General features: G+C 55.6%; 12 protein-coding genes across 32 annotated transcripts; 4 read left to right on the top strand and 8 right to left on the bottom strand.

Annotated features, from left to right (window-relative positions):
* Window positions 1-4,173: 4,173 nt before the first annotated feature.
* On the bottom strand, window positions 4,174-13,648 carry MMP25 (matrix metallopeptidase 25). The gene is made up of 10 exons (XM_060033011.1): window positions 13,559-13,648; window positions 13,013-13,145; window positions 11,173-11,308; window positions 10,774-11,066; window positions 5,781-5,957; window positions 5,613-5,697; window positions 5,364-5,446; window positions 4,905-5,057; window positions 4,570-4,827; window positions 4,174-4,424 (listed from the first exon to the last, which is right to left on the bottom strand). Exons 1-10 carry the CDS (start codon window positions 13,646-13,648, stop codon window positions 4,174-4,176), a joined length of 1,659 nt encoding a protein of 552 aa, XP_059888994.1.
* A 14,699-nt stretch (window positions 13,649-28,347) lies between these two features.
* On the top strand, window positions 28,348-35,963 carry BICDL2 (BICD family like cargo adaptor 2). Of its 10 annotated transcripts, XM_060031586.1 has the most exons (11): window positions 28,348-28,402; window positions 29,546-29,687; window positions 29,778-30,091; window positions 32,348-32,563; window positions 32,695-32,811; window positions 32,909-33,055; window positions 33,941-34,135; window positions 34,252-34,401; window positions 34,867-34,997; window positions 35,249-35,369; window positions 35,470-35,963. In XM_060031586.1, exons 2-11 carry the CDS (start codon window positions 29,603-29,605, stop codon window positions 35,629-35,631), a joined length of 1,638 nt encoding a protein of 545 aa, XP_059887569.1. In that variant the 5' UTR covers window positions 28,348-28,402; window positions 29,546-29,602; the 3' UTR covers window positions 35,632-35,963. The 10 variants fall into 10 exon arrangements, with proteins under 10 accessions (XP_059887569.1, XP_059887575.1, XP_059887570.1 ...); XM_060031592.1 differs by lacking the exon at window positions 29,546-29,687 and having other exon boundaries at window positions 28,381-28,402; window positions 29,796-30,091; XM_060031587.1 differs by lacking the exon at window positions 29,546-29,687 and having other exon boundaries at window positions 28,390-28,402.
* A 5-nt stretch (window positions 35,964-35,968) lies between these two features.
* Window positions 35,969-39,069, bottom strand: THOC6 (THO complex subunit 6). 2 transcript variants are annotated; one of them, XM_060031596.1, is made up of 13 exons: window positions 38,928-39,069; window positions 37,979-38,094; window positions 37,814-37,878; window positions 37,620-37,723; window positions 37,500-37,537; window positions 37,368-37,416; window positions 37,175-37,246; window positions 36,971-37,073; window positions 36,836-36,885; window positions 36,684-36,746; window positions 36,473-36,583; window positions 36,253-36,387; window positions 35,969-36,173 (listed from the first exon to the last, which is right to left on the bottom strand). In XM_060031596.1, exons 1-13 carry the CDS (start codon window positions 38,964-38,966, stop codon window positions 36,093-36,095), a joined length of 1,026 nt encoding a protein of 341 aa, XP_059887579.1. In that variant the 5' UTR covers window positions 38,967-39,069; the 3' UTR covers window positions 35,969-36,092. The 2 variants fall into 2 exon arrangements, with proteins under 2 accessions (XP_059887579.1, XP_059887581.1); XM_060031598.1 differs by lacking the exon at window positions 37,979-38,094.
* Window positions 39,070-39,253: 184 nt separating this feature from the next.
* On the top strand, window positions 39,254-40,705 carry HCFC1R1 (host cell factor C1 regulator 1). Of its 2 annotated transcripts, none has more exons than XM_060031600.1 (4): window positions 39,254-39,485; window positions 39,795-39,851; window positions 39,965-40,093; window positions 40,337-40,705. In XM_060031600.1, exons 1-4 carry the CDS (start codon window positions 39,391-39,393, stop codon window positions 40,470-40,472), a joined length of 417 nt encoding a protein of 138 aa, XP_059887583.1. In that variant the 5' UTR covers window positions 39,254-39,390; the 3' UTR covers window positions 40,473-40,705. The 2 variants fall into 2 exon arrangements, with proteins under 2 accessions (XP_059887583.1, XP_059887582.1); XM_060031599.1 differs by having other exon boundaries at window positions 39,938-40,093.
* A 649-nt stretch (window positions 40,706-41,354) lies between these two features.
* Window positions 41,355-42,981, bottom strand: TNFRSF12A (TNF receptor superfamily member 12A). The gene is made up of 4 exons (XM_060033010.2): window positions 42,852-42,981; window positions 42,004-42,108; window positions 41,647-41,781; window positions 41,355-41,561 (listed from the first exon to the last, which is right to left on the bottom strand). Exons 1-4 carry the CDS (start codon window positions 42,943-42,945, stop codon window positions 41,506-41,508), a joined length of 390 nt encoding a protein of 129 aa, XP_059888993.1. The 5' UTR covers window positions 42,946-42,981; the 3' UTR covers window positions 41,355-41,505.
* A 2,487-nt stretch (window positions 42,982-45,468) lies between these two features.
* CLDN6 (claudin 6) lies at window positions 45,469-46,134 on the top strand. Its single transcript, XM_060033009.1, has one exon. The coding sequence runs from the start codon at window positions 45,469-45,471 to the stop codon at window positions 46,132-46,134; it is 666 nt and encodes a 221-aa protein (XP_059888992.1).
* Window positions 46,135-47,466: 1,332 nt separating this feature from the next.
* Window positions 47,467-48,120, bottom strand: CLDN9 (claudin 9). Its single transcript, XM_060033008.1, has one exon. The coding sequence runs from the start codon at window positions 48,118-48,120 to the stop codon at window positions 47,467-47,469; it is 654 nt and encodes a 217-aa protein (XP_059888991.1).
* A 5,384-nt stretch (window positions 48,121-53,504) lies between these two features.
* On the bottom strand, window positions 53,505-69,630 carry GREP1 (glycine rich extracellular protein 1). Its single transcript, XM_060030996.1, has 28 exons — window positions 69,564-69,630; window positions 69,327-69,359; window positions 68,468-68,497; window positions 68,322-68,351; window positions 67,678-67,713; window positions 67,339-67,371; window positions 67,193-67,264; window positions 66,713-66,766; window positions 65,976-66,005; window positions 65,848-65,880; window positions 65,684-65,743; window positions 65,374-65,409; window positions 64,354-64,383; window positions 63,496-63,528; window positions 63,368-63,403; window positions 62,732-62,764; window positions 61,208-61,240; window positions 61,068-61,103; window positions 60,653-60,940; window positions 60,026-60,067; window positions 59,841-59,921; window positions 59,421-59,483; window positions 59,305-59,334; window positions 59,160-59,219; window positions 58,894-59,007; window positions 58,506-58,559; window positions 54,240-55,041; window positions 53,505-53,855 (listed from the first exon to the last, which is right to left on the bottom strand). Exons 1-27 carry the CDS (start codon window positions 69,628-69,630, stop codon window positions 54,290-54,292), a joined length of 2,199 nt encoding a protein of 732 aa, XP_059886979.1. The 3' UTR covers window positions 53,505-53,855; window positions 54,240-54,289.
* A 7,731-nt stretch (window positions 69,631-77,361) lies between these two features.
* On the top strand, window positions 77,362-87,305 carry PKMYT1 (protein kinase, membrane associated tyrosine/threonine 1). Its single transcript, XM_060031585.2, has 8 exons — window positions 77,362-77,410; window positions 82,860-83,362; window positions 84,254-84,747; window positions 85,450-85,556; window positions 85,690-85,862; window positions 85,948-86,105; window positions 87,007-87,105; window positions 87,189-87,305. The coding sequence occupies exons 2-8, from the start codon at window positions 83,012-83,014 to the stop codon at window positions 87,298-87,300; spliced, it is 1,494 nt and encodes a 497-aa protein (XP_059887568.1). The 5' UTR covers window positions 77,362-77,410; window positions 82,860-83,011; the 3' UTR covers window positions 87,301-87,305.
* Window positions 87,306-87,335: 30 nt separating this feature from the next.
* Window positions 87,336-91,053, bottom strand: PAQR4 (progestin and adipoQ receptor family member 4). 2 transcript variants are annotated; one of them, XM_060031583.2, is made up of 3 exons: window positions 90,435-91,053; window positions 88,843-89,064; window positions 88,223-88,659 (listed from the first exon to the last, which is right to left on the bottom strand). In XM_060031583.2, the coding sequence occupies exons 1-3, from the start codon at window positions 90,598-90,600 to the stop codon at window positions 88,226-88,228; spliced, it is 822 nt and encodes a 273-aa protein (XP_059887566.1). In that variant the 5' UTR covers window positions 90,601-91,053; the 3' UTR covers window positions 88,223-88,225. The 2 variants fall into 2 exon arrangements, with proteins under 2 accessions (XP_059887567.1, XP_059887566.1); XM_060031584.2 differs by lacking the exon at window positions 88,843-89,064 and having other exon boundaries at window positions 87,336-88,659.
* Window positions 91,054-91,905: 852 nt separating this feature from the next.
* Window positions 91,906-95,718, bottom strand: KREMEN2 (kringle containing transmembrane protein 2). Of its 4 annotated transcripts, none has more exons than XM_060033003.1 (9): window positions 95,625-95,718; window positions 95,212-95,386; window positions 94,382-94,473; window positions 94,159-94,283; window positions 93,805-93,958; window positions 93,030-93,362; window positions 92,840-92,962; window positions 92,679-92,757; window positions 91,906-92,434 (listed from the first exon to the last, which is right to left on the bottom strand). In XM_060033003.1, the coding sequence occupies exons 1-9, from the start codon at window positions 95,716-95,718 to the stop codon at window positions 92,224-92,226; spliced, it is 1,386 nt and encodes a 461-aa protein (XP_059888986.1). In that variant the 3' UTR covers window positions 91,906-92,223. The 4 variants fall into 4 exon arrangements, with proteins under 4 accessions (XP_059888986.1, XP_059888988.1, XP_059888987.1 ...); XM_060033005.1 differs by having other exon boundaries at window positions 93,805-93,841; XM_060033004.1 differs by lacking the exon at window positions 92,679-92,757.
* Window positions 95,719-102,688: 6,970 nt separating this feature from the next.
* FLYWCH1 (FLYWCH-type zinc finger 1) lies at window positions 102,689-132,449 on the bottom strand. 6 transcript variants are annotated; one of them, XM_060031576.1, is made up of 11 exons: window positions 132,224-132,449; window positions 129,943-130,057; window positions 120,583-120,684; window positions 119,366-119,800; window positions 118,641-119,102; window positions 117,167-117,610; window positions 116,730-116,993; window positions 112,843-113,112; window positions 111,629-111,901; window positions 110,399-110,471; window positions 102,689-103,796 (listed from the first exon to the last, which is right to left on the bottom strand). In XM_060031576.1, exons 4-11 carry the CDS (start codon window positions 119,697-119,699, stop codon window positions 103,757-103,759), a joined length of 2,160 nt encoding a protein of 719 aa, XP_059887559.1. In that variant the 5' UTR covers window positions 119,700-119,800; window positions 120,583-120,684; window positions 129,943-130,057; window positions 132,224-132,449; the 3' UTR covers window positions 102,689-103,756. The 6 variants fall into 6 exon arrangements, with proteins under 6 accessions (XP_059887559.1, XP_059887564.1, XP_059887563.1 ...); XM_060031581.1 differs by having other exon boundaries at window positions 112,849-113,112; XM_060031580.1 differs by having other exon boundaries at window positions 118,641-119,099.
* Window positions 132,450-133,491: the final 1,042 nt, after the last annotated feature.

The following is a 133,491-nucleotide window of genomic DNA, read 5'->3' as shown; positions in this document are numbered from 1 at the left end:
GAACTGCTCAACCATCACTACCACAATCAATTTCAGAGCATTTTCATCACCTCAAAAAGCCATTCTGGGGGTCTATCCTGGCGGTCCAGTGGTTAGGACACCTTGCTTCCACTGCAGGGGCATGGGTTCCATCCCTGGTCGGATCCCCTCATGCCACGCTGCTCAGCCAGCAGCCAGAAACAAAAAAAAAAGCCATTCTGCACCCCTAAGCCATCATCCTCCAGTGCCCGTTACCAGGCAACCACTAATCTACTTTCTGTCTCTGTAGATTTGCCTATTCTCGACATTTCATATAAACGGACTCATACAGTATGTGACCATTTGTATCTGGCTTCTTTCACTCGGTATAGTGTTTTCAGTTCCTCCATGTGGCAGCGTGTACCAGGACTTCATTCTTTTTTATGGCTGCACAACATTCCACAGTAAGGATAGACCACATTTTGTTTCTCCATTCATCCACTGATGGACTTTTGGGTTGTTTCCACCTTCTGGCTATTATGAATAATGTTGCTATGAACATTCATGTACAAGTTTCTGTGTGGACATGCTTTTTCTCATGAATTCCACCTAGGAGTAGAATGGCTGGGTCATACAGTAACTATGTTTTTAACTTTTTGAGGTACCACCAGACTATTTTCCAAAATGACAAATCATTCAACATTCCCAGCAGTAATGTATGAAACTTCCACACATCCTTATCAACACTTACTATTATGTCTTTTTTTTTTTTTGCGGTACGCGGGCCTCTCACTGTTGCGGCCTCTCCCGTTGCGGAGCACAGGCTCCGGATGCTCAGGCTCAGCGGCCATGGCTCACGGGCCCAGCCGCTCCACGGCATGTGGGATCTTCCCAGACCGGGGCACGAACCCGTGTCCCCTGCATCGGCAGGCGGACTCTCAACCACTGCGCCACCAGGGAGCCCCCTATGTCTTTTTGATTCTAGGCATCCTAGTGGGTGTGAAGTGGTATCTCACTCTGATTTTTATTTTCATTTCCCTGATGATTAAGGACGTTGAGCATCTTTTCATGTGCTTATGGGCCATTTGTACGTCTTCCTTGGAGAAATGTATACACTGATCCTTTGCCCATTTTTATTTTTTATTTTATTTAATGATTTTTTAAATAGTAGGTTTTATGTTTTTAAATTAAATATTTATTTATTTGGCTGCTCCGGGTCTTGCGGCATGAGGGATCTTTGTTGCAACATGCGGAATCTCTAGTTGAGGCATGCTTGTGGGATCTAGTTCCCTGACTAGGGATTGAACCAGGGCCCCTTGCATTGGGAGCATGGAGTCTTAGCCACTGGACCACCAGGGAAGTCCCTTTGCCCATTTTTAAATTTATTTATTTATTTTTTATTTTTGGCTGTGTTGGGTCGTTTCTGTGCGAGGGCTTTCTCCAGTTGCGGCGAGCAGGGGCCACTCTTCATTGTGGTGCGCGGGCCTCTCACTGTCGCGGCCTCTCCCGTTGCGGAGCACAGGCTCCAGACGCGCAGGCTCAGTAGTTGTGGCTCATGGGCTTAGTTGCTCTACGGCATGTGGGATCTTCCCAGACCAGGTCTCGAACCTGTGTCCCCTGGATTGGCAGGCGGATTCTCAACCACTGCACCACCAGGGAAGCCCCATTTGCCCATTTTTAAATTGAGTTATTTGTCTTTTTATTGTTGTCAGGGTAGTGTATATATATTGGATAAAAGTCCCTTATCAGATATATCATTTGCAAAAAATTTTCCCCCGGGCTTCCCTAGTGGCGCAGTGGTTGAGAGTCCGCCTGCCGATGCAGGGAATACGGGTTTGTGCCCTGGTCCGGGAAGATCCCACATGCCGCGGAGCGGCTGGGCCCATGAGCCATGGCCGCTGAGCCTGCGCGTACGGAGCCTGTGCTCCGCAACGGGAGAGGCCACAACAATGAGAGGCCCGCGTATCACAAAAAAAAAAAAAAAAAAAAAAAAATTCCCCATTCTTTTCACTTTTTTTTTTTTTAAGAATTTATTGTACGTGAAATAAAACACATGTCGCATACCCTTTACCATCACCATTTTAAGTGCACGTTTCTGAGGCATCAGATATATTCACCTTCTCGTGGAGCCATCACCACCATCCCTAGAACTTCTCATCTTGTAAAACCAAAATTCCGCAACCATGAAATTCTCACTCCCCATCCCCTCCCACTGCCCCTGGCAACAACATCCACTTCGGTCCCTGAGTTGTTGACTCCAGAGACCCCATTGGGTGGAATCCTGCAGTGTTTGCTGCAGGGTCATTTTGGAAGAGCTGACTTGCAGTCTGAAGCTCTGCCTGTTTGGACCTAAAGAATCTGCATTTAGGGAGAGAGTGTATGAAGAAGGGGGTATACAAGGGACAAGGGTGTCTGGGGTGACTTTTCACTTTTCTGATGGTCTCCTTTGAAACACAAAAGTTTTACATTTTTATTATGGGACTGTACTGTTCTTTAAATAATATAATTCAATTTAATGTGGCATTTTTGTGTAGCAGACTTAATGAAGTCTTAAAGGCTGCAGAAGAAGTTTCCATTGTAGCAGTGAAAGCAGCCTCAAATTTCACATGGGACATCCCTCCTCTGGGCTCCCTTCAACCAACTTTTGGGTTCCTCCTCCCATTCATTCTCATCCACCCTGTCTCCCATCAATGCTGGACTCCAACCTCTTCTGCAAATCAGAGTGATTTGGGTCTGTCAAGTTTCTGCCACCGAACTTCACCCCAGCTCCATCAGTGCTCAGAAGAAACGAAGGGCTTTCTCTCCCGTCATTTTTATTGTCCTCCTGGTGGGGCTGACAAGCTCTTCAAATACAAGTTTCCTCCTCCTCATACTTCACAAGGATCCTAACAGAGGCCCAGATGGCTTTCTGGTGGCCTTGAATTTTCAGGTTCCAGGCTGGTTGAAGACACCTGGCTGTCGCCCTCCTACTGGTCTCCTGCTCGTGACCGAGGTGGGCAACATCCCCACTGGCCTCAGCTCTGGGCAGCACTGTGGGGCCGCTGAAGCTGGGTACCAACCAAAGAAGTGGCTGCTAAGTGACTCCACACATGGGGGGTGGACCTCTCTCAACCAAGGCCATCAGCTGGGCTTTGTAGACAACAGGAAGGGGTTGGCCCCTGGGAGAGAGAACATGGCAGAGACACAGAAAAGCCACAAGGCAGAGACACAGAGATGACAGCTGCTGGCCCAGCTCCCTTGCCCAGCAGGGCCACCCCCACCCCCACCCCAGCTTGTTCAAATGCAGATTCATGGCCCCAGCCCCAGAGTGAGCATTCAGAGCGAGGGCATGGAATCTGCATTTTTAAGTTTAGTGGGTCATTCTGTTGTGTAATATTCCAAAAGCATAGTTGCAGAGGCACTGATTTAGATCCTGAATTCTGTGGATAGTGGGCAGGGGGGAGGTTGCAGTGGGGTCAATGAGATGGCCCAGGTTCCACTCACTCATCACGCAGGAAAGCTGAGGAGCCAGTGACCCTGGACTAAGAAGGGACCAGTCCACTGTCTTTCCACCAGCATTGAGCTGATGGAGCCAAGCAGTTCAGAAGGAGGTGGTAGAGGCTCAGGTGTGGAGGTGGGGAGAGGCGTTTTAGGGACAGGATGGTGTCCTATTGAACGTAGGCATTTCTGGTACCAGCGTGGTGACTAGAAAGAAGGTCCACCCAGAACTTGGGACACTGGTGCTCAGGGGTGGTCTCAGGGCTGGGTTTGGGGTCCCCACCAATATGGCTTGACTGGGACTTCATGGACGCAGGGCAGGGTGAGAAACGTCAGAGCAGCAGGTGGAGAGCCAGCCTGGGGTTCAGCGTCCGGGGCAGGCCTGTCCTGTAAAGACCTGAACAGCTTGGGACAGCTGCTGTTGTCAGGCGGGTCCAAGGCTGCAGGGAGTCAGCCGGCTGAGCTCCGGGAAAGGCTAGGTATTCCGGGAAAATAAGAGTCCTGCGGGGTCGAAGCCAGGCCGGAGTCTGGGTTGCCAGGGGAGGGGAAGGAGAGAACTAGGAGGCCAAACACGTGGGGCATTCAGTGCCAGGGCTAGTCCTGTCACCACCTCTTGGCCTTCCCAGGGCTTAACTCCACCCGCATCCGCCCAGGTGCATCCTCGCTGAGCTCCGCCTCCGGGGACAGAGGGCCCGCGGTGGGAGATCTGGTCCCTTCCATGTGGCGGGCGGTCCCCCCTCAGCGGGAGGCGAAGCCCGCCACCAGCAGGGGCAGAAGGGGCAGCAGGGGGGCCACGGACGGCCGCCCTGCCGCCTGACTGATCTCGCACTGACAGTCGCAGGCTCCTGGCTTAAGGGTCGCTTTGGGGGGTCTGGGGGCGGAGCAGTCCAGAAACTTAGGGCCCATTGGTTGGGGGGAGTCCTGCTCGGCTTTGACGCTACCCTTGGGGAAGCGCCAGTAGTGGGCGCCCTTGAAGAAGTAGGTGTCACCTGAAGGGAGGGAGCAGATGCTTCAGGGGCTGGTCCAGGCCTGCCCCTCCCCCCGTGTAGCTTCTCTCCCCAGGGCTCTCCAAAACCCCGGGACGTCCTCTAGCTCCCCATCCCTCGGCCTCTCCCCGCGGGCGCTCTCTCCCACCTGTGTTGCTGACGGTGACGTCGTCGGGGGCGTGCGGTGCCCCCTCCCAGAGGCTCAGGTCGCGCGGGTAGCCGGGGTCCGGGCGCGCTGCGGCCTCGTCGTACCGCCAGTACCGCCTGCCCCGGATCAGGTAGGTCTTCCCGTTCAGCGGCCAAGAAAACACGGCGTCCACCTCCTCTCCCGCGGGCAGCCCCAGCTCCGTGAGCGGCCGCGCGGCGCCCTCCAGCTGCCGGTCCTGGAACACCCAGAACTGCGGACCTGAGTGGGTGGGGGGGAGGGGCAGGTGAGCGGCGCTGCGCACGCCCGGAGCCAGCCACGCCTCGAGCCCCACTCACCGCTGAAGAGAAGGATCCGGCCGTCCGGATGCCGGGCGTAGGCGGCCTGGATGACCTTCACCTGGGCCGGCAGCCCCTCCCAGAAGCGATGGAGCCGGGCGGGCCGGGGGGACACCAGCTGTCCCGAGGGCTGGAGGCGCCAGAACCACGGGCCTACGGGGGAAGAAGGGGTGGGCATGTGGGCGTGAGATGAGACGGCAGGAGGTCTCCTCCCCACCCCCCACCCCGCAGTGTGTGGCTCGAACACAGCGCTAGGTTTCCCCTCCCACCGCAGGTTGGGCAGGTCCATCTGAAAATCAAGGCTGCAGTGGCTCTTGGGTGACCGGCTGATCCAGGGCTTTCCCCTTTTTAGCACTGAAAGTCCCGCATCCCTGCGAACCTCATAGCCCCGGCGGGCGGGTCACTCTAAGTGGGTAGGAAGCCAACTATATGGGGTCGGGGAGGTCCGAAGTCACTTACCTTTGAAGAAGAAAGTTTCGCCTCGGATGTTGGCGATGGCGTCAAAATGGCCATCACATCGATCAGGAACGGGTTGGGAGGGGCTGGGAAGGAAAAGAGAGGTGAACAGAGAGGGTTGGGGGGGCCCTCTCCTTTTACTTAACCTGGACGGCATCCTACAAGGCAGGGACTCTTACCTGCCCATCTCGTGTAGGAGGACCCTGAGGTTAGGGAGCTCACCCAAGGCCTCACAGCAGAAGAGATACTCACCGGTCCGGGGGCAGGGCAGGGGGCGGGGGAGGAGGAGCCAGGGGTTTCCTTGTGGGCTTGTCAAGTGGGGTTTGGGCTGCTTTCCCTGTGGAGAAACCGTTAGAGAGCGGTGAGTCCCCTGACCCTGCTGCAGAGGCTACCCGGCGAGCGCCCCATCGCTCCTTGTACCGTAGAGCTGTTGCAGGCCTTCGAGGTCGTCCTGGGACAGGCGGTACTCGGTGGGGTTGCCCACCGGGCCCTGGTAAAAGGGCCTCATGATGGAGTTGGCCGCTGAGGAGTGGCCCAGGCCCAAGGCGTGGCCAAACTCATGAACAGCCACGGCAAACAGGTCCGTCCCTTCGCCATCTGGGGAGGGAGGGAGAATGGGCTGGAGCTGTGCCCCACCCCCACCCCTAGCACCCCCAGGCCCCGGGGAATGGGGCCTTCTGCTGGGCAGAAACAACCAGGAGACCCTCACAGGTGGCCATGGCCTCCTCTACCCGGACACCCGCCCCCACCCCCCCAGCCATTTTATCCTTCCTCTCTGCATTCACTTATTTGGTAAATGTTCTTGAGTAGCCTTGTTTGGCCGTGCTAGATACTGGAGTGCCAGTCTGAAAAGAGCCACAGAGCAGGTTGGGGGAAGAGCAGGAGGAAACAGTGTGAATAGAGGAAGGAGCAGCTTTACACTGACGAAGCCCCTTCCCCCAAGAAGGCAACATACAGAAACATTCTGGGGGAATCAGGAAACTTAGGGTGTGTGCAGTTCTCTTAAGGGAGCTCCAGCCCTTGGAGTACCCTTCTCACAGCTCCAGTCTGTTGGCAGAGGCCCGCCACCCCTCCAAACCCTTCCCACTCCCACCCATGGGGAATGTTGGTCAGACTCCATGGCCCCACTCCCACCCCATGGTCTGCCGTCCCGGCTTCACCTCCCGCCCCAGTGCCCACAACCCCTCAGTCCTCTATTTTCCCTCCCCCATCTCCCTCTCCCACAGCCTCCACCCCCACCCCCACCTCCCTGGGGTCCTCGCCTTCCCTCCCCACCACTGCAGACTTCATCCCTCTCAGAACACAAAGCTCTAGCACGGACTCTCCAACCACAGCCTGCTAGCCCTGGCGCCCAGCCTCTCTGACCACAGAAGCCTCTTCCTTGGGGGGACAGCCCAGGTGCCAGGACCGAGCCTCTCCACACTCCCAGCTGCTGGCCAAACCCCAGCGCCTCATCGATTCCTGAGCCAGTGAGAGGCCAAGGAGGGACAGAGACAGCAAGAGAGGCAAGCAGCCCCGCCTGGAGGTACGGATTTCCCCAGATGTTGATCTACTTCATGGAAATCTCTAACTAGAGTGAGCAGTGCTGCATGTGGGTTTATTGGAAGTAACCTGGTGAACTGAAAAGCAAATTTCTCTCCACCCCTCAAGGCCACTAGGCGAGAATCTAAGGATGAAATGAGTGAGTCATAAGCAGAGTAGCAAACACTTGTCCCCATTTACTTTTCACAAACCTCTACCTCCTATCCCCATTTTACAAGTGAGGAAACTGAGGCACAGAGAGATCAAGTTAAATGACAGAGCTGGTACCCTGGCTGTGCTGTCCTGCAGCTCAGCAATGATTTCAGATGTCTTGGTCAAACTCGTAAGTACTGATGAATTCCCATGTTGACTGTGGATTTTCTCACTGCACTGAGTGCTTTTTCTAAGAAATTGGAGGACAGGACGTTTGGTGTCTTAATTGGGTAGATCTTTTTCATATCTCACCACTCCCCCCCACCCCGCCTTGCCTCTCCTTTGGCCGCACCCCTTTCTTGCAACCTTCTCACGCTATTCAGCTGGGGAAATTACACAACCATGCAGATCCAGCCACATGAGACTCCCGGTGCCCATCTCTGGGGGTCCTCAGCACCTCCTCGCATCCTTGCCCACAGCCTCAGTGGGCAGCTCCTTTGCTCTCTCCACTCAGCTTCAATTCCAGACTCATAGCCCCTTCAGCCCGCTACCCAGCCCCAGCCCCAGCTCCCAACTCTTAGATGACAAATGCTGACAAATGCATTTCCTATTTCATCAAGACAGGCCGCTGGTGTAATCTGTAACTTCCTGTGCATCGGGCACAGCGCTTCATCTCCCCCAGCTCACCTCCTGCCTCTTGCAGTGCCCTGGGCAGAGGTCCTTGCCTCGCTCACCTCCTCCAGGACAAGGACAATGCCCCACCCATCCGTTCATCACTGCATTCATACGTGCATGCATCCAGCTGTCCATCCATCCATCCGTGTGTCCGTTCATCCATCCATTTATCCATCCATTAATCCATGATCCATGTACCCATCCCCCACCCCTTTCTTTCTATTGGCTCATCCACTGTCCCTGAGTGCTCAAGACTCCCTCATCCTAAGACACCCCCTGGACCTGTCTGCCCCCCATCCACATCCCTTCTCCCTCCCCAACAAGTTCTCTGGTCAGTGGTCTGAACTCAGCCTTCAATTCCTCAGCTCCTCTCACGCCTCTGTGGTCTAGATTCTCCCGCCACCCACCAAGCCTGTGGGCACTAAGGTCACTTTGTCCCCAGAGGGCCAGATCCAGGCATAAATAACTTACTGGATGATTTGCTGCCCTGCTCACTCCTGTCCACTTCCTCCTTTGCTTTTGTTCTTGGTCACCTTTCAGCCTGTTTTTTTTTGTGTGTGTGTGGTACGCGGGCCTCTCAGTGTTGTGGCCTCTCCCATTATGGAGCACAGGCTCCGGACGCACAGGCTCAGCGGCCATGGCTCACAGGCCCAGCCGCTCCGCGGGGACACGAATCCGTGTCCCCTGCGTCGGCAGGCAGACTCTCAACCACTGCGCCACCAGGGAAGCCCTCAGCCTGGTTTTTCTCCATTTCCTTTCATTCCTCCTTCCCTGCCACCCTCCTCTTAATTGTGGGACGCCCCACAGCTCTGAACTTGATCGTCACATTCTACATTCTCCTGGAACCTTACCCCCAAGTACTGCCAACTCTCAAATCTGCCACCAGACCCAGCTCATAGCAGCTGGCAGTGAACAGCCTGTTCTGTGCTGAGAGCTGTAGGTGAATTATTCGTCTAATCTGCAAGCCCATGGGACCAGCACATACTATTATTATCCCCACTTCTCAGATGAAGAAACTGAGCACATTGAGGTCAAGTAACTGATACACGCAGCAGGCAGAAGAACCCTGGCTCGAGTTCCACTTCAACCCGGAGATCTTAAATGCTGCATTACACAGCCTCCCTATGGTGGATTTGTCTATCTATGTGATCTGCACCTCACCCAAATCCTCTACAGAGCCTGTGTGCCCATCCTCCGGCCACCCCCTCCCCCAGGAAATGGCTCTCCCTCCTGGCCCAGCCTCCCCTTCCCTGAGCAGTCTGCAGCCAGTGGCTGATCGATGTGGGGAGCGGGGGGCTGGAAGAGCTGGGCCCCCTTCCTCCAGGCAGAACCAGCCCTGTGGCATTATTTATGCTCCAGTGTTCCCTGTGGGGTCAGGCTCCTGTCCAGCTGAGACCACATCCTTGCTTAGCTTCTTTCCCCAGTCCTCTCCTGCTTCCCTTTCCCCTGAGAACATGCCCCCGAAAACTGCTTGCACAAGAATTTTCCTCTCAAGCTCCAGTTCTGGGGAACCTGACCTAAGTTGGAGGAATCCAAATTCTAGTGCAAGATACCCAACCACTAATGCACCACCTGCACTGACCAGCCAACCAGCACTGCAGGCACACGTCCCAACCTGAACTCACCCCTGCCTTCCCGAGTCTGCTCCTCCTCCTCCCCCACTTCCCACCTGCATTAACAGGACACCATCCTCCAGGGGCCTTGAGCCAGAAACCTGGCTGGTACCCAACCATCCTCACCCCCCTTCACCCCGAGAACCCAGTCAGATCCCAATCTTTGCCCATCCTGACTAGACTCCCCTCAGAGCTGCCCACTGCCCTCTGCCCCCACTCCCATCCCCTCCACCATCTCTCACCTGGACCCCAAGATAGCTTCCTGCCTCCCTGTCCCTATCTTGCCCCCAACGGCAGCCAGTGGTATTTCTAGAATGCAAAACCTTCCACAGTTCCCACTGCCTTCAGAATCCTATCATCCAGACCCCACCATGTGCTGTCCAAGACCCCTCGTGATGTGAGACCTGCCCTCCAGCCTCTGTAGTCCCCTCCCAACACCATATTTTTGCCTTCCAGCCCCAAATGTCCCAGGCCATTTCTCCCCCCAGTGCTCCCACCCCTGACTCCCCTGGCCTCAGAGAGCTCACTGGCTTGTGCTTTCTTATGTGTCCCCTCTCCCACACCCCCACCCCACCCCTGCCCTGCATACGCCGGGAGAGTGGAACCTCGGGCACTAGTTGGTACTCAGTATATATGTGTGGAACAAACAAAGTCACCACTTCCAGGAAGTCCCCGGCACTCAAGAGCTTTGGATCAGCCTTCCTTTGAGCACTCCCAGGCTTGAGGACATCCTCTGTTGTGATTCCCCGTGGTTTTGTCACCATGTGTAGCAATTGCCAGTTACTCTTCTGACTCAGCTGCTGGCAGAGCTGTGTTTTTGCCCCTTTAAGTCCTCAGCCCTACCTTGGAGCTGAGCATCTAACAGGACTCTGTGATGGGCAATTTTCTGTGTTAACTCGGCCAGACTATGGCGCCCCGGTGCTTGATCAAACACCAGTCTAGATATTGTTGTGGAGGTTATTTTATAGACATGGATAACGTCTATATTCAATTGACAGTAAGTAGAGCAGATCACCCTCCATAGCGTGGGTGGGCCTCGTCTAATCAGTTGAAGGCATTAAGAACAAAAACTGAGCTTTCCTGGAGAAGAAGGAATTCTGCCTCAAAGACTGCAATGTAGAAATCCTGCCTGGGTTTCCAGCTGGCTTGTTCTGCAAATACCGGACTCAGAAGTGCACCACCAAGTCACCTGAATTTCCAGCTTGCAGGCCTGCCCTACAGATTTTGGGCTTACCAGCCTCTGCAATCCTATGAGCCAATTCCTTAAAATAAATCACTTTCTACACATACATACACACACACACACACACACACACACACACATCCAACTGGTTCTATTTCTCTGGAGAAGCCCAACTGATACAGCCTCCATAAATAAAGGTAATTTAAACTTAATTCTTAAGAACAGACAGATCTGGGGAGAGGATCTCTCAGAAGAGGGGAGAGTGTACCTTTTGACCCAAAAGTCCAGATCTCCTCATCATCGAAGTGAGTGTCCCCAGAGATGGAGTGCTCCCCAGGGAAGAAGGCATGGGCGAGGGTGCCCCCCTGCCCGTCGAAGGGGTAACTGTCCTGGTGATAGGCCCGGGCAAAGTCGATAAGGATATCAGGCTCCATCGGGTCCTGAGAACCCACTTCCTGGAATTCAAGGCCTGACTCAACACCCCAGGTGGTCAAGGCATGGTGCATGAGGGTCCGCACTGTCTCCTGGCTCAGCACTGAGCCCTGGGGGAAGGAGTTTACCCTGGAAAGAGGAGGGGCGAGTGAGGGGGGCTGAGGAGAGAGAAGGCAGCCACTCACTCGAAGCTGGGTCAGGCAGGCCCAGGGTGGGAGAGGGCGCCAGGACCTACCTCCACGTCAGGGTTCGCTTCTTCCACACGGTGCCACTCAGAGCATACCGGCGGCGCCGCCTGACCAGCCCCGCCGCCCCCAGCACATCAGGCAGGGAGCAGCGGGGCTTATGCATGGTGGCCACTGTCACAGGGTCTGGGGGAGAGGTTGTGGCAGAGGGGGGTCACCAGTAGGCACAAGCTCACTTTCTCCATGGGGAAACTGAGTCTCATAGTGCTTCAAACACTTGCCCAATAAGGCCCCACATCTTCGATTGGAACCCAGGCCATCTAATTCTGGAAGCCAGCTCATACCAGACTATGACACTGCCCTTCTGGGTAGTATCACTCTCTGCACGGCCCTGCATGGACTCAAGAGTCTCAGGCCAGGATCTGGGCATCCTGCTTCCCTGAGCCCTGGCCGCTGGCCTCTAGAGAAAGGAACCCTGGGGGTGCAGTGAGAACTACTCTCTTGGAGGCTGGAACCCCTGGGAGGTTGCCCATACCTCACACGCTAGCTCCCAAGTCCCCATCACATCCAGATAAAGTTGAAAGTCCTCAGGCCAGCTGGGTCTCTGGTCTGTGGCAAGCCCCTCCTAGGTCAGATCTCCTGGAATCCCCTTTACCAGCTTGGCTCCATCCCCAGCCGTCCCCTCACTCCAAGTGAAGGTTGAGGTGAAAAAGAGCAATTGAGGGCTTCCCTGGTGGCGCAGTGATTGAGAGTCCGCCTGCCGATGCAGGTGACACGGGTTCATGCCCCGGTCCGGGAAGATCCCACATGCCGCAGAGCGGATAGGCCCGTGAGCCATGGCCGCTGAGCCTGTGCATCCGGAGCCTGTGCTCCGCAACGGGAGAGGCCACAACAGTGAGAGGCCCGCGTACCGCAAAAAAAAAAAAAAAAAAAGAGCAATTGAGCACATCCTGTTGCCCAAAGGGTCCTACCTCCCCTCGTAGCTGGACAGGACCCCTCCACCTCTCTCTTCCTTTCATTTAACCCAACAGACGAGCCTCTCAGCTCTACCTCCAAAATATACACCCTGGATTCAGCTGCGTCTCATCACATCATTGCCTGAACACTACGTGCCTCCTTCCTGTTCTGGGTGCTCCCCACCCTCCATTCTCCAGCAGTAAGCAGAGGAAGCTTAAAATTGCAAATCACACACACACACAAAAATTGCAAATCACATCAAGTTGCCACTCTCCCTCAAACCCGCTCAGGGTTTCTTATCACACTTGAAATCAAACCGAAACACCTTTCACGGCCCCTGATCAGGTTCTTGTTTAGCTCATCAGTCCTCCTTTCATTACAGGCATGCAAGCCAGTGTCTGCCACAGGGCCTTTGCACTTGCCTGTGACACTCTTTTCCCACATCTTCCCATGGCTGTTTCCTCCTCTTTGTGTCCTATGAATTCTTCAAGTCATATGAGCTCCTCCCAACTCATATGACATCTTTCAGAGAGGCCTGCCCTGCCCAGACCAGCTCCCTGAATACCATTAGCATTTTATTTTCATCAGAATGCTCACCACTATCTGAAATTAGTTTGCATATTTCTGTTCTTGATCTGTGTGTGTCTCCCTCTAGAATGTTAGCTCCGAGAGAGCAGGGACCTCATTTACCTTGTTCACTATACCAGCAGAGCCTGAAATGACCTCACATGTCATTTATCAAGAAGAGATTCCTGATAATTACTGAAAGAGGAATATCTTAGAACCTCCGAGTTGGGACCTGAGGTCAGCATTTCATAACGCCCATGATTCAGATACACGGGAGGTTTAGAAACTGCGGTTGGTTGGGTGGGCAACAACGGTCAGGCTGGGTGCGGAGGCTGGGCTGGGGGAGGGAGGATGGGGGCCACATACCCAGGACGCCTGTCTCTGGCAGACCCGCAAACCTCTGCATGACCTTGATCGCATCCCGCAGCTTTGCAGGGCTCTGCAGCTGGGCCTGGGCAGGGTGAGGTGGCGGCAGGTAGCCATAGCGGGTCAGCCAGTCCTAGACCAGAGGAGGGAACAGGGGAAGCAGGAAAGGTCGAAGAGATGGGACTTTCCCTTCCCACCACCATCCTGGAAGCCCCACCTCTCACCAGACATGGATAGTCCAGAGTCCTCAGCCTCGGGTACTGGCCTGCTCCCCATCTCAAGGTACAGGCCCTCCAGCCCTGGGCTTGCCCTTGTTCATCTGTTCCCAAGAGTCCCCACCTCCCGACCATAACCCCTTTCCAGATTTCCAAATTCGGGCCCCGAACCTCCTGACGGATCCAATAATTCGGGTCCCCTGTCTCCATCCCCGGTCACTCTTTGGACATTTGAACCGCCCCCAGCTTCCTCTGAACCCGAGAGTTCAGGCCCCGGCTTCCCTCTCCCAGACCCCTGCAGGTTCAGGAGCCCGCGAACCCCGGCACTCACCACGCCCAGGCTCACGTCCTGCGCGGAGGGCTCCCGGGCGCGCGCGGGCTGCGGCAGCAGCGGGAGCAACAGCGCCAGGAGCCGGAGCATGGCGCGGTCCTGCCCTGGCAGCCGGCGGAGCTCGAGGGGACCTGACCCACGCCGCCCTGGGGATCCGGGGGTGGAGATCAGGGGCCCAGATTGGTTCAGGGGACCCGGCGCGGGATACGAGGAGTGGGCGAGGGGATGGGGGGCCGCTCGGGGATCCGGGACCCTGGGAGCACGATCCGGGGGGCACAGGGGCGTCCAGCGGAGGGCCGGCAGAGTTGAGAGGGTGCGGGAAGGGGGTGGAAGCTCGGGCTCCGGGTCCGCGACGGCCGCCTCTCGGGGATGCGGGCCGGTCCTGTCCGCGCCGACGGCCCCTCCTCCGGACTGGAGCGGCGGGCCCGGCGGGGAGGGGCGGGTCAGGCGCAACCCACTAGGCGAAGACGGCGCAGCAGGGGAAAGGGCCGGATCTTCGGTCTTCCAGCGAGACGAGGCGGGCCGGGTGGTGACGCAGGACTTCTCCCGGACCCAGGACCTCTCCTCCGAGCGCTACGCAGATCGCGGGGCGCGGCCCCAGCCCCGGCCGCAAGTTTCTGTTCCCAGATCCCGGCTCCGGTGGGACTCTCCGGAGCGCCGCTCGCTTCTGCTTTTTCAGATCCTCGAAGCCGGGCCCGGGGGAGAGGCGGCTCGGGGTCCTCCCCTTCCCCCAGGCGCCCTTCCCGGAGACCCCAGGACGCTCGGCCGGCCAAGCGCAGGGGGGATTTCCGGGCGGCGGGAGGCTGGGCCGCTTCCCCCTCCGCGGGGCCCTGGCACGCCCCCCGCCCATCTCCGCCCGCGGTCCCCGTGTGCGCGCGTGCGGCTGCCTGTGGCCACCGAATTCATTCCCCCAATCACGTGGGCTGCGCGGGTCTCTGCTTCCTACGCGGTGGTCCTAGCAACTCTAGATCCCAGACCCGGGTGCTACTTCGGGGCAGGTACTAGGCATTTAAAAATCCAGTAACATGCTCGCAGGAGCTGGAGCGCCGGCCCCGGGCCGGGAGCGCAGGGCGGAGGAGGGGTGAATAGGAGGAGATCCCGGAGGCACAGCCGCCCCTCGCGCCCCCCGGGGAGCCGGGTGCTGGGAGGCCGAGCAGCTGGAGAAGGATGAGGATGAAGGTGGGGGTGGACTTCCTGGCGAGGGCGGCTGAGTGAAAGAGCTCAGTCTGTGGCGCAAGCTGGGCAGCCACAGGACCCCATGTGTGTTTTAAACAAAATAAATAGTGAGCAGGATTAGCAAGCTAGAGATGCAAACTAAAACACTGAGATCCTGTGCTGATCCGCTGGGGCTGCCATAACAAACTACCACAGACCAGGTGGCCTGAACAACGAGAGAAATTTATTTCCTGACAGTTCTGGAGGCCGGAAGTCCAAGATCAAGGTGCAGGCAACGTCGATTTTTCCAGGCTTCTCTTCTCACCTTGCAGGTGGTTGTTTTGTCCCTGTGTCCTCACATGGTCTTTCCTCTGTGCCCACGCAGCCTTGGTGTCTCTTTGCGGTCCATATCCCCTCTTCTCATAAAGACACCAGTCACATTGGATGAGGGCCCACCCTAATGGCCTCATTTTACCTTAATCACTTCTTTAAAGGCCTATCTCCAAATCCCCACATTTTGACTGGGGATTAGGACTTCAACATACAAATTTAGGGACACTGGTTCAGTCCATAATGGATCCCGTATGCAATAAAAACGTCCACTCCTTCTCCTGGTGTTTCTCCTTTGCTCTCACACACTACCGCACTCACAATGTTTAACATCTGACACCAGATGTGTGGGGTTTTTCCCCACATCGGGCAATTCTCTGTGACACCAGCTGGGTGTCCTACGATTCTTCAATTTTGATAGTAACCAGAGTTATTGAAGACCCCGCAGGTTAAGGGTTCAGTCCCACGAGACTGCCCCCTATTTCAGATGCCAATCACAAGTAGGAGGTCTCCAGGTCACCCCAGGTTCTGCCAAGTTGGCTACAAATCAGAGGTTCCCATGACTTCCCCCTCCTTGGACTTGATAATCTTTGCTAGAACAACTCACAGAACTGGGGGAAACACTTACTTACATTTACCAGCTTTTTATGTAATAAAAAAATAGGATAAGGAATATAGATGAACAGCCAGATGAAGAGATACATCGGGCAAGGTCTGGAAGGGTCCCCAGCCCAGGAGCTTTTGTCCCCGTGGAGTTGGAGTGCACCACCCTCCTGGGATGTAGATGTGTTCACCAACCCAGAAGCTCTCTGAACCTCATACTTTGGGGATTTTTATGGAGGCTCATCACGTAGGCATGATTAATTATTAACAATATCCAGCCCCTCTTCCCTCCCTGGAGCATGAGAGGTGGGACTGAAAGTTCCAAGCTTCAGGTGACCAGCCCCCATCCAGGAGCTATCAAGAAGCCCACCCAGAGTCACCTTATTAGAACAAAAGACACCCCTATCACCCAGGAAATTCTGATGGATTTAGGAGCCCTGGGTCGGAAACTGGGGACAGAGACCAAATATTAGAACAAAAGATGCTCCTAATACACTTATCACTTAGGAAATCACAAGGGTTTTAGGAATTCTGTTCCAGGAACCAAGGGCAGAGACCAAAAGACATATTTTCTATTATTTCGCAGCCCACCCCCTTGTCTAGCCATGGAACATTTACAGCAAAACAATATGCAACTTGAAAGATACTGGCATGTTACAGAATCCCATGCCGTCAGCAATCACTCCAGTCCATCATCGTATCATATGAAAGTGTCTGCCAGGGTGAAGCCGCTTAGGGTCTCAAGTTTCCGTCTGATCTTGTCAGGTTCCAAAAGCAGGAGTGGTCTTGGCACATATGGCTTCACCCTTCCAGGCATCTGGTATAATCGAGCTAACAGAGAATATCATCTCTTGCTCTGAGCCTCTTTCAAGGTGTTAATGTAATACTGGATTTCCCTCATGACATAATTCATTTATCCATTACTTTACCCTTAGATACTGTTCCTCCTTCTCTACATTGACACCCAAATGCTTCCACCTTTGGAAGGGACGTTAGGTTCAGCCACCGTGCTGGTCCAGATTGCAGGCAGCTATACTAGTCTAGCCGGTGCCTCCCCCTCGGTCCACAGAGGTTGAGGTCACTGGTGGGCTATCTTTACCAGCATCACTATAGCTGCATTCACTGTCAATGCCAATTTTGTCAGAGGAGGTGAAGGCACATCCTGCCCCATCAGTCCCGTAGGAATTCTGACATAAGGTTTGACGTATAGTTGCTGTCTCTTATTTAGGAATCATCACTGTTTGGGGCACTTGTATTTGCAGCCCTGGTCATGGAACCAGGTAGGAAGAAAAAAAGTTGTGATGATGTGGGGAAGAAAGAAAGAGAAAAAAATGAGTTGTTATATGAGCATCCTCCTCCCTTGGGAAAAACTACATAGTCTTACCAGCATTTCTCCCCACCCTGTCTTCCCCAGATCCACCAGAAAAACAGAGACATCTACCCAGTGGGGACACTCCTTTGGCCACACTCATACCTGTGTCACACAGGGAGGAGTATAAGCCAGCTCTTTAATTGTCCCATTTTAAACAACTAATGCTTTAACTGCTTGCTCCAATTCTCTACCAAACTAGTACTCTGGACATTATGGGCTATAAAGTGGGGTTCTTGGTCTGAAGAAATGATGATCGGCCACCCAAATTGTCACAATATCTTCTGTTCCAGTTCTTTTATATTATTCTGAGCATTTGCATCTACCACCAGCTAAGCAAAGCCCAGTCCAGAATCGGTGTCTATTCCTGGCAGGACCCATCTGTACCCCTCAGGGATACCAGCATTAGTCTCACTTGCCAGTTACGATCCAGGCCTTCCCCCCAGGGAATCTGCCACATAACTATCTCCATTCTCTGTCTCTTGCTTGTTGACAAAACAGCTCTTATTGGCATTTCGTGCCTCAGGGGGTACAAGAGGACCATGTCCAGATTCAGCCCAACTCTGCATTGCTGTAGGGACCCCATGTCCATTTATCTCATGGGCCCAGGTGGCAGCCACCTTAAGGGAACATATAGGAATCTCTGCTTATTAAGTTGGAAGGGGGTTCCAAGGATGGACATTGATGTGCCATGTCCTACTTTCAAGCACCCCTCAAATTTCCATAGTTATTTCCACGGGGCTGTGTCCCATATCGGCATCATTTTATTTATTTATTTTTAATTATTATAATTATTTTTTGGCCACGCTGTGCTGCATGTGGGATCTTTGTTCCCTGACCAGGGATCAAACCAGTGTCCCCTGCAGTGGAAGCCCAGAGTCCTAACCATTAGACCATCAGGGAATTCCCTAGGCATCCCTTTAACAGGCCAGGTTTCCATTGCCCTCCTGCCTGACCGTGAGTCTGTAGAAACCAAAACATAGGGAATTTCCCCACTGCCAATTCTCCCATCATGGCTAGGAAAACAGCTTGCAGTTCAGCCCACCAGACTGATCTGTTTTCACATTCTTTGATCACAGTGGTGGCCTTCCAAAGAGGAGGTTGTCTGTTCACCTTGGAACTGCTGTCCACAAACCAAGCATCTTCTTGTTGGTCAGTTGAGAGCTGTTAATAGGGCACTCACTGTCCAAGTGGTGGAATCCAGAGCTGCTCACACAGATCCGGATTCAGTCCTCAGAGAAGAGAGGCTCCCTCCTCGTGATGGTCTCCCCAGGCAGCGCCATCTTGTGAAAACCATTTCCATCTTATGATGGAACTCTTCTGGGTTCTGCCATCCCCATTAGAGCATTTCTCTGATATCACCCTAGACGTAATGGGTATTTCAGGTTTTAAGATCATTTTATGTCCTTCAGTCATGGGGTAGCTTCAATTAATGTCTGAAAACAAGATAGTAAATAACCCTGGAAACTCTCCAGTTGAAAGTCCCAGTAGTCATTGCTGGGGGGTGCTCACAGGCTTTTGCCTTAAGCCCCAGTCTACAATCCACATAGGTCTACCGCACAGAGACTCTGTCCCTGCCAGCACCCCACCTTCTATTCAACGCTGTGTAGAGTCGGGCAATCTTACTGGTTCCTGTTTAGCATGTCCAAGTAACCTTGCTTGAAGGGAGGATTTGCACACCTTCTGTTTCACAGTACTAGTTAGGGAAACATTCCCCAGTCAGATACAGTGTCAATCCCTGTAATTGCACTCAGGTAAGAGGCACTTCACAGAAAGTCTGATGGAGTATTCCAATTAGTAGAATTCCAGTTAGTAGAACTTTTACCTTAATTCAATCGACCCTTACATTCCTAGATGTGGCCTCCGCTGGGACTCCATCTACAGGTTTGGAGTTTACAATACCAGGTAGGGGAAATATTCCCAGCAGGACATAATATCCATTCCCATAAAACAATAGGTAAAGGAGACACAGCTTCTTTACATAAAGGCTGTTTAAACATTCCAACTTCCATAGTCTCATGAACTCTTGCACTTCTAGTTCTGTTTTCTCAATCTAATTGCCGCCAAGTCAGGGCTTCACCAACAGGTTTTGGTACCACAATGAGTGGTGAGTGGGGCTCCTGTGTCAAGGAGTCCTGGGAAGTTCCCTTCTTCACTCCCCGACTGTTTCACCCACTGTTGTGCAAAAGGCTTTGGATCGGAGAAGATTCTGGGAAGATGGTGGAGTAGGAAGCACCAGGAATCTGTCTCCCCACCTGGACAACAATTGCACTGGCAGAATCTGTCTGATGGAACTATTCTGGAAGCCTGAAGGCTTACAACTTCCAGGGGAAGGCCTGGACAGTAAATGGCCATCAATTTCAGCTCTCAGTTCAGTAGTAGCTGCCCATCCCCCACCTGGAGAACTTGTAGGAAGGAAGGTGAGCAAAAAAGGACCCTGTCCTCCGAAGATGGGGTATCTGGGCTCTGACGGCTGAGACTGATCAATGCTTCTGATCAGGGAGCTGTAGACCGAGGGGCGGCAGCCATTCTTGTGGCAGCTCGCCCGCTGCTGCAGCCCCCGCCCATCTGGCTGAAGTAAATGCCAGGGGATTTAAAGGCCCCGGACCCCTTTATAACCCCTTTCTTTTTCTTTTTAAATTAATTTTTATTGGAGTATAGTTGCTTTACAATGTTGTGTTAGTTTCTACTGTACAACAAAGTGAATCTATACATATACATATATCCCCTCTTTTTTGGTTTTCCTTTTCCTTCCCATTTAGGTCACCACAGAGCATTGAGTATTAATCCCCATCTTTTAACGATTTTCCCCTTTCAGGAGTCAGACATTAAAGACTAGAACATTAAAACAAAACAAAACAAAACAAAAAACCTGCATCTATGGGGAAAATTAGCAAGTGACTGCGTGTGCCCAAGGAAAGGCTCAGAAAAGACCTAAGAACACATTAAGTTCACACCTCAGTCACAGAGACAGCCTACAACATTCCAAAAAAAAAAAAAGCCCCCAAACAACAACAAAAAACAGCAAACCCTGGGGAGGGGGAGAATCTGACTTCCAGAGTTACCACATTATTAGATTTAAATGTCCCAGTGTTCAACAAAAAATCACAAGGCACACAAAGAAACAGGAAATATGGCCAGTTCAAAGGAAAAAAAAATCAACAGAAACTGTCCTTGAAAAGACTTAATGGCAGGCAACTACTACAGGATTCCACTCATATGAGGTACTTAGAGTACTGAAACTCACAGAGACAGAAAGTACAGTGGTGACTGCCAGGGGCCAAGGGTGGGGAGAAGGGGTAGTTTGTGTTTAATGGAGACAGAGTTTCAGTTTTACAAGCTGAAAGGAGTTATGGGGATGATGGTGGTGATTTCTGCCCAGCATTGTGACTGCATGTAATGCCGCCAACCTGTACACTTAAAAATGGTTAAGGTAGGGCTTCCCTGGTGGCGCAGTGGTTGAGAGTCCGCCTGCCGATTCAGGGGACACGGGTTCGTGCCCTGGACCGGGAAGATCCCACGTGCCGCGGAGCGGCTGGGCCCGTGAGCCATGGCTGCTGAGCCTGCGCGTCGGGAGCCTGTGCTCCGCAATGGGAGAAGCCACAACAGTGAGAGGCCTGCGTACCGCAAAAAAAGAAAAAAAAAAAAAAAAAATTGTAGCTCGCTAGGCCCGTATATGTAAGTGGGCAACTAAAATTGTCAGCAAAGAGATGTTATAGAAGCATGTCAGCATCTTCCACTCTAAGACTACGACACCCTATATCAGCAGGAAGAAGTTACAGAAGATGGACCTTCGCCCCTAATCCCTTAGAAATGGAGTGATGTCTGACAATGGGGATCTGTAAGCAGCTTTTTGCAGGAAAGAGCTCTTTGCAGGAAAGAGCTCTTTGCAGGAAAGAGCTCTCTGCAGGAGGTCCCTTTTGTCTTGTCACTTTAGCAAAGCCATATTGTAACTAACTTCCGGCCCAAGCACACCTTTCAAATCTTTTGATCACACAACACTTAGCCTAACCTGATTCTTTCCTTAGATCAAAGAAATAGAAATGAAGAATAAGGAATTAACAGATGACTAGATCTTTTTCCTAGCTTCCCCTTCAGTAATCTCGTGAAGAAACTGTGTGAACAAGGTGGCATCTAAAGAAAGATCACAAGGAGTCGACAAGGCTGCACCCAACGGGAGATGGTGATGATTCTGACCCCCTATCTCAGTGATTAACTGAGGGGACTTCCCCGGTGGCACAGTGGTTAAGACTCCACTCTTCCAATGAACTCAGATCCTACTTGCCAGCGAGGTGCGGTCAAAGAAAAAGAAACTGACAGTCAGTGATTAACTGAGATTACCTCCCCTTTTTCCCCTTTAAAAACTTTCATGGCCAAGCAGAATCTCCAGAGCTGGTTCTGGGACTTGAGTCCGACTTCTCCCCAGGTTGCTAGCCCCCTAATTTTTTTTGTTTTTTGGCCATGCCACGCATCATGCGGGATGTGGGATCCCGGATCCCAACCAGTGATTGAACCCGTGCTCCCTGCAATGGAAGCATGGAGTCTTAACCACTGGACCACCAAGGAAGTCCTTCTTTCCTCGCGTTTTCCTCTTTGTTTCATTCCTATTAATAATCGTTTTATTCACCTTATTTCTTAATAACCCTTTAAAAATGTTCACCCTGCCAAGACCTGTCTCTTGTCTCTTGATTCTCTCTGCCTTTCCCCATTTTTTTTTTTAATAACTAAATTTATTTATTTATTTTTGGCTGCGTTGGGTCTTTGTTGCTGGGCTTTCTCTAGTTGCAGCGAGGGAGGGCTACTCTTCATGGCGGTGGATTCTCTTGTGGAACACAGGCTCTAGGCACGTGCGGGCTCAGTAGTTGTGGCTCGCAGGCTCTAGAGCACAGGCTCAGTAGTTGTGGCGCACGGATTTAGTTGCTCCGCGGCATGTGGGATCTTCCTGGACCAGGGCTCACACCCATGTCCCCTGAATTGGCAGGTGAATTCTTAACCACTGCGCCACCAGGGAAGTCCCCCCATTTTCTTGTTAATTAACCTAATTTTTTTTCTTTAGTAAGACCCATGAGGGGGAGCTGGGACCGCAGATTTATAAGGCTTCCTGAACTGTCCTTCAGTTTTGCAGCAGTCGGGTTATGTGGGGTACCCATGCAAAAGGGCCACCCCCCAACCAGAGGGTGGTCGGGGTAAGGGGCGTATTTTGTGGGCGAATATTCAAGTCATTTTAAAGCCAGCCCCAGGTGGCTAGCATACAGAGTTGTCAGCCACTTCATCTGCAGTGTTCCACTTGGCATTTATGGGGCGAGATGGATAGTTCTCCTTCTCAGGGTAATCAGACCTTACTGTGGCTTTTATTCAGTCTACCAGGCTGGCTGTTCCCTCGGGAATAACCTCCTGTGGGTCTGGATCACTTATAACCATCTGTGATTCTTTCATACTGAGCTGTGGGTCCTGAACAACCCAGACATGCCCTTCCACTCTGCAGACTCAAAACCAAAGAACAGCCCCTAAGCTAGTTACTCTCACAATCCATTTCAAGAAAGGGTCTTCAAGAAAGTGATGATACTGATCCACGAAATGAAAAAAAGCCCTCCACACTGTCCCCCTGTTTTCAGCAGTTTCTTGGTTTTGCCCTTCCCCCCCCTTGACTACCTTCCTGGTGACCTGAGGTCTCAGAGGTTCTTATGGTTGTCCCTGCATGACTTTTCCCTCAGTGGGTGGCATTAGGCTAGTGGCCAAAGCTCAGACTCACCAAAATCTGATCAGTATCAATGTTCCACCCAGCACTCTCTTTTAATTTCATTTTAGCTGTTACCAATAACAATAAACAATTGAATCATTTGCTGTTTTCTTAGTAGTTTTCATTTCCTTCTGCCTCAATTGAACCAACTCCCTGGGAGTTGGGTCCATCCCTAAATTCCATTGCCAGCTTTTACCTTTAGTACCTGAATACAGCACAGCTGCTTCTCCAGGCCATGGGTGACCACATGGCCACCAGGAATCAAAATCTCCGCATCCCCTGCCCTTTTATCCTTTCTCTTCCCAAGCCACATGCTTCCATGAGTTCTAGCAAATCCCACTTCACTGACACCAACTTAATGAAAACCTCACTTCTCCTGGCATCCCCATTTACAAGGATTTCAGGAGCTTTGTACCAGGAACTGAGGGCAGAGACCGATATATATTTTTTCTATTATCTCACACCATGTTTGTCATCAGATTGGCAAAAATTAAAAAGTCTGATGATGCCAAGTATTAGCTAGGTACGGGCTAGATGAAACTCACACTCTGCTGATAGGAGTGTGCTTCCTGGTTGCTCCATGATGGGATCAAACCCTCCACACAAAATTTGGTTCAGAGGTGAAGACTGATGAGGTCACACATAGCCAGAGAGTAGGATAAGATTGATGACTCACATAATGAGGCTTCCTGGGAGGAGCAGGGCAGGTTCCCAAGCAGGTCAGAAATGGCTTGAGAGAGTGAGGAGGGGCTTTCACTGTGGTTAGGGGGTGAGGCTGGATTGAGGGCCCCTCCACACTGGCCAGGGCTTTCCTGAATTCAATTTCCTGCCTGTGCAAGGGAGCAAGCATCAGGGCCTTCTTATCAGCTTGCCCAGATGTGGGACACAAGAGGGAAGAGGGAAGCCTGAGGCTTTCAGGTTATCAGCAAACATCAGAAATGGAGTTGGACTTCTGATTACAGAGTGTAAATTCATACCTACCCTTTGGAAACCGGTTGGGCGATATTTAATAAAACTGAAGAGTATAACCTCTGTGGTAGGTAAAAGATGGCTGCAAATTCTTCTCTACACCTCCTGTGGGGAGGTGGAATCCACTCCTTTCCCCTGGAACCTGGGCTGACTCAGTGCCTTACCTGACCAGTAGCATGCTGTAGAAGTGATGGTTCTGGGAACTTCTGAGTCTTAAGAAGCCTGGCAGCTTCTGCCCAGGCTTCTTGGAACCTCGTTTTTGGGGAAGTCGGCTGCCACGTGAGGAGTCTGGGATAGCCTCGCTGGGAGGAAATCCAGGCAGACGCGTGCAGAGGCTGCGTGAAGAAAGAAACGCTATCTCGTCCCAGCTGACCCAGCCAGCCAGCCCAGGCGCCAGACTTGGGAGCGGAGAAACCATCTGATGACTCCAGCCCCGGCCACCATCTTACCTGCAACTGCATGAGATCCCGGCAGAGCCCAGCCAACCCTCAAAACTGTGAGAGAGAAAACCAAATTGCTGGGCTTCCCTGGTGGCACAGTGGTTAAGAATCCGCCTGTCAATGCAGGGGACACGGCTTCAAGCCCTGGTCTGGGAAGATCCCACATGAAGCCTGTGCGACACAACTACTGAGCCTGTGTGCCTAGAGCCTGTGCTTTGCAACAAGAGAAGCCACCACGATGAGAAGCCCGCGCACCGCAATGAAGAGGAGCCCCCGCTAGCCAAAACTAGAGAAAGCCCACGTGCAGCAATGAAGACCCAACGCAGCCAAAAATAAATTTTAAAAAAAGTTCTAAAGAATAATTAAAAAAAAAAAAACTTGCTGTTCCAAGCCTCTAAATGGTGGGATAGTTATTACCCAGCAAGAGATCACTGGAACACCTCCCCCCACTGATTCTACTTCTAGAATGATGACAGCATAAAATTTCCATCCAAGTGTCCATGGAGATCTACGTACAAGGATGTGCATTAGAACATTGTTTATAATGTTGAAGAAGTGCCAGAAGACTAAGTGTTCATTGATAGGAGAGTGGAGAAACAAATCGGGGCATAAACATTGGATGAAATACCTTACAGCTGTTAAGAACAAACTAAATCTAAATACATTATCCTGGATAAGTCTGAGAAACATTTTGGAAAACAGCTGCTTGTATTCTTCCCCCCAAAGTCAATATCCCAAAAGACACATAAGAAGGCAAGGGGAGTGGGACTTCCCTGGTGGTCCAGTGAGTAAGACTCCATGCTCCCAATGCTGGGGGCCTGGGCTCAATCTCTGGTCAGAGAACTAGATCCCGCATGCATGCCGCAACAGAAGATCCTGTGGGCCACAACTAAGACCCGGCACAGCCAAAATAAATAAATAAATATTTAAAAAAAGAAAAAAAAAGAAGGCAAGGGGAGTATTTCAGATGAAAGGGGTCTAAAGAGAAATGTTCAGTCGATCACATGTGATAATGGTACATGATTATGTAGAGGGATATCTGCGTCCTCAGAGATGCAAGGTGAAGTAGCCAACGGTTTAGTAAAATGTGTGCGAGTGTGTGTCGTGTAAGAGAGCAAGAAAGCAAATGTGGCAAAATGTCCACCATTGGGAGCTTAAGTGGAGGGTATTCATTGTGTTATTTCAGCAACTTTCCTTTAGATTTGAAACTTCTCAACCCTATTGATTCCACTGATATGTATGACATGGATGAATCGCAGCAGCATTATGCTGGGTCAAAGCAGCCAGGAGCAGGGACTTCCCTAGCGGTCCTGTGGTTAGGAGTTGGTGCTTTCACTGCCACGACTCCATTCAGAGAGCAATCTGGAAGAGGCAAAGTAAAGCAGATCAGTGGTTTCCAGGGGATAAGACCTGCGGAAGGAGCACGGGGAGCTCTGGGTGATGGACCATGGAGCTGGGAGAGCAGTGTGGGAGAGATGCCCGTCGGGGGCTCAAGGAGGAGCCAACACTGCCCACACCTTGATTTCAGGCTTCTGGCCCCCAGAACTATGAAACAATACATTTCTGTTTTTTGAGCCATAAATTTGTTATGGCAGCCCTAGGGAATGAATACCTACCAATAAAGTCAATTTTTTTTTTAAGTTGGGAAAAAACTTGGAAATATCAGGCTAAATGAAAAAAAGCAAGTTACAGAACAACGTATTCAGTGCAAAACATTTTATAGGAAAGTTTTAAATGCCCCAAACAATACTACTTATTGTTCATAGACTCTGTATCTGTCGTAAAAGCCCAGAGGCACCTTGGTCTGGAAGTGCGCCATTCCCTGGGTTGCCTCACTGGAGGGGGTGGGGCATTCTGCTGGCTTCCGCTGCCCAGCAAAGGCTGCCCAAGTCCTTGTGAAGTCTGTGGAGGTTTCCCCAGGGAGGAGACACCAGGACTCACCAGGTGGTTAGGAAGGCTGGGGAGAGCATTCAGGGCCGAGCCAGAGCTTGGAGGCTCCAGGAAGCTGGCTTGCTTGGGGGGTGGCTGGAGACCAGAGGGCTGGGTTATTATCATCCCTGCTCTTATCTGGACATGTCCCAGCATCCCTAGGGCTTCCCTGGGGCCACTCTGTCACTCTTATCCATCTTCACCTGTGATCAGCAGGGAGGCTGGGGAGAGGGGAGCTGGGGGACAGGGGAGGGGCTGGAGACCAGGACTCAGGTCCAGCAGGGAGGCTGGAGGCCAGATTCAAATGTCCAAAGAATGACTGGGGCTGGGAACCAGGTAAGCTGGGATGAGAGGTCGGCTATGCAGCCACAGACAAATCACTTTGCCTCCCTGAGCTGGTAACCTGTCTGTGAATGGCAATGACTTAATAGGGTTGCTGTGAGGATGAAATGCATTGTAATACGTGTGGTGAGCCATTTCTTAGGGCCCTGCTGAGGATCATGAGCACAGCCTAAGCGCTGGTACTTCACCCTCATTGAATTCTCAGAACTCCATAAGCTAGGAACTGTGATCGCCTCTGTTTTACAGATGGGGAAACTGAGGGCTGCAGAGGCCAGTCAGCTGAATGACACAGGTACACACAGCTGACATGTGACCAAACTGGAATTTGGATTGAAGCCATGTGATGCCAGCACCCGAGAGCCAAGCTCTTTTGCTGTTTGTTTTATTGGTGCCTTTCTGGTTTATAGGTCTACACCTCCTCCAACTTCCTGGGTGGACTGTGAACCTCCTTTGGGAGTAGGGCCTTGAGTACTTCATCTCCAGGTGAGCCCACCCCCTGCCTGGCAGGAGGGGGGCTCAGGGAGTGGAGTGTGGGTGCATTACACCTGGGGCCCCGGGTGGTCCTGGTATTTGGAGGGAGTTAGGTGGCAGCACCGAGGCAAGGCTGGGGTGTCTCCAGCCCTCTGAAGTCTGCCAGGCTGTCCCACAGGTGCTATGGGAGAATGTAGTAGCCTTGCCAGGCAAGGCAGCCCACAGACCCCTTTGCAATGTAATTGGTACCCTTGTCCCAGCCCCGGACGCAGTAGTCCCAGCCCCCGAACCATCCCTCCAAGGAATCCTTGCATCCATTTCCCCACAAGTCAGGAGTCCCAGCTCCCATCTTCCTCCTGTTTTTCTAAAACTCAGCCAGATAGGACTCCAGTCCTCCAAGACTCAGAAGCCCTGACCCCCCCAGCCAGAGGGGCAGGGAACCCAGCTGATACTGGCTGGCAAAAGCTGATTATGGACATTTCTGCCCATCTCCACATTCAAGGATGTCACATCAGTAGCTTGAAATCAGCTTTGGAGGGAGTACTTACAGCACAGAAATTGGCAAAAGCAACAACTCAGGGCATTCTTTTTCCCCAGAGAGTCTGTTGTTAAAGTGTTACCAGCATACCATTGCTCCCAGCCCTCCATCTGTCCCTACTCACCAGGACAGGAACCCCTTTTACAGGGACCCAGGGAGCCCTGGAAGTCTGAGGAGACTCCTGACAAGCCACCAGGCCACGGCAGGGGCATCCCCCGCATGCCCAGGCTGCACTGGGCTGGACCCCAGAACCCAGGCCTGGATCCTCCCACTCTCCATACCCAGACCTCTGCCTCTGCCTCTGCCTCTGTGCAGCCTGGGAACTGAGAGCCTCAAGTTGGGAGGCGCACAGGCTAAGGTGTGGTTACGGGCAAGTCACTTTAGCTGTCACCTACAGCATGGGAATCAGCATAAGAGCACACATCCTGAAGTCACACTTGTGCTGCTCACATTCAAGTTCTGTCCATGTGACCCCAAGCAAGTTAGATTCTCCCTGGCCCTCAGTTTCCTCATCTGTAAAATGGGGATAATAGTAGTTCCTGCTTCATTAGGATGTCATGAAAGTAAAGAAGTTATCCCCATATAAGAAGATATTATTACTTAGCATATTACTTAGCATTAATACATGTTAGATTTGTTGTTATTGTTAATAATTTCCTATCCCACAAGGGAAGTTGTGAGGGGAAAGGAGCTGACATATATACTCAGGGGTCTGCACACAGCAGGTGGTCAGTTAATGGGCCCTGTCGTTTTCCGATGGCGGCAAGATGGGTCACTGGCTCTGACCTGGGTCGACGCGACTTTCTTTGGGCCCCACCTGGCCATTCCGGCCACCAGGAGGCGCCCCAGCCTTGCCCGTGGCACCGCCCCCTCACCTGTGCGGGCAGTTCACCTGGCGCCGTCTCCGGAAGAGGGGACCGGGGCCGCGGGTACCTCGGAGGGAGCCCGGCGTCGTCGGGTGAGAGCCTAAGGGGCGCCGAGGATGGGGGCCCTTCAAGTTTTGGGCGGACCGGGCCGGAGAGAGTGGGCGAGTGGGGCATGGGGCGGGGCAGGAGCGGCCGGGCCGGACTCCCGGGGCCGGGAAACGGGGGACGCGGGCAGGAAGGAAGGCAGGAAGGCGGTGGCTGGGCTAACGACGCCTAGGGTTGGGTGTCGAGGCGTGGGGACCCTGACGCCTGGGCTGAGGTGCTAATAACTGGTAGCTCGGTGCCGGGAGGGGTGAGGAGGAGGGATACCCCTGAGTCCCAGAGTGGTGTTGGGCCTGCAGAGGCCACGTCAGGGAGACCCCCAGCCTGGCCGGGGGGCATTTGGGCTGGGACTGCCGCTGATGCCTGGGTCCTGAGAGTAGGCCTAGGGTCGGACACATGGCGAGGGGAGGAGGGGAAGGGACAGACGTGTGTGGGCGCGTAGGGGGTGGAGAACCTCAGGAGTGCTGGAGAGGGGTAATATGCCAGGAAAGCCCCATGTGTCCCCTCCCTCCTGAGCCCTGGAGCCCCTGAACTGCGGGCCCTGGCGGCCCTAGGGGAGTGCCACCAGGCTCCCATCCCCAAATCCGGGCGGGAAGTAAACAGAAACCTGGAGTGGACGGTCGGGCGGCAGTACCGGCACAACCTGTTACCTCGCCGGCCCGCCCACCCGCTCAGGGCCTGGAATCTGAGGGACTGGGGCCAGCAATCCAGAAGGGGTGGGCTGAGGGTCTGGGCACCTAAGTTCAGGATGGGGACCTGAGAAAATAGGAAAACAAGGGCCAGGAGGGCTGGGGGGCAGGGAACTTGGGCCTGGGCTTCTGGAAAGGGAGGGTGCTGGATTTCTGGGGGCTAAGGGCTCAGGACACGGAAGTTCACAAGGCCCTGTATTCTTGGGAGAAGAGGCTGGACTAATCGCAGAGTCCTGAGTCCCAAGAACCTGGGTTCTGGGAAGAGTTTCTCAGCTGGTAAGAGGCTGGGAGCCAGAACAGCTGGGTCATGGGAAGAGGGGGGTGGGGACTGTCACTGGGGTGGCGTGTGGTCCTGGAGCACTGGGAGAAGGTTTCCTGGGAGCAGAAAACATCTGCTAGAGGCAGAAGCCTGGACAGCTCTTTTCCTGCTTCTCCCTGCCTCAGTTTACCCTGGGGACATTAAAGGAGCTGGACAGCCAAGACACAGATCATTAACCCTTCATGGCCCAGGGAGGCCCTGGCTGCAGGACCGAGAGGGCCAGCAGGCAGGTGAAGAACTGCAGGAGAGCCACGTCTTGGCCAGTGTGTGTGTGTGGGGGGGGGGGGGGTGCGGGGCAGGGCAGTGAACCCCTTTGGGCTGCGGTGTAGAGTGTCATGCAGCTACCTCTCCCCACAGACCTACCTGTCCCCACAGACACTGCAGGCACCATGAGCTCCCCAGAAGGGCCCAGCTTCCCATCCGGGCTGCTCTCCAGGGGCACCTCCCCCAGCAGCAATGAGGGCTTCTTCCCCTTCATGCTGGAGCAGCGGGACTCATTCCTGGGAGGGGGCCCAAGGCCTGAGGAGCCCGAGGACCTGGCCCTGCAGCTGCAGCAGAAGGAGAAAGACCTGTTGTTGGCCGCAGAGCTTGGCAAGATGCTTCTGGAGCGCAATGAGGAGCTGCAGCGGCGGCTGGAGATGCTGAGCGCCCAGCACTCCGAGCATGAGGAAGTGAGCTGACAGCAGAGGGCAGGGCTGGGGGGATGGAGGACAGGGGAGGGACCAGGCAGGGGGGCAGGGAGAGGAAAGCCAGGCAGGGGGATGCCTCTGGAACAGCAGTTCAGGTCTGGGACCAGCCTCCCTGGCAGTGTTGCCCAGTGGTTAAGAACATGGGCTCTGAGGGCAAGACAGGACCTGGGTTCAGATCCCTGCCTGGCTTTGTGACCTTGGGCAAGCTGCTGGACCTCTCTGAATCTTGGGTCTGTCTCCTCAGCAGTATTGCCAACAGATCCTGGGCTCTCTCCCTGCCTGGCTCTGGGCTAAGCACTTTCCATGCATCATCTCAGTCAATTCTCACCCGGCTCTGGGAGATATGAACAGTTCCCTCTGCCCAGGCTGTGGTCAGCCACACTCTCACCCTGGGGGTCACATCTGGTCCCCTAAACACCCTAGACACCACTGACTCCTGTATCCATGTCGTCGGCCCCACACCCTCCCCACCTGGCCACCTAATGGGCATTTCAACATAAGTGGCACTGGATTCCATGACCCCATCCCCTGCTGTCCCCACCCCAGCTTCCCGCCGTAGGACCAGAGCCTGCACATCTCTGTGACCTCTCCCTCCCACACTGGCAGGCCCTGTTGATTCTTCTTCGAAACTAGATTGTGAGTCTACCCACTTCTCACCATCTCTCCAAGCTGGCCGCAGCCCCATCATCTGCCCCAGACACTGCAGCTGCCTCCTCACTGGTCCTCAGCTTCCACTCTTGCCCCCTGAGCCCCTTCTCCATGGGGAAGCCAGAGGGATCCTCAAAAATTGCAAATCAGATCATTTCAGTCCTTGCCCAGAATCTCTCAGTGGCTCCCCCTCACATTTAGAATGAAACCAAAACTCCTCCCCTTGTGACCTCCTTGACGTCAGTCATCTCAGCCACGCAGTCCCTTCTCAGAGGGGGCCTTTTTTCAGTTCCCTGAGCAACCCACGCTTATTGCCTCAGGGCCTTTGCACTTGCTGTCCCTTGCTGTAGCCCTCTTCCTTCTTGCCCTGCAGGAGTCAACAGACATCACTTCCTCCTGAAGGATCCCCACCCCACCCCACTCCTTTTCATCACTTACCAGGGTTTCTTTAGAGCTCTTAATGTTCCCCCTCTGAAACTACCTGGTTCAATGAAGTGTCCATTTGCCTCTGGACTCTAAGCTGCTTCAGGCACGGAACTTGGTGGTCTCACTTACTGCTGACAAAGACTCCAAAACAGGGTGAGCTCAGGAAATATTGGATGGATGGATGGATGGATGGATGGATGGGACTTGGAGATATTAGGGAACTTGCCTTACCACAAAGCAGCAGCAGAGCAGGACAACGGCCAGGACAATCAGACCCCGAATCTGTGGGCTCCATCCTAGAGCTGTGTTGCCCCCACAGTATTTGGTTAAGGGCTTGGCTGCCTGGGTTAGAATCCCGGCTCCACTAACTCACTGTGTGTCCTTGGGCAAGGCTTTTAACCTCTCTGAGGCCCAGTTTCCTCATTTGTAAAATGAGGATGTTAAGGAGTCTAAGTCTCGTGGAGTAAATAAAATAATATAAAGTGCTAGCACAGGCCCTGGCAGGAATGCCTGCTAATCATTGTAGCAGCTGTGATTAGCTTCACCTTCCTGCGTGGAGAGTCTATGACGGGGAGGCAGGAGACGCTGGCCCCCTGACTTGCCTGCCTCCACAAGCTGGGCATCTGGGTGTGCCAGGAGCATCCCCCTGCTGGTTAGACAGGTTTGGGGGAGGGCAGGCAGAGGCCTGGGGCCAGGGTGTGGCTAACCAGGGTTAATTAGAGGGAGCTAGCCAGGAGGAGCTGGGGGAGAGGGACGGAGCAGAGAGGCTGGGCAGAGGCCGAACCTCCCGAGCCCCTGGAACCCAGGTGTGTGAGGCCATGGGCCGAGGCTTCAATTCTGCCAGACTCAGGCGCCACAAATGGCGCCTACGCCCTCGGGTCCAGAAGCCCTGGTGGCAGCCAGAGGTGAGTGGGCATCAGGGAGCCCCGCCCAACTCTGGCCCAGGGTCAGCTCCTCCTGGAAGCTTCTTTCTATTGCTCCCCCTCCTCCTCTGCTGTCTGAGGCTGTGTCTTGCCCTCTGCCCACTTCCTCCCCGGCTCTCTCATGTTTCTGGTTTTCAGGCTTGTCTCAGACCCCCCTTGGACTTTCTTTGGGTCTCTGTCTCCCTGCGTCCCCTCCAGTCTCACCTCTCCCTGTCTCTACCCTCTGTCCCGGCCCCCACAGCGGCTGCAGCAGGAGAACCATGAGCTCCGCCGAGGCCTGGCAGCCCGGGGAGCTGAGTGGGAGGCCAGGACTGTGGAGCTGGAGGGGGACGTGGAGGCCCTTCGGGCCCAGCTGGGGGAGCAGCGTTCTGAGCAGCAGGACAGCGGACGGGAGCGGGCACGCGCCCTCAGTGAACTCAGTGAACAGAACCTCCAGCTCAGCCAGCAGCTGGCCCAGGTGGGACGGCTCTGACCCCGGGTCCCTGGGAAGGAGTGGCAGATACCTGGGTCCTGGTGGGAGTGGGTGCACTGGGCTTGGTGTTGTGGCTTGGGCCAGCTGAGGGCTCCACTGCCTCCCCCCACCCTCAGGCCTCCCAGACTGAGCAGGAGCTTCAGAGAGAATTGGATGGCCTTCGGGGTCAGTGCCAGGCCCAGGCCTTGGCTGGGGCAGAGTTGAGGACACGGCTGGAATGTCTGCAGGGGGAGGTGAGTGCCAGCTGGGTCTGTTGAGCCTGGAAGGCTGGCTGGGAGCTGTCTGTGCCTGGCCTAGCCCTTCCACTCCAGCTCTGAGGCCTTTCCCCAGAATCAGATGCTCCAGAGTCGCCGACAGGACCTGGAGGCCCAGATTCGAGGTCTGTGTGAGGAGGTGGAAAAGGGCCAGGGCAGGCTACAGGCAACCCATGAGGAGCTGCTGCTGCTACGGCGGGAGAGGCACGAGCACAGTCTGGAGGTGACTAGTAGGGTTGGGGTGGGCAGCTGCATCCAGCCAGGGCCTTGGCCACTGCCTCAGGGCTTCCTGGAAGAAGACACCAGAGCTGGGTCACTGGGAGCCCTAACAGCTGGGCCAGAAGAGCACAGGCATTAGCACAAGGGCAAGTGGGAGCCATAAGCTACTGAGCAGGGGCAGTAATCTTAGAATGCATCAGAGACTGGCATCTGGGAGGCCAGGGATGGGGCTGAGGCCAGAACTCAGGGCAGAGATGATAGGGACCTGGACCAGGTCTGGGCTGTGAAAATGGAGGAAAGGAAATGAAAAGAGGCAGTATGGCTTGATGTTTGAGATCTCAGGAGTTTGCATTTTGTGGTCAAATTATCTGGGTTCTTATTTCAGTGTCCCTTCCTACTATTGTGGAACACCAGCCTCAGTTTCCCCATCTGTGAGATGGGATGTAATGGTACATGGCTGTGGTAAGGGTATGAGACACTCAGCACATTGCCCAGCTTAGAAGAAAGGATCAGTCAATGCTGGATGATAGCACTAGTGAGAGAGTTAGAAGGTAGACTGGTATGGTCGGGGGAGGGGGTGGGGCTTTTCGAGGTGACCTGGTGGGGTGGGACTGGAGGAACGGTGATGGGAGACTTTGAAGCCGCGGCACCCATCGGTGCCCTGCTTTATAGGGGAGGAAATTGGTGTCTGCCGAGGGTAACTGCGCGGCCCAAGGCAGCCCAGCGATCCGGGAGTGGGAGCCAACTTCAGCGCTGGGCTGCGCGGACGCGCGGAGCTGCCTGACTCTCTGCGGCGTGCCGGCGCCCCCTGTGGGCCGGCCGCGGGATGCCGGTGGCGGGAGCACCTGGCTGACCGCCCTTGTTTCACTCTGTGGTGGGTTGGTCGCAGCTGGAACTCGCGCGCTCCGAGGCGGGGGAGGCACTGAGTGCGCTGCGGAGGCTGCAGCGGCGGGTCTCGGAGCTGGAGGAGGAGTCGCGCCTCCAGGACGCCAACATCTCAGGAGCCTCGCTTCAGTCAGAGCTTGCCCATAGCCTCGACAGCAAGGACCAAGACCAGAACGCGGACAAAGGCGGAGATGCTCTGGTGAGCTCTCGGCCCACCAGCCTCTACACGTACCATCCAGGAGGGCTGCAGACTCCGTCCCTCCTTTTTTTCCCACGAGGTTTGACACTGCACTGACCAGTTTCTTTGGTGAATAGGCCACTCTGCCCCCAGAGACCCAAGAGGCATCCAGCCACCAGCCTTCGCCCCAGGAGGAGAGGTTGGAGCCTCCCAGGAAGCGAGCATCCCTGAGCCCAGTGGAAATACTGGAAGAGAAGGAGGCGGAAGTGGTCCGGTTGCAGGATGAGGTGGGGGGAGCATAGTACTGGACGCAAAGTCCCTCTCAATGTCAGTTTCTCTTTCCCATCTACATCTCCGAACCTTTGCCCACGAATTCCCCTCTACCTGGATAGCCCTTCAACCCAACAAACTTGCAATCATGTTTGAAGAGTCAGCCTGTATGTCACCTCCTCCAGGAAGACTTCCTGAACTACACTGCCCCTTTAGTCCCACCTCCCAATGCTTCTCCATGCATCCTTCCTGCAGGCTTATACCACCCATCTAGCCCCGACCAGCCCCACCCCTCTAGGCGCTCAGAAAATTCATCTCCAGCACAGGACCACAACTGTCTGGGTTGTTTGTGGAGCAGGCGGGGATGGGGGGGTGGGGGAGGGGGCGGGAGGGCGGCGAGCTGGAGTCCAGGCTGCCTGGAAGAGTAAGAGCTGGGGCACTCAGGGGCCTACCTGCCTTTCTGCACCTTACCCTGTCCGCAGATAGCGCTGCAGCGGGGAGAGCTACAGTCCCTGCGGGAGGAGCTGCAAAGGCAGAAGGAACTGCGGGCGCAGGAGGATCCCGAGGAGATCTTAAGCGGTGCCCTCTCGGATCGGGACGAGGCTGTGAACAAGTGAGCATCTGCCACCATCCACCACCGCCCCAGGGGGGGCTGCAGGCCCCCAGGACACTCTGGCCTTTCTGGGTCTCGGATTCCCTCCCGCGAGTGCTATAATTGTCCCCACTCCGATGCAAGGGCCCTCTAACCTCCCTGGTTTCGGTATTAGCGGCCTCACTCCCGCCTGCGTCCAGGAGCCCCCAACCACCACTGTTCGCTGACGCCCCAGCGCCCTCGTACCTGCTCTCTGCCCCTCGCTCTTGCAGGTCCCTGGAACTGGCCCTGGAGCTCAGCCGCGTTTCTCTGGAGCGGGACTCCCTCTCCCGGGAGCTGCTTCGCACCATCCGCCAGAAGGTGGCGCTGACGCAAGAGCTGGAAGCCTGGCAGGTGAGGGGCGGTGCCGGCGGGGCGGTGCCGGCGGGGCGGTGCCGGCAGGGGCGGTGCCGAACGCTGACCCGACCTGCCGGCCCGGCCGCCCTGTCCGCAGGACGACATGCAGGTGGTCATCGGGCAGCAGCTGCGATCACAACGCCAGAAAGAGCTGAGTGCGGCTGGATCCGCCCCGAGCCGCAACCCGCCGCGCCTCTCGCTGCGCCTGGGCCCTGGGCCCGCCGGCGGCTTCTTCAGCAACCTCTTCCGAAGGACCTGAGCGCCTGGTCGAGGGGGCCACCTTTGCCCTCTTTGGCTCCCTTTCCTCTTCTGGCCAGCGGAGCAACGGGCCCCGACTGTCTGCCAAAGGCGGCTGGTGCCCTCTCCACCCCGAGAGGCTGGGCAAGGGCTCACCGGGAGCAGGGGCCAGCTTTGGGGACCAGGTACCCCAGGTGGGTGGCAGGGGCAGGTGTGGCAGAGCTGTTTTTCGAATCTATATAAGTCTATCTTTCCCAGGGACTAGGCCCCCTGGCCCCCGGCATGCTCCAGGACAGGGTTGAGGGTGGGTATTTATGTATCAAGCTCAGAAAGAGTAATATATAAATCATTGCACTGACTTGGCCTCCATTCTTGGGAAAAAAGCACATGAAAAAAAAAGGCCCCAAATTTTATTAGTATAAAAAAAAGAAAAAACCAAACCACTCCGAACCCCTGAGATGGAGGTGGGGGTGTTGCTGGAGGTCAGAAGGACAGGGAGAAAGCTCGGTAGCCCAGATTGGTGAAGACATCCACCCTGCAGCTGTTGCCTGCAGCTGTCAGGACCTAGAGGCAAGAGGGGAGTGACTGACCTGCCCACATGCCCTGGCCTCCCAGGATCCCCACTGCCCCTTGCTGAACCCACCTTGCACTCAGGGGCTGCTGGTTGCTGGTTGAGGCTGAGGCTTAGCAGCCCTGGGGAGGAGCCAGGCACCTGGGCCTTGAGCTCCCCGCTCAGCTGCCACTGATTGACACAGCGACCCTGTCCAGCTGATAGAATCTGTGGAAGACAAGGAGGGGCCTCAGGGTTCAGGGCTGCAGGGGGAGCGGGGCAGGGCTGGCAGAAGCAAGACAGAGGGCCTCACCAAGTCCTGGTAGAAGGTAACGTGCTTCTGTGGTGCCCGCATGGGGAAGACGGTGGTGGGTGTAGAGGATCGAAGGTGCCAGAGGGTTAGTGCTGGACCACCTCCACAGACCTGGGCAGAAAGGTGGGGGTCCCCAGCCGCCATGAACCACAGGCTCTCAGCTGGACAGGGCCCGGAGCTGCCACCCCATCCTGCACTCTGCCCGGCTCACCATCCAGTCGGAGTCAGTTGCCAAACACCCAATCCAGCGCCCATTGTGGGGCCTCGAGCACTCCTGGGAGGGAGGAGGAGAATAGAGGAGGAGGTGAAGACACAGGAGATGCCCAGGAAGGAAGAAAGACAGAGCATGGGGTGCGCCCTCACCTCGTGCTTGTAGACCTCAATCGTCTGGACCTCCTTGGCCGTGCGGAGGTCTGTGGGGGAAGAACCATAAAAAGTACCCTCCTTGCCCCAGCCTCCCTTACCACCATCTTTCCCTCCAATCAGACATTCCCTTACCCCAAAGCCGCACGGCCCCATCCTCGCCACCTGACAGCACCTCGGGGCTCCGATCCCGCAGTGCCAGGCAGTGGATGTAGTCTGTGTGGCCCCAGAGGGCCCGCTGCAGGGAGAGGGGCAGTGTCAGGACAAGATCCAGGAAGGATGCTGCTGCCCCTGCTCCCCCACCCCGCCCCTGCCACTCCAGTTCCACAGCCCTCTCACTGTGAAGGTCCCCGTCTCAAGGTCCATCGTATGCAACTGACAGTCTCCCCCCGCCAGGATGAGGGAATTCTCCTGCAGAAGAAGGAAGGATGGGGTCAGAAGAGAATGTCAAGTCAGAACAGGGAGAGGGGAAGGATTAAAATTTGGGCCCAAAACAGGGCAGGGCAGAGCCCCGATTAAAAAGGGCTCAAACCTTGGGGACGAGAAGCAAAGCATTGATCTCAGGTACTTCCAGACTGGTCCTGGGAGAGGGAAAGCAGAGTCAGCTCTTGTGAGGCAGTACCTTCACCCCCACATGCCCTCTGCCCACATGGGCCTGGCTCACCTGTATGGGGGCTGACGACGCCACAGCTCCTTACAGCCCTTCATGGAGGAAAACACTGGGTGACCTCAAAGGCTCTCTCTGGGTCTGGGCACCTCACCCTTCCCCCAGCTCCACACTCACCTTCTTAAGGATCTCTGCCCAAAGCCAGGCCTTCACCTCCCCATCCCCAGCACTGAGCAGATGTCGATCAGTGGAGACCATGCTGTAGACGGGTCCATCGTGGGCTAAATGGAAGTACAGAACCTGAGTGACCCTGTCCTGCTCCTCTCGTCCACCCGGGGGTTCCCTAAGCTGGCCTCAATGCCTGCACCCACCTTGGAAGGTCACCATGGGCTTCTTACTTTCCTCTTTGGCCTCAGAGCTCAAAGCAGCAGACAAGCTGAAAGGAGAGGGGCCTGAGAGTCAGAAGCAGGGGGCATCAGCCCCAGGAGGACCAAGTGCCAGAGCTAATGGATGGTGGGGAGCAGGGGCAAGGGTACCTAAAGATGGCTATCTGCCCGTAATTGTTGCCGGCTGCCAGGAACTTCCCACAGGGTGAGACATTCTGGGAAAAAATGATCATGTGCAGCCGCTGCAAGGCCTGAAATACTTCCATCTGTGGAGAGAGGCTGGATGAAGGCTGTCTGGGGCGTCTGGGACCCCTGAACCACACACTCCTTCCTGCTTCCCCTGCTGCAGTCCGGCCTCCCGCCGCAGTCCGGCCTCCCACCGCACTGACTTCTCAGTTCTCCTTTTTATAGCCCACCAAGCAGGCACCTGTCCATATAGTCCCAGGAGTGGCTCGAAGAAGGAGGTGAGAAAGGGGAGAGTTGAGGCTTGATGCCTATTGGAACTTTTGTTGACCAAGGACTCAGCCTCTCCTCCACGTTTCCTCAACTGTCAAAAGGAGCCCACTGGAGATTTCGTCATGATTGGACGAGCTACTGTATATAAAAAGCTTCGCACAGGGCTGCCTCGGAGAAACCGCTTAAAAAGTGGCTCTAGGGGCTTCCCTGGTGGCGCAGTGGTTGAGAGTCTGCCTGCCAATGCAGGGGACACGGGTTCGTGTCCGTGGGATCCCACGTGCCGCGGAGCGGCTGGGCCCGTGAGCCATGGCCGCTGAGCCTGCGCGTCCGGAGCCTGTGCTCCGCAACGGGAGAGGCCACAACATTGAGAGGCCCACGTACCGCAAAAAAAAAAAAAAGAAAAAAAAAAAAGTGGCTCTATTACTCCAATACAGAAAAACGTACTGACTCCTAATCCGTATCCTGACTTTCATGTTAGGCCCCTGAGGTATTTCTGGGTTACTCTCCCTCCCTCGGGTCAGAATCCGAGTCCCACCAACAGCCCACGCAAAACAGGTCTTGAGCGCACGACTCCTTGCCGGCCCCTTCGGAGCCGGGCATGGACTACAAACCCCAGAAGGTACCACGCATCACGCCCCCTCACCTGACCCAGAGGCACCGCTTGCGGCATGGCTCGCTCCATCTCGAGAAATAAAAGTCCCAGAGTGCTCCGCGCGCGACGAAGCCTCACGAGACCGGAAGTGCCGGCGAGCGCCTCCCTTTCGCGGCGCGTCACCTACCCAACACTGGTGGCGGGTCCGGCGTGAAGGCGGCCGCCGCGTAACCCGAGTCCCAGGAGCGGAGGTGACCGCCAAGAAGGTCCCAACACTAAGTGGCGCCCTCCTCAACGCCACTACACCAGGTCCCTTCCCCTACCTCCCCTCCCCTACCCCGCTGAACCGACCCGCCTTCCAGTCGCGTGCCGCCCGTCTTCCGCGCCTGCGTGGAACCTGGCCGCGCGCGCGCGCGCGCGCCTAAAGCCACGCCCACGTGTTGAGCCACGCCCTCGGAGGCTCCGCCCCTGTCGCCCGGATCCCACCCCTCCGCTCGCAGGACCCCGAACACCAATGATCTTGCAGCAACCCCTGGAGCGAAGCCCCCAGGGTCGGGCCCGGCGCGACCCGCGGGCTGACTCAGGGGCGTCCCGAGGCCTGGACGCGAGGTGTGTGTGGGGGCCCTGGGTGGGCCTGGCCCGGGGGCCCAGGAGCTTTGCTGGGCCCTCAGGGCTGGTCTGCAGGATGACACGCGGTGGGGTTTATCGGCAGGGCTTGGGCATGAGTTAAGACAGGATTGCAGACTCTGGACAGACTCCGAGGCAGGCTTCTGGATGGTCTGGGAGAGGAGGTGACTTAGGCGTCAGCTGAGACAGGGTTGGGCTGGGGGCTCCTGGCTGACGCTGCAGGCTTAGTTGGGCAGATCCTGGGGATGGGTCCAAGAGGGTGGGGTGCTCCTGGCTCTCTTTTCTTCCCAGCTCCCCTCTCCGAGGACCTGTGCCCATGAGTACCAAGCGTCGCCTGGAGGAGGAGCAGTGAGTTTGGGGGCAGGGAGGGACTCCCAGCAAGCCCTCTGTCACCTCAGGTCCCCATCAGACTACCTCTCTTCTGAATATCCCAGGCTGCCTGCCTCCTCGTCTCTCCCCAGGGAGCCCCTGCGCAAGCAGTTCCTGTCTGAGGAGAACATGGTCACCCATTTCTCTAGACTCAGCCTGCACAATGACCACCCTTACTGCAGCCCCCCCATGGCTTTCCCCCCAGCTCTGCCCCCACTCAGGTAGGCACAATCCACAATCCACTAGCTGGGCCTTCTGGAGGATCATACCCAATCCTCAGAGCCAATCTCCAGGCTCTGCCTCATCTTGCTATTTTTAGCTTCTAGCCAACCTCTGTTGTTTCCCTACTTGGCTCCTTGGAAGGTGCCAGCAGTCCAGGAGCCCCTGGGGACCTGTACCAGGTGGGGTGTGGCTCTGCCAGTCCAGCCTCAGCCCTATGCCGTGACTGTCATTTCCTCTTCCAGAAGCCCTTGCTCTGAGCTGCTTCTCTGGTGCTACCCTGGGAACCTGATCCCTGAAGCGCTCCGGTTGCTGAGGCTGGGGGACACCCCCAGCCGCCACTATCCTGCAACCCCAGCTGGGGACATAATGGAGCTCTGAGTGCTGGGGGGCAGTGCCCCTGCCCACCTTCCTTCTTCCCCACAGCAGGGGAGGCCAGCACTCCCACGAAGGGAGCAGCTGCCCTGCTTTTCCTCCAGACCAGGCCTCTGGGCACAAGGACCTTCCCCCAACAGAGGACACTGAGCCCCACGGAGCCCTGGGGTGGGAGGCGCAGGAGCATGGGAAGGGAGCCGTCCCCTCCCCAGAGAACTGAATAAAGATTGCTGAGCAAATGAAGGCTACAGTGTGGAACCCAGGGCCTTTGGGAAAGGGAGGGCAGGGCAGGGGTGCTGGATGCTGGGGTTTCTCCTCAAGATCTTCCCTGGAAAACGGTCAGGGCACAGCCAGGTCCTGGCAGGCTGGGCTCAGGCATTGAGAATGTGTGAGTCAGAGCCTCACCCCCACCCCCGCGGCTGACTCACTCCTCCCTCCAGCTCTGGGAAGTCAGGCTGGGATTATGCCACTCTCCAAACCATTTAAAGTTAAAGATTCTTTTATTAATAAATTCTCTCCCCCTCCAAACTTTCTTCCCAAAATAAATATCTCCCCCCTTTTGGGGGTTGGAGGGGCAGTGTCTTAGGGCCAGCCGTGCTAGAGGGCCAGCCCCCTAGAGTTAGGAACAGGTCCCTAGCCCCCCAGGCTGAGACCCCCTGGTGGAATTTCAGTACATCTGAGTGGGTGGGTCCTGATGTTGTGTCTGTCTCTCAGGTCAGCCTGGCCCCCAGGCCATAGTGGGGGTGGGGGGACCCTTGTGCAAATGCTGTGGTTCCTTAGTGTCAGCTGTCTGACATGAGCCAGCCAGGGTCTCCTTTTCTATTCTGGAGCCAGAGTCAGGGCAGTCAGACACCTTGGAAGGCGCTTCTGAAGCCTGGACCCAGGCCTCAGAGAGGTGACTTGCTGTCCCCCATCCCTCCACACCCCTGTGGTTGGAGCAGCCTGGCTCTGGCTGTGTCTGGGAGGCTGGGGCTGGCTCCAGAATGAATGAATGAATGATGAGTGGGCGCAGCCTCCTGCTGGCAGGGGGCGCTCACTGTCACTGGATCAGGGCCACGCCAGGACAGCCCTCCCCGCCGGTCTCCTCGATGGGGGCTGCAAGATAAGAAGAGGGGCATCAGGAGCGGGGGAGTTGTTGAGGAATGATGAGGGGCCGTCGGGCGGGCAGGGGCACACTTACTGGTAAACTTTTCTCTCCTGCGGCACCGTCTCCAGACCAGGAATCCGGAAAGCAGCCCCAGAACGAGGGCCAGGCTCAGGGCACCCCCAAGGATGGGCCACAGCAGCCTGAAGGAGGCTGGAGGGGCCGCAGCGCCTGGGGGCGGGACTCCAAGTCAGACCTCGCCCCTCTAGGGACCAGCCCCGCCCCCTAGATCGGAGCCTTAAGCCTTTCCTCCACCTTGGTCCCTACCCCAGTCAGAGCCCCTTCCTCAATCCAGCCTCTCCCAATTAATTCCACAGATCTGCTCCCCTCTCCACCCAGCAACCCTCTCCCCCAGACTGGGGTCCGCTCGCCTCTGGCCCCGCCCCCACTCACAGCCCAGGCAGAAGTCGCTGTGCGGTCGCGTGGGGCACGATGCGCAGTCCATGCACTTGTCTAGGTCCGCGCTCCAGGAGCTGCCGCGAGAGCAGGGGGTGGTGCCTGGGGAGGGGGCCACGAGTCAGAGGCGGGGGGCGGCTATTTTTGGGGCTGAGGTCAGGGTCGGCCGGCTCGAATAACGTGAGTCACCGGCGCCCTCCCTCCACATTCCTCACAGGTGACCGCACGGCCCGACCGGGACACGGCAGCGCGGGGGAGAGGGGGGCGTAGTGCGGGACGCTGGGGGAGTGGGTCAGGTCCCCATAACAGCCCCCCCGCCGCCGCCGGCGGGTGACTCATTCCTGGGCACCGGGCCCGACCCCGGTCCCTCCCCCCGCATAGCTGGGCACTGAAGTCACCGGATGGAAGGGGGCACCCCACATGGTATGGGGGGCACAGACCTCCGTGCTTCTCAGCACCCCCCCAACTCTCCGGTTAAGGGGGGTGGGCAGACCCGGTATTGATCAGGCTGGGGGCGTGCCACCTTACCGGACGGGACATCCCTCCCTCAAACTTTTCTTCTCTCTCCACTTCCGAGTCCAGACTCAGGACCGAAGCCTCCCCCGCCCCCCAAATTGGACAGGCGGGAAACTGAGGCCCGGACTACGGATGAAGCTGGGAGCGAGATGGGACCTCTCCTGGCCAGGGAGCGCGGTGTCTGGAGACCACCTGACCCCGGATCCCCATGTCCGCCTAGTCCCCCCAGTTCTGCCCCCTCCTCTAGGCCCCCAATGACGGCTCCCCGATCCCGGACCTGGGAGTCCTCCGTCTCCCACGCCCTCCCGCCCAGCCCGGGCCGGGCATACCTGGCACTCGCTCCCCGGCCGCGGCGCTCAGCAGCGCCAGCCCGAGCCCCAGCACGAAGAGCCGCGGCAGCGGGCGTAGTGGGCCAGGAGACATGGTGTTCGTCGGGCGGCGGCTGCAGTCTGCGCTGGCCGCCAGCGTACCCGGGCAGACAGCAGCGGCCCCGCCCCCGCCTTCCGGGGCGGATCCCTAGCCTCTGCCCGCCCCATGATCCACCCCTAGATGCCGGGTCCCGCCCGGACCTCTAAGTTCAGTTATTCGCTCAACAAACGCCGTCTCTGTGCGGGAGCGGCCAGAACGCCAAAGGGATGCAGATCTGGCCCTGCCTTCTCGGTGCGGAAGCCCAGGAGGTGCATGTTGGGCGAGAGGGCGGATCTGACACGAAACAACCCAGCACAGAGAAAGCTGTTTCTTAAGGGCCCCGAGGGTATGATAATAACAATACAACAAAAATAATAATACTGTGCCCTTTAATTTCTACCTTAGGACATAGTTACATAGTAAAATGTGGGCTTGTTGTCTCCATTTTTCAGACTAAAATGAGGCTCGGGAAGGTTAGGTGAGTTCCGGAGTCGAGCCCCAAGCTCTGTTCGGCTCCATACCCTGCCCCTTGACCCACTGCTTGCCGGACTTCAGCCAGTTGATGCCCTGCACCCGGGCCAGATGGGGGAGCAGCGGCTCCAGGCTCGAGCGCCCCCCACTGACGAGGTTGGGATTCGCGCGTCCGCCGCGGTCTGGACTGGGGTCTCTGCCCCTCCCCTGGGCGGTGGTCCGGTGACGTCATTGCCTCTTTAAGACCCCCGCCTCCGCCCCAGTCCCAGCACTCCGCCTGCTACTCCGAATCTTGGTGGACTCCTTTGCAGGTGAGCCTGGGGGAAGTGTGCGTGTCGTGGGGGAGGGGGTAGGTGCCTCGAAGATAGGGGGGCAGGGGGAGTGGCGGAGTTGGGTTGGGGTGCGCGTGAAGAACCTGAACTGATTGGGCGGCAGCCACCCAGGGCCAGGAGCCCCTGGGCGGGGGGCTGCACCAAAGCCCTAATGGGGTCCTTTGGCGGAAGGGTTAAACGCCCCTCCCCCAGCCCGGGGACAAAGGCACCGAAACCCAGGCGCCCCTCCCCCACCTGTGCTTCCCTCTGGGGCGGGGCTCCCTTCCCCCTCACCTGCGGGAGCGGACCCTGCAGCTAGCGCCGCCATTAGAACCTTCCAGGGTGCGCGGCTTCCAGGCCGGGGGGCTGAGGACACCCTTCTTCGGGCCAGACTCAGAAGGGAAATAGGGATCGAGAGCGGGAGGGGACGCCCTCGGATGAGCCGAGCCTGTAGTGCGTGGAAAGGGAAGGAGTCGAGAGCAGGGACACGCTTGTAAGGGAGAGGTGCTGGGTGCCCAGTCTGGCGTGGCCCCGGCCCTAACCCGGCCAGAGTCCTGGAGGGCTGACACTGGGTTTGGGATTAGCGCCATACGGCCCGCCGCGTCCTATCTCCCCCCAGGCCATGAGTTCGGCCCGGGTTATGGGCGGGTGCAAATGAGTGGAGAGTCTGCCCTCTGGCCACCCTGGTGGGGCCGGTGCTAAGTTTAGGTCCGAGCCGTGCGCGGGAACTTTGGGCAATGGAGAGCCACAACGGGACCCTGAACGGAAGGGATCCCCCGCGGCGACCTCCAACACGAAGTGGGATGTGAGGGGGCCAGGGCTGCCCCAGAGGAGATGTTTCACTGGACAGACCCCAAGGGTGGTAACTTCTTTTAGGGAAGTTGTGTCCTGAGAGAATGGCACTTGGGGCAAGAATACACAAAAAAAGTCACCAACCTTGGGGGTCTGCTCTGTGGCCCCCCTAGGGGAGGACAGAAGGGCAGGAACCAGGGAGGCAGCCGGTGGCCTTGGGAAAGGAAGTGCTTCGGGGTGGGAGGGCTGTTTTTGTTTTTGTTTCCCTCCATCTCTCCTGCCCCATCCAGGGTCTGACTGGGTGGGATTGGTTTGGGCCAGGCAGTGGCAGGCAAGGCCAGGGCTGACTGGCCACCATGTACACAAGATCTTAAGATCAAACTGGCAACCGCCTGTATGGGGTACAGAACCAAGTTGGGGTGAAGGGTTTGGACATTTATGTTGGGTGCTGGGAGGAAACTTGTATCTCTATTCTTGGTGTTAAAACTAAGTTTTAAGCCTGAAACTCATGGCTAGAGCAAACCTACCACCCATTAACCCTGTGGAAACCACCAAAAAACTGCATTCTATTGTTTCATCCCTTTTGCCCCTTTGTACCCAAAGTAGCTGAAGCCATGGGCAAGCATGTGCATAGGCTTTATATTTCATTTGCACTCAAAACAACTAGGACTGGGTTGCTTACTTTTTCACTCTTATAAACTAGTGCCTGTCTGGGGAAAAAAAAATACTAAAGCATTAAATGCTCATTTTGCCCATGAGAAAATGAGGCTCAGGGAGCATGCCTTGCCCATGTTACAGGACACGGTGTCCTGATTCCCAGGGTTCATACTCTTGGTGTCCTGTGTGGTGGCCATGGCATGTGGCATGGGGGTTAGCATTCACTGGGAACCAGGGGCTGGGCCAGCTGATCTTAACGTTACTCTGCTTCTGTCCCGCAGTGCAGCTCCTCAACCTCAACCTCACCATGGCCTCTGCTGGTCTGCAAATCCTGGGGATCGTCCTGACACTGCTTGGCTGGGTGAATGCCCTGGTGTCCTGTGCCCTGCCCCTGTGGAAGGTGACCGCCTTCATCGGCAACAGCATTGTGGTGGCCCAGGTGGTGTGGGAGGGGCTGTGGATGTCCTGCGTGGTGCAGAGCACTGGCCAGATGCAGTGCAAGGTGTACGACTCGCTGCTGGCGCTGCCCCAGGACCTGCAGGCTGCCCGAGCCCTCTGTGTCATCACTCTCCTAGTGGTCCTGCTCGGCCTGCTGGTCTACCTCGCAGGGGCCAAGTGCACCACCTGTGTGGAGGACAAGGACTCCAAGGCCCGTCTGGTGCTCATCTCTGGGATCATCTTTGTCATCTCAGGAGTCCTGACCCTGATCCCCGTGTGCTGGACTGCCCACACCATCATCCAGGACTTCTACAACCCCCTGGTGGCCGAGGCCCAAAAGCGGGAGCTGGGAGCCTCCCTCTACCTGGGCTGGGCAGCTTCTGGCCTTTTGTTGCTGGGTGGGGGGCTACTGTGCTGCACCTGCCCCTCTGGGGGGTCCCGGGGCTCTAGCCATTATATGGCCCGATACTCGGCCTCAGCCCCACATACTGCCTCTCGGGGTCCCTCTGAGTACCCCACTAAGAATTACGTCTAATTTGGGAAGGGGAGCGTGGGCTCCCTTGAGAGTGGAGCCTAACCCTCTGAGCTGGAGCCATGGCAATGGTGATCCATGACAGCTTTGGTGTTGTTTTTGCTTTATATTGGTGGGGGGCGGTGGTTAATCCATTTGATAACCCACCTGGGCTCTGCTACTGGCGTTCCTCACCTTTGGATGATGGAGCCAAAGAGGTGATGCTTCAGAGTTTCTGGATCTTTCTCCACCCTGGACACCCCCATCTTAGAGACCAACCTGGAGCTTTGGGCCCCATGTGAAGGGTGCTTGCTATCCAGGTGCTTTCATCCTGTCCCCGAGAGTTCCTGCTGATGTTGGGGGTAGGGCCTCCCTAGGCCTGCAGAGACAAGCCTTCCCTTGCTGGTCAGGCCTCTGGAACCCCCAGGGGCTTTTGAGCCATGTGTAGCCTCTAGAGGAGCAGGTGATAAGTTACCAAAGACCCACCCACCTCCAAGTCTTCTGACCTCTGGCTTCTCCATCCTGAGTCATGTCCCCCCTGTGCTGACCCCTGACCCTCCCATCCCCAGCCCCTGTGCACTTCTGCCATGTCCTGCCCACACTCACCAGTTTTTACTAAATAAAGCACATTTTGTTTGGTTACTTGCCTTTGGTGTTGCTGGGGGTCTGCTGAGTGCCAGCCTGGCAGGAGGAGGTGGGCACAAGTCACTCACCTCCCGTGTTGCCCCCGTGCCTTGCGTGGCCTGAGTGAGGTTACCCACTGGTCAGGACCTGGAGCAGGCCTTGGCCAGACAAACCCAGGAGAGGCCATCAGGTCTTCCCGGCCCAACCACAGATCAAAGGAGCCGGGTTACAAATGGTCTATTTATTCCCTACTCAAAGGTGGGGGTGAGGGGGGTTGATGATGGGCAGGGCCTCCAGGCCTGGAGGAGAGTGGCTGCTCCCAGATGACCTGTCCTGGGCCTCTGGATGCTGGTAGTGGCCAGGTCAGAAGGGACCAACTCCAGGCCAGGGAGGGCATAAGGAGCTACTGCCCTTTGAGTGAGGCCCAGGTTCTGGGGGCAGGGGAGGGCTCAGGAAGAGGAGGGCCAGCCTGAAGAAGGAGACAGCAGAAGAGAGAAAATTGGGGGAAGCAGGGGCAGGCCAGGGCACCCTGCCTGGATGGAGGTGGGGACCCTGAGGAGGGTCTAGACTCAGTCAGGCCCGCTGAGACTAGCCCTGCAGCCGGGCTGGGCTCCAGCATCTGGAAAGTGGGTTTCACCTGGGGGAGGGATTGACAGTAGAAGGCAAGGATTAGGGCAGGGCATCCAGCACAGGGTCAAGGTTCTAAGCAGCAGGCTTCCATGGACATTCACCTCACACGTAGTCTCTCTTGTCCAGCCCAGATGCACCCGAGCGGGAGGGGATAGAGTAGCCCAACCTCGGTCCCCGGGGCCGGTCGATCTGGGGCGGGGGGCATGTGCAGCAGAGGAGGCCCCCGCCCAACATAAGCAGGGCAGATGCCGCCCAGCCCAGGTAGAGAGAGGCTCCCAGCTCCCGCTTGAGGGCCTCAGCCACCAGGGGGTTGTAGAAGTCCTGGATGATGGCGTGGGCGGTCCAGCACACAGGGATGAGCACCAGGATGCCTGAGAGGAGGAGGATGACCCCCCCGGTGAGCACAATGCGGGCCTTGGCGCCTTCATCCTCCACGCAGGTGGTACACTGTGCACCCGTGATGGCCACCAGCAGGCCAAGCAGAGCCAGCAAGAGGGCGATAACGCAGAGGGCTCGGGCAGCCTGCAGGTCCTGGGGCAGCGCCAGCAGCGAGTCGTACACCTTGCACTGCATCTGGCCGGTGCTCTGCACCACGCAGGACATCCACAGCCCCTCCCACACCACCTGGGCCACCACAATGCTGTTGCCGATGAAGGCGGTCACCTTCCACAGGGGCAGGGCACAGGACACCAGGGTCCCCAGCCAGCCCAGCACAGCCAGGGTCATGCCCAGGAGTTCAAGAGCAGCCGAAGCCATCTGTTCCCTCAGTTAGGTCTTCCCAACTCTAGGAGGCCTGGTTGATTTGCAGGAGTGGGTCCGATGCTGCGGAGCGTAAGTCAGCGTCCTCTGACCAAGACAGTCCTCACATCTGTGAGCCTCTGGCAAGGCACCTCCTCGCTCCGTGCCCCTCACAGATGTGTCTCTGAACCTCCACAAACACAAATCAACCTCAAGTCCTGCTCAGCTGAGCGGCTGGTGTCCCTTCGAGGGGCCCGTCGCCCCTCAGATGCCCAGCGGCTGCTCCTGCCACCCTGCAGTCAGGTCCCACCGCCGCCTGTCTGACCCAGCTTGCACGGACCCTCCCGACCCACCTTCAGGCTGAAGAGAGATGTGTCCCCAGAGTTGGTGCAGGTTCACGCTGAGCGGCTCACCTGGCAGTGCCACCTGGGGACTCTGCTGGCTCCCGGTTGCAGGCGGGGTTTTAAGGCCAAGGCAGGGGAGGAGCAGAGAGGCCGAGACTGGGGAAGCCAGAGTGATGGGAGGAGGCGGGGCTGGGGATGGGATGGGGGCCTCAGGGTCAGTGCGGGGGTGGGTCATGACCAGGATGGAACAGGGGAAGAAAGAACATCCATGCCATAGGAACCCATGGACAAAGGAATGGGGAGACTGAGGACCGGCTGTGGAGGAAGGAATGGGGGCCATAAAAGAACTGGCTCAGGACAGAAGTGGGAGGGTATCTTGGGGAGCCTCCTGTCCCCCGCCCACCGCTGTCTCTGCTCTCCCCCACCCCGTGATGCAAACGCACCAGCTTCCCCAGTATCACACACCCCGCCCCTGTCCAGCTGCCCGCCAACCGGGGACTCTCTGGAATCTGATCCGTCTCCCGTCTCAGCCCAGTGGCGCTGGCGGCTCCCGAGGGAGGGGCCCTGCCCGCACTGTTCCCCAGCAACAGGTGCCTGGCGCTCAGCTCAGGTGGCATCACCCAGGCAATGGCCTAGAAAACCACCACCCCCAACTTCTACATCAGCTCAGGTGTGCCATCCCCACCCCTGCTGCTGAATCTGGGGGCTGAGCTGAGGGTGTCTGGGGGCCAGGGACAAAGAGCCCGTTGTGCAGGTGGGGGAGGGGGAAGGGGGAGAGTAGCAGGGGCGTGAGCCCTCCGTGGGGGTGCAGCCCCAGCACCCAACTCTGTTCCTCGGGGAGTGGGACACCACAGAGGAGGGCGTCCCTGAGCCCTGCCCCACAGTCCTCAGGAAAGACACCCCTCCTGAAGACCCCCTCAGAGCCTGTGACTCCCCTCGTGGGGGCAGCCTGGAAGTCACACAGACCATGGCTCAAATCCTGCCCCCAACCCAGGGCCAGTTCATGGAAGGTCAAGGTCCTTAGCCTCCTTGGGTCAAAGGTCCCTTTGAGAAGCGCACAAACAGGAGCCCCTCATTTGGGGCGGGCCATGAGCTCCTTCAAGGCCCTCCCTGGGTGCTAAGAACTGAGGATTACTGTGTGAAAAGGGAGTTGGGGGCTGATGAAAATTCCACTCTCCAGGGTGGTGGAGAGGACCCCCGGGGGAGAGCCTCTCCACCCGCCCTCCTCCTGAGGAAGCTGGAGCTCACCTGGCCTGTGGGGGCAGGGGTGGGAGGCCCCCCAATGCACACCTGGCCGCTGCACCACTCTACGACCCTGAGGGAGGGGAGGGGTGCTAGGTGCCTCCTCACCTACCCAGTGGGGCTTCATTTATAAAGGATTCTAATTTCAAGTGGCTGCATTGCTTCTGGGAATGGGTTTTAGCAATTTTTTGGAAAAGAGGTTTATAACGTCATCAGATTTGCAAAGGGGTGGGTGCCCCAGGAAAGCACAAGAACGCCTCCCCCTAAAATGGAACAACTGAGGCCAGTGCCAGCCAGTGGGTCTGATAGGCGGACGCCAATGATTGGCGCTTTCTCCACACTGGGTGCCTCCCCAGAGAGGGGCAGAGATAAACTGGTATGGGCTGACCTGGTGGCCCCGGCCTGAAGACGGGAGGAGGGTGCTGATGCTAGCTGGCTGGGACACGGCCAGAGCTCCCTGCTGGCTGTGATGGGCAGGGGGAGCCCTGGGCAGGTTGTCCAGCTCATCTAGTGCCCCCTCACGCCCCCAGGCCTCAGACTTCATGGGGTAGGTGGGTGGTTGGGAAGAAGGGCAAATAGAGGCAAGCCTTCAGTGGGCTCCCTCTGGGGCCACCAGGAATCCAGTCACACAGGTTTGGGCAGGCAGGTGTCAGGGAGCAGCAGCCAGCCCGGATCTCTGGAGGGCCCACCGAACCGCACAAAAGGCCTCCCATCCTGGGCAGCCTCAGCCCAGGGCCTTTTCCTTCCCCAGGCCTGGAGAGAGTCTGCCTCCTGCCTTGGGCATAAGGTCACCAACTCATCCTGATTTGCCTAGTACATTCCTGGTTTGAGCACTGAGTCCTTTGTAGGGGGGTCGCAGGGGATGGGACAGTTGGTCAGCCTGCAATTGGGCCTTGCTTTAAGGGCCCACCAGTTCCACGGGCAGCTCCAACCCCCTCCCCCCAACGTCGTGATGGGGCCTGGTGTGGGCACTATACACACCAGGTAAACGTGGTGCCCAGAGATGGCACAATGAGGACCCTAAACTTCTTAGATCCCATTTCCTCTTTGGCCCGACATGTCTACACTCTACTCCTGCACTGCCACACGGGAGGTGGGCGGTCAGAGGATGAAGACACCCCTCTTGCCGCCGCCCCCAGAAACCAATCCCAGCCAGACCTGCCTCCGGGCACGGGGCAGCTTCAGCTTCCTCCCACCTGTCTCCCTTTTCCCCCTCTTGATAAGGCGCCTCCTCCACAGCCTAGACGGAGAGTAAATGTGGGGACATTTGTCAGAGAACTAGGAGAGGCACACTGTGTGTGTGTGGGGGGGATGGGCAGCAGAGGTCAGAGTCCCAGGGCACCTGGGCAGGAATGTACTGCCCACCCTCAGCCCTCAGCCCTCCTTAGGCCACGGCTGGGAGGCCCCAGGCCCTCTCTTAGGTCCTCTGGTCAACCTGGATTCAGCTGGATCTGGGAACCAAAGGGTTAAAGTTGGGGCCTAGGCTGGGCCTGGGACTCGGGCTGGAAGGCTACGGACAGGAGAGGCCGGGACCCCCACTGTGTAGTTACCATCTCAATGACACTTTACCGAGTCCGCAGGAAGCCCCACCTCATCCGCCACCTCCTGGGAAAGAGGTGGGGGAGGAGAACCTTCCCCGCTGTACCACTGAGGGAGGAAACCAAGGAAGTGGAGGGGGGCTTGTCCTCCTCACCCCTTCAGGGAGTGACAGAACCAAAACTAACCTTTGTTCTCTCTGGGAGGGAGGAGGGGTGGGAGGCTCAGGTGGGGAGAAGAGACTGCAGCTCAGCTTAGATGAAGGTGAAGTGGGAAGGGGTTAACTCCAATCCTATTGTCCATCTCGCTCCCCTTACAGGGGAACAGGACAAAAGAGGGGAACTGACTGTGGCCACCATGGTGCCAGGAAGGGTATGGAGGTAGCTATGGGGGCTGCACAACAACCCCAAAGGCTGCATCGCCCATTTCCCTGGGGAGGCACCTGAGGCCCCGAAGTTGCAGGTAGAAAGCCCCTGGCTCCTGAACCAAAAGGAAAAGAGGAAACACTGACATCCCATAATAATTCTCAGGGACTTACGCCCCCATTTTACAGACAAGGGAGCAAGCTCAGAGAGCTAAGGAACTTGGCCAAGAGAACACGTGGGAAACAGGACAAGCCTGATGCAACCCCAGACTGACTTCAAAGCCTCCAGCTCCCTGCCCAGCAACGCTGGCTGAGCTTCCTGAGAGTAAGCTGGGCCTCCTGGTGCCTCTTTCCCCGAAGGCAATGCAGCCCGCAGCCCAGCCGGGCCACCCCGCACCATGTTGAGCTTCCCTCAAGCCATCCTCCCTGCATCCTGTCCTTTCCTCCAGAGCCAGCCATCCCCTCCTCCTCCCACTCCTCGAGGCTCCCTGCGTCATGGGGAAGTCTCTGCACAGAACAACATCTGTATCTGATTACACGGGAAGCCACCCTCCACCCGGGTTCACTTTCACCGTGTCCATGTCCCCGTCTCAGAAAGCAAAGAGTGCTCTCCACTCGCAGCATGCAGATCAGTGAACTCTGGGGTCAGACGTGGTGTCAACCCCACCCCAGGACCTTGCTGGGCAAGTCACGTCCGCCTAATCTCGGGTGTCTCCTGGCTACAAACCAGAGGGAGAAGCCTGCCCTGCTTACCTCCAGGGTTGCCAAAGGCACTGGCTAGGCCGCAAGTGCCCTGCACACCTTAGGTATTATTGTAGGTATTAACTTGGGACGGGAGTATTTCATCAAGAGCACAATGGCAGTTTCACTTGTAAACTGGGGCCGACTCCATTGACTGGGTAACAACTTTATTATCAGTCGTAATTGTCAGCTTACAACCAGCAGCAGTTAGCCATCTGAAGCTCTGAGAGTGCTGTCTTCTTTAGGAGCCCACATTCAGTCTTGTCCTTCCTGTTTACTGTCTGATTCTCAGCTCAGAGTGGGGAGGGCTACAGGACATAAAGAGCATAGAGGAAGCAGCAAGCTGGCAGGAATGCGAACTCGGCCACAATTCAGCAAAGGGGAAAGTCGGTCTACTTTTTTTCCTGTGCCAGTGAGAGTTTTATCAAGGCACTAGTGCCTTTGGATCCTGCGTGAGTACTCCAAGGGCACCCAAGGCTCAGGTTCAGCAAGGGGTAGGGCCTAACACAGGCTTTAGGGAAGCTGAAAGACAGCGTGGCAGGTGGGCCAGCCCCACAAGGGAGAGCACACTGCCTGTATGGATTGGATGGTGGCCCCCAACACTATGTCCAGTCCCAAGCCCAGGAACGTGTCAGCATGGCCTTATTTGAAAAAAGGGTCTTTGCAGGTGTACTTAAGGATCTCAAGATGAGAGCATTCTGGACTTAGGGTGGGCCCTATATCCAATGACAGGTGTCATAAGAGAAAAACAAGAGGGAGATGTGAGACACAGCTACAAGGGAGAAGGTCATATGAAGATGGAGGCAAAGATTGGAGTGATGCAGCCATAAACAAAGAACACCTGGAGCCACCAGAAGCTGCAAGAGTCAAGGAAGGATCCTCCCCTAGAGCCTTGGGAGGGAGTATGGCCCTGGGATACCTTGATTTTGGACTTGCAGCTTCTAGAACCAAGAGAGACTAAATTTCTGTTTTAAGCCACCCAGTTTGTGGTGATTTGCTACAGCAGTCTCAGGAAACTCATACACTGCCTTTCTTGCTGGCAGGTCCCAGGCTCTCAGAGGTCTCCCAAGGTCAATTTGGCTTCCTGATACCACTCCTGAGCTGCTGTAGAAGAGCCCACTGAGATAGGACGTCTGCCTGGTTACTTGAGCCCAAGCCACCTGAGTAACAAAGGGAACTTTATTCTGCGTTGTACATGCTGGGGAGAAAGGGGGGTGGGGGTGGTGAAGGGAGGTAGTAAGGATGAGGAGAGAACAGGGGCTTCCTCTCATGACTCACCCTAGGAGCTTTCCTGTCCCTTGGGGATGACTTCAGAGCCCTTGCATGTGACACTCTTGTTCCAAGGCCCAGTATCGACTGTCCATCAACACCGCTGTTCTCCCCGTGCGCCCAGGCCCAAGGGACCCCAGGATCTATTTCAGCTGAAAGTTTGACTTCTTAAGACTTGGAAGGCAGGTTCTGAGTTTCCAAGAAGCCATACAAACTTCAGCAGAGAAAGATCTTAGCGATGACATCCAAACCCTTTACTGTACAAGGGAAAATGAGACATTTTGCGTACTCTAGTAAAAGTATTTTTAAATTTTGTTTTCATTTCCTCAAGCCGCGTGCTGTGGGATCCCAGCCCCACCTGCCCAGATCACCAGCCAGTTTATCACTACAAGGAATTAGTTACATTCTCAAATGACCAGGCAAAAGGCTTCCTGTAGGATAGTAAGGAAAAATGGAAGAAATGGCCCCAATTTTCAAACGAGCTTATTTTCAGACTTGCTCCTTCCTCCCCCAAAGCTGGGCTGCTCCCGACACGCCCTCCTTCTTCCCCAAGCCGGACCCCGACCCATGCCCCTGAACCTGCCGGCGGGGAAGGCGGCGAGGGGCATAGCCTCTGAATCCAGGCAGGGCTGCCAACTCACCCGCCCGCAGCCCCTCCGGGGCGGGGAGGGCCGGGCCTTCAGCACGGCGGCTACAGGAAAAAGTGCGGAGGCGGGGGCGGCAGTGGCAGCGGCGGGGGAAAGGCGGGCAGCGGCCAGGGGTCGAGCGGCCAGGGGTCGAGCGGCGCAGGCGGTGCCTGCAGGTTGAAAGGCGAGGGCCGCGTGGGTAGCGGCGGCAGCGGCTGCGGGGGCGGCTCGGTGTTGAGTGGCGGGCGGCCGCGCGCGCCCACGGGCCCTGGCGTGGCGGCGACCGCGGTCTCGGGCAGAGGCGGTAACGGCAGATGCGAGGGCGGTGGCGCGGGCGCGGGGAGGCGCGGTAGGTCCTGCAGGGCGAGGGCGGCGGCGGGCGGCGCGGAAGACCAGGCCTCGGGCGGCAGGTCGGGCAGCGCCATGTGGGCGCCGGGGCCCCAGGGCGCCACCGGCTTGGGCCGCAGCGGGAGCGCGGGCAGCGGCGGCAGCTCGGCCAGCGCGAGCGCCGAGGGAGGCGGCGGCGGCGGCGCGGGGCTCAGGCCGGGCGGCAGTCCGGGCAGCGGCGGGTGCGGCAGGGACGGAGCAGGCGGTGGGGTCAGGGATAGAGATGCGCGGGCCCGGCCTAACCGCGAGTGGGCGCGGGCGCGGGCCAGCCGCGGATGCGAGCGGGAGCGAGGAAGCCGGGACGCCAGCTTGGCCACCACCGCCGCGCCAGGGCCGAGCGCGCATAGTCCGCGGAGGCCTTGTTTCTCCAGCAGGTGGCCACGCGCCGCCCTGCGAGAGACCCAGCCAATCGGAGCCGTGCGCCACCGCGCTCCACCCAATCAAAGGCCAATGCGCCGGCGACCTGTGCGTTTCTCCCGCCGGCTGGCACGAGCTGTCACTGGCAGCCAGTCAGAGGCAGGAGCACTCTCTGTCAACGTCTTCTTCCCTCCCCCCCCTCAGTTCCAGCCAATCATAGTATTCCGAGTTGCCGCAGGCTCCACCCCTCACCATCCCTGAGGCCAGGCGCTGCGTGTGCAGTGGGCGCCCCCAACTGGCCTGAGGGTCCATTTAGCCACGCAACCCCCTCTACAGCCCCGCCCTCCCTCCCTACAACAGCCAATGTGGAGAGTGTATGGATCTCTTTTTTTGGGGGGGTTTGCCCTTAGGGATTCTGGAATGATGCTCCTGGTGTAGGTCAAGATCTACGCAAATTCCCAATGAATGATCTTACAGAAAAGATGAAACGATATCAATTCAAAAGCAAAGCTTGACATGCAGCATTTGTGTTAACGTTGTTAAGAACGGTTGTAAACACAGATGGGTGACAATCAGGAAAAAATGAGAAATGGTCAATCTATTTAAAATTGGAATATAGAAATATTTATTAAAACATATTAGAGGGCTTCCCTGGTAGCACAGTGGTTAAGAATCCGCCTGGCAATGCAGGAGACACGGGTTCGAGCCCTGGTGCGGGAAGATCCCTACATGCCACGGAGCAAATAAGCCCCTGCGCCACAGCTACTGAGCCTGCCCTCTAGAGCCCGCGAGCCACAACTACTGAGCCCGTGTGCCACAGCTACTGAAGCCCGTGCCCCTAGAGCCTGTGCTCCACAACAAGAGAAGCCACCACAATGAGAAGCCTGTGCACCGGAACAAAGAGTAGCCCCTGCTTGCCACAACTAGAGAAAGCCCATGCACAGCAACAAAGACCCAATGCAGCCAAAAATAAATAAATAAATTTATTTTTAAAAAAAACAAACAATATTAGAGGCCTTCCCTTGTGGCACAGTGATTAAGAATCTGCCTGTGCATATAGGGGACACGGGTTAGAGTCCTGGTCCAGGAAGATCCCACATGTCGCGGAGCAACTAAGCCCGGGCACCACAACTACTGAGCCTGCTCTCTAGAGCACGCAAGCCACAACTACCCACAATTACTGAAGCTGGCGCGCCTAGAGCCCTTGCTCCGCAACAAGAGAAGCCACCGCAATGAGACGCCGAGCACCACAACAAAGAGTAGCCCCCATTTGCTGCAACTAGAGAAAGCCCGGATGCAACAATGAATACCCAGTGCGGCCAAAAATAAAATAAATTAATTAAAAACAAAACAATATTAGAACATTTCTCAGTGGGTTAGAAAGGATATCATCCACTGCCCTCACTGAGACCCTCTTCTCTGTGGCCCCTGTGCCCAAACGCTCCTCTTAATCCTGTTCTCCAGTAAAGAGACGATGTGGGTTATTCCACACCTCAGGTCAGAGAAACACAAGATGATTTTTTTTTTTTAAAGAAATGACAAAAAAAAAAATGACATCCAGGATTTATTTATTTTTAATAAATTTATTTATTTAATTTATTTTTGGCTGTGTTGGGTCTTCATTGCTGTCCACAGGCCCTCTCCAGCTGTGGAGAGCAGGGGCTACGCTTCGTTGTGGTGCGCGGGCCTCCCACCGCTGTGGCCCCTCTTGCTGTGGAACACGGGCTCCAGGCGCACGGGCTTCAGCAGTTGCAGCATGTGGGCTCAGCAGTTGTGGCTCACGGGCTCCAGAGCACAGGCTCAACAGCTGTGGCACATGAGTCTAGCCGCTCGCGGCATGTGGGATCTTTCAGAACAGGGCTTGAACCCGTGTCCTCTGCATTGGCAGGCGGACTCTCAACCACTGCGCCACCAGGGAAGCCCAAGATTATATTTTTAAAGAATCAATACTTCTGTGAAAAAACAAAAGTCTATAATGATTCTCAAATAGAGCAAATTAAATGAGGTAGGCTAAGAGAAATCAGTCTGGAATTCCAATAATGTTTATACATTTACACTCCTCAAGGTTGTTCAACCCAAAACCTTGTGCATACTGCAGTCAGATTTTGGTCTACACTTGTTATCCTAAATCAGGCCACAGAAAGACAAGCTGAGTTCCTCATAGGGTGCCAAATCCCCTCAACTCTATTCAGCTGGAATTCTTCAGTTAAGACAAAACTTCACCAGATTGCAAAAGGTGTAGGCTTGGGAAGGCACAGCTCAGAACAGAGTCTCAAAGAGACTGGTTCCAGGACTAGCCAAGCCCTTGGTCAAAGTTCAGAATAGCAGATCAATCCCCAATTGTGCAACCTCCATTCTGGACCCAGCCTAGGAGAGTAATTTGCTTCCACATTTCTGGGTGATTAAACTTATAATCACGGGATGAGAAAACGAAGCAATCCAGTAGCACTGATTATTGACATTGGATTAGTAACTGGCTTTTTAAAATGTTTGAAAGTGTTCAGTAATCTGAGATATTAAATGTCTAATTTATTCATTTCCAAGAGGGGCTCATTTCCAAAAGCCCCTTAAGTGCTTAGGAAGAAGTTGCTGGTTGGATTTGTACACACGTACGCCACTCCCTCACCCTGTTAAGAGATCAAGTAGATTATGTGTGTAATTATTTGAAGTGTCTAAGGGAATTGAATTAATCAGGCTTGTAAAGCATGCTAAATATTTAGGGAGAAGCTGATCTGTCAAATTTATAATCTAATTGAGTACTAATCAAAGAATGTGAAGTGAGTTTTACATCCACATTATAAGGTCAATCAATAAAATGAGGTCTGGAAGCAACTATAATGGCTTAAGGAAAATGAGATTTTTAGTTGGATCATTTTAATAAGTTAATTATAAATTAAAACACAAATGACGCACAAGTCCCCTAACTTGGACATGGCTCCATCGCCAGATTGTGACCACGTGATGCCCCCCTCCCCAAGGGCAGGCCTGAGTTCTCACATCTCTCCCATCTGGAGCACAGCCCCTGGCACACAGCTGTGTTGATGTTTGTTGAAGGAATGAATAAGGGGCCCCCAGCTGGCCCCCAACCCAGACAGTGATCCCCTGCACACAGCCCACAGAGGCAAACAGGGAAGCACATTGCCTTTATTGATAGTTCCAGCCCACAGGAGACCCCAGGCCAGAGGCCAAGCCCGAGGGTCTGGCCAGCCTCGCCAGGCAGACCAGGCTCTGATACAGAGGAGCTCAGAGTGGGCAGTAAATCTGCTCTGGAGCTCAGCATTTCCCAAGAGGGCAGCAGCGTGGGAAGAGGCAGAGCAGGGCCGTGGTGAGCCCTGTCTCCCTCCTTACCTCCTGGGGGACATGAGTCCTCTCCCTCCCCTAGCCTCTGAGGCCAGTCACCCAGCAGACACACACAGGTAGCCTGAGAGCTGGCTATATGTCCCCCCCGAGGGCTGGGGGTGTCCCCCAGTGCAGCCTGGAGGGGCAACGATGGTGGCATGGGATGAGTGGGGGCAGGGGCCCTGCATTCCCTCTCACCTCCATAGCCATTTCCCATCAGGCCATTGCTGCCTCGCTTCACCTCAGGGCCCCCTAAGGCACACAGACAAGCCAGGGCACCCCAGTCACCAGATGACTTCGCAGTCCTCCTGCCCACCCCAGCTTTACCCCAGGCCCTGGGAGACCCCCACTCACCTAAGGGCCCAGGGCCCAGCTCTGGCCTCAGCTGCCCATAGGGCCCTGGGGGGAGGGGCAGAGGTGAGAACACTGAGTCCCTCCTGTCCCCCTGCTACTCCCTCCACCAGGAGTGCCCTCCCTCCATCTCTGCAGGGCTATAAGGTGGGCTGTACGGCTAGCCCCAGGGCCCAGAGCCCAGTTCTCCACAGCTACCCGACCCCTGATGACCCGTTCCCACACACCCCATTACCTGGCTGGCTCCTGACCTCTGGATATGCACCTCTGGCCCCATATCTAGGCCTCAAGTTGGCCCCCCAGGGCTGGAGGGAGGGCCAGGGAGAGCCCCTCGGGGCCCCGGCCTGACCTGAAGGAGGAGAGCCGGCTTGGGACTCCTGCCCACTGGAGTTGTACATTCAGGATGCCCCAGTCCTTCCAGGGTCTCAGAGTCCCTCACCCACTCGGCCTGGTCCCCGCCACCCTTGCTAGGGTTCCCTCTGCTCCCCCAACATTTCTTACCATTTCCTCCAGGGGCTGGAGCAGCCACATTGGGGCGCACAACTGCTGCCCTCTCATACCCTGCAAGAGACCAGGCTGACTCCTGCCCCGCCCCTGGACATCCCTTCCCCCACCCCCTGCACGGTGTCCCCTGGGTCCAACTCACCATTCCAAAAGCCATCAGTCCCAGGGAACCCTGGAGGAAGAAAGGGAAGGTCAGAGGCAGGAGCAGCCCCTGAGCCCAGAAACCCCCACCCCACCCTACCCAGCAGCCCCAGGCACCTGGCTGTGCGCGGGCCTCAGGGAAGACCCCGGATCCCAGACCACCATTCCTGTAACCAAAACCTGTAGGACAGCGGTGGGAGAGGGGCTGGTTGGAATGGGGCGGGGGCAGCACTGGGGGGGGCCAGGGTGACCTGCTCATGGACAGGGAGGGGCAGACAGACAGACTGACTCAGAGGCAGCCTAGAGAGGACCTCCCACAATCCCCCACCATCATCCAGCTAACCCAGTGGAGCCCACCTTCTGGAAGCTGTCCCTCCCTCCCTCTGGGCACTTCCCTTTCTGCCTGCTGAGTCTGTCACTCTGCCCTCACCTGAGACAGGATCCCCCTGGCTCTGGCCACCACTGTGGTCCAGTGCATAGTACATAATCGCTGGGTGGATAAGGACGGAGACTGACAGACAGACAAGGAGCACTCACTGTGAGGGAGACATAGCTCATGCCCAAGATGGGGACCCGGGGGCTCACCGACTTTCTGGGGCTTGAGGCCACCACCAAAGCCTGGGGGAGAGGAAACAGGGGTCAGAGATAGCCGGTTTCGCCTCCCTGCTTCCTGCGCTGTTGGAGGGGAGAGGAGGGAGAACTCAGGCGAAGGGCCTCCTCACCCAGTTCTGCTCCTGGTCTGTAGCCATTCGGAGGCTGGTACCCTGTGAGGGGAATGGAGATGAGCAGGGAGGACCCAGACTTTCCCAAACTCCTTGGGGGTCCAGTATGGACCTTCCAGACTCTGAGGAGTAAGGGACTCTCCTCATCCACAGGGAATGGAACCAGAAGAAATGAGATATGAAAGCAGCAAGAGATACCAAGGGTAGACTCGGAGAGGGACTTCCTGGCCCTTAAAGTGCCTGAACACCTGAGATGACCCAGGGAACAAGGGAGATGGAGGAATGATCTGATCTGGCATGGGGTGGGGCAGGGAAGGCAGATGCACACCTGCTTCCTGAGGTTTCGGCCCCCACTGGATGGCTGGAGTAGGAACTAGAAGGAAAGCCAGGGGACAGGAGTGAGCCCAGGGTGGGGCAGGTGTGGAATGTCGCAGACTGCCATGGGGGAAGGGGCTGGGGGAGCTGTCATATTGGGGGTCATGTGGGGTCTCAGGGCCAGAGTTCAGGCTTTTCCTCACTGACTTGCTGGAGATCAGGCCTGGGGGATTCTGAGTGGCCCAGCCAGGCCCAGCCCCTCCTGGGACCAGGTACCCGCCAGGGCCCCTCAGGTCCCTTATCCGCACTGACCTGGGAACTTGCCGTTCTGCACTGGGGGAGGGGGCTGGGATTTCAGGCCCCAGCCACCTGCTTTATCTGAAGGGATCCCTGGAGTGGGAGGCCTGGCAAGAAGCCACGGAGGGACCCCACCACTGCAGGGACCTAGATGGAGAGGAAGGGAGGGGGCAGTGAGCCCAGGCCAGTGCTGCCCCCAGGCTGCCCTCCTGGCCTCCACATGGCCAAGCCATCCGCCTGTGGTGGCTTCTAGGGCAGACACACCTTCCAGGGGAGAGAGTGGCCAGGCCAGAAAAAGCCCAGCTCCCACGGGCCACAATCTGCTCTGGGGACAAGGTGACTCAGCCACCTGATGTGGTTCCTGCTATTGCCCACCTTGCCCTCCACCTTCCAATATCCCCCCACTTCCCTCTGTTCCCTGCCCCCTCACCTGGCTGGGCCCCCAGCCCATTGCCATTGCCATATCCTGGAGAGGAAAAGCAGGGATGTGAGGGACAGTATTGGGCAGGGGGGTTCTGGAAGGACAGCAGGAGGAGGTGCAGGACAGGGATGGGGAGGGCTCTGGCTCACCTGGTTTCTGAGGTTTCAAACCCCCTCCCAGACCTGCAGGAGAGACAGAGGCTGCCTCAGACCCGACCAGCCCTTCCCCAGAAAGGAGCCCTCTGTCTCCCCTACTGAGGCCACCACTGAGCTCACCTGGAGGGAGCTGCAGCCCATTCCCTGATATGTATGCTGGGAGGAAGTGTGGGCATGAGGGCAGGGGCTGGGTGGGGGAGACTTCAGAAGGGGCAGAAGGGAGGCAGGGATGGACTCACCTGGCTTCGGAGGGCTCAAGCCCCCTCCCAGGCCTGGGGAGAGACAGACAGAGGCTGAGTGACAGGTGGACCCCACCCTGCCCCTTCTCTTCCTCTTTGCCCAGTGTGCCCTGTGCCCCCTCTTCCCCACCTCCCGGAACTGCAGGGCCTGACCCTGCCCCCCTCACCTGGCTGGGGCCCTTCACCTGGGAAGGCTCCAACTCCCAGCCCATTCCTATAAACTGGGGAGACAGAGTGGGGGGTTATGAGGAAGAATAAAGTGGGGGCAGTAGACAGTTTCTGGGGGTAAGAGAAGTGGGGGGTCCAATTCTGACACCAAGTCCAATTCTGGGGTTTTTCCAACACCACCAAGCAATTCTCAGACACCATCTGGGTGTCCTACAATTTAATTCAAGTCCGACACTGTCTACCTGGAGACAGCATCAGATCCCACAGGTCAAAGGCTCAGACTTCTCCCCCCACCCCCATTCCACATTTCAAGCACCAATTTCCAGTCTAAGTTGTCACCTGTGCTTCTGACCAACTGGTTGTAGATCAGAGATTCCCACCACCCCCTCCTCCTTGGGTTTGATTAATTTGCTAGAGCGGCTCACAGAACTCAGGGAAACATTTTACTTACTAGATAATCGATTTATTATAAAAGGATATAACTCAGGAACAGCCAGTTAAAAGAGATGCAAGGGACAAGGCACGTGGGAAGGCACAAAGAGCCACCCTCCCAGCACTTCCAGGTGTTCACCAGCCCAGAAGCTCTCCAAATCCTGTTCTTTTGGGGTTTTATGGAGGCTTCATTACATAGGCATGATTGATTAAATCATTGACCAGTGGTGACTGACCTCCAGCCCCTCTCCCCTCCGTGGAGGTCATGGAGTGGGACTGAAAGTTCCAACCTTCCAATCACATGGTTGCTTTTCCTGGCAACCAGCCCCCACCCTCAGATGACCTAGGGGCTTTCCAAAAGTCACCTCATTAACATAACAGAAGACAAATCCCTCTCCCTCCCTCCCTCCTTCTCTCTCTCTCTCTCCCTCCCTCCCTCCCTCCCTCCCTCTCTCTCTCTCTCTCTCTCTCCCTCTCTCTCTCTCTCTCTCTCTCTCTCTCTCTCTCTCTCTCTCTCTCTCTCTCTCTCTCTCTCTCTCTCTCTCTCTCTCTCCTCTCTCCAGGAAATTCCAACGCTTTCAGGAGCACAGTGCCAGGAATGTGAGGAAGATTAAACATACATATTTCTTCTTATAAATCACAATATCACAGGGTGGTAAGAGAGAAAGTGAGGGTTTACCTGGCTTCTGAGGCTTCATGGCCTCAGCAATGCCTGGAGAAGAAAGAGATGGGAGCAGGTAAGGGACCCATGACCCCCCTCTGAGCCTCTCCTCCAGAACCCTGGCATCTGCCCCCAGCACCCACTCCTGTACCTGGTCCGTAGCATGGGAACCGCAGACCCTGTGGGCATGGGCAGGAGGTGCAGGGGGTGGGGAGGGGTTGAGGAACACAGGAGGCCAGAAACTGGGCTTCCCTTTCCTCCCAGTTTAGGGACCAGAAAACTTGGAGCCTCCTCTGCTGCATTCCATTACCAACTCTGCCCTCTCCAAGGAGCCCAGGAGAGGACCCTCAGAACAGAGTCTGGGTGGGGACCACCTTGCCCCCTCCTCTCTCCTCCTCGCCCAGCCTCCAGCTTCTCCCAACCCCTCAGTTCTGAGCTGGGGGGCCTGTGAGGGATGGAGGGATGAGCAGGGGGTTGGGGACCCTGGCTAAGTTAGAGGCAAGGATTTGTGATCCCCCGTACAGAGCCAAGCCAGAACCCTGGAGGCTCTCCCCGACCCCCTCTTAATCCTTCACCAGTCCTGCCTCTTGAAGGCCTGGGAGATGGGAGAGAATGCCTAGATGTGGACCACACCCCAGAGCCCACCAGTCTCACCTGGCTGGGCTCCCAGCCTGTAGCTATTCCCAAATCCTGGGGGGACAGATGGAGACGGGTGTGTGAATAGGGGGAGGGGAGATTAGGGTTTGCAGGGAGGTGGAGAGACATGCCCGGACAAGGCTCACTTGGCTTCTGGAGTCTCACACTAGCTCCGAAGCCTGGTGGAGAGACGGGGGGCAGGTTAGGGCTCCTGGCCCCATCCCTGGACCTCCCTAGCATCTCCAGGCAGGCCCACCCCTGCCTGCTACATAGCCATTTTGAGCTGCAGGGCCTGGGGGCAGGAGACAGGGGCTCTGGGTACAGCCTCTCTGAGGCCCCTGCACAAAGAAAGGTCCTTTAGCTCTCCCCCCCCACCCCACCCCCAGCCGGGCCCTCGGCCTCCTCCTGGGGTCCAGCCTCCCTGTGGAGCCTGAACGCCATCCCAGCTGCCTGAGTCCCGTCTGGTTGGTGTCACCACCACCACCCACACCAACCAGCCAGGAAGGTGGACACCTTGACGTCCCCTTACCAACCACATGCTCTGCTCTGGGCATGAGCTCCCGCCTCCTTGGCCCCCAGCCATTTCCAGAGCCTGTACCCTCTCTGGTCCTCTCTCAGATGCCCCAGCTCAAGATTTTCAGTGGGGCACGGCCAGCGGGCCCCCACCTCTGCCTCCACCTCCCCAGAATATGACCCCGTTACATTCACGCTTCTTTCCTGCCTGCCTCCTCCTGCTGCCCAGGCTCGGGAAGGCCTGCCACCCCACCTGGCTGGGCTGCCCTGGGGATGTTTGTTGAAGGAGTATTTGTTGTGTGACGCCAGATGGGAGGGCGGGTCTCACCTGGCTTCTGAGATTTCAGTTCTCAGAGGCCTGGGGAAGAGAAGGAGACTGTCCAGTGAGTCCACCCGGATCCCCGTCCCCTCAGAGCTAGGGACAGCACCTCCACCCCTGCATCAGCCACCCCCTCGGTGAGCCCTGCACCCCTAGAGCTCTGGGGTCGCACCCGGCTGGGCTCCATTCCCGGTCCCAAACCCTGGGGAGACAGAGCAAGAGGCCTGAGGAGAGATCAGGGACTCAGACGAGATCAGGAGTCTCAGGACTCCTGAGAGATCAGGAGCACAGATGCAGAGATGACAGACAGAGCCCAACAGAGCAGAGCATGGCTCACCTAGCTTCTGGCGTTTTCCTTTCCAGAAACCCCCACCTTTGGGTCTCCGCCCCCCCAACTCAGCCCTGGTCCCCTCTCTACCTGGTCCAAAGCCATTTAGAGCTATGAGACCTATGGGGGGGTGGGTGTGACACAGGAAATTTGGATGGCACTGAAGTGAGAGTGAGCCCCAGCCTCCCCGCCTACCCAGACCCCTGCCCTCCCCTTCAACATCCCTCCATTCAACCTAGCTAGGTTCACAAGAGGGGTGGGGAGCTCACTGGGGGGACCTGTGATAGGAAAAGGGCTGGGGAGACTGAGGCGGTTGAGAGATGGGATCCCAGATCCAGCCTTCCTCCATCTCTCTGGCCCAGAAGATTCCTGGGGTCTTAACATCCTCGCTCCTCCCTGCTCCCTCTCTGGATGCCAGGACCCAAGCCCACCTCCCACCCAGAAACGCCAGCAGACTTCTCCCCAAGTTCTCCAACCCCTGCCTACTCCAGGTAGACAAGGTCTTTTGCTCCCTGCTTAAAACCACAAAGGTGTGTCCCACTGCCAGGTTCAAGTCCCCCCAGGCCTCCAGCCTCGGGCTGTGTCCTCTGGCTTTCCACCTCTGGTGGATTGTCCCCCAGTCCTGACCACAGCCTGCAACAGCACCTGGGGGTCCTGGCTTGGGCACTGGGCCCAGCGGGTCTGCAGCCAGGTCAGGGTTGACCGGCTCGGTCTGCAGTGTGCAGCCAAGGTCGGGCTCAGGCAGGCACTTGGGAAAGTTGGTGGAATGAGTGAGCCTCTAAGAGGCCCCCTGTTAGGAGCCCAGAGTGGTGGCCAGCAGTGATCTCTCCCTCCCCCAGCAGCCTGGGCCCTAGCCACCCTCACCTGGCTGGGCCCCCAGGCCATGGCCCATGCCCTGTCCTGGAGAGGAAAAGCCATATGTGAGCAGTGGATTGGGGGAGGACTTGGGATGGGGACAAGGACAGGGATGGACAGGGACAGAATTAAGATGGTGGGACGGAAGGGCAGGGTCTCTGTCTCACCTGGTTTCTGAGGTTTCATGCCCCCTCCTAAGCCTGGGGAAAGAAGAACTGAGCCACATGCAATGTGGACCCCTCCCAGCCCTTATTCTCCCCCAAGAAATCAAGTTTCTGCCCTCCCCCTCCCTCCTTTCTAGGACCCCAGGTGCCCTCACCTGGCTGGGCTCCAACTCCTGGGAAGGCCCCAGCTCCTAGCCCATTCCTGCTGCTGAGTCCTGTCCTGGGGAGACAGAGCAGGAGTGAGTAAGGGGAGCAGGGGTGGGGGTGGAGGGACGATGGGGGGCAGAGGACAGGGACATAGGGACAGGGTGGGGCTCACCAGGCTTTTGAGGTTTCACGCTCCCTCCAATTCCTGAGAAAGAGACGGAGACTCGGTGAGGGAGCCTAGAGCTCCTGTGAACCCCGAACCCAAGCACGTGCCTCCAGCTCCTCCCACCCCTCCCCTACCTGGTCCCTGGCCATTCTGAGCCATGGGGCCTGTGGAGAGGAGGAGGGTAGAGGCTGGAGCCCAGCCAGTGCTGGGTGGGCCCACACCTCCTGTGGTGTCCTCACCCCACAACCTTTGTGCCCCCCAAAAGTTATTCCCCTGGAGCATGCCCAGAGAGGGAACTGGAAGTCTGGAAGAGCCTCTCCAAGACCACAGCTCAAGCCAGAGGAGTGGCAGCAGCGGCTAATGAAGGGAGCAGTCCCTGGGAGGGTGGCAGAGTGGCAGGGCTGGGGACAGGGTGAGAGGTCTCCCCCGCACCTGGTTTCTGAGGTCTTATGCCCCCTCCCAGCCCTGGGGAGTGACAGAGAGATTGACACTGACCCCTACCAGCCCCTCTCCTAAGAGTGTGGGCCAGGACCCTGAACCCCGCTTGCCTGCCCCTCCCTGCAGCCCCCTGGCTGGAAAAGCACCAATGCTGAATCCATTTCTGCTCCCAAATCCTGGGGACACAGAGGTGGCACTGTTGGCTGTGGGCTGGCAGGTTGGAGCAGGCAGAAGGGGCCAGGATAGAAATGGGTGGGGAGAGTGCCAAGATGGGCAGGGCAGGGCTCACCTGGCTTCGGAGGTTTCATGCCTCCTCCCAGGCTGAGCCCCTGCCCTCCCCCCAGAACGCAACTCTCTCTGGGTTCCCTGATTCCAGCTCTGTTCACGCCTTCCCCCTCCCTGGACCACAGGGTGGTGCCCCAGGTGCCCTCACCTGCCTGGGCTCCCGGCCCTGGGAAGTCACCAGCTCCCAGCCCATTTCCATATCCTGGGGAGACAGAGCCAGAGGGAAGGATGGGGGGAGGGGCTGGGGCTTCAAAGGGCAGGTAGATGGAGAGGTGGGCAGAGGGGCGGTCATGGAGCAGGTCTCACCTGGCTTCTGGGGTTTCACCCCCCTTCAAAAGCCTGGGGAGAGAGATGCAGTAGATGAGGGCACCCCAGGGAACAAGCCTCTTCCTGGGGTTCCATGAGCTGAGGGCTAAGGTGGGGGCATTTGTGGTCCCAGCTGAGGTAGGGGTGGAGCAGGGGTGCCCTTGGTCTCCATTCCCCAAACCAGACAACTGGAACAGTTTTGGTCTTTCCCTTTGCCTCCAGTGAGTCACCAGTTGTGCCCTGAGGGAGCCTGGGGGAAGACCCAGTGGTATCCTCCCCACCCCTCATATCCAAACCCATCTTTTTCCCGGAACCTCCTCACCTGGCTGGGTGGCAGCACCTGGGAAGGCCCTGACTCCCAGCCCATTCCCGTTCCTAAACTCTGGAGAGACACCTGGGGACACAGGGCAGGAGAGGGTAAGGGAGAGGGGCAGAGAGATGAGGAGAGACAGGTAGGGCGAGGCTCACCGGACTTCTGGGGTTTCACGACCCCTCCAATGCCTGAGAGGGGGATGGGGGTCAACTGAGGGTCTCAGGAGACCCCATGTCAGGGGTGCCCCTAGAATCCTGGCCCCACCTCCACCTGTTCCCTAGCCATTGGGAGCTGGAGGACCTGTGGGGAGAGGAAGCCATGAACTGGGTGGGTTTGGGGTGAGGGTGCAGGACCCTTGGACCGCACCAGAAACAGCAAACTTGAAGGCTCTCTGTCTGTCCCTTCACCCCCTGGAATCATTCACAAATCCTGCCCTCTGCTCCGAGGCCTGGGAGTGAGCAGGGGGATGGGCAATGCCCAGCTCCACCACTCACCTGGCTGGGCTTCTAGCCCATGCCCAGTGCGGAATCCTGGGAGAAGAGATAGAGGTGAGGGGTGTGAGAGAAGGGTGGGGAGACAGAGAGAGAGCCAGGGCCAAGCAGGGCCCACCTGGCTTCTGAGGTTAAACACCCTCTCGGAAGCCTGGGGGAGACGCAGTGAGCCGGTGAGAGACCCAGGACACCCTCCACCCCATAGCCATTCTGAGCCAGGGCCTGTGGGAACTCAGCTCCAGTCCATTCTTCCCAAGAAGGGTGGGGGACACAGGAGGGGCCCTGGCTCCTGGGAGCTCACTCCCCTTCCTTCCTTCTTTTGGCTCTGAGCTGGCCCAGGGCCTTGCAGTGAGCCGGGCTTGCCCGCCCTGGAGTTGGGTTCTGTGGGCAACCGGGGAACAAGCAGGGACAGGAAAGAGTTGTACCCCCGAGGCGTGTACATGGTGAGACAACAGAACCGCCTTGGTGGATTCCTAGGGCAGGGGAGAGGTATGTAGGAGGGAAAGGACAAGGCCTGCAGGAAGGGTGGTGGGTGGGCTTCTCCACCCAGGGCTGGGGTGGGGGGGGAAAGTGCAGCAGTGTGGTCCTTAAGTGTTTCTGAGATGGCTGTCTCCCCCAGACCCAAATCCCATTTGCCCATGCCTTACCTGCTCCTAGACCACTGGGGGGGCCATAGCCTGTGGGGGAAACGGGAAGTTGAGCCTGGGGGGCAGGAGGGGCCAGGAGCTGGGTGCCCTGCTCTTATTCCGAGGACACAGAACTGCCCCGCCCGCCACCCCTCAGCCAGCTTTACCTGATGGATAGCCATTCAAGCCTCCTAAGCCTGTGGGGTCAGGAAGAGAGGGTGACTTAGGAGGCAGCAAAGAGCTGAATCTGGATGCTCCCTGCAAAGCAAGAGAGCACACCCCCGTCTCTGGGCCTCAGGTGCCCTGGGGTCACTGGAGGGTGAGCAGACTGGTGGCAGGGGCAGGAGAAGTGGAAGAGTCCCTGGCGTGGAGGGAGGCGTCTGGGCCATACCCCTGGGAGCAGATCCCCCTGTACCCTCTTCCAGGGGCAGTTGCACTTCTGGCCTCCATTCTTACTTGAACTCCTCCCTTCCTGGAAATCCCATCCTCGTCCCCCAGCCCCGAAGTCTCTCTCCTGCAGCTTAGGTGTGTCAGGTCTCAGGAGGAAGCCCCTCTCCCACCTGTAGGGCCCCACAGGTCCCTGGAGGGAAGACCTTTCCGGACACCCCACCCCTGGCCCCGCCCCAACTCGCCTTGTCTCCTCCCTTCCTGTCCTACCTCCACGCCTTTGCCTTGTGTCACTGCCAGCGATGTCCTTCCCCTTTCCTGTCGCAATCTGCCCCACCCCCACCCCGCAAAACCAACTCCAGGCCTTCCTCCAGCCCTGATGTTCTCACACCCAGGGTTGAGATTCTGCCCCATCTCAACTCAGTTCCAAGGGTGCGAGCTGTCTGTTTCTCACACTTGAGCTGACGTGAACAAGGTCACCTGCCAGGAAGACACAGATGACCCTGTGTTCTCCTGGGCCCCAGATCTGGATCCCAGAGCAGGGAACATCTGGGGTGCTCCCCCAGAGAACTCCCAGACCCCTGTGAGGGGAAGACCAGGCCCTCTTCCTTGACCCCAGAGCCTGGAGGATCCACTTACCTTTCCCCAGGCTAGGAGACAATGGAGGTAGCCCTAGGGGAGGAAGGGGGGTCCTGACTCAGGGCAGGGACCCCAGGCAACTATCCCCCAGTCTCCCAAAGCCCTGCCCAGCCCAGATTCACAGACCCTCCCCTCCTTCTCTCTGGAGCCCCAGCATCTGGCCCAATGCTCTACCTACACTCCAAGCCCCAACTTCAGCTGCCCAGACCCGCCAGCAGCCCTGCTGCCTGCTCTCACAGCCTTGCAGGCTTTCCGAAGTCAAGCAGAGCAGGAAAAGGGTGGAGGGGAAGGCCCAGGTGCTCATGATGAGGGCAGAGTGAGAGGACACCCACGTTTTGGGCCTTTAAACACCTCTGCTATGTGGGGGCCCACATCCACTTCCCCCCACTGTGAGTAGCAGAGGCTCCGCTGGGCTGGCAGACCCCAGGGGGCAGCCCCCGCCCGCCCCCTCAGGCCTCTTCCCTGCTCACCCCTCATCCATCATGGGTGCTGACAGCCGGGACAGGCCCCCACCTAGCCCCCCAGGCTCCTCCACCCCTGTCAGGGACTGGGGCCCTGGCGCCAGGCCTGGAGGGCTCAGCTGCTCCCCCCAGCAGCTGGAGAGGGCAGGCAGGCACCCCAGGCCCAGCCTAAACACAGCTGGGGGTGGGGGTGGGGGTGAGCCAGGCCCAGAAATGTGGGCGTGGCTGGCAGGGGAGGCTCTGAATGAGTTACTATGTTACAGGAAGGAGACAGTATTACAGAGGCAAGTGGCCAGGGGACAGTGTAGCAGACTGTATCAGGACTGTATCACTGTATCCCACAGGCAGGCGTGTCCACAAGAGGAGCTGGCCTATTAACCCATCTAACCCTGGAGACCGCAGTGATCACACCAGGAGACAGCCCTTTGACCCCAACTGAGTCTGGGCTTGCAAGAGTGGGACTGAGCCTCCCTTCCATGAAGGATGGTGACACACAGGGTTGGGTCACCCCATGTTCAGCCTGTCCAAGAGTCCCTGCTGTTTCTTGAAGGCTCAGCCAGGGTCCACCTGCTGCACAAGTCCCTCCCAGCTTCACCTCCATCTCCTGCTCTGCTCCATCTGCACTGACTCTAACTTTAGGGACAGAATCTGGGGGAGGGGGAGCTGCTTAGGGTGCGGTGGGGGCAGGAGTGCAAAAAGGGTACCTGGAGGTTAGTAAGCACTCTCCATTCCTCAGGTGGGCGGATGAGCCTGGAGCTGGGGCCTGGGCGCAGGGGGCTTGGTGGGGAGCCAAGCACGGGAGACCCAGAGAGGTAGGCCTGGGAAATGCCAGGAGTTGGGGCCTGGACCCCAGCCCAGGTAGAGGGCTGAGGGGGTGGCTTGAGGGGCCTTTAGCACAGCTGCATGTTCAGAAGATGTCTGACCCGCAGGTGCCTGGCCTCCCTTCAACTGGCCTCCCCCAAATTCCCACCCTGGCAGGTGGTGCTGTTGTGAGCAGTTGGCAGGGAGCCTACTGACACGGGCTGTGCCATTTTAGGCGATGCGCTCCTTGGGCCTCCAACTTGCACTTCCGACACCCCAGCTGTCACCTTGCCCTGGGCTCCCAGCTCTGGCGCCTCAAAGTTGCTCCTCTATTCGGAGGCTGGGCCATGTCCCCTCACACCTAGGGGCAAAAGGTAGCCCAGGACCTAGCTCCATCAGGGGCTCTCTCAACCCACTCTAAGTGGTCCATGTGCTCTCAGGCTGTCCTGCCAGGGTGGGGCTGGGGGTAAGCTGAGGGGACTGGCCTTGCCGGGGGTCGGGGTGGTGGCATTGCAGGGGCCGGAGGTGCCCAACTGGGCCAGGCCCTAGTCCTGAGCGGAGTCAGCTGGCCCAAAGCCCCAGACTGGTTGGCATTTTTCACAGGCCCATGCCAGCACCCAGGCAGCCTGGCAGTGGTGGCGGGCACTGGCTTTCCCTCTGGCAGTGGCCAAGCAGGCGCCCAGACTGTACCTCCTGCGAGGCCTCTCCTAGTCTCCCCGCCTGCCTCCTCCTGGGCCAAGCTTCCCTGGCGCCCTGCAGGGTGGGCCATGTGTCTGTGTGTCTGGGTCTGTGCAGGGGGCCCTCAGCTATCCCAGGTCTGAAGCAGACACCTTGGGCCTAGACTGGCGCAAGGTGGGCAGACAGCGAAGTGGCATATGAGGTAACAGGGGCTGCTGCTGCCCAGAAGTGTGTGGATGAGCAGAGGGCAGAGGCCTGTGTACTGCCCGGCCTCGAATCCCAGCCCCGCTGCTTAGTTGTAAAATCTGTGCCAAGTCCCTTCTCTCTGCCTCTGTTTCCCCATCTGCAAAATGGGGTGAGAAGTAGCTCCCCCATTTTAGAGGAGAGTGAACAGACTCAGGAAAGTGGGATTTCTGCTCAAGCTCCCAGCCAGATGGAGCTGTTATGTGAACCCGATCTGCATCTGAACCCAGCGCCCAGTCGGCTAATCATAGGCCACTTGGTCACCGTCCGTGAGTGGGCCAGGGAGCCGGTGCCTGTGGCCATGGGGCAGAGCAGGTGGTCTGGCAGGAAAGCCCTCCCCAGGGAACCTGAGTGGACCATCCCAGCTGCCCCCAGCTGTCAGGAGTGGTTGAGGCCAGGGGCCACCCCTGAGCCCTTCCCAGCAGCCAGTAAAGGTCCAGCCTCCAGGACTCCAGGTCTTGGCTACCTGCCAGGTGGGGCAGGAGGTGGGCCTGTGGGGTGCTGTGCTGGGGTGCCTGGCTGAGGGGACCCAGCTCGAACAGAGGGGTCTTGTTCATGGGTGGGTCTGTGCGGGGGAGGTGGGTGCCCCAGGCATAGTCACATCACATGTGCTCTCATGTGAGTGTGCTCCCATGAGCAGGCCCTCCTGTGGGAAGCGAGCAGCAAGGGTGCAGCCCAGCGTGTGTGTGTGGGGGGGGCAGAGGGGGAGGTGCTGGTGACTTCAGCCCAGATCCCTGTATTGGCCACCTCTAGGACACCTCTGTCACTCCCAAGCACGTGCACTGTGCAAAGCTGACTTCTATTAACTCCCTCTCCTACCTGTCAGATTTTTTTTTTTTTTTTTAATGTGGTACGCGGGCCTCTCACTGTTGTGGCCTCTCCCGTTGCGGAGCACAGGCTCCAGACGCGCAGGCTCAGCGGCCATGGCTCATGGGCCCAGCCGCTCCTGGGCACGAACCCGTGTCCCCTGCATCGGCAGGCGAACTCTCAACCACTGCGCCACCAGGGAAGCCCTCAGATTATTTTTTTAAAAAAACCTATGCCAGGGACTTCCCTGGTGGTCCAGTTGTTAAAACTCAGCACTTTCACAGCCTATGGGCCCGGGTTCAATCCCTGGTTGGGGAACTAAGATCCTACAAGCCGTGCAGCATGGCCAAAACCAACAAACAAAACTTATGCCATTGCAAAGTGTGCACAAGACAGAAACATACAGTATAATAAGTACCTATAAAGCACAGAGGTCAAGAAATAGAACACAGCCAGCTCCCCAGAAGTGTCCATCACAATCGCTTCTTTCCTGTTAGGGTAGCCATGTTTGCACATGTGGCCGTCTTTTCCTCATCTTTCTTTCTTTCTTGTTAATTTATTTACTTACTTATTTATTTATTTTTGGCTGCATTGGGTCTTCGTTGTTGCTCGTGGGCTTCCTCTAGTTGTGGAGAGCAGGGGCTACTCTTTGTTGTGGTCCGCGGGCTTCTCATTGCGGTGGCTTCTCTTGTTGCAGAGCACGGGCTTTAGAAGCATGGGCTTCAGTAGTTGTGGCTCACATGTTCTAGAGTGCAGGCTCAGTAGTTGTGGCACACGGGCTTAGTTGCTCCACGGCATGTGGGATCTTTCCGGACCAGGGCTCGAACCTGTGTCCCCAGCATTGGCAGGAGGATTCTTAACCACTGCGCCACCAGGGAAGTCCCTTGCCTTTCTAAAGTCACATTAGTCCAATTTTGTGGCCCCATCCCTGGTGAGTGGTGAATGCGGTCTTGGCGGGCCCGCGGTGCTATTTCTGTGACAGGTCACACGGGGGCGCGCTGTTCAAGCTGGCTATCACCTGGATGTGCGGCCAGGACCCGGGGAGTCCAGAGCCTGGGCAGGGGTTGGGGGGCTTCCTCCTGGACCGAGCCTCTGCCAAGTGCTCTGGTCTCAAACCTGTGACCCCCCCAGGTGGGTGCAGAGGTCCTGGGTCTGAGTCTTCTCCAGGGGCCTCCTTTAGGTCCAGGCAGGTGCTTTAAGAACTGCAAAACACTATATGCATGAGGGAGTGTTACTATTATTAAAAAGTGAGTAAGTTCCTACTGTGTGCTTGACCCTGTCCTTTATTCACATGCACTTTCTCATTTACTGCTCATACACCCCAAGGAGGAATGAACTATTATTATTATCCTCATTTTACAAATGTGGAAACAGGCCCAGAGACATAAAGCAACTTGCCCATGATTGCACAGCTTCTGTGTGGCAGAGTTGGGTTAGAGCCTTAAATTCCCTGACTCCATGGTCGATGCTCTTACCTGCTATCTGTACTTAACTTTATATTAAAGCATGTTTGTGAATTTAAAAATTATTATTTTAAAATTTATTTATTTTATTTATTATTTGTTTTTGGCTGTGTTGGGTCTTTGTTGCTGCACACAGGCTTTCTCTAGTTGCGGCGAGCGGGGGCTACTCTTCGTTGCAGTGCACGGACTCTAGGCGCATGGGCTTCAGTAGTTGCGGCACACAGGCTCAGTAGTTGTGGCTCATGGGCTCTAGGGCTCAGGCTCAGTAGTTGTGGCGCATGGGCTTAGCTGCTCCGCGGCATGTGGGATCTTCCCAGACCAGGGCTCAAACCCGTGTCCTCTGCATTGGCAGGTGGATTCTTAACCACTGTGCCACAAGGGAAGTCCCTAAAAAATTATTTTTTAAGTCATTGTGAATTAGACGTTCGGACCTGAGCCCAGGACTCCCGGAGATGGGACTGGCAGAGGGGCTGGCAGCTGGAGAGGGGCTTGCCTGCTCCCTGGGTCTCCTGGGGACAAGCCTGGGGTCTTTAACAAGGATTCAGCCTGAGTGACAGGGGCTGGCCCGTGGCTACCAGATATGCTAATGCAAAGAAGGGCACACGGAGGGGGTGCTGCAGCCCCCAGAAAAGCTCTGGGTCTTGGGCCTAACCCAGGATTCCAGGCCCTCCAGCACTGGTCCATGCAGTGGAGAGTGTTCCCTGAAGGTATAAGCACCACAGTGAACTGGGAGCCCTGCAGTCCATGACCTTTCAGAGACTTGGGGAGACAGATGATCAACAAATAAACTGATAGACGATAGAATTTCAGATAGAGATAAATGCTATATGAAAATAAGGTGGGGGACTGCCCTGGTGACGCAGCAGTTAAGAATCCGCCTGCCAATGCAGGGAACACGGGTTCCAGCCCTGGTCCGGGAAGATCCCACATGCTGTGGAGCAACTAAGCCCATGAGCCACAACTACTGAGCCTGCGTGCCACAACTACTGTAGCCCACGCACCTAGAGCCTGTGCTCTGCAACAAGAGAAGCCATGGCAGTGAGAAGCCCGAGCAAGGAAGAGTAGCCCCCGCTCGCTGCAACTAGAGAAAGCTCACGCGCAGCAACAAAGGCCCAGTGCGCCAAAAATACATAAATAAATAAAATTTTTAAAAAAAAGAAGAAAAGAAGGTGGGAAAGGAGACGTGATGAGATGGGGAGCTTTCTAGGGAGGGTGGCCTGGAAGAGTGACTCCCCTCGATCCTGTTAAACAGATAAAAAGTCCCCTCCGATGGAGGAAGAAGCAACCCCCCTGCTAAGAAATTTAAGGGGATCATGCTATTTGAACCTCCAGCTCGGTGAAGGAAGCATAATCAGCTCCACTTTTACAGGAGAGGAGACTAGTCTGAAGCTCAGAAAGGCCCAGGGCCTTCCCAAGGTCGTTCAGCCAGGAAGGGGCTGAGGGAGGTTTGAGCTGTGCTTAAGTCTCAGATCCAAAGAATGGGAATGGTTGCCTCGGAGGTGGCCGAGGCCTGGAGACAGGGAGGCTTCCTGGAAAAGGCATAATTTTCTGGTTCACGAAGCCGCGCGTTCCGCAGGTGGAGGGTGTGTGTGGGTGTGTGTGTGTGTGTGTGTGTGTGTGTGTGTGTGTGTGTGTGTGTGTGTGTCGCGCGTTCCGCAGGTGGAGGGTGTGTGTGTGTGTGTGTGTGTGTGTGTGTGTGTGTGTGTCGCGCGTTCCGCAGGTGGAGGGTGTGTGTGTGTGTGTGTGTGTGTGTGTGTATGTGTGTGTCGCGCGTTCCGCAGGTGGAGGGTGTGTGTGTGTGTGTGTGTGTGTGTGTGTGTGTGTGTCGCGCGTTCCGCAGGTGGAGGGTGTGTGTGTGTGTGTGTGTGCGCGTATGTGTGTGTGTCGCGCGTTCCGCAGGTGGAGGGTGTGTGTGTGTGTGTGTGTGTGTGTCGCGCGTTCCGCAGGTGGAGGGTGTGTGTGTGTGTGTGTGTGTCGCGCGTTCCGCAGGTGGAGGGTGTGTGTGTGTGTGTGTGTCGCGCGTTCCGCAGGTGGAGGGTGTGTGTGTGTGTGTGTGTGTGTGTCGCGCGTTCCGCAGGTGGAGGGTGTGTGTGTGTGTGTGTGTGTGTGTGTGTGTGTCGCGCGTTCCGCAGGTGGAGGGTGTGTGTGTGTGTGTGTGTGTGTGTGTGTGTGTCGCGCGTTCCGCAGGTGGAGGGTGTGTGTGTGTGTGTGTGTGTGTGTCGCGCGTTCCGCAGGTGGAGGGTGTGTGTGTGTGTGTGTGTGTGTGTGTGTGTGTGTGATCCCCACCGCATCCCCAGTACGGTGCAAGGCAGGCATGAGGAGGGAGCACTGAGCCCAGGGCATTCCACCTCGCCGGGACCCCGGAGGCGGCAGCGACTTCCTGTGCAGCCCCAAGTGACCGCCTCTTGGGGCTACACCTCCGGGGCGAAACGCAGTGACCATTCCCTTTATAGATGCGAAAACTAAGGCAGCCCAGCGAGGGCCGTGGGTGCCGGCACCTGGGTCTGGAGGTCGGTCGACGCCCGGAGGTCGTTCGGGGTCCTGGGAACCAGGCGGGAGTACCCAAGAGCAGGCTCAGACCCAGTGTGGCGCCTCAGCCTCTAGGTGGCACCGCGTAGCCACACCCGACCTGGGCCAGCACAGAGAAGGTTTCGCGCCTGCGCAGTGAGAGCGCTCGGCCGCGGAGCCGGCGGGGCGGGGTCGGAGGCGCCCACGCAGGGACGTTGGGGCGGAGCCCCAGCAGGCTGTGCGCCTCTGACAGGCTGCACCGGGGGTAAGAGGCGTTCCTGGGCGGGGCCTCGAGGCCGGTTTGGAATTTTTGGCGCGAGCCGTGTCCGCGCGCGTTCACGGGCCGTTCCCCCTCCGGAGAATCCTCCCGCCCTGGCTTGGGGAGCGGTGGGCCGAAGACCCCGGACCGCTCCGAGAGCTCCTGTGCCCTCCGCCGACCCGGAATCTGGGACCTTGCTGAGCTGCGTCCCGCCCTCCCGCCCCAGGTGAGCCCATACCCGGCCCTGAAGGTTCTCGGGCGGGATCGCCCTCTCCTCCCTTCTACCTTCCTCGCGAGCAACTCCTTGCCCCCTGACAGTCCTTCTCCGGATCTGCCTCACCCCCAACCCCTCCCGCCTCCTTCCTCACCTCTCCGACAGCCCCACCCCTCCCTGGGCCAGCCCTGCCGCGGGCGGCTCCGCCCACTTCCCCTCTAGCGGCTCCTGCCCCTAGACGGTCCTTGCCCTCCTCCTTTCCCGGCCTCCCTCTTTTTCTGGGAGCCCCCTTCCACAGCGACTGCTCCCCCTTTACTCGTCCCTTCCCAGGAAAAGCCCCCACCGACCTTCCATCTACAGCCCCTCCCCCGTGACAGCTGGTCTGCTCAACTTTATTCGCCAGGGTTTCCCCACGCCCGCGGAGGTGAATCAGCTGTGGCCCTGACCAGGAGGAACTCACAGTCTAGTGCGATAGACCGTGGTCAGCAGATGTGTCCTGCCCAGTGAGAGGGTGAGGCCCCTGAAAGCTGCAGAGCTCATCCCGGCCTGGCTTCTGCTCAGGGCCACCCTGGATTCACCGGGAGCCCCTGCTTCTCCTCCCTCCCCATCCCACCCCCAAAGCTGTTTGGCCATGCCAATGGTGCTAGAACGTAAGTGACATTGGGATGATCTGAGAATTGGTTTAAGATACAGGTGCCCAATGTCCCTGAATGTGATATGGCTGGGCCCGGAGGCTCTACTTCTAACCAACACCCTAGGGGTTCCTGACACCCTGGTCCCTCACTTTGAGAAACTCTGGGATGGGATTCCTGAGATGCATAGAGGCAGAGGGAGGGTACCCACAGGCTGGCTGTAGGGTGAGTCTTCCCATGCAGGCCCCTGTGGGGTCCCTCCCCTCATGCCTCACTTTCCTAGGCACTGGAGAGTACCCTTCAGATGACTGCTCCCTCCAGTTTCAGTCACTGACTCACCCCCTGCTAAGTATGGAATCTTTTGATACACTGTGGCTCCTCTCAAAATTGGACTTCTCTCCTTTTTTCCTCTTGTTATTCTTTCAATTATAACATTATAGCAACACAGCAGCCCTCTTTGCTCCAATACAAAAGTCACTTACACCCGTGGGACCACTGTATTTTGTGTGTTCTTTCAATTACTACTCAGAGCGTTATTTATTATATATTATTTATTATATAACAGTTACTGAGGGATCTGCATGCCAGACACTAGACTAAGGCTTCCATGAAGTTAGCATTACAGGTCCACAAACCCCTGAGGCCAGGTGTGTTTCAGAATTCAAAATGTCTCCCATTTTAGAAAGCTAATAGGGTACGTGTAACATTTATATGTAACACCATCCATTCATGGGTCTGGGACATCATTTCATAATCAAACACATTAATATTTCTGTCAAGAAATATATTATTATTTTACACTTAGAGGGAAGAATAGGCCAGGTCAGATTTTTCTGCTAAATGAGGTTTGCATGTAGATATCCAGTTGTCCCAGCACCATTTGTTGAGAAGACTGTTTTATTTCTGCTCAATTGTTTTGGCACCCTTGTCAAAATCAATTGACTATAAATGTGAGGGTTTATTTCTGAACTCTCAATTCTATTTCGTTGATCTTCATGTCTATCCTTATGTGAGTACCACACTGTTTTGATTACTGTAGCTTTGTAGTAAGTTTTTTTAATTAATTCATTTGTTTATTTTTATTCATTTATTTTTGGCTTTGTTGGGTCTTCATTGCTGTGTGCGGGCTTTCTCTAGTTGCGACAGGGGGGCTACTTTTCATTGTGGTGCGCAGGCTTCTCACTGCAGTGGATTCTGTTGTTGCGGAGCGTGGGCTCTAGGCGCACAGGCTTCAGTAGTTGTGGCATGTGGGCTCCAGAGCACAGGCTCAGTAGTTGTGGTGCACGGGCTTCATGTGGGATCTTCCCCGGACCAGGGATCGAACCCGTGTCCCCTGCATTGGTAGGCGGATTCTTAACCACTGCGCCACCAGGGGAGTCCCGCTTTGTAGTAAGTTTTAAAATGGGGAAGTGTGAGTCCTCCGACTTTGTTTTGACTCTTTTGGGTCCTGTTAATTTCCATATGATTTTTAGGATCAGTTTGCCAATTTCTGTAAAGAAGCTACCTGGGATTCTGATAGTGATTGTGCTGAGTCTGTAGATCAATTTGGAGAGTATTATCATTTTATTTATATTGTCTTTGGATCTATGAACATATAATGCCTTTCCATTTATTTAGATCATCTTTAATTTCTTAAAGAAATTGGGGGAAGAAAGAAAAGCAAGTGTATATGTATAATTGTTTTACATTGACCTTCTTTTTTACCATTTCTGGTTCTCTTCATTTGTTCCTGTGGGTTTGAGTTACCATCTGGTGTCATTTTCTAGTCCAATATAATTTTGTTCCCACACACTTAAATCTTTGTGCTGTTATTTGCAAGTATATTACATTTCTATATATTATATGCCCAACAATACAGTTACATACATAGTTTATACAGTTGCTTTTTAAATCAGTTAAAAGAAGAAAGGAGAAAAATATGCGTTTATACTGTCTTTTATATTACATAATTACCTTTACTGGTGCTCTTTCTTTTTTTCATGTATGTTTGAATTACTGTTTGGGATCACATTGTTTCAGCTTGAAGAACTTCCTTTAGTTTTCCTTGTAAAGCAGGTCTGCTAGCAATGCATTCTTTCTGTTTTTGTTTATCTGGGAATCTCTTTTTTGCCTTTATTTATTTTATTTATTATTTTTTTTGCAGTATGAGGGCCTCTCACTGCTGTGGCCTCTCCTGTAGCGGAGCACAGGCTCCGGACACGCAGGCTCAGGGGCCATGGCTCACGGGCCCAGCCGCTCCACGGCACGTGGGATCTTCCCAGACCAGGGCACGAACCCGCGTCCCGTGCATCGGCAGGCAGACTCTCAACCACTGCGCCACCAGGGACGCCCTCTTTATTGTCTTTATTTTTGAAAGATAGTTTCATTGGATATAGGATTCTTGGTTGACAAATTTTCCCCCTAGTGCTTGAATATGTCATCCCACTTCCTTCTGGCCTCCATTGTTTCTTTTGAGAAGTTAACAGTTAATCTTATGGGGGGGGCTTGTCAGTGATGAGTCATTTTCTCTTGCTCCTCTCAAGATTTTCCCCTGGTTTTTGGTTTTCAGCAGTTTTAATATGGTGTGTCTCTGTGTGGATCTCTGCATTTATCCTACTTGAAGTTCATTGAGCTTCTTGGCTATGTTAATATTTTTAAAATCACATTTGGGAAGTTTTAATCCGTACTTTTCCAGCTCCTTCTCTTCTCTCCTCTGGTGTACCCATCATGCATATGTTGATTCACTTAATGCTGTCCTAACATTTCTCTGAGATTTGGTTCCCTTTTCTTTGTCTGTATTTCAGATTGCATAATTTCTATCAAACTATCTTCAAGTTCACTGATTATTTCTTCTGCAAGTTCAAATCTATTGTTGAACCCCTCCAGTGAATTTTTTCATTTCAGTGACATTGTACTTTTCAACTATGCATTTGGTTCTTTTATAATTTCTATCTCATTATTGATATTCTCTATTTAATGAGATGTTGTCATTGTGTTTCCTTTACTTCTTCAAGTGTGGTTTCCTTTGGTTCTTTGTACATATTTATAGTGGCTACTGTGAAGTTTGTCTGTTAAATCTGACATCTGGTCTCTCTTACAGGGAGTTTTTGCTGTATGTTTTTTTTCCTGTGTATGGGTCACACTCTCCTGCGTCTTTGCATATCTTGTAATTTTTCTTTGACATTTTAGATAGTATGTTGTAGCAACTGTGAATATTGGTTCCTCACCCTACCCCTGGGGGCTTGGGATTGTTTTTGCTTGTTTAAAGTGGCTGGACCACTGTAGTGATGTCTCTTTCCTAAACAATGTGAAGCCTTTGACTTTGCTCCTCAGAGGGCCCAGCCTTGGGCATGTGCACAGTCACCCTGGGACACTAGTGGTTTTAGGGGGGCTCTGTTTGTCTTCTCCCTGATCATACCCAGCTGTCAGGCCCCACCAATTGCTGGATGATTGCTCTGTTGTTTTTGACAATGCCCTGGAACATCAATTGCTCCATAGACTGATCCAGTCAAATTTGGGCTTTAAAGGGGTAGCTTTTTTTTTTTTTTTTTTTTTTTTTTGGCTGCGTTGGGTCTTTGTTGCTGCGTGTGGGCTTTCTCTAGCTGTGGTGAGCGGGGGCTACACTTTGTTGCGGTGCTTGGGCTTCTCATTGCCGTGGCTTCTCTCATTGTGGAGCACAGGCTCTAGGTGCATGGGCTTCAGTAGTTGTGGTGCATGTGGGATCTTCCCCGGACTAGGGCTCGAACCCATGTCCCCTGTATTGGCAGGCAGATTCTTAACCACTGTGCCACCAGGGAAGTCCCTAAAGGGGTAGCTTTGGAGTTCAGTGTTTAAGGTTTGTTCTAACCTCAGGAAGCCTCTTCTTAGCTGTCTCTTTCCCCAGTTCTCTCTGGTAAACTAGTTGTCCTGTGGTTCACTTGTAGTGCAAATGGAGGTATCGGCCTCCTCCTAATTGCTTAGTACCAAAACCTCCACTGATTTTGAGAGGGCCTTTAGGCTTGAACTTCTCACACTCTACTTCTAATCAAGTCACATTTTTGCAGGGAGAGCTTTGGAGCTCTCTGTTTCATGACCTGCCTCTCCCCGGGCAGAATCTCCTGAGCCACAGCTCTGGAGCTGGGGACAGGGACAGTGGTGCCTGTCTCTCTGAGTAGGGGCTGGTGAAAGGAGGAAGCCCCCAGCCTCTCTGCTACACTCAGCTGAAATTTAGCCTCTGCTACATGGAGCTGGAAGCGAAACCCCACTAACTGAGTTTTAGCACCTTAACTACGAAAAAGGAAGCAAGAAAGAAATTTGAAATTCAGACTTTCTTCTTCTTTTTTTTTTTTTTTTTGCGGTACGCGGGCCTCTCACTGTTGTGGCCTCTCCCGTTGCGGAGCACAGGCTCCGGATGCGCAGTCTCAGCTACCATGGCTCACAGGCCTAGCCGCTCCACGTCATGTGGGATCTTCCTGGACTGGGGCACAAACTCGTGTCCCCTGCAGCAGCAGGCGGACTCTCAACCACTGCACCACCAGGGAAGCCCTTTTTTTTTTTTTCAATATATAAATTTATTTATTTATTTATTTTTGGCTGCATTGGGTCTTCGTTGCTGCACGCGGGCTTTCTTTAGTTGCATCGAGCGGGGGCTGCTCTTCATTGCAGTGCACGGGCTTCTCATTGAGGTGGCTTCTCTTGTGGAGCACGGGCTCTAGGTGCGCGGGCTTCAATAGTTGTGGCACATGGGCTTAGTTGCTCCGCAGCATGTGGGATCTTCCCAGACCAGGGATCAAACCCATGTCCCTTGCATTGGCAGGTGGATTTTTAAGCACTGTGCCACCAGGGAAGCCCTAGACTTTCTTTTTTCCTTTGGAATTGGAGATAAAGGATAGCAGACCTGTGTTAACATTTCTACCTTACAGTCTTGGAAGAGGTTGGATTTTTTTTTTTTTCTGGTTGCACCAGGTCTTAGTTGCGGCCAGAAGCCTCCTTAGTTGTGGCATGCAAACTCTTAGTTGTGGCATGCATGTGGGATCTAGTTCCCTGACCAGCGATTGAACCCGGGCCCCCTGTGTTGGGAGTGCGGAATCTTAACCATTGTGCCACCAGGGAAGTCCCTGGATTTTTTCTTTTTAAGTTTTAATTTTTATTTATTTAGTTTTTTGGCCATGTTTTATTTATTTGTTTGTTTGTTTGCCATGCCACCCTGCTTGCGGTATGTTAGTTCCCCAACCAGGGATTGAATCCTGGGTCATGGCAGTGAAAGTGCCGAGTCCTAACCACAGGACCGCCAGGGAATTCCCCAAGGTGGGATATTTTAGGGCCAAACAAGGCAGAGATGTGCACACAGGTATGGTCTGGCTCCAGAACATGCCTTGGTTTAACCTCTGCTGGACTGTGGGAACCTCCAGGACACGACCCTGTGGTTTTCAGTCTATGTGTCTCTAACCCCCAAGGTGCAGGTGACCACCTGCAGGCGTGCATACATTTGTATACCTTTTTCCACCAGGTGCTTGTTGTGCCCACCGCCTCCATGCCTAAAGCAGAGTGTGTGTGTGTGGCGTAGACTCGGCTCTCTTCTGCAGCCTCTTTGGGGCCATAGGACCAGGTGCTGTTTTGAGTGACACACTGTTCTGAACTCTGGGGGCTCCTGTGCTGGACATGCCTGTGCCCGAAGAGGGCACCCCGCCACCCCTGAGTGGCACCCCCGTCCCGGTCCCAGCCTACTTCCGCCATGCAGAACCTGGCTTCTCCCTCAAGAGGTCTCGGGGTCTCAGTCGGAGCCTCCCACCCCGGCCCCCTGCCAAGGGCAGCATCCCCATCAGCCGCCTCTTCCCTCCTCGGACCCCAGGCTGGCACCAGCCCCAGCCCCGGCGGGTGTCGTTCCAAGGCCGAGCCTCCGAGCCCCTGCAGAGCCCCGGGTATGACCCGAGCCGGCCGGAGTCCTTCTTCCAGCAGAGTTTCCACAGGCTCGGCCGCCTGGGCCACGGCTCTTATGGAGAGGTCTTCAAGGTGAGTCAGTGACAGCTCCCCAGGCCTGTCTGGGGTAACCCCCTGCCGCCTCGCCACCCTGGCTGGGATGGGACAGTGTCCTGGGAAGCCTGTTCCCCTCCTTTCCCCTGACGGCCCACCTCTTGGGCTGGCAGGCTCCCCTCAGTGCTGGACTTGGCCGCTTTCTCATAACCCCACATGCAGGCCCCTCTGAGGCCCCCTCAGTACACACTCTCCCCTTGTCCAGAGCCTGGCACGCCTTGCGATGGCTCCCACCTGCCACCTCCTCCTGCCTGGTGCCAGCCGTGTGGGGGTCTTGGCAAGCTCCACAAGGCCCCGGAGCCAGGCCACCTCCCGCCCCCAGTGCAGTGCCCACCCCACCTCCCTCCTGCTGCAAGCACTCAGGCGACACCTCCATGCCACCTTTTGTTTCTTAAAATATATTTTCCAATCATGTATATTTCCTCTAAAAATGGTAGTTTTCCTTACACAAGTACTACATGAAGACAATTTTGTTAAAAAGTACAGAGGCCCCTAGGTCAGGGGAAACCACGGTGATTCTCAGGTGGGCGTTCTTCCTTCCAGTCTTTTCTCTGTACTTCTCTGGAATTGACCAGATAGAAACAAACCCATCTCATATGCCGCATGGCAGACCACACTGCCTGTGCTGTTCTGTAGGCAGCTTTTTTACTTAACGCATTCTCCTGGGCTTGTACTTAGAGGTCTGCCCTGTCTCTTCTTTCGCTGGGTCTCCAGCAAACCAGCACCTGGGGTGGAGGTTTGTCCAGCTTTGCTTTTGCACACGTGGGGGTCACTCTAAGGTAGCTGCCATGCCATACCTTCCGCACACGTGAAATCTTAACAGAATCATCTGGGTTGTCCTCCTGAGTGGTTGTTCCCCCTCGCTTCCAGGTGCGCTCCAAGGAAGACGGCCGGCTCTATGCCGTGAAGCGCTGCATGTCACCTTTCCGGGGCCCCAAGGACCGGGCCCGCAAGTTGGCCGAGGTCAGCGGCCATGAGAAGGTGGGGCAGCACCCATGCTGCGTGCGGCTGGAGCAAGCCTGGGAGGAGGGCGGCATCCTATACCTGCAGACAGAGCTGTGTGGGCCCAGCCTACAGCAGCACTGTGAGGCCTGGGGCGCCAGCCTGCCCGAGGCCCAGGTCTGGGGCTACCTGCGGGACATCCTGCTGGCCCTGGCCCACCTGCACAGCCAAGGCCTGGTCCACCTTGACGTCAAGCCCTCCAATATCTTCCTGGGGCCCCGGGACCGCTGCAAGCTGGGTGACTTTGGGCTGCTGGTGGAGCTGGGTGCATCCGGAGCTAGCGAGGCCCAGGAGGGAGACCCTCGCTACATGGCCCCCGAGCTGCTTCAAGGCGCTTATGGGACAGCGGCAGATGTGTTCAGGTAGGGCTCGACGTGGGAGGCTCTTCCTGGTGGGCGGGGGAGTGGTCAGCAGAGGGTCACCATCCTAGCCCAAAGTCAGGAAGACTTGCTGGGAGATGCTTCCCCAAGGGGTTGGGGGTCCCGCCGTCTAGTTGAGAGGGGTCTGGAGAGTTAAGCTAATCAGAGAACCCTCTGGAGCCACTTTACCTGATTCACTTGTCTCTTCACTCATCTCACCACACCTCCAAGGGAGGGACTATTATTACTCCATTCACAGGGGAATTGGGCACAGCAGGTTAAGGGACTTTCCCCCAGTCCACAGTGAGCAGGTGGTGAGGCTGGGCCTGGACCAGGCGCTGGGTTCCAAGGTCCATGCTGGTCACCACTGCTCTGCTTCTGACAGTAGCATCCAGTCACATCAACAGGATGATGAGAACATCACTGTTAACAACAGCGACCAGAGTGCCAGTCCTGTTGGGGCGGGGTGGGGGGGTAGGTGGTGTGTGAGCTACGCTGGGCCCGAGGTCTGTGCTCCATGATATAGTCCCCATCATCAGCCCTGCCGAGACCTTCTTAGGGCCCCCAGCCCCTCCTTCCCCACCTCCCTGGCTCATGGTGGAAGATAGCATCCCTTTCCTACCCTTCTTCTTGGGGGTAGCCTGGGGCTCTGGGTTCTGTGTTTCGAAGTCAACCCTGCCCCTCTTCTGTCCCTGTCCCTCCCAGCCTGGGTCTCACCATCCTGGAGGTGGCGTGCAACATGGAGCTGCCCCATGGTGGGGAGGGCTGGCAGCAGCTGCGCCAGGGCTACCTGCCCCCTGAGTTCACTGCTGGTGAGTGGGAGGAGAGGATTGGAGGGGATGCACTGCCACAGGGAGGGCAGGCTCTCATGGGGGGTGGCTGGTGGCAAGGGACTGCCAGGCTCAAGGCCCCATCACCTCTGATGTGGCCCTGCCCCGGGGACAGGCCTGTCTTCTGAGCTGCGTTCTGTCCTCACCATGATGCTGGAACCTGACCCCAAGCTGCGGGCCACAGCCGAGGCCCTGCTGGCCCTGCCCATGCTCAGGCAGCCGCGGCCCTGGACCGTCCTGTGGTACATGGCTGCCGAGGCCCTCAGTCGAGGGTGGGCCCTGTGGCAGGTAAGCCAGGGAAGGTGATGGGCGGCCCTGCTCTGTTCCTTGGCCCAGGGTCTACCTAGCCTCCCTCGGCCCCCTGTCCCCACAGGCCCTGCTTTCCCTGCTATGCTGGCTCTGGCACGGGTTGGCACACCCTGCCAGCTGGCTGCAGCCCCTGGGTCCGCCGGCCACCCCACCTGGCTCGCCGCCCTGCAGCCTCCTCCTGGACAGCAGCCTCGCCAGCAACTGGGATGACGACAGCATAGGGTGGGTGAGGACTCTGGGCAGGCGGCTGGGAGTTGGGGGAGACGGGCCGTCAGCATGGCCAAACCCCATGCCCGAGGCCCAGGCCCCAGCCCCACGGGAATTAGTAGTGAACCGGCATTCCTCCCACAAACCTGGCCCCCATCAAACGCCGGGAAGGAAACCAAGGCTGGTGGGGGTGCGGCCTGGCCTAGTTTGAATGCAGTTGTTTCTTCTAATCTCAGTGTGTGGACCAGGGGCCGTACGGAGCAGGGCGAACTGGCAACCTCACAGTGAGGGTGCTGCCATGCTGGGGAGCAGCACAGGGGCCACAGCACCTGCTGGGAAAGGCAGGCGGTGCAGCCCTCACCCCCCAGAGGCTGCCAGTACCCAAGGGCAAGGTGTTATCCTTCCTCTTAGGGCGCAAAACCCCCAGAGCCTGGTGAGCTCCCGCCCTGGGAGGAATTCCTTAGTCCCACGTGCCTGGTGGCCAAGTGAGAGGCTGTAATTAAGAAACTACTGCAAAGGAAACTACAAGCTCAGGGCAGACAGTTCTCAGAAGGAATCACGCCATTAACCCCTTCCTTACGAGAATGTCACCCCATTGCCATGGGGGCGCTTTATAGCAGGCAAAGTGCCAGATGAGCTTCAGATACCACAAGGTCATTTCAAAGTCAGCTCAGTCAGAGCCCATGTGTTCTGAAAAGGGACAGAGGTGGCATTTGAGTGTGGTCAGGTAGACTTTAGAAGTTGTCAGAGTGTTCTTTCAATGTCCACCAATGCCCATTGTCCGAGAATGGCACCTGCCTGTGTCAGGCAGGAGCTCGGAGCCCGCACAGGGTCAGGATTGGTGTTGCTGCTCCCACCCAGCCGTGGCCTCCTCCCTTCCCCTCAACACCCTGCTTGTCTTGCCTACCCCCCGCAGGCCCTCGCTCTCTCCAGAGGCCATCCTGGCCAGTGCTGCCGGGAGCACCTCCACCCCCTGCAGTGGCTCCCCTGCCTCCCGGGGCAGGTACACGCTGAGGTGAGCGGGCCCAGGGTCCCAGGGGGTGGGAGGGGGCAGCTTTTGGATCCTGAGAGTCATTTCTCTTTCTTCTCTCCCCCTAGGGATTCTCTGGACCTAAGTGACATTGACTCAGAGCCTCCACAGGGCACCTTCCCCGCCTTTGAGCCTCGGAACCTCCTCAGCCTGTTTGAGGACTCACTGGGCCCAACCTGAGCCCACAGGCCCAGGCTCGGCACTTTTAACCTCTTAGCCCCTTCCCTCCATCCTCCTGGAGGCTGGGGTCCATCTGGAAACTCCAGTGGGCCCTTCTGCCTGGCCGTGTCTAATAAAAGGTATTTGAATCTTGGGAGTAACCAAGCTTGCTTGCATGGCAACACGGCGCTTACTGACGTTGCCCAGGGTCTGAGGCCCCTGCGACGGCCCAAGGTTGAGCTCTGCTGCAAGGCCCCAAGCCCCAGGCTGGCAGATTGGAGCTGGGAGTCACCCACTGTGTGGAGCAAAGATTTCCTGAGCAGGCATGTCCCTGCTGGGCAGGTCAAGCTTTCAGAGCACTCAAGGTGGAGGGTGCCCTCAGTCCAGTGGGGCTTGGGTCCGGGGCCATTCAGCTCTTTACATCTCTGTGCCAGTTGCTTGGAAAAAGCAGCAGCCACCACCCTCCTGCCCCTAGGTCCTGGGATAAGAGGCTAGTCCTGTTGTCCAGACCCCTCATTCCAGTCTCTGGACAGCAGGGAGAACGGGCTGCTGGGAGGGCCAGCATGCAGGGTGGACAGACAGAGGGCAGGAGGCTGGGCTAGGCAGCTGTGAGGTGCCTTATGTGAGGGTCAGGGTGGGTGATGGCTCTGGGCTGGCAGGATCCCAACTGTCCCTTTGGCCCAAACCTCACAGGTCACAGAGGGTAAAAACAGGCCCAGAGAAGGGAAGGTTTCCTTTCAGCCTATAAGTCCCGTGGAAGAAGGCAGGAAGGGGAAGTGGAGATCCAACGTGTGAGTAAAAGAGGCTAGTCCACAGGGAAGAATGGATGAACAGACGAGGGCTCCCCGCTAGGAAGTCCCATTTGCTGGAAGCATCCAGGGAGCCAGCATGGTGCTGTTGGCCCTAGAAGACTGTGAGCAGGCCGGCATGGCGGGCGGGAGGTGGCTCAGTCCAGGGGGCAGATGTGCCGGGCGGCCCAGAGCAGGTCAGGCACGACGCCAGCGTGCAGCTGGAGGATGGAGCCCACGCTGAGCAGGTGCATGATCTGGTGTGAGTTACCCCAGTAGTCGAAGCGGCCCGGTCCCCAGCGCTCTGGCAGGCGGGCCACGTTCACCAGCCCCCCAAGCAGTGCCAGTGCATCCATGCGCAGGTAGCAGCGCAGGGAGCCTGGAGCCCCAGAGCCCAGCCCCACTCCCCGGGCCCCAAACATCAGGAGGCGGGCGCCAGCCTGCCAGCCAAAAGCGCGGAGCCGGCTACTGGTGGAGGGGGCGGTGAGGGCCCGCCAGCCTGCCACACCCGACAACACGGTGTAGGCCACCAGGGCAGCTGGGCGCAGCCAGGGCCTGCAGGCCAGGGTGCAGTGGATGATGGGCAGGGCCCCTGCACAGAGGAGAGAGGCAGGAGAGGGCACATCAGTCTGGGGATCCACCTGCCCTTGTCCCTTTTTTTTTTCTTCCAGTTTCCCTGATACCTGCCCTTTCTATCTCAGGCTCATGTGAGTGTACCCAACCCCCAGCTCCCATCCTTCAAGCCCTCCGCCCCCCACCCCATCCCTTGGCTCACCGAGGGTGTTGACGAGGCAGACCCCACACATATCCAGGGCAAGGAGCCGAGTGTACACAGGGCTGCCCCCTTTGTGGCACATGAAGAGGTGATAGAGCACAGAGCCTGCAGGGGGTGCCAGGCAGGCTACACAGTGTGTGCCCCACAGCCAGCCATCCTTGCCCAGCTGACCCCAGGGCAAGGTCATGGGCAGCAGCACCAGGAAGCCCAGCAGGGCCAGCCCTGGGGGAGGGAGACAGTTTTCCATCAGACAGCTTCAGCAGTGAGGACAAGTCATGTCCTCAATGAGGCCACACGCTAGAGGGATGGGAGCAAGACAGGTCCTGACAAGGCTGTTGGCCAACTCTTGGCCGGCCCTGGACAGAGGCAGGCTCTGGGCTTTCAGTAACTTTATTTAGCAGAGCTCACAATAGTTCTGGGAAGGGGAGACCATTATTCCCACTTTATAGGTGAGGAAACTGAGTAACCTGCCCCAGGGAACCCCAGCAAGTAAGCAATGAAGCAGCACAGAGCCCTGGGCAGTCTGACTCTCAAGCTGGTCTCACCCTTGCAGCCACCACACCACTTCCCAGGAAAGCAGGGGGCCCCCACTCCCCAATCTGGCCTAGGTATATATCAGCAGAAGCCAGAGGGGGCATGATCTCAAGGTGAGTTCTGAATCCGACATGTAGGCAATGACAACAGATCCCAGGGCCACTTATCTTGCTCCTGCCAATCCCTATGTCCTCTCCTCTCCAGAAGGGACCAGACAGATGGAGGCTGTGGGCCTTTTTGTCCACCAGAGCAGGTGAGGCCAGGCAGGGCAGGGGGCTGAAAGAACCCTGTTCCATCTTCTACCCAGGCACCTTTTCAGGGAGTTCCAGTCCTCCCAGTCCAGGTCTTCAGAACCATTCCTACCACTTCCTGCAGGCACTTTGGCATTGCCCTCACATGGGTCAAAGGTCGGCACTGGCAGGCTGTGGCCGCTGACTGCCCACTCTTGGCAGGGTCTAGCCAGGCCACAGTCCCCCTGGGGGCAGGTACCAAGGCTGGTCCCAGCGCACTCAGGGCACCTCTATCCACCCGGGTAGGCCAAGGACGGGCAGCGCTGTGTCAGCACAGTTCCGCGGGGCCGCGGAGGAGGGGCCCGGGGCGGGGTCGGAGGGGGGGAGGAGCCGCCACCAGGCGGAGCCCGGCGGCTGGGCTGCTATGGGCGGGCGGGGGCGGCAGGGCGGCCGGGGCCTAGCTTCTCCTCCTGGGCCCCTCCTCGCCAAAGTCAACACCCATCTCCGGGACGGGTGCTGGCGGTAGAGGGTGCCAGGGCGCAGGGATTACGAAGCGGCCGGAAACCAGATTCCTTATTCCCAGGGCTCAGAGGGATTAAGCGGATTCGGTCTCCGACTCTGCTTCCCTAGCCTGCCCCGGGGGCCCCGCCGGGGGAGCAGACGCGGGCAGCGACGATCGGCACAATGGCAGCTTTGTCACCACGGCTCCTGGCCGTGCCAGGGCCGGGGCAGCCCAGGACCTGGGCGCTGGGGCTCTCCTCGGCCTTCGGGCCCCCGGTCCGGCGCGGGCAGGGCTGCCGCGGATGGGGGATGAGGGGCGCGGCTCACCGTGCGTGTAGATGTTGCCCAGCTCGTTGTGCATGTAGAAGAGGCTACGCAGGCAGCCCGAGCCGCTGCTGGCCGGCCGGTAGCCGGTGAGCACGAACTTGTTGAACTGCAGGTGCGGCGGCGAGCTGGCCCAGTCCAGCAGGCGCGGCCCGGCCAGGAACGCCATGGCCCGGCCGGGCGAAGTCGGTCCGCGCTCCTCTTGCCCCCGGGTCTCCTCAGCGGGCCAACAGCACCCGGAGCCTCATCCCTGCGCCCGCCCACCTCCCAGTGCTCGGTCCGCGCACGCGCTGGTCCGGGGGTCCCGGCCCGTGCCCCGCTGCGCACGCGCGGGCCCCGCGACCCCACGCCTGGGCGGAGGCCGGGGACGCACAGGAATCCGGAGCGCAGTGCGGCTGGCAGGCGCTGTGCAGGGACAGCTCGCGGCGGCTGCTGTGGCGGCGGCAGCGGCCAGTAGTCTCTGGGCTGCCGGGAGGACGGGCGCGGCCGGACGCGGGAGGGGACGCCAGGCTCCGCCCCAGCTGCTCGCCCCCGCCATCCCGCCAGGGTTTCGCGCTCTGGGCTCCTGACGTCGCGGCTGCGAGGGCCAATGGGCGCGGCCGACTGGGAGGTTCCTCCCGGCAGCCGCCCAGACCTTCAGCGTCTTAGCATAATATATGCGGTCCCAGTCTTATTTGCATGGGGTTCCTGTTGGATTGGGACCCGACTTTCTGGGTCCCGGTGGCTCGCGTTCCCTTGCAGTTTGCGCCCGGGCTTTTCGCGCTACCCCCAGGTTGACTCACCCTTGGGCCTTCACCCTCCCGGGCACAGCCCCTCCACCCTGCAGCACCCCACAGCCCGGTCTCTGTCCAAGGTGCTGCCGACCCGGGATTTTCGGACGGGCCAGGTCTAGAGCCGGCGCGCCCCTACTCCACGGGTGATATCTCCACTCGCCCGACTTCCCCGGAGCGCAGCAAGGCGTGCCGAGATGCCCGGGCCTCTAGGGGTGTGCCTGACGTGCCCGGAGCCCTCCAGTGAGGCCCTGCCCTTCGGGCCAGGCTTCTTCGAGCTTGGTCTGGGCCAAAGTCGCTCACTGTTCAAGCCAAAGGCGCATCTTCGGCCCCGCCCAGGACGGGCAGGAAACGGAGAGGGAGAGAGGGCAGGAGGCCAGGGAAGAAAGTTCGGTCCCCACCAGGGTTCATCCTAAATCAGGTCTACGAAGGCATCCCTTCTTCTGCTTAACCCTGCTGACAACCGGCCTCCACCTCCTCCCCTTCTCCAGGACCCCGCCCACTCATCCTTCCGCCTCCGCGGTTCCTCTGCATTCCAGGCTGCTACATGAAACTCTTTGCGATGAACGCCTTTAACTTGCATGTACACAACCACTCTTGGCACTGTACCCTCATAACTCTTCCCACACATAAGAAATTCCGGAGCCCTGTACCAAAATAGGTCTTTTATTCAAAACCTATGATTAGTCTTTTGACCACTTTTGTTGACCTCTCACATTTCACTTTGGGCAGCAGTCCAGAACCACCCCAGAAGGGGCTCAAAGACCCAGGTATCCAGGTTTATGAGGGAAGTCGAATTCCTCTTGCCCTTTTGCCTTGACCATCTGGACCCCGAGGGTCAGGTGAAGTTCCCAATAATAGCACCAGATGCTTCCTGTCCAACGTCTGGCCTCCTTGAGATGACTAGAGGCCGAGCTGCCAAACTTCAAAGGGGCAGAAGGCCAAGGTAGGCAGTGTGTGGCAAAGGGTCTCAGGAGTCTATCCCGCTGCAGGAGGGTCCAGTGGACCCTGGGGGTCCCGAGTCAGAGAGCAGAGATGAGTGAGCGCAGGGAACTCTGGCTGGAGGCGCTCAATGGCCGGTAACTCGCGGTTAGACTCTCAACCTGGGGGTCCCCGGGAGGACAGGGCAGGGCGACCCCTCGAGGCCGGCGGTACCAAACGGCCCAGCTTCTTGCGGGGTCCCGGGAAGGCCCCAACGCTGGGGGCCCTTTACCCGGAGCCAGCAGGCAGCTCCTAGAGAGGGAGCAGACGTCAGCCGAACCCCCAACCAACCTCACTCCAGCACCTTGCTTCGCTTGTGATCCCACGCGTCCCTCGAACGCGTAATCCTCGTCCCTCGAACCCAGGAGTTCCTTCCAGCCCTGTTCCCGTCGTGGGCCCTAGCTTCCCACCAGGGCCCCCCACGCCCCGGGGCACCGGGGTGGGGCGTCAGGCTCCCGGCAAGGTCCGCCCTCAGGTCCTGCCCCAGAGCGCGCACCGTCCGCGCAGCAGGCGCAGCAGGGACAGCAGCAGCAGCAGCAGCACTGAGACGGCCGTCACCGTCAAGAAGACCTGGGCTGCGAGCACACGAGTGCGGTGAGGACAGGGCTGGAAGGGTCTGTTCCCCAAACTCTCTCCCGCCTCCCACGCCCGTCTCACCCCCAATCGCGGCCTCTGGAGTTCCAGGCCGGGGGCTGCAGCTCACGTTGGCCCCGTCGGGGGGCCCTGCAGGGGTCTGGGCCGAGCCCTTGGGGGGCGCAGGGTCGTCGGCGTCCTGCAGCCCTGCGGAGAGGGGTGTGAGGCAGGCTGGCGGGGGAGCGGGCTGAGGGGGGACGCGGCGGGGCCTCACCGCGGTAGGTGAGTGCGAAGCCCTGCGCATGGCCGCGAGCGTCGCTGCGGAAGGTGAGCAGCAGTGCGACGGAGCGCAGGCGCAACGGCCCCGGCGGCGGCGGGCGGGCGCCGTCGAAGGCGCGGAGCAGGCTGCCCGAGGCGGCGTCGCGCAGCTCCAGCTGGTCGCGCTGGTCCGCCAGCTCGAAGAGGCGGAAGGTGAGCTCCAGCGCGGCGCCCGGGGGGCCCAGCGCCCAGCTACAGTTCCGGTCCGGCCCGTACTCGTCCGGGAAGTCCGGGGAGTAGATGACACCTTGAGGTGCAGTCCAGTTCCCCTGGCAGGAGCCCACGGACACTGTGGGCGGGGCCGGCGGTCAGAACCCGGAGACCGGCGGGCTCCTCCTTCTACATAGAGCCCCGCCCCTTCCCAGCTAGGCCCCGCCCCAGACAGACCAGCCTCATCTTCGGACCCCGCCTCCACCCCAGGTTCAGCCCAACTCCCTCCTCCGACCCCGTCCAACCCTTTCCATAGGCCCCGCTGTCAAACTATTAATTCCCTCCTCAAGTCTCGCCCTCAAACAATTTCTTTCTCAGGTCCCGTCCTCAGACCCAGACCCCTGGCCCCAGGTTCAGCCCAGTCCCGTTTTCGGGCCCAGTCCTCAACCCAATCCCTTTATTAAGCCCCGCCCCCAACCTACCGCCTTCCCTTCCCAGATCCCGCCCCCTGTCACGGCATCGCTGAGTCTCACTCAGACTCTTCCCCTCACCCGGGCCCCTCATCCCTGCCCACTCCTCGCCTTCGTAGATGCCCAGGCGCCCATCACCGCCGCACAGCTGGCCCGGGTGGCCAAAGCAGATCTGGTCACAGTCGGTGGCCGGAGCCGGGCGTCCCCGGGCCAGGTCGCTTTCAGAGCCACAGAAACAGGCGTAGCCAGCCTCCACGCCCGCCAACTGGGAGCACAGACTGGGTGACCACCGAGACAGGGGCTGGGGTGGGGGTGGGGTAGTGGGAGCCAGGGGTTGGGGTCGGAAGTGGGAATCGGGCTGGCGGTTCAGAAATTAGTGTCAAGGTTTGGCCTCAGAGTTCGAAGTTGATTTGGTCCTGAGGTCAAGGTCAGGGGTCACCACCGGTCTGGGCAGGTGGGCAATACCTGGTAGCCCTTCATGCGGCAGAAGCGAAGGCACACCTGGACAGTGAGCTTTGTTGAGGTGCCGCTGGGGCCGCTGAGGGCCGGGGGTGCCCCGGAGTCCACGAAGCAGCCCAGGTACCCAGGCACTGAGGGGGCAGCAGAGTCAGGCTCAGTGAGGCGCCTCCAAAAGCGAACTCTGCCCAGGCAGCCCGGCTTCCACCCTTGTCCATCCCGGCCCACTCACTATGACACGTGGGGATATCGCAGTAGCGCCAGTAGATGCCCTCCTCTGTCTCGGCCACGTAGCACCATGGCTGCACATCACCATCTGGGTTACTGTTGGTACAGGAGAAATAGTTGGGATCCTCCTGTCCCAAGAATGGCAAATTCCAGCCCTGACCCACGGCTTATTCTCAAAATGGCCACCGTGTGTGTTCGAGCAAATTCTGGTTTGCCCACCAGAATGGATGTCGACTTCCGAGTGTACGCTGGGAAGTCATTAAAGGGCCCTGGGGGCTGATTTTAGGTCTTCAGCTGTTGCTAGGCTATGAAGACTTTGAGGCCATTTGTAGTATTAGTCCTCCACCCAGCCATGGGCCTCAGCCAAGTCCCTTGTCTTGGAATCCTGCTTTAAAGCAGAAGTGATGAGCCCTAAGCTTTGCGGTTCAGCAGGGAAGTGTCGTCCCGCGCAGCTCGGTCCCTGCCGCTTCAGACCGAAACTGTGGCTCTGAACCCCCAATCCCTCCGTCACCACCAGTAGATGTGTCTCAAAAGAAGATGTGAGCCAAGGGCCCGGCCCCTCACTCCAGGGTTTGCCCTCTGACTACGCCACGCCCTTATGGGCGCCTTGAGTGCCCAGGCCTGACCTGAGGCTCTGCAGAAGTTATGCGCCTACGGCCCGACCCAGGTCAGAAAAGGTTCTACCCCACGCTTAAGCCCCGCCCCCAGGCCCTCGAGATGGCCCCTGTGCCGGCACAGCAGAGACCTCCGCTCCGCCCATGCCGAGGCCCAGCTCCGGGCCAACGCCTGTAATAGTGCACCCAGCTCCGCCCCAGCGAAGGCCCCGCCCCTCACCGGCAGAAGTTGTGCGCGCCCAGCCCCCAGCGGCCGTGGGGGTCGCTGGCGCTGCTGTAGCTGTGCTGCTGCGTCTGGTCCCAGTAGAGGCACGGGCGGCCAGCCCCGCGCGGGCCCGTGCGGTTCTGGTGGCCGCGGTAGTCTGCGCCATTCACCTGGAAGCACTCGGACAGGCCTGCACGGCGACGGCGGGGCCTGGGAGGTCCTGACCCTTGCCGGGCATCCTCACCCCACACTCCGATGCCAACTCCCACCCAGCTCCCCAGCCAGCGCCCCCGGCGCCCACGGGGCCCTCGGGCTGCTCAGCTGCTGCCACCACCTGCTCTGCCCCCTCGCCAGTGGGACTCGGGTTCTAGGCGCGGAGGCCGAGGAGGGAATGGTGACCTCGGCCCAGTCGCCGGGCCGCGACTCACCTGGGTTATGCAGGCTCCCAGCTGAGGTCCCGCGTGGCAGCAGCAGCCGGAGCAAGAGAAGGAGGAGGAGGCCCTGCGGGGCCCGTGTCCCCATCGCCCCCAACCAAGAAGAGGTCGCCCTGGCCCTCACAAGGCCCTTGTCGCCCCTGGGGTTGCTCCGGGGTCTCCCAGGAGGCCTGGGGGGCGTTGTCCTCTGACAGTCTGTCCTCGTCCCCGCTCTGCGAGGCGCTCTCTATCTGGGGCGGGGGGTGGCGGTAATATCTCCCAGGGGTATTTGCCTCCTAGGGTTTCTGGCCCTGAAGGCGTCTCTCTGCCCCGGCCCCTACTGGGAGTCTCCCCGGGGGGACGATCTCTGGCCAGGGATGTTCTCCGTCTCTGCCTCTCCGGGCTCGGGGTCCTGCCTCGGCTTCCACACCCGCCCCCTCCCTCTGCCTCTTGCTCTCTGAGTCTCCCTCGCCCAGGTCTCCGACGCGCTGTCTCCTGCCCCCCTGGCGTCCCTCCCCAAGGGTCCCCCCCCCCCCACCGAGGCAGGGAAGCCCCGCCCGAGACTGGAGCGGAGGCAGCAGGTCCAGACGCCTCCCACGCCCGCCCCCCATCTCCGGGACCCTCTGTGTCCCGGAGCGCGCCTCCCCTCCCTTCCTCCTCTCAGGGTCGGTGAAGGTTCCTGCGGGAGCGTGTGGAGGAGGCCCGGCCAGGCTGGTAGACAGAACGACCCTAATGGGGGAGACACAGGACCCTCTCCTGAGGCCACACGTCCCCGGGGCACCCGGAGTCCCCAGCTCACAGACACCCTTGAATGAAGTGCAGGCACGCTCTCCCACTCAGTCACCCATTCATTGTGAGACGCTCACACGCACACCCTCTTTCGGATCTTCACGCCTCTCCCTTCCCAGGTCCCGACGCCTCTGGCCTGAGGAAGCGCCACTCCCTGCCCCCGCACCCGCCCCACGGGCTGGAATGGTGGCCGCTCAGTCTGGGACAGGCAGGGGCAGCTGGTGTCTGGGGAGGAAGGCAGCTGCGCCCCTGGTCCCAGCCTGTTCCCTCCTCTCCTCCTCCTCTCCCTAGGACCCCCAGCCCAGGCTCGCCGGAGCCCTCGCAGCGCGGTGGAATTCCCCTAGCGGTGCCCCCCCCACCTGGCGGGGAAGGGGGAGGGGGAGCAGGCCCAGGCAGGCGTGGGGGGAAATTCCCCGCCCCCTCCCCCTGGGCCCGACTCCTCCGAGTCCTCTGATCTCCCAGCAGCGCCCGCCGGCTGCCCCCAGGGCTTGGGGAGAGGCCAGCGCAGGTGCGTGGGAGGGCGGGGGCGGGGACTGGGAAGGAGATGGGTGGTGGCCTGGGGCCCAGAGCGGCCCGCCCGGCCCTGATATCTTGCCTCCCAGTCCGGCCTGCCCACCCCTCACCAGTCCCCCACCAGGCTGTCCAGCCTGCAAGGACCTGTCTCCGCTCTGTCAGTACCCGCCGTACTCCTCCCCCGCCCCAGATCGGGGGCGCAGAGAAGATTCTAGGAAAGCCACAGTGCTGGTGGTGGTGACTGGACCCGCGAAGACCTCGCTTCGAATGAGCCTGTGCCTCATACACAGGCTGGGGGGAGGTGTGTGTGTGTGGGGGGGGCGTTATCCCAACGCAGTTGGCTGGCTGAGGCTGGAGGCCAGTGCCCAGGTTGCCTCCTGGGGGGACCCTCTCAGCTGCCACGCTGGCCCGGGATCACCTCCCAGTTTCCTGGCCCTGCTGAGCAATGGACTGGGAGTCTCACCAGCGCAGGCTAGCCCAGCGCAGGGAACCCATCTAAAGAGGGAGTAGTAAAACCCATGGACCTGGCCCCCTTCTCCCTTCTGCTTGTGAGCTTGGGGGCTGCTGTGGCTCCGTGGCATTGTCCTAGGCTCTGGCCCAGGGACAGCATCCTGGTGCAGCAGGCCTGGGTGATGGGGGTGCATGGGGAGCCTTGCTCCCAGGAGTCACCTGAGAAAAGGGCGGGGTGGAGGACAAAGACGACCAGGACCCCTCGTGCAGAAGGAAGGTCAGTGGTGGAGTAGAGGAAGAACTGACCCCTTTTCTGGCAGGAGGGTTGATTAAAAAGGGCTGTCCATCTGGTCCACTGTACTTTGGGCCCCCACTGCCAGGCTGATCTCCTGCAAAAGGGGTATTGGATGAAAAGAAGGGGGTGCTCAGTTCCAGGACTCAGGCACCAAGATGAGAGGCAGTATCCCCACTGCAAGCTCCAGTCCCAGGTGGCTCACAGAACCTTGAACTAAGGAAGGCCTGGGCTCTCGCCCCCACCACTTCCAGGGAGTTCAGAAAGGCTGCCTGCCGAGGGGCCCATGGTCTCAGGCAGGACGTCCCCCTGGTCTCCCCGCAGCAGTGGTACCACTGTCGTGGGAGGGCTGGGTCCCTACTGCCTGGCCCCTACCTGCCCCCCTGCCTGTTTACTGACCCTGGCTCCTCCAGCTCCTGCACAAACAGCTGAACTTCATTTCCCTGCTTCCCTTGCATTAGGTATAGCCACAGGAGTGAGCTCTGGCTATGAGGCATGGGCAGGAGTGATGCCTCTCACTCCTCAATTCTCAAAGCAAGGGCCCAGATCAACAGCATTGACATCACCAGGGAGCTTGTTAGAAATGCAGATTCTCATACCCCACTCCATGCCTCCTTCATCAGAGCCTGCATTAACAAGATCCCCAGGTGTTAAAGTTTGAAAAGCACTGATGTAGACCCCAGCCAGGTCTGGTCTACAATAGCCTCAGTTTCTATCTCCTTCATTCACCAACTAGATGGAGGGGATACCTAGGGCCTAGGGGAGGGTGGAAGGAGCCAGATTCCCTAGCGACCTTGTAGAAGGAGCCCACCAACTAGAAGTATCAGCATGGGATTCTGCATGAGTGGAGAAATAAATATCTATGTGTTAAGCCACTGAGATCAGGGGCTTGCTTGTTACAGCAGCTGGCACAACTTACCTGGACTAATACATTCCCCCCACCCTCATACAGTTCTTGTCTCCAAGGCTGGTTCCTCTGAGAGCTGGGAGGGAGAATGTTCCATGCCTCTCATTTAGCTTCTGGTGCCTTGTTGGCCGTCACTGGCATTCCCTGGCTCCTAGAAGCCACTAATCACCCCAGTCTCTGCCTTTACCTCCGCATGGCATTCTCCCTGTGTGAATGTCTGTGTCTGAATTTCCCCTTTTTATACGGACACCAGTCATGTTGGATTAGGGGCCCAACCTACTGCAGTAGGATCCCGTCTAAACTAATCACATCTGCAACGACCTATTTCCAAATAAGGTCACATTCTGAGGTACTAGGGGTTAGGATTTCAACATGTGAATTCTGGGGGGACACAATTCAACTCATAACATGTTACTTATTTCTTGTCACTTTTCCATCCTTGCTGCTAGTTCTCTAGTCCGAGCCACCACCATCTCCTACTTGGACTAATAGCTCTCTCAACTGAGGTCCAACTCCCCATGGTTACCCTGAACAGCCCTTCCAGCAGCCAGAGCCTTTTTTTAATGGGAGAAGGCTGAGGGGCTGTTCTAGTGCCCTCGGAGCCCTCAGGGGAACAGTAGGGTGGACAGCCAGGAGAGGCTGGGCTCTGCAGAGCTGTGATGAGGATGCAGCCTGAGGCTGGCAGCCGCCCTGCCCTTTGTCTCCAGAGACTCCCTTGGGTACCTCTGGCTTCTGGTCCTTGAACCAGGTAATCATACCTGATATGGACACCTGGGAGAGAACACCTGGGGCAGGTGTTGTATGCTGGGGTTGCATTTTAGAAAAGCCCTTGGCTATCATGGGGACAGATTGCAGAGGGGACACTGGATGCTGCAGTGGTCACAAAGGTGAAGGGTTGGGGCTCTAGGTGACTCAGGGGCCTAGGGATGGGGATGTTTATTTTTCTATTTTTTTTTTTTTTTTGCGGTTCGCGGGCCTCTCACTGTTGTGGCCTCTCCCATTGCGGAGCAGGCTCCGGACGCGCAGGCTCAGCGGCCATGGCTCACGGGCCTAGCCGCTCCGCGGCATGTGGGATCTTCCCAGACCAGGGCACGAACCCGTGTCCCCTGCGTCGGCAGTTGGACTCTCAACCACTGCGCCACCAGGGAAGCCCAGGGATGTTTATTAATACAAGGATTGACTAACAGTCTTCTTTACCATATGTGTGCCTTACTAGTGCTATGGACTGAATGTTTGTGTCCCCCCCAAATTTACATGTTGAAACCCTAATCCCAATGTGATAACATGAAGAGGTGGGACCTTTGGGAGGTGTTCCAGTCAGGGTGGAACCCTCGTGATGTGTTAGTGCCTTATACGAAGAGGGCAGAAAGTTAGCTAGGCCTACCCCCCTTCCGCTCCCCATGTGAGGACACAGTAAGAAGGTGGCCAACTGTAAACCAGGAAGAGAGCTCTCACCAAAACTCAACCATGCCCGCACCCTGACCTCACAATTCCAGCCTCCAGAACTGTGAGAAATAAATGTCTGTTGTTTAAGATCCCCCCTCTGGGGCCTATGGTATATTATGGCAAGCTGAGTGGCCTAAGACACCTGGATTCCCCAAATTCTCCCAGCACCAGAGGAAGGAACCCCATCAGCCTTAACACATAGGGAAAGAAACCGCAGAGGTAGTGACTTCTAATGGGTCTGAGGTTTCTTTTCGGGGTGATGAAATGTTCTGGAATTAGATAGAGGTGACGGAGGCCCTACTCTGAATGTACTAACAGTCACTGAATCGTACACTTGAGTCGGTGAACTCTATGGTGTGTGGATTGTATCTCAATAAAGCTGTTACTAAAGAAAGAAAGAACTAGGGTGGCACTTGTGGCACTGATAGCTGACGGGACCTAGGGACAGGCAGGGCGGTGTTAAGGACGGCTCTGGGTTTCTACTTATGTGGTGGAGCTGTCAGAGGAGGGGGATGATGAGGACACTCCCCTTCTCCACCTTTGCTGCTGGTGACCGTGGGATATCCAGGGTCAAGGTCCTGGGGGCAGCTGGACACACAGGTTTGGTTGCAGAAGGGAGGGCAGAGCTGGGGCTGCAGATTGACAAACTGTGAACCCTGAAAATGGCTGTTCAGAAAAGGGCTGAGGTCCAGTCCCCAGAACACCAACCACCTTGCTTATCGGTTGGGTGGGAACCAAGGAGCCCTCAAAGGAGATGCAGAGAACCTGGGAGCCACCTTCAGGTCTGCAGGGCTTAAGGAGGGGCAGTCAGTGCAGGCGGTGAACTCTGAGATGCACCCGCTGAATTTAGTGACAAGGAAGTCCTTGGTGCTAGAATTTAGTGACAAGGAAGTCCTTGGTGCTACCCAGCAGGAGCCATCTCGACAGAGGACATGGGGACAGGAGGCTGGGCTGGGTGGGCAGGGGGAGCTGGGCCAGGAGAAGCATTTCAGTGACGCTCACCTCACAACCCCAGGGACAAGACTGAGGGCTGGGGACCCTAGAGCCAGCCGCTGGCCCATTTTTAAAATTTGAGTAACTTTTTGGCAGTCTCGCTGCTCCTTATGAACTTTTTATTTCAGATTTCATAATTGAGATGTTGTTGTGCCATCACCCAAAGAGACACAGAGATATATTAGTGGCTCCACGTGGTGCAGACATAATGAAACAGGGTTTATTGGGGGAACTAGCAGCAGAGTGGAAATAGGGAAGGAGGAGGGCAGGACCACGCCCAGCTGTCGCTGTCCACCAGGGGCCAGCTTCCAAGAGGGACTTGCCTCTGTGCACTTTGCTCTGTGACAGGGATAGGGCAGGGGACATCTTGCTGGCTCTGGAACCGTGGAGGAAGTGGCTGTATGATGGGGAGCCTCTGGGGCTTGGTGGTGGGTGGTGAGTGGCCATGGGGCTACCCAAGGCGGCAGCAGTATCCAAATTCATGTCCATTGGGGAGTCCTCGGTCCGAGCAACATGGACCATCCACCTGCCCTCTAAGGTCAAAGCAGGTGCAGAGATGAGAATGAGTGGCTGGGCCCTGGTCAATGTGAGCATGGGGGCAGAGGGACAAGCCTGAGTCCTTCCTCTGACTCTGGGCCTGGAGCCCAGCCAAGGTGACAGTCATGGGACTCGAGATTTGGAGTCGCCTACCCTGCGCCCCGTGGAAGCCCTACTGTGGAGGGTGGGAAACCAGTGACCCTGCAGACGTTTGGGTGACATTGGCTGCTGGGACTCGGTGCTTCTCTCCGGGCACTTCAGGCCTGTGTGAGGTTCCTCTTTGTGTGGGACTGAGCAGAGACCCAGCTGGTGCTGGCACAGACTTGACTGTCCTTTTAAGTTCAGGTGCCGTTCTATAAGTGTGGTCACCTCCCGTGGATGTGCACATCTGTGGGTCTGGGATTGGGGTGCATCTGTTCCCACAGGGCTGTCTTTGGCCTTGGCCATGGGCAGTTCACTCTCTCGGGGCAGCGTGCTCCATGGCCAAGAGCACTGCCCGAAACATAGCCCCTGTGTTGCGTGTCCACTGCAGGCGGCCAGCAGCATGATGGGTCTCTTGGCAGGTTCCTGCCTCCTACCTGGGAGGTGGGCTGTCACGTTGCTGGACCATCTCCATGACTGCTGGCCAGGCTGGTGGGTGAGGGCCCCATGGAGCCGGTAGTCGGGTCAAGAGATGGGACAGTTACCTGCCTGGGAAGGTAGCCAGGGTCTTGGGGGTCAAGGTTGCCCTGGCTTGGGGGTGCCAGTTCCACTTCAAGCTTGCCACAGCTTATGAAAACAAGTCAGGGAGGACTTGGGATGAATCAGCAGAGGATCAAGGCCTCTCTTTCAGCTCCACGGGGGCTGGGGAATGGCCAGCAGAAGCTGCACTGTCCCCCCGTGCGCTGGGAGCAGACCCCTCAGCAACCTTTCCGAGGACTCCCACCACTAGGACTAGGTGGGTCCTAGTCCAGCGGGCACCTGGGCCAGGTGACCAGACTCTGCCCCAGGTGTGGAGGCTTCCCTCTGCCCAGCCAAACTCCATCACTTCCTACCACGTGGCACGGAGACATGTGGAGTGTATGCCTTTCTGGTGGCCATCTGTTGCTGCAAAGGGCATGTGGACGCACAGCAGCTCTACACAGTAAGATATAAAATCAGGTTTATTGCAGGAAATGTATAGGCAGAAGGACAGTGGGGGGTGTCTGAGCTGTCACTGTCCCATGGCTGGACGGCAGGCTGCATGGCCAGCTTGGTGGGAGGAAGCCTGCACCGTTTGCTCCCCCTGCAATTCAAGGAGCCTGCTGGGGAGGATGCGGCCCTGTTAGCAAGCAGCAGCCTCTGGAGTTCGTGGGGAACATGGGCTCACTGCTCCCTGCAGTCTGTCTCCCTGCCGTGCCATCAGACAGGAGAAGGGGTTGCACCTGCTGTCATCGGGGTCTGCCTCTCCTCCTGCATCAGGTGAACGTGGGCGACCCCGGTGGAGTTTGCCCAGTGCTGGCTTCCTGCAGCCGTCAGGCTGGCTTCCAGGGCCTGAACAACACCTGCCCTGGGGATTGTGGACACTGGGTTTAATTTAAGTTGGAAAACAGCAAAGGGAACTCTAACAGAGGGTGTAGCAAGGCCTCTGGTTTCGGCCTGCTCTGTTAATGGGACAGCCACACCCCGGCAGCAGATGGCCAAGGAGCATGAAGGCCCACCTGGCACCTGCCCGGAAAACACCTGGGGCGGCTGGAACCGCAGGGGCAGCTCAGCCTGAGGAAGCAGGAACTTCCCCAAACGTGCCCCACCTTCGTCTTGAAGTGGCCTCCATGATGATTTTCCACGTTGTGGAGCTGAAGCAGGACCACACCCAACAGGAAAGCCCTTGGCAAAGCCGTGGGCTCTGAAAACAGATGGGTATTTGCACCAGGGCAGGGGCAGGTGTCTTTGTGAACGATGCTTCCTTCCTCAGAGCTTTTGGTGGCCGTGGCCCTCCCCACGTCACTCCACGTCACACACAGCTGCGGGCCACCAGCTCCTGGGGCTCTTCTTTGTCGGCAGGGAGACACCATCGAAGTGTTCCTCCTGGGAGGCCTCTTGAGGAAATGTGAAGGCCATGGATGCTTTGGAAGAGTGAAAGAGGTTTTGTCGAGCAAAATCTAACGTGGTGGGAGATGGCGGGGTTCTGTGTGGACCTGGAGCATCCTTGACGCAGGTGACACGTGAGGTTCCTCTGCTGAGTCCGGGAGGAGGCTGGTCTCATTGGGACTCGCTGTCCAGATGTGTATCTTCCACCTTCCTGATGACAAAGAAACACACATTCATGATATCCATGAAATCCAAACGTGGTGGAAAGAGATAATCAAGAAAGTTAAGGATTCCTGTAATCCCTTTCCCCTAGAGATCACCATCAACCAGATCATTTTTATACACACTCATATACATGCATCACAGCAGTTCCTTTAAAACGTGAGATTGGGAATTCCCTGGTGGTCCAGTGGTTAGGACTCTGAGCTTTCACTGCCAAGGGTGCAGGTTCAACCCCTGGTGGAGGAACTAAGATCCTACAGGCCATGAGGTATGGCCAAAATGAATAAATAAATAAATAACTTCACACCCTTTAGCTACACCCCCAAACATTCCTCACCCTAGGCAACCACTAATTTAATTTCTTTTTTTTTTCTTTTTTTTTTTAACATCTTTATTGGGGTATAATTGCTTTACAATGGTGTGTTAGTTTCTGCTTTATAACAAAGTGAATCAGTTATACATATACATATGTTCCCATATCTCTTCCCGCTTGCGTCTCCCTCCCTCCCACCCTCCCTATCCCACCCCTCCAGGCAGTCACAAAGCACCGAGCTGATCTCCCTGTGCTATGCAGCTGCTTCCCACTAGTTATCTACCTTACGTTTGGTAGTGTATATATGTCCATGCCTCTCTCTCGCTTTGTCACAGCTTACCCTTCCCCCTCCCCATATCCTCAAGTCCATTCTCTAGTAGGTCTGTGTCTTTATTCCTGTCTTACCCCTAGCTTCTTCATGACATTTTTTTTCTTAAATTCCATATATATGTGTTAGCATACGGTATTTGTCTTTCTCTTTCTGACTTACTTCACTCTGTATGACAGACTCTAGGTCTATCCACCTCATTACAAATAGCTCAATTTCGTTTCTTTTTATGGCTGAGTAATATTCCACTGTATATATGTGCCACATCTTCTTTATCCATTCATCCGATGATGGACACTTAGGTTGTTTCCATCTCTGGGCTATTGTAAATAGAGCTGCAATGAACATTTTGGTACATGACTCTTTTTGAATTATGGTTTTCTCAGGGTATATGCCCAGTAGTGGGATTGCTGGGTCATATGGTAGTTCTATTTGTAGTTTTTTAAGGAACCTCCATACTGTTCTCCATAGTGGCTGTACCAATTCACATTCTCACCAGCAGTGCAAGAGTGTTCCCTTTTCTCCACACCCTCTCCAGCATTTATTGTTTCTAGATTTTTTGATGATGGCCATTCTGACTGGTGTGAGATGATATCTCATTGTAGTTTTGATTTGCATTTCTCTAATGATTAATGATGTTGAGCATTCTTTCATGTGTTTGTTGGCAGTCTGTATATCTTCTTTTAAAAAATGTCTATTTAGGTCTTCTGCCCATTTTTGGATTGGGTTGTTTGTTTTTTTGATATTGAGCTGCATGAGCTGCTTATAAAGTTTGGAGATTAATCCTTTGTCAGTTGCTTGATTTGCAAATATTTTCTCCCATTCTGAGGGCTGTCTTTTGGTCTTGTTTATGGTTTCCTCCGAGCTTTCACTGCCAAGGGCACAGGTTCAATCCCTGGTGGAGGAATTAAGATCCTACAGGCCATGCGGTGTGGCCAAAATAAATAAATAAATAAATAAATAAATAAATAACTTCATAACCTTTAGCTACGCCCCCCAACATTCCTCACCCTAGGCAACCACTAATTTAGTTTCTTTTTTTCAAAAAATATTTATTTATTTATTTATTTATTTATGTTTTGCTGCGTCAGGTCTTAGTTGAGTCACGTGGGATCTTTCGTTGCGGAGTGTGGGCTCTTTCGTTGCAGAGTGTGGGCTCTTCGTTGCAGTGCATGGGCTTCTCTCTAGTTGTGGCACGCAGACTCCAGAGTGCATGGGCTCTGCAGTTGCAGAGCGCGGGCTTAGTTGTGCCCCCACATGCGGGATCTTAGTTCCCTGACAAGGGATCAATCCTGCGTCCCCTGCATTAGAAGGCGGATTCTTAACCACTGGACCACCAGGGAAGTCCCTAATCTACTTTTTAACTCCATAGATTTGCCTATTCTGGACATTTCATAGAAATGGAATCATACAAGTTGTGGTCTTTTGTGTTTGGCTTCTTTCACTTATCATCACGTTTTTGAGGTTCATCCGTGTTGTAGTGTGTGTCAGTTCTTCATTCCTTTTTATGGCCAAGTAATATTTCATTGTATGAATGAACCATGTTTTATTTATTCATTCAACCATTAATGGATATTTTGGGTTTTCACTTTTTGGCTATTATGTTTAATGTTGATATGAACATTGATGTACAGTTTTTTATGGACACATGTTTTCAATTCTCTTGGGTGTACAACTAGAAGTGGAATTACTGGGTGAACAAATACTCTATGTTTAACTTTTCTTTTTTTTTTTGGCTGCATCACGCAGCATGCAGTTTTTCCGACCAGGGATTGAACCCTCACCTCCTGCACTGGAAGTGTGGAGTCCCAACCACTGGACCGCCATGGAAATCCCTGTTTAACATTTTGAGGAACTGCCAGACTGTTTTCCAAAGTAGCTGTGCCATTTTACATTCCCACCAAGAGTGTATGAAGGTTCCAATTTCTCCACATCCTTGTACACACTTGTTATTGTCTGTCTTTTTGATTTAGCCATCTTAGTGGGTGTGAAGTGCTAGCTCACTGTAGTTTTTTTTTTTTTTTTTTGGCTGCATTGGGTCTTCATTGTTGTACATGGGCTTTCTCTAGTTGCAGTGAGCAGGGGCTACTCTTCGTTGCGGTGCGTGGGCTTCTCATTGCGGTGGCTTCTCTTGTTGCGGAGCATGGGCTTTAGGTGCGTGGGCTTCAGTAGTTGTGGTGCATGGGCTTAGCTGCTCCGAGGCATGTGGGATCCTCCCAGACCAGGGCTCGAATCCGTGTCCCCTGCATTGGCAGGCGGATTCTTAACCACTGCGCCACCAGGGAAGCCCCTCATTGTAGTTTTGATTTGCATTTCCTAAGGCTAATGACGTTGAACATCTTTAATTGTGCTTATTGGCCATTAGTATATCTTGAACTTCATAAAAAAAATAAAATCTTTGAAATAAAAACTGTCTATTCACATCCTTTGTCCACGTGTTAATTGGATTATTTGTCTTTTTATTGTTGTGGTTTGCAAGATCTTAGTTCCCCGACCCGGGATTGAACCAGGCCCTGGCAGTGAAAACTCTGAATCCTAACTGCTGGACTCCCAGGGAATTCCCTAAGAATTCTTTATATATTCTGGATACAAGTCCTTTAACAGATATGATTTGCAAATGTTTTCTCTCATTCTGTGGATTGTCTTTTCCAACTTTCTTGATGGTATTATTTGAAGCACTAAAGTTTGTTTTTTTTTAAATTTTTTTATTTTTGGCTGCGTTGGGTCCTCGTTGTTGCGCGCGGGCTTTCTCTAGTTGTGGCAAATGGGGGCTTCTCTTCACTGTGGTGCACAGGCTTGTCCTTGCAGTGGCTTTTCTTCCTGCAGAGCATGGGCTCTAGGAGCATGGGCTTCAGTAGTTGTGGCTGCTTTTTTTGTACAAAAAGGTAAAAGTGAGCAATTGTTATCACTTAGGGATAGTATCAGGGTCAAGTCCTGGAAACATCCTTGACCTTGACCCTGGAAGCTAAGGGTCAGCCTTGCAAGCAGGTTGTTCTAAGGACAGAAGTTGCAGGCCTGCTGTGTTAAATCTGTTCTGTACACAAGCTGTATGATATTGATTTACAGCTGGGAAAGCAATCTTGCATTCCTGGCATAAGTCCCATTTGGTCATGGTGTATGATCCTTTTTTATGTTGCTGGATTCAGTTTGCTGGCATTTTGTTGAGAATTTTTACTTCTATGTTCCTAAGAGACATTGCTCTATAGTTTTATTTCTTTTAATTAATTAATTAATTAATTAATATATTTTGGCTCTGCCACATCTCAGTTGAGGCACGTGGGCTCTTCATTGTGGCATGCATGCAGGATCTAGTTCCCCAACCAGGGATCGAACCTAGGGCCCCTGCACTAGGAGCATGGGGTCTTACCCACTGGACTACCAGGGAAGTCCCTAGTTTTCTTTTCTTGTGATGTCTTTGCTTGGTTTTGATAACAGGGTATTGCTGGCCTTACAGGATGAGTTGGGAAGTGTTCCCTCTTCTTCTATTTTTGGGAAGAGTATCTGTCTTCTTTAAATATATGGTAGAACTTGGAACTTCCCTGTTGGTCCAGTGGTTAAGACTCCATGCCTCCAATGCAGGGGGCCCGGGTTCGATCCCTGGTCAGGGAACTAGATCCCACAGGCCGCGTGGCCAAAAAAAAAAAGAATATCTATATATCTATCTATCTATCTATCTATCTATATCTATATAGTATATAAGTATGTAAATAATATATTATATCTATAAATATATATATTATATATATATATATATAACATATATATATGGTAGAACTCATCAATTAAGTCATCTAGGCCTAAGCGGGAATCTTAGTTCCCTGACCAGGGATCAAACTTGTGTACCCTGCAGCAGAAGCACAGAGTCTTAACTTGTGGGGAGTTTTAAAATGACTAATTCAATCTCTGTACTTGGTTTAAGTCTACTCAGATTTTCTATTTCTTCATGAATCAGGTTTGGTAGGTTTCTAGGAATTTTTTCATTTCATCTAAGTTATCTAATTTGTTGGCATGCCATTGTTCACAGTATTTCCTTATAATTGGTTTTTCTGGTCTAGCTAAAGGTTTGTCAATTTTGTTGATCCTTTCAAAGAAACAACTTTTGGTTTTGTTAGTTTTCTCTATTTTCTTTTTTTTTAACATTAAAAATATATTATTTATTTATTTATTTATTTATTTATTGTATTCTTGCCTGCGTTGGGTCTTAGTTGCGGCACACAGGATCTTTGTTGTAGCACATGGGACCTTTTGTTGCTGTGCGTGGGCTCTCCATTGCAGCGCACAGGCATCTCTCTAGTTGTGGTGCATGGGCTCCAGAGTGCATGGGCTCTGTAGTTTGCGGCATGTGGGCTGACTAGTTGAGGCGCGTGGGTTCAGTAGTTGTGGCATGCGGGCTTAGTTGCCCCGTGGCATGTGGGATCTTAGTTCCCCGACCAGGTATTGAACCCGTGTCCCCTGCATTAGAAGGCGGATTCTTTACCACGGGACCACCAAGGAAGTCCCTACTTTTCTATTCTCTACTCCATTAATTTCTATTCTAATAGCTATTATTTCCTTCCTTCTGCTTGCTTTAGGTTTACATTGTTTTTCTTTTCCTAGCATTCTTTTTCTAACATGTAAGTTTGAGTTATCGACTTGAGATCTTTATTTTTTTATTATTTTTAAAAATTAATTTATTTTATTTATTTATTTTTGACTGTGTTGGGTCTTCGTTGCTGTGTGCAGGCTTTCTCTAGTTGCGGCGAGAGGGGGCTACTCTTCCTTGCGGTGCACGGGCTTCTCATTGCAGTGGCTTCTCTTGTTGCAGAGCACGGGCTCTAGGTGCACGGTCTTCAGTAGTTGTGGCTCGCAGGCTCTAGAGCGCAGGCTCAATAGTTGTGGTGCACAGACTTAGTTGCTCTGCGGCTTGTGGGATCTTCCTGGACTAGGGCTCGAACCCGTGTCCCCTGCTTTGGCAGGCAGATTCATAACCACTGTGCCACCAGGGAAGCCCAAGATCTTTATTTTTAATTTTTATTAAAAAAAATTTTTTTTGGCTGCACTATGCAGCATGTGGGATCTTAGTTCCCCGACCAGGATTGAACCTGTGCCCCCTGCAATGGAAGTGCAGAGTCTTAACCACTGGACCACCAGGGAAGCCCCTCAAGGTATTTTCTAATCTCCCTTGTAACTTCTTTGAGTCACTGGTAATACTTATAAGTAGGCTGTTTAACTTTCATGTATTTGTGAGTTTCCCAAATTTTTTCGTCATTGACTTCTAATTTCTTTCCACTGTGGTCAGACAAAATACTTTGCATGATTTCAATCCTTTTAAATTTGTGGTGTCTGGGGACTTCTCTGGTGGTCCAGCGGTTAAGACTCTGCGCTCCCAATGCAGGAGGCCTGGGTTTGGTACACGGTCAGGGAACTAGATCCTGCATGCTGCAACAAAGATCCCCCATGCTGCAACTAAAGACCCAGTGCAGCCAAATAAATAAATAGATAATTTAAAATAAATAAAAAAATTTGTGGGGTCTGGTTTTATGGCCTAGATATGATCCATCCTGGGGACTGTCCCACATGTGCTTGAGAAGGACGTGAATTCTGCTTTAGGTGGTGGCCTCCTTCTTGCTCTGCATTCTCCCTTGGATCTCTTGGATCACTTGTTTTGGGGGGAGATAGCTGTCATGTTTGAGGGCACTCAAACAGCCCTAAGGAAATGTCTACATGGTGAGGAATTGAGGCCTCCAGCCCACAGCCATGTGAGTGAACAGGCCATTTGGAAGCACTTCCTCCAGCCCCACTCAAGCTTTCAGATGGGTGTACCCCCACTGACATCTTTCCTTCAACCCCAGAACCACCCCACCCAACCACTCCTGAAATCTCGACCCACAGACACTGTGACAGACAGTAAATATTTATTGTTCTTAGTCACTAAGTTTTGTGTAATTTGTGATTATGGTAATACAGTTACCCATAGCTCTGTTGGCTTTCAGGAGCACAAGTCTCGAAGCACAGTTGAACTTCAGGCAGAAGTTTTGTCTTTTCTGAGTAAAAAACATTGAAAACATGGATTAATAATTCTTTTCTTGTTGAAGCTGCCAGAGGCAAAGGCACACCTCCTGGAACGATGACTTCAAGGCCTTGAGGATGAAAACCAGGTGGAATGACTCTGATTGGGGGAGTCATTAGGGGAATTCTGGTTTTCTGATGCCAAAACTACCTATGCCCGGTAAAATAAACTGCTGGAGATCCTGAGTCAGTCTTCACCTTGTCACCAAAAAGACTGGGAGGCAACAATCTCAAAGATGGCACGCCCTTCACCCCAACAAAGGCAAACCACAGCGCCTCCTCCTTGGTTAAGCTGAACAGTGGCTTTCTCATGGAAAAAAAATTTTTTTTAAACAGAAATCAAGTTTCTTTTGTTTGTTTGATACAACTTGGATTCATTCCCGTATTTTATAAGATGTGCCCTTTAATATTTCCATGAATTAATATGAGACACATAATGCTTTCTAAAGACTGGTTTTACTAGAAAAATGGTACAGATGAACCGGTTTGCAGGGCAGAAATAGAGACACAGATGTAGAGAACGTATGGACACCAAGGGGGGAAAGTGGCGGGGGGTGTGTGGTGGTGGGATGAATTGGGAGATTGGGATTGACATATACACACTAATATGTATAAAACAGATAACTAATAAGAACCTGCTGTATAAAAAATAAATAAAATAAAATTCAAAAATTAAAAAAAAAGACTGGTTTTACATTCTGTTTATCTGAAGGGAACCCATTTTCAGTTTGATACAGTTAATTATTTGCAAAACTACGTGTGTGTGTGCACGCACGGGAGCACTCATGTTTGCGTGTGCACACACATTAGTATATTCTTCTAGGGTGGTCTATATTTTTTCATCAGATTTTCAAAAGATACTACCACCCATAAAAAGTTAGGACCTCTTAGTATAAAAGAGAGGAAAAAAATGGCAGTTACAAGGGGAGTTGGTTTTAAGGATGGGACCAATTTAGGTGTGTTTCTAGGCTCAGGAGAAGGAGCCAGTAGAGAGGAAGGTTAGAAGACTGGAAAGGCAGGAAGACCAGGGAACAAAGGTCCCCAGACAGTGCCTGTCGCCTGAGGTGTCTGAACCTTGGGCTGGCAGAGACCAAGATACCCACAGCTCTCTCGCCCTCACTCCTGTCTGTACCTGGGTCTTCCTGCTGGGCTGTGCTGGGGAGCCGCTCCCGCTGCCTCAGGGCCTCCAGGCCCGCCAGGTCAGGCAGGTGGCAGTGGCTGCGCATGACGGTCACCCGCTGGCCCTGGGTGATGGCCCGGCTGCGGCAGCCCAAGCGGGCCTGGTCCCGGCACATCCAGTATACCTTCTCCCCGGCCGCCTTCTCCTTCCTGTAGAGGAAGGACTCGTACACCAGGAACCTGCCCCCGAGAGAGGTCCTCAGGAACTCCAGGGGCTGGAGGGTTTCTGGAAGGAACATGACGTGTGAGTGGGGTGCCTGGGCCGGGCCTTGGAAGCAGGGGACAGAGCCTGGGTGCCAGGGATGGAGACTGCTTCCTTTGTCCCACCAGCCAGCTCCAGCCAGGAAACTGCAGACCCCCCAACCCCCGCAGGTCCCTCTTTGGTCCCTGCCCTCCACCCCAGCCTGTGCTGCAGGGCCCTGGGGACTGAAGCTCAAGCCACCACGGCCCTGATGCCCTGGAGTGCAGACTGGCTGTCTGTCTGATGGCTGTAGTACTATCGGGGAGGCTGGCCCTGCAGCCGCCCAAACACTGAGCTTTCCTGCGGGCCTCTCCTGACCCTGCTCGGCCTTCATGCTGGCTGGCAAGCAAGCACCCCAGGGCAGGGGCTGGGCTGAAATGGAATACTCTGGAAGGGCCATGGTTGGTCTGGACAGTGCACTAGGGGCCTCCCGGCTCCCTGTTCACCCTCCCCTTGGCCAGCTGGCAACCAATCAAATTCTCCCTTTTGAGACTTTTAAGAATCTGAACTGAAAGCTCCTGACATGTTGGGGTTGGGGTGGCTGAAGGCACTGGCAGGGGTGGGGAGGGAGAGGGGAGACAGAGGGTCCCCCAGGTCCAGGAGCACTGCCCCACAAATGGGTGCCGAGCATTTCCTGCAGCTGCCAGTAATGCCACTGCAGCCCCTGGCCCCGTTTTCTCCAGTGGTCTGAGTGGGTTTCTCCCACTGACAGTGCATCCCAGATGAGGACCAGTGCCATTAGTGTGGAGTCCAGATGTGGCCCCTGCCCTAAGGGAGCCCACAGACCAGGAGGACAGACACCACTGGACATGGGCCACAGGAGGAATGTCCCAGCAGGCAGCCTCCAGTCTGTGTTCTGAGCTGTCCCCAGGGGCTGCTGGGCCAGCAGGGAGACCGGGGCCCGGCCCGTGCCACGCCCCTCTCACCCACACCTGAGCCTTCCCTCTGGGCTGGGCTGGGGAGCTGCTCCCGCTGCCTCAGGGCCTCCAGGCCCCCCAGGTCGGGCGGATGGCAGTGTCTGCGCATCACCATGACCCGCTGGCCCTGGGTGATGGCTCGGCTGCGGCAGCGCATGCGGGCCTGGTCCCGGCACGTCCAGTACACCTTCTCCCCGGCCGCCTTCTCCCGCCTGTAGAGGAAGGACTCGTACACCAGGAAGCTGCCCCCCAGAGGGGTCCTCAGGAACTCAGGGCCTCCTGGGGAGAAATGGGAGAGGGGGTCGGGAGAGGAAGAGCCTGGAGCCAGGCCTGGAGCCGAGGAATGAGGGGGGCCGTGACCCCGTTCTCAGAGCCTAGAGCAGCATGGCTCCTGGCATGAGACCCACGGACCCCACCCCACGCTGCATCTACCTCCTCACAGCCCAGGACACAGGCCCCCCATCCCCCAGACTCAGCCTAGCCTGAGCTCCCAGGGCTCCTTTCCCAAGCCTGGGAGAGAAGGAAGGCAGGAGACTGGTGAGGTGGAGATCACTGAAGGCAGAGTCCGTCTCCTCCACCTCGCGGCGCCTGCAGGAAGGCGGTGTCTTATCTGAGGTGCCGGCAATGGGATGGCACAAGGGCCTCTCGCCCCTGCTAAATTGGAGGAATTAGTGGACAGGCCCTACGGGGGATAAGCAACCAGGAGCGAAATGGGAGTTGCGTGCAGCCCTTTGTGCGTGGTGAGCAGTGGGGCTGTAGAAGGGTCCACTCACCCAGGGAGCCAGGCTGGGTGGGCTTTGACCTGAGGGCAGACGGGGAGGCAGGGAGCGGCCTGGGCCACTGTCCTGACGTGTTGAGAGGGGGGACCTGGAAGGTGGCCACGCCCTTCTGCTCTGAGGACTCCCTTCCCGCTGCCCAGGCACCAGGACCACACAGGAGGGGTGGAGGGGGATTCGGGGGTCCATCAGCACAGCAGCAGGGATGGCAGCCATAGTGGGGGGTTGGTGAGAATGCCCTGGAGAAGGGGGGGCCAGGGTGGGGGGTGAGTGGCCGAAGGGGAGGTATATGATGTGGGGCATGTTTCTGCTCCCCCAGCACCCAATGAAAATGTTCACTGAGGGATGAAAGAGGCACAGGGCGTGAGGCCAGAAATTCAGAGAGGAGAGGAGATGGCAGAGATGCTGACCCAGGTTAGACGCTGGGCAAAGGGGGTCACCTGGTCACAGACCTGGCAAAGCAAGAGCTCGCCCAGCCTCAGGGGGTGACTCTCAGAACAAGCAGAGTCCAGTGGCCAAACCTAGGGAGGCCCGAGGTCCCTCCGAAGTAGGGGTCTAGGGCAGGCCCCAAACAGGGGGACTGACAAGGACTGTCTGCGTGAAGAGCAATAAGACAGGTGCCCGCCCTGGGGGAGGAAGAGTCTGGGGTGTGGGGGAGGAGGAGGAAGTCTGCACTGACATGAAACTCCCTGTTTCCCTGCCCAAGTCCCTGGAGCCGGCAGCCAGGCTGAAATCGCTGCAGGAGGTTGGTCCTAGGGCTCTGAGGCCTGGGGTCTCGAGGGTCGCCTGGTCGGCACCCACATACAGAGCGTGTGGGTCTCTCCTTAAACCTGGCTAAGGACCACTGGCCACGTGGGTCAAAGGTTCTCATACCATCTTACATGATGAAAAAGTCAAGACTCTTACACCAAGCATCACAAATGAGACCATGCAAAGCAATTTAAAGTGTATACAACAATCATTCCCCCTTTAGTTTTGCTGCTTTATACAACTGTGTGATCGACAGAAAATTGAATGGCATGTACCTGGCTGGAAAATTTCACCAGTTGACAAAAAAAAAAGAGAGAAGCTTCACCCTGAATGGCAGAGACTAAAGAAACTCATACAGAAAAGGTAGTTGGAGAAAACAAGGCCACTGCCAGAGGCTGGATGGCAGGGCCGCTGCACTCCTCAGAGGATGGAATGCAAAGGAGTTCAAATACAAGAGTGAAAGTTAAAAATTAAATAGAAGGACTGGAAAGCAAAATCAAGGAAATGTCAGAAAAATGGGGACTCGAAAGTCATTGAACATGAGAAAATTTTTACAAGTGAAGGACATGGTTTCCGGCCTGAAAAGGCCCCAAGTGCCCCCAGCAGAGCCAGGTACCACAGGGATGGAGACACGACCCTATACCTTCAAGCAAAGACCCCCTGTATGCACCTTGGAAAGATGCAGTCATTCGAGCACAAACACCAGACAACCATGGAAAAGGAGCCACAAACAGCCACACCTCCACTGCAGTGTGTTCCCACTCAGCCGTGGACAGATTTATAGAACAAAAGTGCAACAGTGGGGCTTCCCTGGTGGCGCAGTGGTTAAGAATCCGCCTGCCAGTGCAGGGGACAAGGTTCGAGCCCTGGTCCGGGAAGATCACACATGCCGCGGAGCAACTAAGCCCGCGAGCCACAACTACTGAGCCTGTGCTCTAGAGCTGCGAGCCACAACTACTGAGCCCACGTTCCACAACTACTGAAGCCTGCGTGCCTAGAGCCCGTGCTCCACAACAAGAGAAGCCACCACAATGAGAAAACCACACACCGCCATGAAGAGTAGCCCCTGCTCGCCACAACTAGAGAAAGCCTGCACACAGCAACAAAGACCCAAAGCAGGCAAAAATAAATAAATAAATAATAAATTTATTAAATAAAAAAGGTGCAACAGCTGCCTCGAGAGGAGGGGGCAGTGGGTAACTGCTGGGTCCTTGCCGTCTCTGGTCGGAAGTCAACAGGAAATAAAAAAACAGTTGACAGCAATGGAAGGAAGCACGCTTTAGGGAAGAGGGCAGCAGATGCCCTAAGGAACAACGGAAAGGGGACTTCCCTGGTGGTCCAGTGGTTAAGGCTCAGCGCTTCCACTGCAGGGGGCATAGGTTCAATCCCTGGTTGGGGAACTAAGGTCCTGCATGCCGTTCTGCATAGCCAAAAAATTAAAAAAGGAAGCAAGGAAGGAAGGAAGGAAGAAAACAAAAAAAGGAACCATGGCTGAGTGGTTATTTGGGGTGGGAGTTGGGGGTAAGGACGGGGCGAGGCTAGATCATCCCTAGGTACATAGAAGTTATAAGGAAATGGGATAAAAAGAGTCAGAAAAAAAAAAAATCAGAGATCTCGAGTTTGAGAGAATTTTAGGGCCAAAAAGGCTCTAAAGGCGACTCAGATGACTCAGAAAAGTATGGGACTGGGAACCCCCGAGGGAGAGCAGGGAGCAGAGAAGGCTGGGCCGAGGCTGCTCTTAGCAAGATGAGCCGGAATATGCACGTTATTGTGGCCACGAGAGTCAAACATAAGCACTGTGGGGCCGACAAAGGTGGGAGGAGGGGGGCTGTGACCCTCGTCATAGAGCCCAGAGGGACGATGGTAGATGATCAGGCAGAACAGCTGGAGGAGAACAGAAGTCAATGACAGGAACGGGTCACCTTCAGCCCTTAAGCCACATCTGTAGGACGTGCTTATTACTGGGCACGGTGTCAGCCACCCACACTGGAAAAATGAGAAACCAGCTTGTGCAATTAGCTTTCTCTATGAATCCTATACATTCTTAAGAAAAAAGAAAGGATGAGAAGGAGGAAAGGGAGCCTGGGTTGATCAAGTGCTGCAGAGATTCTGGGCTGGTCTGAGCAGGAGAGTGAGGCCCACTGCCCAAGAGAAAGGGTGATGCCCCAAGTCACCTAATCGACTTGGGGATAAGGTGAGGTGGACCAGGAGGGGGTGTGGGGGTAGGGAGATGAGACAGGAGGGAGCTGTAACCTTCCAGAGGGTCCCCAGTAAGGACGGGGGGGATGCTTGCTGGAGGTCAAGAGGGAACGGGGTGGGCAGTCTGGGTCTTCTGACTGTCCCCCGAGGCCGCTCCCCGGTCTGGCCTACCAGAGCTCCCTCGCTGAGCCGTGCCAGGGCGTTTCTCTCGCTGCCGCAGGGCCTCCAAGCCCCCCAGGTCGGGCGGGTGGCAGTGGCCTCGCATCACTGTCACCCGCTTGCCTTGGGTGATGGCTCGGCTGCGGCAGCCCATGCGGGCCTGGTCCCGGCACGTCCAGTACACCTTCTCCCCGGCCGCCTTCTCCCGCCTGTAGAGGAAGGACTCGTACACCAGGAAGCTGCCCCCCAGAGGGGTCCTCAGGAACTCAGGGCCTCCTGGGGAGAAATGGGAGAGGGGGTCAGGGGAGGGAGGTTGGAAGCTGGGGTGTGAGCCGGAGCAGGGCCTGGGGCTGGGCCAGGCCTGGCATCGCCCCCCTCCCACCTCCTGGGACCTCGGGGAGCAAGACTGGAGTGCAGGCAGAGCGCCAGGGCAGCGGGTGTGGACTCACCCAGGTCCTCGTCCTGGTCCTCCTCGCCTTGCGGCTGGGCCAGGAGGTCCTGATCTTTGGCCTTTGACCGCTTTCTGGGCCGGGGCCTGGTGAGAGTCAGGGGGCCCGGCCCCCTGCGGTAGAACAGGCTGTCCACGCCTTGGAGCAGCTTGTCCACTTGGCCCCCGAGGCCGCCCGGCCTGGCCCGCAGCAACTCCATGGCCTTCTCCTGCTGCCGCCGGGCCTCCAGACCCTCCACGTCAGGCGGGTGGCAGTGGCCACGCATGACAGTCACCCGCTGGCCCTGTGTGATGGCCCGGCTGCGGCAGCCATGCAGCGTGTGGTCCCGGCACGTCCAGTACACCTTGTCCCCCACAGCCTTCTCCCGCTTGTAGAGGAAGGACTCGTGCACCAGGAAGCTGCCCCCGTAGCAGGTTCTCAGGAACTCCAGGGGCGGGGGCCCTCCTGGAGGAGGAAGTGGAGAGGGGGCTGGGCAGGTGCAGGCTGGCAGAGCTCTGCTCCTTTAGTTTACCGTGCAGGTCAGGGCCCTGGATGCATCCCCACTGATTGCCCACCCAGTGCCCCAAGGAGGCTGTGTGGCTCCTCTCCTGGTGGCCGGTGAGGAGGCCACGGCTCTGGGTGGTCAAGCACCACGTCCCAGGTCACACACTGGAGAGGGCCAAGCTGCCTCCGATGCCACACCCTGCCTGCTCAGTCACTCCCGGCCATACTTTTTCTTAGGGTTTGTTTGAAAATTGTATCTAATTATCGAATAACACATGCACACGCCATAAAATGAAATGGGACCAAAAGATACACAGTGAAAGACAAGTCCTTCTCACCCAGCCCCCGGCACCCAGCACAGCAGCCGCCTTAAGTCCCTAAATCCTTCAATCCTCTCCAGGTCTGGAGGCACCCAGCCTATGGGACCAAGCCCACCTCCCAGTTACTGGTAATAAAAACTGCCACAAAGAACAAAACAAAACCCAACAAACAAAGAATAAGAACCTCTGCAAAGACTCCATCTACCAGTTACTCAGTGACAACACACACTGGACCAGGGCTGGCACTGCAGCACCAGATCCCCTAATGGCGAGGCTATCACACATCTTAGGAGCGACCTCCTGACCTGCAGTGCTTCAACAAGGCTGCCCAGCTACATGAGGCAGAGCTGGATCTTGAACCTGGGGCACAAGGCTCAAGCCTCCCACCAGGCCGATCTCCCCAAACTTCAAAGGTTACCAGAATCACGTGGGGTCCATAAACCTCAGGTTTTTGCATCAGGAAGCTCCAGAAGGACCTAGGCTGCCTGGCTCACGAGCATTAGTTCTACCCCTTGGGCTTAATGATTACTTGGACACATTTATATTTTAAAAATCGTTTTGACTTTGAGCACATTATGAAGCCACGTGGGACCCACATTTATCTTTGGGCAGAGGAAAGGGCTGTGGTTCCCACCTGCCTGAGAGTAGAGCCGGGGTGGGGGGGCACTCACCGGTCCCCAGCGTCGGGCGTTTCTTGGGAGGCAAGCTCAGCAGCGACAGGGCTCGGAGCCCCTCATCCTCCTCGGGAGCTGGCTTGCTCAGCACTGGCCCCGGGGCCGGCTCCGGCTCCTCGGGGCACAGCCACGGGCCCACCCCCTCCAGGGGCTCCTCCACTCGGCCGCCGGGGCCCTGGGGATCCCCCAAGCCTTCGGGCAGGGCTGGGCTGGGCAGCTTCTGTCTCTGGCGCCGGGCCTCCAGGCCCTCCTCATCGGGCGGGTGGCAGTGGCCCCGCATCACCGTGGCCCTTAGGCCACGGGTGATGGCCCGGCCCCGGCAGCCCAGCTCGGTGTGCTCGCGGCACTTCCAGTATACCTTGTCCCCCACAGCCTTCTCCTGCTTGTACAGGAAGGACTCCAGCACCAGCAGGCGGCCCCCAAATGGGGTCCTCAGGAACTCCAGGGGCTGGGGGGCTGCTGAAGGCAAGGGGAGGGCCAGGTCAGCTGACACAGAGCAAGGCTTGAGCCAGGGGCACAGATGGGAACACAGGGATTGGGGTGCCCTTGGATGACGTCCTGCGATCATCACACCAGCCTGGGTCAAGGTCCAGGAGGCCCTGCTCAGAGCAGGGAAGAGATGGCTAAGGTCACCTCACTGGAAAGGGGAGTATGCGAAGCCCAAGTCTGAGCATGCAGGGCCACAAAAGTGGCCAGACAGGGGCAGCTGGCCCGGAACTCACCTGTGTCTGGCTTGCTGTGTTTCAGTTCCTGGGCCTGGGGGCTTGGTTGGACTGCCCCCTGCTGTTCCTCTACTGGCAGGATCTGGGGGGTCCCAGCCAGGGTGTCAGGGCCAGACATCTCCAAGGACAGGACACAGTGCACTGCTTTGGGCTGGGAGTCCACTCCATCCCCATTCTCAGTGGAGGCTGTCAGTAGGACCAGTTCGGAGAACTCCGTGGGCTTCGTGGGGGCTGCGGGGACGACATCTGTGCCCGGCTCAGGGGACTCAGGGGAGGGCTCCTGGCCGGCCTTCACGCTCTCGCCCTCCTGCTCACTGGGCTCGGGCAGGGGCATTCTGGGACCGATGGCCTGGCCCCCAGGCCACGCTCAGGCCCCAGCAGATGGATTTCTCCTCCACCTCCCTGGAAGGAACCCAGCAGTTCAAGGGCTCCGTCCTAAGGCAGGAGGCAAAATCCCATCAGTGGAGGTGCCCTTGGACCTGGGTTCAGGAAGAATCTGGGCTGGAGGTTGGGGCAGATGGGGCTGCCTCGGTGCCCCCAGGAAAGGACCTGAATGGAGCCAGAGAACCCTGGGCTGGTGCTTCTGCTCTCTTGGTAGCCTTGGGTCCGTCACCTCTCCCAGCCAAACCTCACTTTCCCATCTACAAAATGTGCCCAAAACAGGGCTCTCAAGGGGCTACTGGGGTGACCAAGGTGCTGACAGCTGTGAGTTACTAGGAATCCAGGCCCACAGGTGCTGAGCACACGGTGAAGTGCTTCCACAGGTGTTTCCATTTAACCTTCAGCCCCATGTTATGACAGTTGATCTTTCTCATTGACCCAGGTTACAGATGAGGACACTGAGGCATGCAGCCATGAAGGCAGAGCTGGGAGTCCAGTCAAGGTGGGTCCAGAGCCCGCCCGTACAGCACCTGGGGTACCTCATCCAGGATAACAGGAACCGGTCTTCCTGAGCACCAGGCGTTGGGGAAAAGCACTTTGGGGACATGAGTTCAGGTCACCAACCCTCCCAGAATGCCTGGTGCCCTTCACCCTGACACTGTGTCACTGGGAGCATGGGCTGGGCCCCTGCTGGCACTCTGCAGACCCCAAAGGAGGAGCCTGGCCCTGGGAGGAGGCACTCTCTGGATTCACAACTAGATCCATCCCCCATCCCAGGCAAGAGGCCCCGGGGCACCCAGTGCTAGGGGACACCAGGGCCCCACGAGGGCAGCGACCTTGTGTCTGAGCTGGTGCTGGCTCTGCCTCAGCTGAGTGGGGACAGGGCTGTGGAGGTGTCCAGAGAATCCGTGGTCACTGAGGGCTCCTTGGCTTCTGGTCTGGAGAAGCAGAAAGGATGGATGACAGGCAGGGCTGGCCTGGAGACCAGGACCCTGGGGCATCAGTGTGGGGGCATAAGTGGCCGTTTTGTCTTCCTGGGGGACTGGGTGGTGGGTGCATGTCAGGGTCTTTCCCATCTATCAGTACTAGCCCAGAAACAGGATGCGGCCTCCCAGCACGTTTCAGCTTCCCCACCTGTGAGCTGTCATCCCCATCCCAAGCTCTACGGTTCTAATACCTGGGTCCCCCATTCCTGCTCCGCCATTTCCTGGTCTGGGGCCCACATTCAGTTCCCCAAGGCCTGTCAGCCCAAGCGCGGGGCTCCTGGGTCCCCGTGGAGACGGAGCCAAGGCCGAAGGTGCAGGGGGCGCCGTGTCCCCTACAACCTCTCCCAAACCGCCTGCACGCCCAGCCCCGGGCAGCACCAAAGCCCTGTCCTGAGGGGCGAGACTCTAGGAAATCCGGATAACAGGTAACGGGACACAGGACTGGGAGTACCCGGCCAGGTCTGTCCTCCAGCGTCATCCTCCTCCGGCCCCCGGACAAGCCAACCCCTGCTCCTCCTGTGCAGTCCTCCCCGCTCTGCCCATCCCGCCCCACAGGGCGATGTAGTGGTACTGGGGATTTGCGGGTACATGGGGACCGGCCGCAGCAAGACAGCGCCGGCGCCTCCGCGTGCAGAGCCGCTCGGGCGGGAAAGGACTACGCGGGAAGCCACGCCCCCCGCCCCCGCTCGCTGATTGGTCTCTGCCCACGTCCCTCCGCCGGCAGCCCGCCTCCGGGGCTTGCGCGCTCCGGGTTGCCGGGCGAATGAACTTGGTCTCCACCGGGCGTCCTCTCCTCAACGGGGCGAGAGGGCGCAGAGAAACTGGCCCTCCCTTCCACAGGCCTTTCAGACAACTCAAGCCCCCAAAACGTTGCGGTCACTGTCCACCCAGCATGCATGTTCCTACAGGACCATGCGGTTGGTCCCCGCCGTGCAGAGGGACAGGAGTTGAGGCTGCAGGGACCCCGACACACCAATGGCCTCAGTCTCAAGCGATCAGATGCCGAAGCCCGGCCTCCTTCAGGCCACTGGGGGTTGGCATGACAGAGAACACCCACATTCCCGTGAAACTGTACCCAGAGTCATGTGTACCCCGAGTCAGTGTAATTCTCTCAACTAAAATCTCTGTACCTCAAAGGATATGGAACAAGTTCCAGCGCAACAAAAGACCTTGAACTGTGGCTGACTACAGACTGTGGATAGGCTTGGCTCCTTGCCAGTGGGCTTGAATTTCGATTCGATTGACGGTTCCCATTCTCAACCATTAAAGGGCCTTAAAGTGTAGACTGTTTAATGACCACAGATCCTCCCATAAGGTATGCAGGCCCCTTTGCCATGTCGTCTTGAATCTGGACTGGTCTCCAGCCCACATTGGTCACTTGCCGTAGCCAATAGAGAGTGGCAGATGCTCGCTGTGGGGGTTTGGATGCCCTCACCCTCATGGACAGGGGCCCTGAGACTGCCAGAGAAGGAAGCTGTATGAAGGGCCACATGCAAGGGATGGAGGCACTGCCAGGCATGGAGGGAGGCCATTTCCAGTGTTCAGTCCAGCAGACCCTCTAGCTCTGTGTAGCCACAAGAAGGAGCCTGGGGAAACAAGCCCAGGCACCCCATGGAACCCTGATCAATAATAAACTACTGTTATTTTAAGCCAATAAGATCAGGGCTCATTTGTTATGCAGCAGTAACTGATATTCTTGGCAAGTGACTGAACCTAGTCAGTTTTGGCTTTTTGACAGATGAATTAATACTAATGGTTGTGAAATATCCAATATCAAAGTGCTTTTGAACGCTTGAACTCTAGGGGCCATGCTACACAAATTTTAAATCCCTCAGATTATCACATTTAAAGGGCTGGTAACCCAGTGAAAGGAATAAAAATATTAAGTATAGAGGATAGCAAATGAGAATTACTTATTTAAAAAGTCTGTAACATGAAATAAGCCAGACATAAAAGGACAAATGCTGTATGATTCCACGTATATGTTGTACCTAGAGTAGTCAAATTCATAGAAACAGAAAGTCAAATGGTAGTTGCCAGGGGCTGGGGGGAGTGGAAATGGGGAGTTAGTGTTTAGTGGGGAGCGTTTCAGCTTGGGAAGATGAAAAAGATCTGGAGATGGATGGTGGTGATGGTTGCACAACAGTGCAAATGTATTTAATGCCACTGAACTGTACACTTAAAAATGATTAAAGTGGGGGTTGGGATGAATTGGGGGATTGGGATTGACATATATACACTATTGATACTATGTATAAAATAGATAACTAATGAGCACCTACTGTATAGCTCAGGGAACTCTACTCAGTGCTCTGTGGTGACCTAAATGGAAAGGAAATCCAAAGAAGAGGGGATATATGTATACGTATAGTTGATTCACTTTGCTGTACAGTAGAAACTAACACAATATTGTAAAGGAACTATACTCCAAAATTTTTTTAAAAAAATGATCAAACTAGTACATTTTTGTAAGGTATATTTTAACAGACACGCAAAAAAACAAAAACAAAAAAACCCAAAAAAACCCAACTATAACAAACCATACATAGTAATGCTCCACCTACCATACTGGTGAATGAGGTTCTCCATACAATGCAGATTTCTGATTAACTAAAGTTATCCCTCCATGATTCTGAATTTTACAATTTCTCTCTCTTTCACAATTTATCCACTGAGGATGGATGCTGCCTAAGCTCTAATGACTCATCATCACTGCCTGGATAAAGACAGCATACAATTTTTATCCTGATTTGGTAAATGAAGTGTCCCGTCCAGTCCCCTTGGCACTCCACCCCCCGGGGGCCCTTTCTCCATCATTCATATCCTGCTCTCTCTGGTCTCCAAACCTCTCTGCCTCCTCTGGGTCTTTGCATTTAGGGTTCTCAGGTCCTAATCTTCTTAGGTCTCCTATATCCTAAAACAAAACCTCACAAGACTCTCTCCTTCCCTCAACAGTTAGACTTTGCAGGAACAGTCCATACCCCTTCCTTCTCACCCAGGCCGCCTGGCAGCTGCCCCCCAACTCTGCAGACACCACTCTCCTGTTGGGCCACCGTGCAGGATCAGCACCTGCTGGGTCAATCCATAATCCGTGTTTCCCTCTGAAGTACCTGCTCTGGCCTGTATGTGGTCTATCCATGCAGTGGAATTTATTCAGCCATAAAAATGAATGAAGTTCTGATACATGTTACCATGTGGATGAACCTTGAAGACAGTGCGGCTCGGTGAAAGGTGCCAGACACTAAAGTCAGCATGTGGTATAATTCCATTTAAGTGAGATGTCCAGTAGAGGCAAATCCATAGGGACAGAAAGTAGATTAGTGGTTGTCAGGGGCTGGAGGGGAGGGAGGAGGAGATTAGGGAGTGATACTAAGGCGTGTGGAGTTTCTTCTTGGGGTAATGAAAATGTTATAAAATTGGCTGTGAATACAATAAAACATTGAATTATACACTTTAGTTGGGGGAATTGTATGCTATGTGAATCATATCTTAATAAGGTTGTTTAAAAAAAACCTTATAAGGGCTTCCCTGGTGGCGCAGTGGTTGAGAGTCCGCCTGCCGATGCAGGGGACACGGGTTCGTGCCCTGGTCCGGGAAGATCCCACATGTCGCGGAGCGGCTGGGCCCGTGAGCCATGGCCGCTGAGCCTGCGCGTCCAGAGCCTGTGCTCCGCAACAGGAGAGGCCACAGCAGTGAGAGGCCCGCGTACCGCAAAAAAAAACCCCAAAAAAACCTTATAGGGAATCCCCCGGTGGTCCAGTGGTTAAAAGACTTGGTGCTTTCACTGCCAGGGTCCAGGCTCAATCCCTGATCAGGGAACTAAGATCTCAAACAAACAAACAAACAAAAAATCCTCATAGGTATGACTCATGTCCCCAGGGTCACTTGGATAAAAAACAGTTTTCTCCATCAGAAACAGGCTTCTCACTCCTGGGCCTGGTTTCCTCACCAAAGGAGAGGGGTGGCATGGACTATATACTGAGATATTTTGTAAGTTGCTAAGATCATATTGTAAAAACTACATAAAAAACATTTTAAAATGTTGAGAACTGACACTCATAAATCACCCACGAGCCTGCCACTCAAATGCACAGCTGTTTCCATTCTTGTATTAGTGCCTTTAATATACACGTAATTTTCTGTTGCACACACATGTGTTCAACATGTTTGCTATTTTATTCCTCTTTAGAGTGGGAAGCCCGCACCTGCAGACCAGATGGAGCCCTTGTGAAGGACCAAAGCATTACCTAACGCAGGCCCCTAACATGAACACAAATCTAAATCCTCAGTAATACCAAAAGATGACCACAAGATGGCAATCTTGCTCCTTGAAATGCACGTAAAGCATCCCTGGTAGAATTAGATGTACCACAACGTTTAAAAACTAGAATTTGGGAGTTTTTCCATATCAGACAAATAATTCAGGAAGACTTCTGAAAACGTTTGTATTTACAAAATATATTACGTAGAAAGCAAAATCCAGTTAACATATCGGCGAAGACTATGTTTTCTAAGCTAAGGTTTAAAAAAAAAAACCCAAAATATTCCTTAGACCATGACACTGCCTCTAGACCTCAATCCACTTCATTTCTTCTGTCTCAACTCAAGTCTCAAGTCTGGTCACATTTGTTGTTTATCGACTAACTTTATTGTATGTATTTGTGACTTTAAAAAAACCTTAAATAACTGGGAGGAAATATCTCAAAATGTTAAAACTAGTAAGGAAAGCAATTAATTTTTTCCCTTAAATTTCTTTTGTTTTCTCAAAATTGTTTACAAGGTGCATGAACACTTTACAGTGGGAAAATAGTAAACACTTTAAAGATAAGCTGCATCTCCTTGCTTGGTAATTTTTTTCTTTAACTCCATAACTCTCAGGAAAAGTAGGGATTCCAGTCCTATGCAAGATGTGTCATACAGGAAAATAAAGAGTAATATAGACAGGGGACTTCCCTGATGGTCCAATGGTTAAGACTCCACCCTTCCGATGCAGGGGGGCATGGGTTTGATCCCTGGTAAGGGAACTCAGATCCCACATGCTGCACAGTGCAGCCAAAAAATAAAATAAAATAATAAAATAAAATCCAGGGCTTCCCTGGTGGCACAGTGATTGGGGGTCCGCCTGCCGATGCAGGGGACACGGGTTCATGCCCCGGTCCAGGAAGATCCCACGTTCTGCGGAGCGGCTGGGCCCGTGAGCCATGGCCGCTGAGCCTGCGCGTCCAGAGCCTGTGCTCCGCAACAGGAGAGGCCACAGCAGTGAGAGGTCCGTGTACCACCAAAAAAAATTAAAATAAAATAAATCCAAAGAAATTAAAAAAAAAAAGAGTAATATAGATAATGGGACAAAAAAACAAGTGAAAATCAAGTACCTTGCAGTCTGTGTTGTGGGCCTTGCATGGCCTCAAAGACCTTTCCCCCAAGATATTTATTAACCACAAAGGGAAAGATAATGACTTGACAGGGGAGAAATCTCGCATACACAGCCTTAAGTGCTCAAGGTCAACTTCACCAGTAATAAAACACATCAACACCATGACCTCCTTGATAAGATGCACCAAGGAGGGCACAGCATCACCTCTGTGATATTCCTGCCCAGAACGCACACCCCCATGTGGCACCCCCAAGCCACATGGAGGGACATTCTACAAAACTGACCAGGACACTTTGAAAGTGTCAAGGTCATCTTGGACAAGGAAAGGCTGAGGGCCTGTCACAGACTGGAGGAGACTAAGGAGACACAAGGACAAAATGCAACATGGGATTTCAGAAAAGAAAAAGGACATTAGGGGAAAAGCTGGTGAAATTTGCATACTGTCAATAGTTTAGGTTAATGGTTTTGTACCAACGTGGATTTCCCAGATTTGCTCACTGCACAATGTTAGGTAAGATGCTGACATTCAGGGAGACTGGGTGATGAGTATAGGAAAATTCTTTGTACTTTTTTTTGCAATTTTTAAAAAAGTCTAAAATTAACTCAAAATAAAAGGATTTTGAAAACCCAAGTTTCAAACTTACAGACACAATGGAAGTTGACAGAGAAAATAAATGACCCATAGGCCTCCTGGGTGGAAGGGTGGGGGAGGAGAGGAGGGGACACAAAAGGGATACTCTCTGACCCAGAGCCATGTGGTTGGTCCTCAAGCTGGCACCTGAGCCAGGAACAAAAATCCTATAACATCACGTGTACCTCAAGTATGGGGACCCAACAATCTCCCTTCACCATCATCCCCGCTCTGTTTCTGGGGAAACTGAGGCTCGGGCCTGAAGCGAGTGGCCCAGGACAATACGGGTAGTGAGAGTCAGGCCTTCAGAGCTGCATTGATCAGCCCTACAAACCAGCTATGTTATGGCTTAGCACTGTGGCTTCCAGCTGATCTGGCCAACCGGAGGCACCATGGGAGACTGGAGGGTGTCCCTGAAGCGACCTGCCTGGGGTGGCTGCTCCAGCTCTGCTGGGACCCGCCTGCCACCCTGGCTGCTCTGCCGGGCCTCGCTGTGGGGGTGGCATCCCACCACTGCTAATCCCTGGGTCGCTCACCATGTCCCATGTGTCTTCTCAGCTCTTCCACCACCAGGGAGAGCAATGAAATTCCCAGTGAAACCTTACGGTAGTTTCTGTTTTCCCAGATGGTTTCTGATCACACATGCTTCAAGAGTCCGAAGGACTGTGATCACACATTTCATGTTCACCAAATACCAATGAGGTGCCTGGCACTAGGCGAGGGCTTTGCATGCTTTATTCCATTTTATCTCCCAAATACCCTCATCCATTAGGCCTGCTGTTGTTTCATTCACAGAGGAGGAAACTAAGGCTCACTCTTAGATTCCTGTGACCGAGAGCCAGGCCACTAAAGGACAGAGTCAGCATTCAAAACTCCTGTGTCTGTTTTCAGGGCCTAAACTCTTAATATAAGTTAAAATGGCTCTTTTCAATTTGAGGATTCCAACCCATAGGAATCAACGCAGTAGGTTAAGACTGGTGGTTCTTAGTCATGGTGATCTGCCCACCAGGTGACATCTGGCCAGGTCAGGAGACATTTTTGGTTGTCATAACTAGGGGGTGGGGCAGGCTACTGGCATCTGGTAGGTGGGAGCCAAGGATGCTGCTCAACATCCCACAGTGCCCAGGGCAGCCCCCCACCCCCACTCTCCCCAGGAAGGATTTGGTCTAAAATAGCATCAGGGTCAAGGTTGAGAAACCTGCTTAAAAGCAGCGCTTGAAAAATAAAACAGAACAGAAAGAGTGCACCCATATACTGAGGTTAAGTACAGTTTTCATGAAGCTTTTATTTCAATTATTTGTATACGTAATTCTGGTCTCCATAAGAATTACTCGGGGCACTTGGTAAAAATGCAGATGCTTAGAGCACAGGATTCCTGGAGCCCCTCCCTGTTACCTCCCCACCAATCAACCAGAAGAAAATCACATACCCTGCAGCCTCACCCCAAATTTTGCCTATAAAAACTTTTCCCTGAAAATCATCAGAAGTTTGGGGGTTTTGAGCACAAGCCACCCATTCTCCTTGCTTGGCCCTGCAATAACCCTTTCTCTGATATTAAAAAAAAAAAATCAGATGCCTGGATTTCCCATCCAAAATTCTGATGGTGAGTCTGGAGCAAAATTCAAGAATCTGGATTTTTAACAAGTACCCCCTGAGACCCTGGTTCTGGTGGATCATGGACTTGGCTTTGAGAAACACTGGAATAGATGCCCTTGAGGTTAGGTGGCCAGAGGCTAAGTGACCAACTTAATAAGGATTTGAGGTTTTCTTTATGCAGGGCAACACATGAAGTGTTTCACATACATTACCTCGTTTAATCTGTCACATTGTACAGGTTCCCTCATTAATGCATTAAACAGAATCATTAACATTTGTTTATTTTATATCGGTGGGAGAGTCATGATTGCATCTTTTCAAATGATCCTTTAATAACAATTTAACAAGTTTCAGACACCTTAAGATATTTTGGGGACCTCAAGAAGAGTGGAATTTGTCCAAATTTTAAGTAGTACAGGTGAAATCTGGGGGAGAAAGCTCATTGGGCATGGCTTTAGTACCTTGGGATAACAAATACCAGACTTTGAGAAATCCAATCTGAGGTTCCTCACAGAGACTTCCAGCAAAACAAACTCAAGATGGCCTACGAGGTGAATTAGCATGCCTGCCGCACCTATGTAAATAATCAGGCCCAATCTTACTGGACCAGCCTTATTTCATGCAAAAAATATCTTTCATTGAGATTATGAGGCCATAGGGAAAATTTGTGCTTCAATGGAGAACTGGGTTTTGTCTAGAACACAGCCTTTCAGGTTATACGATTCTAGCCTGTTGCTGCCTTTGAGCTACTTCTGCAGCTCTGCACAGATAACGGAACAAGGTAAAATAATTCTATTCTGTAGACACGTTCTCTCTTTCTTGCCATGTAAATAAATACAGATAAGTAAGTAACTTCTCTGGTTTTGCCTCCATTTGCACATTCATGTCAATATTCCTAATCTACAGTCTTCCAGAATCTTTTTTGGAGTCTCCTGCAAACTGGTTGTAAGATCTTACTGCTTCCTTGATTGATGAGTTAAGTAAAAGCTTACACACGTGTTCATTTAGTATCTGTATGAAAGAGTTTTATTTTCTTTGTTTTGGTCTAAGCCTCTGCTTTTCAAATCTCCCTGGTCATTGCTCTTATAATCTTTGGGTTCCAGGCAGCAATTTCAAAAATTACATAGGAAATAACCAATCTGCATTGTGTGTAACAGAAATGAGCATTATTTTATGAAACTTCTATTTGCAATAAATTTATATATTTGTTCTAGGTGGATTTAAATGTATTTTTTAATTTTTGGATGATCATTGTTTTGAGGTAAATACTTGGGCCCTAATGTGTTTTTTCATAATATTCCATTTTTACTCAGTAAAGATTTATTGAGTTGGCTAGAATATTTTTAAGTCAGGCACATGTAAATGGAAAGTAGGAGAGCCTCACAGTTTATAGTTGGTCATTCTCTTATGCTGTTTCCCCTCCCCCAAAATTGAGGTACAGAGCAATCAGAGTGCAATACTCAGACTGCCTGCTCAAATAAACCCAACACCCAAGACACACACAATATTACAAATTGTTAGGTGCCTCTCAGACACCAGTGGGTCCAAGCCCTAAGATCCTGAAAGGCAGAGCCTCGCTCAGCAGCTGATGGCGGATCAACAGAATTACCTTCATACACAAGAGTGAGAACCACCATCACTGTCCGCCAACACCCGTCGTTAGCGCTGACTTGCTGGGTGGGAGACCTGGGGCAAATCCCATCACTTCTCTGGGCTGATTTCATCTGTGAAACAGGAAAAGTGGCAAATGAGATACTGTATGTGAAATTCTTCCATAAACTGTGAATCATCATGTAAGAACAAGGAGTACTTTGTCCAGGCCTAGCAGAGGTTCTGAATAGTGGAATGGGGAGGAGCGAATATCCTGATGTTTGAAAAAGCTCCTGGATGATTCCAAAAGCTGCCCCGCCCCCCACCCCCAGCAAGCTATGAAAATTAGAGGTGCACACTGATTGGCTCATGGACCCTCCTACCATTATGTGCAAAGTCTCTGAGTGTGCATACAGGCATTAGTCCTGGGAGAGGTGAAGGTGGCAGTGATCTCCCTAAAGATTAAGAATTCTATTCCAGGGACTTTCCTGGTGGCGCAGTGGTTAGGAATCTGCCTGCCAGTGCAGGGGACAGGGTTTGAGCCCTGGTCCAGGAAGATCCCACATGCCGCGGAGCAACTAAGCCCGTGCGCCACAACTACTGAGCCTGCGCTCTAGAGCCCGCAAGCCACAACTACTGAACCCGTGTGCCTAGAGCCAGTGCTCCAAAACAAGAGAAGCCACTGCAATGAGAAGCCCGCGCACCGCAACAAAGAGTAGCCCCCGCTCACCACAACTAGAGAAAGCCCGCCCGCAGCAATGAAGACCGAAGGCAGACAAAAATAAATAAATAAAATAAAATAAAATAATAATTCTATTCCAAAGCAGGGCTTCTCAACCTTGGCACCACTGACATTTTGCACCAGATAATTCTTTGTTGTGGGGGGTTGTCCTGTGAAATGAAGGATGTTTAGCAGCATCCCTGGCCTCTGCCTGCGAGATGCCAGTAGCAGCCACCAAATCCCGACAACCAAAATTGCTGCATGTCGCTTGAGAACCACTGCTCCAAAGCAACTTAGAGGCAGAGGACACAGAAAGGGAGATTCCAGCTAATAGTACTCCCAGCCCCAGATCCCCCAACGCCCCTAGAGCACAATCATGGCTATTTCCATGCCTCCCATATCAGGCCTAATTCGTCCTCACATCTCTGGGCACCTGGTCACACCATCTTCCACGCCTTCCCACCCCACATTACCTCAAGGCTTTGATACCCACCACCTCCTAAATGGCTTTTCTGCCCGGCATCCAGCTGTTCCGATTCTCCCTACGCAGTGCTGAGTTCCTAAAGCTGAAACATTTCCCTCTCCGATAAAAGTAGTGTCCGTCTCCATTATAAACGCTCTATAATCTAGCCTCCACATACGAACTCTTCCCCGAGTCCGACTAGGAGCTTTTGGGAAGAGGAACAAGGTAAACCTGCCTGAATCGCACCAAGTCCTGGAGATGATTTTGGCCCCGAAAAGCATTAATGTCAAAATAATAAAAATATACCCTTTCTTTGGAATTTAAGTTTACACATGATTATCTGTTATTGGACCTCTGCATCCTCCAAAGGTAAGGGGTAACGGAAGTAAAAGACTGGTCGTTAAAGCAAGGGCTTCAAACTGTGGTCAGACTCTTTAGGTCCTGAAATCAGTTTAATGGGTTAGCAACAGACTTTTGGAATGGAAAGAACAGAACAGAATAGAATAGAATAGGACAGGACAGGACAGGATAGGATAGGTTGGAATTAGAACCCACGTAGAGTAGATCTGGCTGCGTCATGTGAGATTGGGGTAAAAATCTCCCTTTAAACTTATCGCTCAGTAATCTGCATCTACAGGCGTGTAAAATATATTTCTCACTGTAGGTTGAGTCAAAAAAGTTTGAAAGCCCCAACAGGTAATCTAGGTATGCAGGAGTGGAAGTAGGTGTAACGACAGCAAAAAGTGCAAGGTCACTGGGACCTCCAGAGGCACAAAGACTGGATGGGGCTGGGGTGAATGCCAGGGCGGGGGCAGTACTGGGTGGGGCGGACACGGTAAAGGAAAGGCAAACCCATGTGGGGCTCCCTGACTTGGGGTGTGAGGGCTCAGTCCCGGGGTCGGGTGGGTGGAGGGGGGTGAGGAGGAACGAGGAGAAGGGAGGCTGCGAATTGCAGGTGAAGGACAAGGAGGCGGCCTGAGCGCCGAGATGCAGAGTCCGGGGACACCCCCCTCCGCAGCATCAGCAGTCCTGGGGACCCCCGGGAGAGCCCGGCTGGGGGCGCGGCCACGCCGAGTGACCCGAGACCCTCCCTGACCCGCTGGGGCCCGTCCTCACCGGGCACCGGCCGGGCGGCGACGGCAGCGGGGCCCTCCCTCTCCGGAGACCGAGCCGCGGCGGGTCCTCTGGCCTCGGGCCGCCGCAGCCACAGGCGCCGACCTCGCGGCCCAGGCCCCTCCGGCCACCGCAACCCGGGTGCCCACTCCCCGCCCCCACCTGCCCTCTCGGGAGCGAGCTCCGTGCCGCGCGCGCTGCCCCGCTGGCCGTAGGGAGCGCGCACCGCCCCGCGGGGGAGCCGGCCTCTAGGAGCGCACTAGAGGGTTCCTAGCAAGCATGCGCAGCGGGGCCTCGGGCAGCCCATTCTTTGGGCAAACCCCACTTCTCCGGGTCTTCCGTGCGCGGTGCCTAGCTGGCGGCCGGACCAATCGGCGCTGGGAGGCGGGGCCAGGGCTGGAGAAAGAGGCGGGGCAAGCCCAGGATTGGGCTGCGGCAGCCGGGGACCGAGCTTTGATCTGACCTGAGGCTTGGACGGCGGGGGTGGGGGGGTCGCCTCCGGGGCGGTGGACCCTCAGAGAAGAAGAGATTTGGGGGGCTTGAGAACCCCAGACCTGATCCAGGATTTGAGTCTGAGCTCACTGAGCGGAAGCGGTCTTTTTTTTTTTTTTTTTACGGTACGCGGGCCTCTCACTGTTGTGGCCTCTCCCATTGCGGAGCATAGGCTCCGGACGCACGGGCTCAGCAGCCGTGGCTCACGAGCCTAGCCGCTCCGCGGCATGTGGGATCTTCCCGGACCGGGGCACGAACCCGTGTCCCCTGCATCGGCAGGCGGACCCTCAACCACTGCGCCACCAGGGAAGCCCGGAAGCGGTCATTAAAATTTTTTTTTAATTTTATTTATTTTTTATACAGCAGGTTCTTATTAGTTATCTGTTTTATACATATTAGTGTATATATGTCAATCCCAATCTCCCAATTCATCTCACCACCACCACTCCACCACCCCTCTGCCACTTCCTCCCCTTAGTGTCCATACGTTTGTTCTCGACACCTATGTCTCTATTTCTGCCGGGCAAACCGTTTCATCTGTGCCATTTTTCTAGGTTCCACGTATATGCGTTAATATACGATATTTGTTTTTCTCTTTCTGACTTACTACGGAAGCGGTCATTTAAATGCATCATTAGGCCCGTCACTTTCGTTAGCCAGCGGAAGGAAATTTCCTGTGGACTTCACAGATACTTTAAAATGACCTACCCCAAAGCTGGGTCAATTTGATTCAAACTAAATAATGATAATAACAGATTATAACTGAGTAAAATAAGAAG

The sequence above is a fragment of the Delphinus delphis genome, chromosome 15 (assembly GCF_949987515.2).
Source record: "Delphinus delphis chromosome 15, mDelDel1.2, whole genome shotgun sequence".
Lineage (NCBI taxonomy): Eukaryota > Metazoa > Chordata > Mammalia > Artiodactyla > Delphinidae > Delphinus > Delphinus delphis.
This window is presented reverse-complemented; position numbering and strand designations above follow the sequence as displayed.

Coding starts and splice junctions, on each gene's coding strand:
- MMP25 (XM_060033011.1), bottom strand. CDS start 13,648: ATGCTCCGGCTCCTGGCGCTGTTGCTCCCGCTGCTGCCGCAGCCCGCG. Junction 11,309..13,012: donor GCCAGAGACAGGCGTCCTGG/GTATGTGGCCCC, acceptor CCTCTCCCCCAG/ACCCTGTGACAGTGGCCACC. Junction 5,058..5,363: donor CGAAACTTTCTTCTTCAAAG/GTAAGTGACTTC, acceptor CTTCCCCCGTAG/GCCCGTGGTTCTGGCGCCTC.
- BICDL2 (XM_060031586.1), top strand. CDS start 29,603: ATGGCCCAGGGAGGCCCTGGCTGCAGGACCGAGAGGGCCAGCAGGCAG. Junction 29,688..29,777: donor AGCCACGTCTTGGCCAGTGT/GTGTGTGTGGGG, acceptor CTCTCCCCACAG/ACCTACCTGTCCCCACAGAC. Junction 34,402..34,866: donor TGGTCCGGTTGCAGGATGAG/GTGGGGGGAGCA, acceptor CCCTGTCCGCAG/ATAGCGCTGCAGCGGGGAGA.
- THOC6 (XM_060031596.1), bottom strand. CDS start 38,966: ATGGAGCGAGCCATGCCGCAAGCGGTGCCTCTGGGTCAG. Junction 37,417..37,499: donor CGTCGTCAGCCCCCATACAG/GTGAGCCAGGCC, acceptor TCCCTCTCCCAG/GACCAGTCTGGAAGTACCTG. Junction 37,247..37,367: donor CTTTGCTTCTCGTCCCCAAG/GTTTGAGCCCTT, acceptor CTTCTTCTGCAG/GAGAATTCCCTCATCCTGGC.
- HCFC1R1 (XM_060031599.1), top strand. CDS start 39,391: ATGATCTTGCAGCAACCCCTGGAGCGAAGCCCCCAGGGTCGGGCCCGG. Junction 39,486..39,794: donor TCCCGAGGCCTGGACGCGAG/GTGTGTGTGGGG, acceptor TTTTCTTCCCAG/CTCCCCTCTCCGAGGACCTG. Junction 39,852..39,937: donor CGTCGCCTGGAGGAGGAGCA/GTGAGTTTGGGG, acceptor TGAATATCCCAG/GCTGCCTGCCTCCTCGTCTC.
- TNFRSF12A (XM_060033010.2), bottom strand. CDS start 42,945: ATGTCTCCTGGCCCACTACGCCCGCTGCCGCGGCTCTTCGTGCTGGGG. Junction 42,109..42,851: donor GGCCGGGGAGCGAGTGCCAG/GTATGCCCGGCC, acceptor CCCCCTCCCCAG/GCACCACCCCCTGCTCTCGC. Junction 41,782..42,003: donor CAGCGACTTCTGCCTGGGCT/GTGAGTGGGGGC, acceptor TCCCGCCCCCAG/GCGCTGCGGCCCCTCCAGCC.
- CLDN6 (XM_060033009.1), top strand. CDS start 45,469: ATGGCCTCTGCTGGTCTGCAAATCCTGGGGATCGTCCTGACACTGCTT.
- CLDN9 (XM_060033008.1), bottom strand. CDS start 48,120: ATGGCTTCGGCTGCTCTTGAACTCCTGGGCATGACCCTGGCTGTGCTG.
- GREP1 (XM_060030996.1), bottom strand. CDS start 69,630: ATGAGCACCTGGGCCTTCCCCTCCACCCTTTTCCTGCTCTGCTTGACT. Junction 60,941..61,067: donor TGGGCTGGGGGCCCAGCCAG/GTGAGGGGGCAG, acceptor GGCCCGTGGGAG/CTGGGCTTTTTCTGGCCTGG. Junction 55,042..58,505: donor GATGGGAAATGGCTATGGAG/GTGAGAGGGAAT, acceptor GATTGGGTGGAG/CGCGGTGGCGCACGGCTCCG.
- PKMYT1 (XM_060031585.2), top strand. CDS start 83,012: ATGCCTGTGCCCGAAGAGGGCACCCCGCCACCCCTGAGTGGCACCCCC. Junction 84,748..85,449: donor ACAGCGGCAGATGTGTTCAG/GTAGGGCTCGAC, acceptor TGTCCCTCCCAG/CCTGGGTCTCACCATCCTGG. Junction 87,106..87,188: donor CGGGGCAGGTACACGCTGAG/GTGAGCGGGCCC, acceptor CTCTCCCCCTAG/GGATTCTCTGGACCTAAGTG.
- PAQR4 (XM_060031583.2), bottom strand. CDS start 90,600: ATGGCGTTCCTGGCCGGGCCGCGCCTGCTGGACTGGGCCAGCTCGCCG. Junction 89,065..90,434: donor GGGCAACATCTACACGCACG/GTGAGCCGCGCC, acceptor TCCCTCCCCCAG/GGCTGGCCCTGCTGGGCTTC. Junction 88,660..88,842: donor CTGCCTCGTCAACACCCTCG/GTGAGCCAAGGG, acceptor TCCTCTGTGCAG/GGGCCCTGCCCATCATCCAC.
- KREMEN2 (XM_060033003.1), bottom strand. CDS start 95,718: ATGGGGACACGGGCCCCGCAGGGCCTCCTCCTCCTTCTCTTGCTCCGG. Junction 93,363..93,804: donor GCGCCTGGGCATCTACGAAG/GCGAGGAGTGGG, acceptor CCCCGCCCACAG/TGTCCGTGGGCTCCTGCCAG. Junction 92,435..92,678: donor CTGCGCCTGCTGCGCGGACG/GTGCGCGCTCTG, acceptor CTCCCTCTCTAG/GAGCTGCCTGCTGGCTCCGG.
- FLYWCH1 (XM_060031576.1), bottom strand. CDS start 119,699: ATGCCCCTGCCCGAGCCCAGTGAGCAGGAGGGCGAGAGCGTGAAGGCC. Junction 119,103..119,365: donor ACACAGCAAGCCAGACACAG/GTGAGTTCCGGG, acceptor CCTTGCCTTCAG/CAGCCCCCCAGCCCCTGGAG. Junction 116,994..117,166: donor GGACCAGGACGAGGACCTGG/GTGAGTCCACAC, acceptor ATTTCTCCCCAG/GAGGCCCTGAGTTCCTGAGG.